Genomic DNA, 144,179 nt, shown 5'->3' with positions numbered 1-144,179 from the left:
ATGTTCCACACCACAGGCTATATGGGCTGCCTCGAGACTTGTATTTGTAGTGTCTTCCTCATAGATTACTGAATAATGACAAAACCAGCAACAGTTCTGACTCCTCCTAGGCCAGCTGACGTGGGGTGGGATGGTTCTGGCAGCTTGAAGGGGGTGAAATTAATGGGCTGTGTTTCTCAGGTAACAAACTCAATTCCTTAGCAAGCATTTGGAATACAGGACCTACCACCAAGGATATCAGTCTGGTTATGCTCTTTAGATGAATGTTAAATAACAACAGCAATACAATAAAGTGAGAATGAGCCTCACTGGGTTGGAGCAGGTGGGATCAGGGTGCATGACTGGCACTACAGCTGTGAGATCAGGTAAAATGCGTAATGCCGTGTCCTTCCTTTCTAGGCCATGGAGAGAACAGGAAACTCTGCACTGCTGTCAACATGCTCCTAACGCTTGCAGCTCTGCAAGCAGCCAATTACTGTAACCACATCTCGTTCTTTTAGGGCTACAGTGGCTCATTCACAGGATCAGCAAGGATTTTTTTCCCTCTGATGCACAATTGGCAAGATGCATTCTGGGGTCTTTCACCTTCCTCTGAAGCATCAGCCACTGTCCAGAGTTGCAGGCAGGACAAAGGGACAAGATGGGTCAATGCTATGAGAAGATACAGCGCATCCTGTGTGCCTAGAAGTTCTGCTGGATAAATCTTTCTCACATGCTCAGGGTCTGTGGATTGCCAGATTTAGGTTGGGCAGGAATTTTCCTTGAGGACAGCTTGGCAGGGACTGTGGTGGTTTTTCATCTTTCTCTGCAGCATGGAGCAGGGATCACCTTCCAGGATCATCTGGACATATTTCACCTAATCAGTTCACTGCCAATGCAGGGGCCTCAGGCACTCGTGGCATGTTGGTCTCTCCTGTTCACACACTATGGCACATAACAGTTTAGTCTTCTGAGAACTGGAAAGTGGGCAAGATATTTGCCTCTGATTTGGTCAAATAAAATGAAGCTGGAAAGATTCAGAAGCGAGTTGTCTTTTATCCCTATTTATTTCTAATGTGAGACACAGAAAGGGCCAGGGATTTACCTTAAGTGAGTGGCAGAGCTGGCAAGTGAGTGGCAGAGCTGGAAACAGAACCCCGCACTCCTGACTCTGAGATGCACTAACCTTAGACCTGGAGAATTTTTGACAAGAGGAAAGAATATTCAGCATCAAGAAAGAAGGAGAAAGACAGAGGCACTGGGAGCAGGAGAGAGAAAAGCTGCCCCATTGCATCAGGAACAGTCAGTATACTGACAGTTCCAGAACCAGAGAGATGAGAGGGGACAAAAGCAGCATGAAAAAGAACAGGCACAAAATTCAAGGGGAAAATGTGGGGTGAACAAATACAGATACAGTCCTGCTATTAAAATGGCCCCCTTGAAACCCTGACAAGGGAGGGATGGACACCAGTTAGTGGGAATTTGGAAAACTGTGTAGCCAGTTCCAATGCAGGAAGGAATTGTGGGGCTTTCATTTCTCCCCATTCCTCTCAGGGGAAAGCTTTCTCTCCACTGAACCAGGAGGATGGGCATACAGTAAGTTAAAAATGGGGTGTTACAAAGATACCAAATGCCCATGGAAGCTCATGGCAGACATAACTCAGGCCCAGAAAGCCCAGGGAAAGAGTTCTGAGATAGGGACACAGATGGGGACCATATGGATGAATGGATGGAGATGGTGGATGCCCACGCTGTGGAGGTAAGAGAGGATGTAGGAGCAGGAGGAGTTAGTGCGGTGGTGATTACACAGCCGGAGAGATGAGAGGGTAGTCCAGCATGGTAGAACAGCACAGGCCCAAAACTCAATAGGGAAAATGTGGAGGCCCATGAAGGGACAATACCCTGCCATATCCCATTTTCTGTGCAACCTTAATTGGCCCCCTGGTATAAATGCATTATAATACAGTGTTTAATTACATGATCAAATACTTTTCCCACAAGACCCTTGCCTTGTGCAGTGCTCAGGACAGAGAATGTGCATGATTAGCTAATAAAGGGTTTTTTTATCCTCATTATTCAGTGTGTTCCTCTTAAGAATGTAGCTTAGTTGTATACTGTGCAAATACAAATTGAAGAAAGAGTCAATTGGCAGCAGATTGACTCATACAAGTGTTACAGGTTATTATATCTAACACCCTCTTTATCCGATCCCTTCCACAGTTGTCACAGTATTACCAACCCCAAGCATTCAAATATTGTGAAAAAAATCAAGACTGTCTTAAATGTCATGATGTTTTAAAAAAAAATTATAGATTTTGGATGTGACGGGTTCCCCCGAGTTGCCACCTGGAACTGGGGTACCACTGAGCCCCCTGACCCACCAGCCTGGGCTCCCTCTAACACGGTACTGATGTGACAAGCTGCAGAGCCCTCCAGCCTGCACTTTCACCAGCATACGTACAGGTAGGGACATACCCAGCTGCAGTTACATGCAGGCTCTCTGACCAGCCCCTGCATAGGAAGGCTACAGCTAAGGCAACTCCCAGCTCCCTAAGCATGCCCCCCCTCTGGAGTATAAACCCAAAGTTATACAGTCTTGCGCTCACAGGGAGCTGTACAGCATAAGCTCATAAAATTCACCTCCTCTCTCAATGTGGAGAGGAATATGCAACAGTCCTTTGCCCCTGAGCTAAGATTCCCATACACTTCACTCCAATTCACTGGTTTAAATAAAGCAAAAAAAGTTTATGAACTACAAAAGATAGATTTTAAGTGATTATAAGTGATAGCAAACAGATTAAAGCAGATTACCTAGCAAATAAACATAAACACAAACTAATCTTAATGTACTAAATAGATCTGATACTCTCACCCTAAGAGATGATACAAGCAGGCCGCAGTTTCTTAAGGGGCAAGCTTCATTTGCTTTACAGCTTGGAATCCCCAGGTCTTTCATTCACAGGCTAAAAATCCCTTTAGCCTGGGTCCAGCACTTCCCCCAGTTCAGTCTTTGTTCATCAGGTGTTTCCAGGAGTCTTCTTGTGTGGGGAGTGAAGAACCCCAGATGATGTCACTCCCTGCCTTATATAGCTTTTGCATATGGCAGGAACCCTTTGTTCCCAAAGCTTGGTTCCCAGGGCATTCTGTGGAAAAATACTGACATCCCAAGATGGAGTCTAAAGACATGTGGTCTCATCACATGTCCTTGTAGAGTCATAGCAGCCATTACCTGTAGATTGTCTGTAGCGTTCTCAGGAAGGCTCCCCAGGTAGGAGATAAGCTTCTCCTAAGGCCTATTGTTTTTTCCTAATGGCTCATTGCCCTGGATGAACCCTTCCCCACCCACTATATAGGCTGAAAGCATCTTGTCTAGTGGGCATTATCAAACAACGTGTAACTACATTTGAAATACATATACATAGTCAATATTCATAACTTCAGATACAAAAATGATACATGCAAACAAATAGGATAATCATATTCAGCAAATCGTTACTTTTCCAATGACACCTCACATGTCTTATCTTGTATAAAATGCATTATAATTATGCCATAATCATATCATAATAATATCACTGTGGAGAATATGGGGTACAGTGTCACATTGGGATTCTTTTTATTTGCTGTCTGGTTTCTGAGAAATGGGGTGCACATCAAGCTTTTCTCTACAATTGTGAGGCTTAGAAACTTCCATTTTCATGAAAATTTAAAGCTGAGATTTTCCTGTAATCAGGATACACTAGGATCTGGGATGTTAACATTAATACTGCAAGACTCATGGTTATTGTGAGATGTGGCAACATGGCAGTCATCCCTATCAAGGCTATGCAATGGGCCAAATTCATCCTTGGAGTAACTCCTTTGGATGGGGAAGTGTCGTGTATTTTAGAGTTTGTTGGAGAAAATAAATTAGCGGAGAAATATCTGTACACCTCCTTCTTGGAAAAAGAAAAGGAGTACTTGTGGCACCTTAGAGACTAACCAATTTATTTGAGCATAAGCTTTCGTGAGCTACAGCTCACTTCATCGGATGCATACTTTGGAAAGTTTAGAAGATCTTATTATATACACACAGAGACCATGAAACAATACCTCCTCCCACCCCACTCTCCTGCTGGTAATAGCTTATCGAAAGTGATCACTCTCCTTACAATGTGTATGATAATCAAGTTGGGCCATTTCCAGCACAAATCGAGGTTTTCTCACCCCCCCCCCCACACACAAACTCACTCTCCTGCCGGTAATAGCTTATCTAAAGTGACCACTCTCCTTACAATGTGTATGATAATCAAGGTGGGCCATTTCCAACACAAATCCAGGTTTTCTCACCCCTCCCCCACACACACAAACTCACTCTCCTGCTGGTAATAGCTTATCCAAAGTGACCACTCTCCTTACATTGTGTATGATAATCAAGGTGGGCCATTTCCAGCACAAATCCAGGGTTTAACAAGAACGTCGGGGGGTGGGGGGGAGGTACTGCTTCTTGTCTCTCTTATATTGGTATAACTCCCCTGACTCGGGTTGACTCATCCCTGATTTACTTCACTGGAATGAGGCCACAGTCTGGATCCCAGTGCCCTTCCTTCCTAACTGGAAGCACTGTGCCTGTCAGCCTGGAGTTGCAGGAGTCATATGCTTGCTGTGCCCTGGCTAAGGGCAAAAAGTTAGTGAGTGGCTGTGATTCTCTAAAACAGACAGAACACATTATCTGCCATTTGCCCCCTCTTCCTCCGCTCCAAAAAATGATACAATATTGCATTTCTTCCCAACAAAACTCTGGCTAGGCTACTAAAAGGCAGAAGAACAACTCAGGAGTGAATGTTCTGCAATGTAGTGCAGTGCAATTCTATTCATTATGCACTATAATGCCTCAGTGAATGAAAGAGACTAGGCATGAATGCTTCTTGAAAGGCATCTAACAAGGAAGCAAGGGAGGAACACACCTCTTCAAATTAAACCAATTCATAATACCATCTTCAAATTGCTAGCTATAAATGACTAAGCCTTGTAGGGAAAGCTATAGTCATTATGATATTGACATCATAAAGCAAGAACCACTCTGAAACTACGGAGCAGCACGTAAGATCAGCCTCATGCAAAGAATGATTGATTACTTGCAAAGAAGTAAGAAATTACACAGGATAGCTCTTTCCAGGGACTGCATTATTACTCATGTTTTTAAACCCAAGACAAAGCCTCCGATAATGTTGTGAAATATTGATTTAGAAGAAGTAAAAATCACTTTAACCTGTTGCATCAAAACCCTGTACTACAGCCCTTTCACTCACAATACAGTGTTGGCTCGTCTCAGTGATATTTATTTTTTGGTTCTGCCTTGTTATTTAAGATGCAACCACTGTTATCTAAAAATGAATACTTTGGACATTCTTCACTCTTTTTAGGTTTAAGTTTCAGTGATGTTATTAAAGGGACAAAAGTCCTGAGGAATTTACTTAAACAGGAGTTTGGCCAGAGTAAGGATTTCAGGACTAGGCTCAAAGCATCAGACTCTGATATCTTTACTCATGATGAATACTATTTTACTCCACATTTGTGGGAGCATGTAGGGGTACCAGAATCTGACCAATAGAGATAAGTTTCAGTCAAGCTGTCCTGCAGAGACTCAAGAAAATGGGTACCAACCTCAAAGCAGACTGTTAAGAAGGAGGGTACAAACCCCAAATTGTTTATGAGTTCTATACTTAGATTTCACCAACCAATTATCAAATGTGAACTCTTCAAGCCACTATAACTACCTTAATGTGGAGTCACAGATAGTCCCTTGGGGTACTCCAAATTATCCTGCCCTGCAGATAAGCTTACTTTTGTGACAGATGGTCCCTTACACCAAAGATTATAGCAATATTCAGGTTACTCCCAATCACAAAGGATCAATCACTGACCCAGGTCAATTGCACCTGAGATCTCTAAGTGAGATTGTAGCCAATCCTATAATAAATTGTCTAAAGATGTATTAACTAGGAATATGAAATAAAAGAGCTATTTACAAGGTTAGAACATGTAAAACGTATACACACAAATGGGTTCCGGTCTTAAGTTTCAAAAAGTAATAGAAGCTTCTATAATAAGCAAGCTCTAGATGTCCTTTACCGCTAACCCAGGCCAAACACTGGGGATCTGTTGTTTATGCTTAATAATCCTTGCATCCCAGAGTCCAAGCAGCAAAAAGATACAGTTCGTTCTTGTTAGGGATTTTTATTCCCTTCTCCCCAGAGTTCAGGATGATGGGATGAATTCATGCACACCTCTCCTCTTCATCGGGGGAGGGGAGGGAGGAATGCAAATAACAAAATCTTTGTTCTTTGATGGTTCACAGTGGCTCATTTGGTTTCAGTGGGCCTTCATGGTGGGCAGGACCTTATACCTTCTGTAGGTAGCCAGCATTTTACATTAATTAATGTTTCTTTCCTGTTTGATGACTTACACAATTAAAGAAGATTACATGCAAACACTTAATATCACCTTATATCATGCCATACAATTGTTATGAGATTAATATGTTCAGCATCCTACATGCATTTCATAAAGTCTAAACAATAAACAAATTTTTATAATTCTAATATCTATTTTATCAACACTAACACACAGGTAATCCAGACTGGCTCCAGCTATGTATTTGTTAGTGTTCAATTGAGGACTAGGGGACTTTCACAAGTTGGCACCTGGTCTGCCAGCATCATAGTTTCTACCACTGAGCTTGGTGAAAACTGGAAATTCCTTATACACTTAGAATTAAATTCAGGTTCAGGCAAAATGAGTGCAGACAAATGCATGAGTCTGATCTCAAAGGTGACATAAACAATGGGGCACATTATATGTCAGTATATTGGTATGAGTGTAAACAATTGCAACTTTCACCCTGAATGGGTCGATGGGTGAGATTGTGGCAGTAAAAGCAACCAACCAGAGAGTGTGACATGATAACAGAAGATATAAGAGAAAGTAGGGGGTGGGAACCTGCCTTGCTTTGGGTTCTTTTCTATACAAAACATGCTTCAATTTGGACAATTAAGGGAAAAATTAAATGAAAATATGTCAAGTCTTCCTGACAGAGCAAATACCCTCTGGAACAGCCATCTTGAAGTGATTCACAGCACCATCCTCCACAAGCAAGAAATGGGAGAATTTAATGGTGATGGACACTGAAAAAAGAATCATAACATCTTCTTTATGTTAAGTTGAGGACACATACTTCACTCAGTTCTTATTTAGACCCTTCTGTTGAAAGATATTTCATACCTTCCTCTTCCCGACCCTTGTTCATCCTTGGCCTCTCTATTGGTCCAACCAACTAGAGCTGGTTGAAAAAGGAGGCAGAGTAATGAACTTTTCTTTCAAATATTTTTTCCTGGGTCTTTTTGTCAAAATTTTGAAATATGTATAATTCCTGCTGTGCTACTAACAAGGGGGCTTCGTAGTGCAAGTTATCTGGGTGGTTTTGTGAATGTGAGGTAACATTCTCAAAAATGCCTCAGTGAAAGTTAATGGGATTTAGGCTCCTAAATAAATAAGTCACTTTTGAGAATGGGACTTGGGTTTTTTCAAAACTTGTACACAGTAAAGGCTGAACTCACTTCTCTTAAAGCATCAGAAGGCTGTATGTGACTTACTGTACAGCAGGCCTGAAAGGTTGTTCTATCACTCATAGGCTGTAGATCCCACCTAAATCAGCCGATCTCCCTGATCTTCCAACTTACTCCAGTAATTTAGAGCAAGAATGTGGCTTGCTTTTTGCCCTGATGCAAGAGAATAAGGAGGTGTAACACACTCACTTAGTTACCTGTGTGGGAAATGTGCACAATGGATCATACCACAGTGGGGAGAGCAGCCTCTGCCAAGCTGCTATTCTCCGTCCTGTGCAGGTGGGCAGGGACTGGGTGGGCAAGGACAGGGATGAGAGGACATTTGGCTCCACCCCCAAAGTACTAGCTGTGCAGGAGCTGAGAGAGAAGTCAACTGTGGCAGGAATGGGTCTGGCAAAAATTATTTCCCTCAAGGACCAAAGAGATCAAATTGTGAATTTCTGAGTAATAATTCAGTTCCTAGTCTGCTCCTGAGTCAGCCAGCTACATGTTACCCTTACTGTGAGCAGATTTCAGTCTTACAATCTAGCTCTTGCTATTATTATTTCATGCAAAACTTCCATACTTTTATTATTTGATAACAATGTCTGTATTAACTGTTTATTTGTGATATTTACCTAGATCTCATTTCATTAGAGTTGTGACAGTTTTCAGAGATACTAATATTTCACTGATCATTATTTTTTAAAAAATACACATATAATAACACTTGAAAGCTGAAAACAAACTTACCACAGATAGAAAAACATATGACTGGTGGAAAACTTTATAGAAAGACATCCATTTGTAGGCCTTGATCCTGCCGTCAGGAGGAAAGACTCACATGCAAAAGGGTTTTCAAAATTAAGTCCATCATTAATACACATCAAGGACCTGATTTTTAGAGATTTAAGTCAATGGAAGCTTTGGATGTTCACAACTGCTTAAAAACAGGCTCCAATCCTACTGAAAGGTGCAAAGTTTATCCAGCGTAAAACAATTATTATGGCTACTCCTTCCCCCTCATGAGGAATCTTAGAAACAGCATAGTAGTGCGCAAAGCATTAGACAACCAATTCATATTATTATTGTTGTTGTTAGTATTAGAAGTTGGGAGTTTTGTTACAGCTTAGTGGACTCAAGCAAACGTTGGGTCGATAATATAGAGCAGGTTGTAATGTTACACAAAGTCTTCCATATTCATTTTCTTAGTATGTGAGCAAAGGTTCAGTCTAGGGACCATATCATGTGTTAGTTTTACTATGCAAGTTTCTGTGTAGAGACAGTGGTCCTTGGAGAATGAGCTGTGTGAAAACAACTGGAGAGTTTGCTCTCTGCTTTGGCCTCTGGTTGGAGTCAATACTTAAAGCTTTCTGGAAACTGTCATTGGGGTTGGGCTGAGTTTCCTGAAAGAAGGACTTGCTCTTTGACTACCTTTGTTCTGAGATTGATGTAAATAAAACAAATGTAAGCAGGGTCTGAATGAGCTCTCCCCTGACACACCTAGTGAGGAGCCGGGGAAAAAGACTTCAGGAACAGACCCTGTTTGCATAGACTTGCCTACTCTGTCTAGCTATACAACATGATTCATAGATTCATAGATATTTAGGTCAGAAGGGACCATTATGGTCATCTAGTCTGACCTCCTGCACAATGCAGGCCAAAGAATTTCACCCACCACTCCTGCAAAAAACCTCTCACCTATGTCTGTGCTATTGAAGTCCTCAAATCGTGGTTTAAAGACTTCAAGGAGCAGAGAATCCTCCAGCAAGTGACCCATTCCCCATGCTACAGAGGAAGGTGAAAAACCTCCAGGGCCTCTTCCAATCAGCTCTGGAGGAAAATTCCTTACCGACCCCAAATATGGCGATCAGCTAAACCCTGAGCATACGGGCAAGATTCATCAGCCAGATACTACAGAAAATTCTTTCCTGGGTAACTCAGATCCCACCCCATCTAATAGCCCATCACAGGCCATTGGGCCTATTTACCTTGAATATTTAATTACCAAAACCATGTTATCCCATCATACCATCTCCTCCATAAACTTATCGAGTTTAATTTTAAAGCCAGATAGATCTTTTGCCCCTACTGCTTCCCTTGGAAGATTGTTCCAAAACTTCACTCCTCTGATGGTTAGAAACCTTCATCTAATTTTTAGTCTAAATTTCCTGGTGGCCAGTTTATATCCATTTGTTCTTGTGTCCACATTGGTACTGAGCTTAAATAATTCCTCTCCCTCTCTGGTATTTATCCCTCTGATATATTTATAGAGAGCAATCATATCTCCCCTCAATCTTCTTTTAGTTAGGCTAAACAAACCAAGCTCCTTGATGAAGTGGCTTTGCCAAAATGATCACTTTTGTCTGGTGTTGAGTACTTGAGTGCAGGGGTCATGAAATCATGAAATATTGTTATCAGTGCCGGGTTTACAATGGCACCAGTGGCTCCCTGGAGCCGGGCCCATGCTCAGAAGGGGCCCCCGACTGCTACGCTTGCACTGTGCCCCGAGACTTGCTGGCTCCCCCAGCGCACCACTTGCCCCTCTCGGCCTGTCCGCCGGCTGGCCGAGAGCTCCTCTCTGCCACCTGGTCCCACCCCCCTGCTCCTCTCTGCCCCCTGGCTGGACCCCAGTGCACCTGTGGCTCCAGGCTGTCTCTGCTTCCCACCGCCTGTAGGGCCCTGCCTGTCTCCCCGGAGCTGAGCCTCCTGGGACTGGTGCAGAAGGCTGGCCAGCCTCAGCCACGTGTGAGGAGGGACAGTGGGGTGGGGGCTTGGCTGGGCCCCTCCAGGCAAGTGTGTTTTGAGGGAGCCCACCAGGGGCAGGCCCTGGCCTGGTTGATTGCGCCACTCCCAAGGGGCTGGAGTGATTCCCGGCCCCGGGACTAGCCCTGGCTGCACTGCCAGCTCATTCCAGCAGACAGTCACCTCCCAGCAGGGTTGGTGAGTGTGGCTGGGAGGCAGGGCATGGGAGAGTGGGTCTCTTGGAGGTCTGGGGGGAGGGTGCTAAGCTGTGAGGGGGCACAGAAAATGGGTGTGTTGGGGCACTCGGGAGTGCGGGTTCTGTGGGGGGAGCTGGGCAGTTGTGGTGGGGTTGTGGGCAGGGGGGCACTGGGCAGGGGTGGTGTTGTGCAGGACGTTGTGCATTTGCGTGTGGGGATTGGGGTGGGGGGCGCTGGGGATAGTGGGTCCGGCGGGACTCTGGCCATCGGGAGTCGGGAGGGGTGTTGGTGGGGGGGCTGTGTGGCACGGCATAGGCCCAGCCCTGAGGGAAAGGGGCATGCTGGCAGCACAGGGCCGGGTGGGCCACTGTGTGTCTGATAACTGCTGGTTTGTAAATAGTGCCCTAACACTGGGCAAGCGGGGCTCCCCCTGCCATGCCATGCCCTATTGCCTATGGCTGGCCCCTCGCTCTGGGGACTGACCTCCCTGCACCATGCTCCATTGCCTCCATGGGGGCCCACAAATATATTTGGTGGTGGGCCCACAAAAGGTTAATATGGCCCTGATTTGTTATACTTAGCCAAAGAGTTCTAGCCACCATTTGCCCTTCCCCTCTCCAGTGTTTAAAGACAGAGCTAATTAGATTCGATTGAGAATCTTTGTTTCTGTTCAGCAAGGACCAGAGCTGAATCACTGATAAGAAGGTCTGGGGCTCTGCCTTAGACCTGGCGTCAGGACAGTGGTGAAAGGAAAGACAATGGAGAGGCTGTACTGGAAGTGAGATTCCCTGCTACCTGGTAAAATCACTAAGAGCTGAAATCTCTTAGCAATGGAAGCTTAAAACATGGCATCGCAGAAATGGCAGTGAGTGTCCAACAGCATCAGCATGCAACCAGCAGCAGCAGAGAAAAGCAGTGGTGGCGGTGGTAGCAAACACACACTTGCAGAGGCACACAGTGACCATGGAGACATTGATCAATGCCCTTCCCCGCCTTTTCTGGAGTGGGAGATGAACACCTGAGAACACATTTCTGGACCCTAGGTCTTCTGTTGCGGTTCAAATACAAGACAGAACAAGGCTTTAAACAAGCAAGCAGGATGGTCTGCCAATGGGTTGGTCCGCCTGTCAGCTTTCCACCTTCTCTTTTATTTCTCTCCCTCCTGCGCATTACATACTCCAACAGATAAAAGGAATACACTGGCTTTGTTTAATATTCTTATTTACCAATTTCTATCTACCGCATTCCTTGCTCTCGGGCCTTGAGCCCAGTCCTGGGAGCCCAGTCCACGGTTCATGTCATCTGGGCGAGATTCCAAGGTTCATGCCCTTGAGAGGAGCCGTGTGTGCACTGCTCCTACACAACACTCCGGGTGTGCCCTGAATGTTGCCAAGTGCATGAACCCCGTATGAATCCTACATCCCCTCCTTTTTTGTTTATTTGTGCTCGGCCATCTCATGGTAGCCATCAGTTTGCTTTTGCAAGCCAATTAACTCCCGGACAGACAAGGTCATAACTCGTGGAGCCTGCCAGGGCGGGTCTCGACAAAGCCTTAACAAAAAGGAAATACATTGCACACAGCAACAGCAAAAAATAAGCCCAAGTAGGTAAAGTGTAGTTGGCCGGGCCCCAATTAGCCATGCTAGAGTACTGGGAAGAGAGGTTCGTGTAAGCAGTGAGCATCGTCTCATTCCCTATTTCCTCAGGGTAATGACATACTGGAATAAGGCATGTACCTAACAATTCTTCAGCTGCTACAAAATCAGATAAACAAAAGTGGATAACATTTGCTATTGAAGCCAATCTTTCCCATAGGTTATATGTCATTCGGGCCCGTAACGGAGGAGGCGCTCCCGAGTCAACCCTACAGGAAATAGCAGGCACATAAGGCACACAATCAATACAGAATTAGCAGTGATTTGGGCGAGAATGGCCACAAACAGAGTCTCAGGAGTCTCTGGCTGTTGGTTTGCTGCCAGTCTTCGTTGAGCCACGGCAACCAATGCTTTCACTGCTCCCCATGTCACGGGCTGGCTTGGGACGCTACGTCTCCTCCGTCTCCGTCCCACCATTGTCGACCTGGGAGGCACCGCATTCTCCTCCAAGGTCAGCTGAAACTCCGGTATGGGGTTCGACAGCCCCTGGTGCCACGCCATGCTGTTTCAGTGCCGGTCACACACACCGAGCCGGAACCCACAACGGTCCTGCAGGGAGAGACACAGCAGCATATCCCCGACCCCAAGTAATTAAAGGTACTGGGCCCAACCATTGCGGATCGGGCAGCTGACGGTAATAGACAAACGGTCTTTCCAGTACTTCGGACTTATGAAAATGCCAATCTGCAGGGGTCTGCTGATCTGTATTCAGTATCTGTATCTGTTAAGTTATTTAAAGTAAACAAAAGGACATGCAATTGTTGCTGAATGTCTCCTAAGGTTCGGAGACGCAGCTCCCCTTGTTTTAATTGTTTCTCGAGCAAGGTTTTTAGTGTGCGATTTGCACATTCAACAATAGCTTGGCCTGTGGAATTATAAGGGATCCCGTGTTTGAGACGGATGTTCCATTGGGCACAAAAGGTGGATAGGGCTGTGGAGCAATAGGCTGGGGCATTATCCATTTTTATCTGGCTCGGGCGACCCATAACAGCAAAACAGGCTAGCAAATGGTGAATAACTTTGGGAGTGGCTTCCCCATGCTGTGGGGTCGCCCAGAGGAATCCCGAATAGGAAACATGTAAAAACGAATAGGGGCGGAATTGTGGCACGTGAGTGACATCCATTTGCCACAGCTGATTCGCTGCGGTACCTCTGGGATTAACGGCATAAGAAAAGGTAGGGGCAGCAGCAGCACAGTGGGGGCAGGAACGAACAATAGAACGTGCATGATCAGCAGGAATGTGAAATTGTTGGGCCAAAACAGAGGCAGACTGATGAAAAAAGGAATGGCTTTCGATGGGGTCAGAAAAAAGGGAATTTACCTGACCACATAACGCGCGATCAGCGAGCGCATTGCCTTCAGTGAGTAGCCCAGGCAGAGGGGTATGACTGCGAATATGAGCAACAAAATAAGGGAAATTATGAGTGGTGATGAGATACTGTAAGGACAAAAACAGGCGAAGAAGGTCCGCATCGACCTGAGGGGTAATGAGGGCAAGGGGTAAATGATCAATTACCTGATAAACATAATGGGTGTCCACAATTAAATTAAAGGGACAATCAGCAAAAAGTTGAAAGGCCAGAATAACAGCAGCCAGTTCTGAGCGCTGTGCGGAACGCTGAGGCAGTGTAAAACGAGAATGCCAAAGAGGGGGGTCACCTAATTGACAGGTGACAACACCACGATGTGGAGAGCCATCAGTAAAAAGAGTGATAGCTGAAAAAATAGGTCGAGAGCGGCTAAGACGATGTACGATTAGTGGCACCTTTTGTGTGATCACCAACCGAGGATCTTTTGTGGGATTATAAGAAATCTCTCCCACATAATCACAAAGAGCAACCTGCCAGGCCAAGGAGGTGTGGTACAAGGAATCAAATTCACTACGTGATAAGGGGAAAACAATGGCAACTAAATCAGTGCCCGTGAGTTGCACTGCACGGTGGCGGGCTTTACGAACAAGGTCGCAGAGGGCGTCTAAATAAGGATAAATGTTCCGAGGAGGAGTGGAAGACAAATATTCAAGCTGTTGTGCCGTGACCTGGGGACCACTAAGCAAAATATCATCCATATAATGGTAGACCTTTAGTGTGGGGTATCGGGCACGAAAAGAGGCGAGGGCCCGATCCACAAAAAATTGACACAAGGTTGGACTATTTTGCATTCCCTGGGGCAAGACCTTCCACTGATACCTTTGAGAGGGTCGCTGATTATTATATTCTGGCACTATAAACGCGAATTTTTCGCAATCTTGTGGGCAAAGGGGGATTGTGAAAAAACAATCTTTTAAATCTAACACGCAAAGCTGATTGGTTTGAGGAATTAAATTTGGGTTTGGCAACCCAAACTGCAAGGAGCCCATGGGTTGGATGCGTTTACTTATTTCCCTTAAATTGTGTAACAGCCTCCATGCAACAGATTTTTTCTTAATAATGAACACCAGGGTGTTCCAGGGACTAGTGGAGCTCTCCAAGCGCTGTGCATGCAAATGTTGTTGCACAAGCGAATGAAGCGCTTTCAGCTTTTCTAGGGGGAGGGGCCACTGGTCAATCCATACGGGCTCTAAGGATTGCCATACCAATGGTAATGTGGAGGGCAAGGTGGGTGGGGGAGGGTTTTGGGCCATTATATATTAATATCGAGGGTGGTATCCAGCTTTACAAGTAAATCACGGCCCCAAATATTGAGGTGGACAGGGAGCACAAAAGGGCGGATTGTAGCAAGGGCATGGCCTCCTGGTTTAGACACCGTGACCCAAGACAAACTTTGGCGCCCGGGTTTGCTACCCCCGATCCCCCACAACTCTTTAGAAGGAACTGTTGGCCAACTGACCGGCCAGTCCTGATCACGAATCACCGTAACATCAGCTCCAGTGTCCACCAGCCCTGTAAAAGGAAAATTATTTAAAAGAAGTGTTAACTGAGGTTTCGGGGGGCGGAGTGACATTGTTAGAGCAACAAGTTGAGAGGACGTGTTGTGAGACGGCAACTGAGACAGCGTCGATCCAAAGCCGCCTCCGCCCTGGGCTCGATCCTCTGTGGCTGGCACCTGATAGGGGACTAAAATCAATTGTGCAATTGACCGTCCACATGGGAGCGACTGCGGAAGATGGGTCCACACCTGAACCTTAATAACGCCGGTGTAATCGGCGTCAATGACCCCTGGGATGACAAAAAAACCCTGTTTCCCAGCGTGTGAGCGAGGGAGAACCAGACCCACAAATCCGGCAGGGAGAGGTCCTGTCACCTATGTAGGTATGGCGCAAACCTCCCCCGGCAACTGAAAATCAGCGTCCTCCTGCATAATCAAATCAAGCCCTGCACTTCCGGCAGTTGCCGCCCTCATGGAGTCTATGGATTTTAAGGCAGAGGAACAGTTGTCTGAGTGGGGAACACCCCCGTTTGGCCCTGGGTTCGGGGGGGACCCGTGGTGCGGTTTCCCGACCTGCTACGACACTGATTAGCCCAGTGATAGCCCTTCCGACACTTGGGGCACTTCTTTGAGGGGCGGGTGGGCGCCGTCGATGAGCGGCACTCCTGCTGAAAGTGACCCTCCTTACCACAGCGATAACAACGCTTCCCCTCCTTCCTGCTTTTCCGCAGGGCGGCGGCCAGAACCCCAGCTTTATGTGCTTGTGTGCCGATGTTCTGGCACGCCCGCAGCATGTCCAACAGCTCTAGAACGCCAGTGGCTTGTGCCGCCTGGAGAGCACGGCGGCAATCCTTGTTCGCATTTTCAACCGCCATTTTTAACAGAATCTCCTGAGCTGCTACAGGGTTATCCACCTGTCGGAGGATAGCCTCCTGCAATCTGTTGGTAAAATCCATAAAGGACTCTGATGCACCCTGACGGATACTGGCAAAGCTTTTGGTAGGCTTGCCTGAATCCGGGACCTTCCGGAAAGCATGCTGGGCGCAGACAGAAATAATGGGGAAGACAGCCTGCTGGAGTTGAGACTGCATCTGCACAGTAGCAAACTGGCCCTCCCCTGCTAACTGCTCATAAGTGACACCTTGCGCTATATATATCTGGGCTTGGCATTCCACCATCTGCCGATACTCACTAAGCCAAATAACATACTGACTGGGCGTCAGCATCATGCGCAACAGCGCCTTCCAATCTTCAGGGACCAGGGTATACCCAGTACCTAGCCCTTCAAGGAGACCACGTACATACGTCCTAGTGAGGCCAAACTTGCGAATTGCTTTCTTTACCTCTCTGATCACCGAGTAAGGCAAACTGACCCAGTTTGCAAGCTGGTTGCCCTGGCCATCATCCTGCCAGGTCACCGGGCAAACTGAGACCAGATCAGCTAATTCCTCTGCTGTAAGATCTGGGTGAGTCTTCGCTGCGTGAACCATTTGTTGCACCAGCGAAAGCCCCTGAGCAGACGCGGATGACCCCCCGGGGAGCCCCGGAGCATGGGGCCCCACGGGGGGACGGTGACCACTCACCAGCTCCAGAGGGGAAGACAAAGGAGGCGGCAGTAATTGAGGCACTGGGGGCGAAGCAGGGGGAGGGATGGCTGCAGGAGCGGACGGGGGTGGCGAGATCGGCAGCCCCTCTATTGGTACGGGAGAGGGCCTTTCCGAGGCGACATGCTGTGTCGCATCACCAGGAGGGGGGGTGGCTGCAGGAGCGGACGGGAGTGGCGAGATCACCAGCCTCTCTATTGGCGCGAGGGAGGGCCTTTCCGAGGCGACACGCTGTATCGCGTCGAGGCAGAGGTGCCAGGCATGTAAAGCCTGCACAGGCACCCGAGGCTCTTTGTGCAATGTCTGGCCCAACCGCTCCCAGTCCGCTAGCTTAAGGGTCCGGCTTCAGGGTACCACGGGCATTGGGCACTCACCTCCTGTAGCAGGAGAGTGAGTTATCGAGTGGGGCAGTCGTGCTGAGCCTTACGCAGCAAATACTGTAGCTCATTGCGGTGTTGCACTTGCAAAGCAGAGAGGGAGCTTCCCATACTTACCACAACGAAAAATACTCACCGGGATCTGCGAAGCGGATGAGTGATGCGTCTGAAACCCTTGCTGGGCGAGGTGAGTGCTGAGGGCCCCACATTTGGGCGCCAGTTGTTGCGGTTCAAAAACAAGACAGAACAAGGCTTTAAGCAAGCAAGCAGGCTGGTCTGCCAACGGTCTGGTCCGCCTGTCAGCTTTCCACCCTCTCTTTTATTTCTCTCCCTCCTGCGCATTACATACTCCAACAGATAAAAGGAATACACTGGCTTTGTTTAATATTCTTATTTACCAATTTCTATCTACCGCATTCCTTGCTCTCGGGCCTTGAGCCCAGTCCTGGGAGCCCAGTCCACGGTTCATGTCATCTGGGCGAGATTCCAAGGTTCATGCCCTTGAGAGGAGCCGTGTGTGCACTGCTCCTACACAACACTCCAGGTGTGCCCTGAATGTTGCCAAGTGCATGAACCCTGTATGAATCCTACAGTCTTCGCTTTCCAAGGACGGCCAACTGTAAATGGGGTGCAGTGGAGGGATTTGTTAAAAAGACATATGTTCGTCAGACTTTCCCACCTCAAGGTGGGAAACGGAGGGAAAGGACACTGCCCAGTGCACTGTGGGGTCGAGTTTTTGTTGCATCGTTTGAATGTGTTTGAATGTGGTTGTGGTGTTTTCCCAAACTAATGCTTGGTTCCCTTTCCCTCATATTAAAAGTTATCTTTTGTTATACACAGAAACAGTGCTTGTAAGAGGGGAAGTATTGCCACTTAGAGGCACCCAGGGGTGGTGTTAAGTTTTCTTAGATTATTGGGTGGGGGCTCGAGCTGGTTCTGTTTTGTATTCAGAGGAATCCCTAGACATTGAACCCGGTCCTCATTACTGCCAACTCCACCTGGCAAAAAGGTTACACAAGTCACACTTAGAATATACCCAGCCTCCCCTTCCCTGATTTCTCCTCCTCTGGGAAGCAGACCTGCAGGTCTCTGCATATCTGCTACATCTTGGCAGAAGGGTGACATTGGTATCAGATTGGGACACAGGTATCAGAAGAAGGGGCAACAATATCTTTGTTTAGTTGGATGTGCCACCAACTTTCATTAAATAAATAGGAAGTGAGTGATATACTGTATGCTTTGTTTTGTCCAAATGCAATAAAATACCTAATGAGATTGTATAGCTTAAAAATTGTGATAATAGGTTTGTGATTATGCATTGTGAGGGTGTCGTGTATATGAGCTTAAGCACCAATCCTGTAAACGGATCCATGGAATCTGTGGAGTCCTACTGGAGTACAAGTGTGTTTGAAGATCTAATTTGATCAGTATATACATTGAGAGGGTTATTATTTTCTGGCTGAGCCACTAAGCTCTTCACTTCATTTTAATACTCTGGCTTTTATACACAGAAGCCCCGTTCACTCTGTTCATAATCCTCTGTTTATGAAATGAATACGTTACTTTAGTTGGTAGCCAGTAATATTCATATCCAGAACCAATATTTAACTAGCTATGTGTTCTTCATATCTATATGTGCACAGTTTATCCATCTATTGCCCTATGTAAATTAACAGAGATAGGTATAAATAAACTCATATAAAACAAGACACACAGGTCAACAGATCCAGCCTCAACAGGAAAGTACATTTTCATTCCGCCAGAGGGCGCTAAATACTGAAAAAACAGAACTATCCAATTTGAGACCAAACAGAGACAGATTAATCTTTTCACTAGAGGATGGAAAGTGAGTTCAGTAAAAAGGTGCAGCCTCTAAACTTTATGTGGTTAAATAGGCTTTGCTCATCAGTGCTTTGTAGATAGAATTTGGTGACTTGCGAGGGCCTTATCTTGCACTCAGTGAAGTCAATTGTTGCTTTTCCATTAGCTTCAATGGGAGCCCAGGCAGATTGCTAGTGTACTATGAATACAGACATCTAAATAACCCACCAGAACCTGATTCTGATCATGCTTGGACTAGTATTAATTAAAAGAATAGTTCACCTGATGTTAATGGACTTACATCACTGTAAAAGTGGTGTGAGAACAGAATCAGGCCCCATATGTTGTTAATAAATTATGAATATAAAAGAAACTAAATCCTAGATTTTTCCCCATAAATGGACCTTTCCCTACCAGCGTGGGGGAGATGGAACCCACCCCCTTTCACTCCATGGGAAATCTATAGGAAAGTGAATTACCTGGTGTGCCTTAGGGTTTCTTTTGTTTCTGTGGAACTTCCCCTTTTCAGGAGGTTCTGGAGGCAGCTGTGCACTGAGGATAGTCTTACACACTCCTTTACAGCTCGACTCCAGTGAAACTGCAATATCAGAGAGCACAACAGGGGCCTTGATCCAGAAGCACAAGGCATGTGTGTAGATTCCCTTGGTATCTGGTGGATCTCCCATGATGTGTGTGGGTTTCAGGAGAATCATGAAATTGGGGTCTGAACCCCCTGGTTTTTTCATTGGGGCCAATCCCTCACAAAGATATAATTCAAAACAAGTTCTAGAAAGTCAGCATCATATAATTTTCTTCTGCTGTGGGACAGTACAACTGGGGACTCTGCTTTCACTTAGATTTGTCACGGTGTAAATCTGGAGTAATTTAAGCAGAGAAGAATTTGGCCCATAAACTGAAAAAACATCACTTTACAAAAATCTCATTTTTTTCTTTTTGCACAATTTGTTTTTCAACCAAGAGCCAAGATCACAAACTGCTAATAACTGATCAACTGAAAAGCACTGACTTTGAAAAAAATACAGTGGATACTTATGTGCCTATAACTACCCGGAGGAACCCTTTATTTCCCTTGAGAGCTGTTTACATCTAACTTCTCTTTATACAGGAAATCTTCAGTGTGCAGTGTCATTATTACTATTTCCTGTAGCTTACAGAAGGACTATATACTGTGGTACCTAATTTAAGCAGCTTTCTTCAGAAATGTAGGATATTATATACAAATACATCTCATCAACACACATTAATATAGTAATGTGTGTTGGAATTATATATAATTCCAGTCAGAATTAGTGTTTAAGTGTCTCTCCAGGTACTGTATATATTCAAAGGAACCAACAGGCTCATTAGGATCTCAAATTAGGGATCTTTAATTTTTTTTTTTGGTGGGAGCACATTCATGATATTGGAGTAGGAAACTATTAGTTTTAGGAGTGCAGTTTATGAGCAGTAGAACCTCAGAGCAACAGGACTGTGGATGATTTAGCTATCTGGGGAGCTGTTAAACATTACAAGGGGAAAAATAGCAAGCTGGAGATGAGACTAAAAGGGAAATCAGCTACTCTCCTGTTGCTGTTAGTTCTATTTCAATTCTTGTGATTACATTTTCTAAAGTATGTACAGATGGAGCCTTGCAACTCAGATTTGCACACAGTGCCTGCTTTGAAAATTCAGTCACTCTGAAGTTGACTGAGAAGGTATGATTAGGGAAAACATTGTTTCCAGGTCCCTTGGAGGAATGCAACTGGTAGAATGATTAATTCTCTGTCAAAGCTATGTTGTTTAAACAATACAATGTCATTTAAGATTCTGAGTGCACACAATACCTGGGATCCTGGTTGCATATAGTACTTGAGAAGTACAGAATGCATGAGATCTTGAGTTAGACACCCACACTCTCCTATAAAAGGCATGGGGGTTGCCTAGTATAGGAATTGCATCCAGAAAAGCCAGCAGGCTCAGCAGGGAGCTGCCCAAGCTAGCCAATAGGAAAGGCCAAGGAGAAGGTGTGGCCTAAGCCCCCTGCCGCTTAGGATCTTAGGTGCCTAATTCTAGGCCTGGAGGGAAGCTCCTCCCTTTGCTTAAGATTCACAGCCACACTTTATTGGAGTTAGGTAGCTAAGCCCTTTCTTGCAAAATTCTAAGCGGGAGAAAATGTTGGTGGTGGTTACCCCGTATAATTTTTCAACAGCACCTAAGCATCTTAGATCCTAACTCCTATGCTTTGAAAATCCCCCTAGCACCTATCTGCATCTCTAGTCACCTAAATAAGCACTTAGGCACTTTTTAAATTTTTCCCCATAGAGAGTAAGAGTCTAGAAGTTCTAACACTTAACAGAAATACTCCTTTAGCTTACATAGTTGAGGCCTCATCTGTGACAGTGAAGGTCCCAGGTTCAGTCCTTGATGATATGTGATACTAGTGGTCATTATATGTAATATACCCGGAGATTTTCTACTTATTTCCATTCTAAAACATAAATACTTACATAAAGCAAATATATCAGCTAAAAATGTTTCAATTAAATCCCACCAATTTCAAAGAATAAAGGACTACAGCCTCTTTTAAGAGACTGGGGAGCACAGGGATTCCTTCCTCTTCATAATAATGGGGGAGTGAATCACGCCTATTGTGGGGCTGAAGGATGCTCCATCCTCCCCACATACTGGTCTGTGGAACTGCCTGGCTATGGAGAGATGGGCAGGGAATGTAATTTTAAGGGCTGGTACAGCATGCACACTTTCCAGTGCTCTGGGAGATACTCTTGGATGGTACGGCTCTCTGCCTCCAGCATGGGACACTGTGTAATTTACATGATCTGGCCCCATACCTCAAGAAATCACAAACAAGTTCAATTACAGAGGTTTATTCTTGGAATTCCAGATACAGTGTTTAGAGCTGTATAATAACATGTGGATATAATACAGAACAACTTGCAGCACATGTTGGGCGGAGGAGGGAGGAGACAGCAGATAATTAGAAGACCAGCAACCTAGTTGTAACCACTGGTATTCTTGCCATCCCTTGCTCTTGCTGAATCTTAGCATTATAATTGTACCCCCTGTGTACCTAAAACATGTCCCCTGTATTTGAAATTGTGATTAAATTAAAGGCTTAAAGAAAATGTGTCTTTTTAAAGAAAATATTTTGAGTCAGTGAATTGTAGGCAGTAACTTGCAGTTTAATTGCCTTCCTCAACTCACCAGGAGCGAGCAAAGTACTTAGGCAACTTTAAGCACATGAATAGGCCCGTCAGGGGAACTACATGTGCTTAAAGTTGGACACATACTTATATGCTTTGCTGAATTAGGTACATAGTGCTTACTACATGAAGAGGTGTCCCCCTGAATTTTCACCACATTAATTAATTATTAATTATTATTATTATTTGTATTGTGCTAGTCCTGTGAGGCCCCAGTCAGGGCCCAATTGTGTCAGGCAGCATATAAGCTTAAAATAAAAGACAGCCCCTGTTGCAATGAGCTTACAGTCTAAGTAGTGTGCTCAGTAGCATTTCTAGTTTTGAGCCCTTATTTTGCATGGCATCCTTCACTGGAAGCTGTAAACAGATGTCTACATGGTGCAATAAAGCACATTAGAGGGGTGTGATTTATAGAGCACGCTAATATGCTGTGCTCTAATTGACTCTGCTGGCATGAGCTAAACTGGCATAAACTCGGTACCTTTTAGTTCACACCAGCAAGCTCTGCGCAGGACAGTTAGAGCGCAGCACATTAGAGCGCTCTACAAATCACACTCCCTAATGCGCTTTATCACGCTGTACAAACAAGACCGAAGTTCAGTAATACTGAGCCATACTATGACGTCCATTTTTAATTAGAACATTTATGACCCACAATAGAGATTAAATAAGGGAAGAAGGGAGAAAAATTAAGAGGTCTGAGCAAGAGAAGAAAGAGCATAAATTTTTCAGATCAGATTTGAAAAGGGATGGATTCACTGAGGACAAAAATATAGGAAGCCTGTTCTAGAAAACAGAAGTGCAGAGAAAGTATACAGAGACACAAAAGAGATGGGTAATGTTATATGGGTGGGAGAGAGACATGAATAACAAGAGACTGGAGTCAATTTTCAAAAGCACTTCAATGACTTAGGAGCCTAACTCCCATTTTCATAAACGACTTAGGCTATGTCTACACTACCACTTATGTTGGTATAACTTATGTCAATCAGGGGTGTGAATAAGCCACCCCCAAGTGACATAAGTTACACCAACCTAAGTGCTGGTATGGACAATGCTATGTAGGCAGGATAGCTTCTCCTGCCAACATAGCTACCACCACTCTTTGGGGGTGGATTAATTAAGATGACAGGAGAGCATCGATGCAACTGCGCCACTATAAGCTTTCTAGTGTAGCCATGGCCTTAAGCATTTAAGGCCAATTTTCAAAGGTATTTAGATGCCTAAAGATGCAGATAGGCAACCACCAGGATTTCCAAAGCATCTAAGCTGGTTAGGCACCTAGCTCCCATTGAAATCAATATAGGTCAAATTTTTGAAGGACTTCAAGAACAAGCAAGCAATTTTGAGCTGAATCCTGAAATGAATTGGGCAGTAGTGGAGTCTGAGGATGGGGGAAGGGAAATGTGATTTTGCTTCTTACTATACAATGCCTTTATCTAATGCAGCACCTACAGTAAAGATTATATAGGAACTATCAAAACTGACTAAAAAGATTTGTAGTGCAATCAAACAGAATGCATTCCACATGATAATACATCCCACAGTTCCCCCACTAAAAATAATTATTCTTTTTGATGTTATCCACATTGACTTTAGAGTGTTCCAGTGAATGGTCCAGTGAATGTGTAGAACTGAATGGCTAGGGTAAAAAAATAACTTTGTGGTTACTTCAAATGCAGTAATGGTTTAAAGTAATTTACTGAAACATTAAAAATGGATTAATGGAAGAATTTTTTAGCCAAAATGTAAAGAAATATTTCACTTCCTTTCCCTTCTTGAAGCAAAATAGAGCTAATGAAGTCTGATGTTCATGAAGTCTTTCTTCTGGATACATCTTTATCTGCTCTAGGCTTTGTTTGAAGTTGGTAGTATTATATTTTGACATTTCATTATGTACCCAATTGTAGTCTATGAGACATATAATAAATACATATAGATAAAACTTTGTGTGTATCTTATAAATACCTCCCAATTGCACCTGACTTTCAGAGTTACTGAGTTATAGATTAGCTTCTTGGCATTGCCCTCTTAAAACAATTTTACTGGACCACTCCATTCCAAACAGGCATCTCAATTTATTTAATTAGTCATCTTGTAACAGTCACAAATAATCTCAGACTTTTTCTTCCATGCAGTCCCATCCTTCCATTCATATTTTCATAGCATTTGAGGCCAGAAGGGGCCATTAGGACATCTAGTCTGACTTTCTGTATATCATAGACCATTACATTTCATCTGTTACCCTTATATACTGAGTCCAATAATTTGGGTCAGACCAAAGTATTTCAGTCCTCGAGAGTCTAAACTGTTGTGTGACACAGGATGAGAACAAGAGAGATCACGGGGACACCAATGCTGAAGGCCCCTGCAATGGTAGGGAACTGATTAGGAGAGATATGCCGTGATGATCCTAGAACCTAGCAAGTGATCCACATTTCATGCAGAGGAAGGTGAAATCCCACTAAGGTCCCTGACAATCTGACCTGAGAGAATATTTCTTCCCACCTCCAAATCTGATGACCAGAACTGCAAGTGCTATGTACATGTTGAGGGCAATGCAGGCAATTGTATTCTCCCCATGGCCCATGAGAGGAGGAAATCATAGATTCACAGGTGCACAGACTCCCAGGCCAGAAGACTCCAAGGCCACAACCATCCAGCCTGACCTCTTGCTGTAGAATTTCTCCCAGAAACTGGAGTTAAGCACATCTTTTTTAGAAGGATATTGACTTTAATCATAAACACTCCAGCAATGGTGGGTCCACACCCTCCCCTGGTAAGCAGCTCCAAGGTTTAGTCACCCTCACTGCTATTTCAGTTTATTTCAAGGTTGAATTTATCTAACTTCAACTTCCAGCCATTAGATCCTGTTATGCCTTTATAAGCAAAACCAAAAAGCTTCTCCCACTGTCAGACCACTATTTCTTTCAGGGGCAATTACTTCTCAGTCATTCCTACTAGCTCTGCTTGGTCTAGATCAGTGGTTCTCAACCAGGAATGTGTACCCCTGGGGATAATTAGTGGTCTTCCAGAGGGTACATCAACTCATCTAGATAGTTGCTTAGTTTTACAACAGGCTACACAAAAAACACTAGCAAAGCCAGTACAAACTAAAATTTCATACAATGACTTGTTTATACTGCTCTATACACTGTACACTGAAATGTAAGTACAATATTTATATTCCAATTGATTTATTTTATAATTGCATGATAAAAATGAGAAAGTAAGCAATTTTTCTGTAAGTGTGCTGTGACACTTTTGTATTTGTATGTCTGATTTTGTAAGCAAGTAGTTTTTAAGTGAGGTGAAAGTTGGGGGTACGCAAGACAAATCAGACTCCTGAAAGGGTACAGTAGTCTGAAAAGGTTTGAGAGCCACTGGTCTAGATCCTTTGGATAAGGATGAGGGCAGACACTGCACGATACAGGGTTTAGTCCTTTATTAGCTTCCAGTCAAACTCCATGTTAGTCCATTTGCAAGATCACCTGGTACAGGAAGTATCTGGCATAAAACAAATAACCCAAATACCATATATACATTACTCAGAGGCATGACAGTCATGCAGGTTACAGGGTTTCCCTGTCTGGTTGTCTGCTCCTCTTTAATAGGTGCAGCCAAGAATAATAAATGTTTAATCCTAAACATATTCCACATGCTTAATCCTACAATAGTGTTCATTCTCCCTAAGGGGAAATTCACTCTAAGGGACTAAACCAAACTGTAACAGCTGGTGTATGATGCCAACTTTCGGGCAGCACTATGGTATGATAGAGAAAAACAGAGAAAGATCTGTATTTATCTACTCTATTCTTTGATTTAATGGCCCCCATATTCTCCTGCTCAGCCAAGAATGCCAACCTTGAATACTTATTGGTCTACTTCTCCTATCAATATTTCTGAACGTTCTTCCACACAGGGCTTTACACAGCACAAACTCAAGCTGAAAGGGCTTTCCTTCTCCACTTCCCTCTTCGGCGTCTTTCAAAGGAGAATCACCTGAAATGGTCTCGCTACATGTCTTTCCTGTTCACTGGCTAGTTTGCTTTCTCTTTGAGCCGTTATAGTGCACAAGGGCCGCTTTCGATAACTCTGCAGCACTCCATGCACCTTTTACTTTTCTAGGTACTAACATTTCAGGACACGTTGTCTCTGCTAAAATGAAGCTCGACCCAGAGATTTTGGCCCAAGAAAAAAGCCAGCCGTATTCTGCCGCTACACCGCCTTCTGGGGCGGAAACAGCAGATGCATGTGATTAAGAGCCCGCGTGTAGGCAAGGAGGGGCATCCCGGCTGCATCACCAGCAGCATGCATCATTGCTGGCACAAGCGCCGCTGCCGCCCCCTCCCGCTCCAGCTGGAGCTGGGAGAAATGCGCAGGCCGCCTACGGCCCGGTAACCCAAGCCCAGCCCCGGGTCAGACCCTGACTCAGCCCGCGCCCCCCTCCCAGCTGACAGCGTAACTCGAAACCCGGGCGGGCGCGGAATCCCGGCGTGCTCCCGGAGCAGGAGCAGGAGCAGGAGCAGGAGCAGCCGGCGAGGGGAGGGGACAGGGAGGAGTGGAAGTGGGAAGGAAGGGGGGGTGCTGCCGCCGCCGCCGCCTTGCTCCAGCACCGAGGCGGCTGGGTCTCAGTCTAGCGCAGGGCCCGGTGAGCGGAGCAGCCATGAACAGGCTGGGGAGGAAGGACAACGAGACCCTCATAGAGATGGCGCTGGCCACGGATGGTAGGTGCCTGCAGCCGCGGGGATGGGCGCTGCTGTTTGTCCTCCATGTGTCCCCGCCCGGGCTCAGGCTGGCTGCGGCCCCACCCCAGAGCCAGGCGCTCACAGGGGCTTCCCCGCGGGCAGCGCTGCTCCAAAGCCAGCCCTGATCTCTGCCTCCCCCGGCTGGCGGAGTACAGTGCCTGGCCTGGGACCTAACGGTGCCGCCGGCGGCTGGGCGTGGGAGGAGGCTGGGGCGCTGGGCGGTCAGAGCGAGCCGGGGGAGCCGTGGCTGCCCTGCCGGGGGCTTGTGGCGACGCTGGGGCCCTGAAGCACCGGCAGCAGCGGGGGATTCCCCCAGGCCTGGGCAGAGAGAGTCCCACGGACGGGGAATAAGGCGTTGGCGGCGGTGCTTTAGGCAGTTTAGGGGCCGCTGGAAGGCCCACGCGCCCCAGTAGGGAGCCACCTCCTTCTCCCCTATGTTGGAGCCTTCCGCACATCCTTCCCTTCTTCCGAGGCGGGAGACCGCACCTTCCCCGTCCTGGTTGGAGCACGCTCAATGCTTTAGGCACATCAAATCCCGCATCTTGGCAGGGGCTGAGACTAGATGACCCTTGCGGTGCCTTCTAACTCTGTGGTTCAGTAGACCCAGGGTATACAGCTTCCAGCTCTGGTGCAGAACTTTACCTGGGGCCGCTGCTTGCTGCTCCCCTCTCTCTGTGCTTTGCTCCGCTTTCTGTAGAGCTTGTCATGCCAACGAATGGACTCCCAGAGAGGCCCCCTGGCTTGGGCAATGATGGGCAGTGGGGCTGCAGCCTGATGCAATTTGGGGACAGGATTAGTCTGTCACAGTGGTTTTCACACTCTTTTCCTTTGCAGACCCCTAAAATATTTCAAATGGAGATGCAGACCCTTTGGGAAATCTTAGACATAGTCTGTACCCCCCCTGGGGTCCATGGACCACAGGTTGAAAACTACTGTTTTATGATAACCACCACCTTTTGCGGACCCCTTAAGACATAATCTGCAGACCCTAGTTTGAAAACCACTGGTCTGTAATGATTTGCGATCCTGAAGCTGATATTTTTAGGTGCCCGAAGTACTTGTATACACTCCCCCCTTTTTATTAAAACAAATAAATCTCCGGAGGAATATTTATATTTTAAATAAAACTTCTTTGATTTTGATTTTGATTTTTTGTAATATCCTCTGTAAAGCTTGAAAAGGGAGGCTTTTGCGATATCACAGTGGTCACAAATATTTTTTTCTCTTTTGGAATGCAGTTGAAATTAACATGGATGCCATTGTCTAACAGCATAACTTTCTTATTGCTTAGAACAGCAGTCTGCTTCTACTCTCACTAAAGATAATAGAAAATTTCCACTGACTTTAGTAGGTGCAGGATGAGATCCATTGTTTGTGCACCAGTATTACAGATTAATAGGAGAGGAATTCTGAAACTGGAGTTTGTTAGTTTAATGTTGCTTCAGAGTGCATGAGTATTCCCAAAACAGCAACTATCAGGACTAAAAACAAAACACCACCAAAACACCTATTGAGAATCTAGTGGACTTTCCTCATCAGATTCAAAGTATTGAAACTAATCACATTTTGGCCTTGAAGGCAAGCATTTGACAGTATTGCTTTTAAGGAGTTTGATAGTGAGCAATATCAAATGAAAAATTAACTACTAGGAGCTATTTGCGGTGACAGCTTTTTTGGGTACACAGTTCAGATATCACTAGGTTCACGGTGAGTTTGTGTGTTCTGAAGTTAATGCCCACTGAATATTTGCCCATATTCACATTTGATGGTACTGGAAGGAGTGGGGTATTTGAGCCTGCTGATCAGCAGTATGTTATCGGAGCCATGTGGGGAATTCTGCCTGGCTTGTCTTTCCCCCAGTTCACCTAAGCACTGAAATTCATAAGATGTGCCTAAAACTGACCTACTAAAGTACTTCATAACATATTCCAACTAGTTGTTTTTCCTGTAGTAGTCTGAGATTAAGTTTTCTGAGATTAAGTTTTCCTCATGAGTAAAAGGAAAGATTAATATTTACAAAGTACACAGTAACTTTTAGGAATAATCCTATTGCATTCATTTTTACCTGTATGTCTCCTTTTATTTATATATATTAGTCAAACAGAAAATGTAAGGAGAAGCACACACTTTTCCTGCTAGTTTTAAGTTTCCATGGTCATATAAAGAATGACAACCCTACCACATAGCAAATATTACAAATGAGAAACCGTTAATACATATTTTAAAAACTTTTTTGGCAAAATTGATTTGGAGTATGGTGAATCCTTTCATTGCTTTAGTTTTTCCACGCATTTGCAAAGCAACTTGTAACCATCAGATTCCTGGACAATTTTCTAGGATTGGGTTTTAGTGTTTGTTAAAGTGTTAACATACAGCTAGTAAACTGCTTCTTAATTTTTTATGGTAAACATATGCATAATTATCTAGCACCAGAGTATCAGATCTGGTAATGTTTGAGGTCATGATGTCTCCAAAAGTATTTTCTTAAACCAGTGAAAAGTACAGTTCTTGCCTCAAGTATTGGCCTTGTTACATCTTCTGTTGGGTTGAGGACATTCTGGATGTACTTGTACGGTACGAAATATCAAGTTATTAATCAAAAGCCACAGCTGTTCATCAGTGAGGTAATTACATAGAGGGTCTGTACTTTCATCATGGTTATCTGAGTAAATGCCATGACATTAGAAACACTGCAATATATAAAGATGAGTTTCAAAAATAAAATCAGTTTTCCAGTAAGTTTAACCACACTCTTAGTACTTCTGAAGGAAAAGCTAAGCAAAACCACTTGCCCACTCTTTAAAACAAAACAAACAACAAAGAGCAAAACACAGACCTAGTCAAGCCTTCTTCATAAAGAAGCAAACAGGGAATAAGACCAATTTTGTTTTTTTTTTCAGATCATGTAAATTGTCCTTCCACTTCAGAACATTGAATTATTAATGTTTTCCCTAGATGTGCTGCGATACAGATCTTGACCTATATGCACCAATTAAATAATAAAAGTGTAAGGAAACAGAAGCCATCCAAGCTGTATTAGAAGCCACAGAAAGTGGGTATGGGTTGATTGACGCAACAGCTCTGCAGAATAGGCCCTATAGTAGAGACATTATATATTTTTACAATGCCTAGCATAAAGAGACCTTGACCTTGATTGGATTCTGTAGGGGCTATTCTAATGCAATTACTCATGATAATAGCTTCCCACTGAGCATGTAGAAGCTTTTCCATGCTATAGGTATTCAGATACTACAGTGATGGGTGACAGTATAAAACCCCTCAACTATATACCCTATAGGCCCTGTATGCAAAGGTCTGTGGCCCTGTGGGTCAGGAGAGGCAAAGCAAAGTGAGCAGCCTGAGCATATTTTCCTCTAAGCCTGGTTCATATTTGCATAGGAGTTAATGTGCCTTTGCACCTGTTGTACAACTGCAATCCCTTCAGGCACTTGAGTAGTGGGAGAACAATGATAGTATAAGAGGAGGAAAGTTACAGGTCTACCTGGGACTGCAGCTTCCTGTCTTTGGATTTGGAAGTCCCCCTCAAAGGAGAAGGTTTGGAGTGTAACACTTCAAGGAAAGGTTTCAGAGTAACAGCCGTGTTAGTCTGTATTTGCAAAAAGAAAAGGAGTATTTGTGGCACCTTAGAGACTAACCAATTTATTTGAGCATAAGCTTTCGTGCGCTACAGCTCACTTCATCGGATGCATACTGTGGAAAGTGTAGAAGATCTCTTTATACACATAAAGCATGAAAAAATACCTCCTCCCACCCCACTCTCCTGCTGGTAATAGCTTATCTAAAGTGATCACTCTCCTTACAGTGTGTATGATAATCAAGTTGGGCCATTTCCAGCACAAATCCAGGTTTTCTCACCCCCCCCCCCCACACACACAAACCCACTCTCCTGCTGGTAATAGCTTATCTAAAGTGACGATTCTCCTTACAATGTGTATGATAAGGTATACAGATTGATAGAACCAGAAGAGTTCCCAGAAGTCACCTACTACAGGACAGGCCTAACAAAGAAAATAACAGAACGCCACTAGCCGTCACCTTCAGCCCCCAGCTAAAACCCCTCCAATGCATTATTAAGGATCTACAACCTATCCTGAAGGATGACCCAACACTCTCACAAATCTTGGGAGATAGGCCAGTCCTTGCCTACAGACAGCCCCCCAACCTGAACCAAATACTCACCAGCAACCACGTATCACACAACAGAACCACTAACCCAGGAACCTATCCTTGCAACAAAGCCCGTTGCCAGCTGTGCCCACATATCTATTCAGGGGACACCATCACAGGGCCTAATAACATCAGCCACCCTATCAGAGACTCGTTCACCTGCACATCCACCAATGTGATATATGCCATCATGTGCCAGCAATGCCCCTCTGCCATGTACATTGGTCAAACTGGACAGTCTCTATGTAAAAGAATAAATGGACACAAATCAATGTCAAGAATTATAACATTCATAAACCAGTCAGAGAACACTTCAATCTCTCTGGTCACGCGATTACAGACATGAAAGTTGCTATATAACAACAAAAAAACTTCAAATCCAGATTCCAGCGAGAAACTGTTGAATTGGAATTCATTTGCAAATTGGATACAATTAACTTAGTCTTGAAAAGAGACTGGGAGTGGCTAAGTCATTATGCAAGGTAACCTATTTCCCCTTGATTTTTCCTACCCGCCTCCCCCCCCCCCCCCCCCACGTTCTTGTTAAACCCTGGATTTGTGCTGGAAATAGCTCACCTTGATTATCATACACATTGTAAGGAGAGTGGTCACTTTAGATAAGCTATTACCAGCAGGAGAGTGGGTTTGTGTGTGTGTGGGGGGGAGGGGGGGTGAGAAAACCTGGATTTGTGCTGGAAATGGCCCAACTTGATTATCATACACATTGTAAGGTGCCACAAGTACTCCTTTTCTTATTGTAAGGAGAGTGATCACTTTAGATAAGCTATTACCAGCAGGAGAGTGGGGTGGGAGGAGGTATTTTTTCATGCTTTATGTGTATAAAGAGATCTTCTACACTTTCCACAGTATGCATCCGATGAAGTGAGCTGTAGCTCACGAAAGCTTATGCTCAAATAAATTGGTTAGTCTCTAAGGTGCCACAAGTACTACTTCAAGGAAACTGAGTTTCCTAGACTTTCTTGCCTCACTCCTGTGGTTTTACCACAAGAGGGCAGGGTAATGGTCCCCTATCTTCATGGGTGTGACATGAAATTTTTTACTGAAGAATTTTATTTTTTACTATTCTCGTAAATTTAAAGGCATGTCAGACATCACTTGGGAAATCTGAAACTAATAATAAAAGGCAGGAGACTGTGGGCATTGGCTGGGAATATTTTTTGAGTAGCAGCTGGCTCTCTTCTTTGTTTTTTACATGAAAAATTAATGATAAAGGTAGCATTGTTGTGGAGTATAGCCCAAGGCTCTGGACCATCAGAAAGCTGATATACACTTCAGTGCCATGTTGCAGAATGTATTGCTTTCCTGCAGTAGTTCTTCATATTTTGAAGAAGAATTGCATAAACCACATATACAGTTTGAACTCAGAATAATTAATACAACACAAAGAATTTGACAGTAATAACCTACATTCCAGGACACTTATTTATATTGCTTGTTATCTTATTTGTCTTTTCATGTCTGAGAAAGTAACGTAACAAAATGACAGCAGAAGCTAATATTTTCCCTGAGCGTACTTGTAATAAGTTACTGTAGTCTAATAACTCATCATTCTGGGCCATATTCTGATCTCATTTAATCCAGGGCAAACTCCACTTCTTTCAGTTTAATTACTTGGATTTACACTGGAAAATTAAATTAGAATATTCTGTGTTCAGTCCTACAATAAACTTCAGTAATTGAAGTGATGTATAGAAGAACTGAACAGGATATCCTATTCTAGGAGGATTTGAACTAGAATGGGAAGATTTATTAACCTGAACAGTGTTTGAAAAATTACCCTTATGTGCTGAAAAACAAGCCTGTAAGTTTAGAAACAGTTCAGAAAATATGTTTGTAAGAGACAATATAAAAAAAACTCCTTAAAAATCAGAAAACATGTAAATTGTGAGTGGAATTTAGTTAATAGAAAAGCTGAGATGTAACTGCGTGTATCAAAAGTAGATGAACAACTTAAACAGATTTTGGCTAACCAAAAGGACAACAGAAAAATTCAGCGTAGTTCGTAGTAGGAAAGTTTACAATTTGGAACTGGACCCAGCTAACTTCAATATTACTAGTTTATATAAATGCAAATACATATGGTAAGTGTTTTAGTACATTTAATGAGAAAATGAATGTTGCCCTATTTCAACACAGCATTTAAGTATTGTGGAAATCTGCTCCCACTTGGCACAGCACCTAAGCACATGCTTAACTTTAAGCGTGGGGTTAAATCAATCTATTAAGCACATCACTAAAGCATGACTTCAGTGGGATTTAAATACATGCTTACAGTTAAGCAAATGCTTTCATGCTGTGCTGAATCATGGTCTAAATGCAGTTTGGATAATGTCAGGTAAAGTTATTAATTTTTTAGCATGTATGAATTATAGACTTGCTTATGGTAAGTTACAAATGGAGCACTTTCCATATAAAAACATTGTTTCAGGACGAGGAAAGTTGCATGAGGTGAAACTTCATTCAATTTTTTGGCCACAACTGGATTGTGTATTAACTTTAAAGTTATCAGAAAAATTAAAACAATTTAAAAATAAGTTTGTATGGTATTCAGTCCTGGATTTGGAGGTTTCTGTTCACATGAAGTCTATTTTCCTGTTAATATTTTATTTTAATTGGGAAAGTGTCACTCCCTTGCCTTTTATTAAGTCTGAATGTACTAGCTCTTTAGCACTCTTAGGACTTGTCTACACTTAAAATGCTTTGGTATCATAGAGATGAGGGAGCAGGCCAGAAGTTAGTCTAGATATCCAGCCTGACAGTGCATAACAGAGTAATTGGACCAAATTCTTTTCTGTTGGACATTGGTATAGTTCCACTAAGTCAATAGAGTTGTGCTAATTTAATCCAATTTGGCCCCATTATTTTAATACATTTTAGCACCCAATCCAATGCTCATTGAAGTAATGGAAAGACTCCCACTCACTTCAGTAGCTATTGGATCACACTCTCGATTAATTCTGGTTAATTCTTTGATTTCCATGGAGACATATTTTAATTTCTCATCAATATCCAACAGTCTGGAGTCAGTATCAGAAACTTATCCTGTCTGCTCTCCCCCCCCCCACCCCATACTGTTCACAGATTTGGGAAGCTCAAGCAGTCAAAACCAAGAGTCAGGTCTGACAATCATAAGATTGGTTTAAAACTCATGAGATTTTAACAAAAAATAATGCCTTTTGGGTTCTTTTAATTTGTCTGTGGCTTAGAGCCTTTAGGGCACATACAAGCCATATTTTCTAGCTTTTCTATTCAACCATGAGGTTAGAAATTTACATATTTTTTAAAAAATGAAAGTTGAGATTCTCACATAATCCCAGGATTCCAGCAGTTGGGGAGTGAAGAGAAACTCTACATCCCACAGGACTTCTGATAATGAGAACGGTCAACACTGAGTTCCACTCAAATTAGATGTGTTCATTTGGAAGGCAGCTATTTCATTAGATTTTATTTTAGGGTTGCATCCACTTTGCTTGAGTTCAGATTGGATTCTTTAGAGCCCATCCGATCTAAATGAAAACCTATTAATTTAATTGCCAGCATTTTCCAACAGTGAAATGGTTCCCTTACAAAAACAAAGGGAATTAGTAAACTGAAAATTGCCCTTTTACCAGTCTGTGGAGTATAGTTATTGCTGCACATCTTACACATTTAGATTAGTCAATTCAGTGATTAAAGCCCAATCCTGCAATGGGCTATACATGTGTCAGTTCAGGGACCATCCTTGTGGAACATACTGCAGGAGTGGGGCCTAAACCATATGCTCTCTTCTTTTATGTGGTGTAGTGAGGAACAGCTTGTGCTAACTCAGGGGTAAAATTGATTGCACACTAAGCTTAGACACCCATATTTGAAAAGTTTGGCCTTAATTACCAAGACCCCAGTTCAGCAAAGCAGTTAAGCACCTGCTTAAAATTTAGGCCTAGGTTTTAGTCCATCCCTCTTCATCAGAGCTCTTAAAAGTACGCTTAATGTTAACTTTAAGCAGGTGTGCTTTGTTAGCCTTATGTTATGTACATGTGATGTGTTAGGTGACATGTTTGTACATACATTTTCACTTGACTTCCATGAACATCCATTTGAGCAAAATTTTGTTTGGGTGAATGTTGTCTGAAAGCAAATTATGGACCCCTCGACAACATTTGTTTAATCAAGAAAAAAATTGTAATGAAAAGGAATTTGTCTTGAAGGGATGCAGAAGTATACTTTGCAAACATTAAGTCATCCAATGAGGGAACAGAAACAACACTATGTGAGTTAGGTTGAATAGTGATTTCTGAATATTGAATAATTGTATATTTGCTATGAAGAATCAGCAAAACAACATTAATTACACAATTTCTAATAATGAAGAAATCTGTACAAAATATGATCTGCTTGTGGACAGTTCATTCATTGAAAGCAGGGAGTTCAGAAGTGCAGCAGTTAAAATTAATGAGACCAAGCAGCAGCAGAAACACATTGGAGCTGTCTGTTTTGGTGTGCAAGTGATTCAAATCTGGATGGTTATCTTTGCAACCATAAAGGCTAGAAACTTTTTAAAAAAAAATAAATGAAAGCTCAGATGCTGCAGAGGTCAATAGCATTAGTCCCCTTGCTAGTCCAGGAAAGCTTCTTACTTGCCCTGAGATGTGGATTTTTCAAACCCTCTAGTAATTAGTTATGGACCAGTGAGCAGAGGAGAAAAAAATAAAAAAATAAAATTCACATTTGACTTTTCCATCAGCCACCAGACTTTCCTGTGAGATTTCTACCATTTAAATAACACTTTAAGGTTATGAGTGACTGATACAGATATCTAAGTAAAGCTGAAGGGTGGAATGTTGTCAGCTGGTACAAAATAAAGTCGTATTGATGGTGTTGTATTGTTGACACTCCTGTTGGGGGGAATCACAATACACATTAAGCTGGAGAAAATATATTAGAGAGCATTTTCAGAAGGACAGTGTTTTCGCATGTGTGTGGTGGGACATGAGGGTATGGGCGTGTGTGATGAGAATTTTCAGAGGTTTGAAAGGTTTGCTGTTACGTACTTTGAAGGCTCCCCAGGCAATCTGGGTCTAAACTTTCACATTAAACCCTTAGAGGTCTGTAATACAACACTGAAGTAAAGCAGTTAGTTCAGTAGCTAATGAACACTCAAGTGGCAGCTTCCTCCAGAGAAAAGGGTGGGGAATCTTTTCTGCAGCTTACTCTTACCAAATATAGACTGAGCTATGCAGCTGACTCATATATATACAGTACATCCGATGTGCCCGTTGCTCCACAGTGCTGAAAAGCGACTCGTGTGTTGTTTAAAAAACCGAAGCCATTGTAAACATTTAGGGCTGGAGTTTTACCTGCCATAAATTGGTATAGTTGCTTGGAAGTAAGTCTGTGTAGCTCCATTGACTTCCATAGAACTAGACCAAATTACACCATTTGAAAATCTGTTTTGAGATTTGTAGTGCAAGATGATATCATATACAGTTGTCTTTTGCAGTCTAGCTAAAGACGTAGAGAACTATAATAGAAATAAAGTAGTTAAATCAAAATGCACTTTGAGTTTAGAAGCCAAAATTGTTAAGCAATTTGTTTACCAATACATGTAAATCATAGTATGCCACATCCATATTGTATCACTTATTATTCTATTCTATAAATCCTGTTAATCTAAAGAAAAATGCATCGTGTCCCCAGCACTTTTCAATTTTTATCTGGCTTAGCAAACAACAGCATGCTCTGGGGCAGAATACCAGTACAGTACACATCTGCATTAGCAACATAATCTTCATAGTAAAGTACTTCATTATGTAATGTGAGCCATCAGTTTTGGCATTTGTGGCTATCACATCCACACAGTTTCCACACACAGTTCACTGGTTAATTCACAGTCTTCCCCAAATGCAGTGCTGTTGATTGGCCCAGCACAAAGCCATTCCACCACTTATGGCCCCTTGACTCCTCAGTTTAGAAGTGACACATTGGCCAGGGCTTTTTGAATAGCAGTGAATTTCACCCACAAAGAGTTGCAGAGGAGTGTTGAATTCCCTTCTGTGGCTTCTGCTATTTAGCTCCCCTCACACAGCAGAATCATGGCATTTTCATTTCAATTTGAGCCATCCACAGCTGCAGAGGTGCCAAGAAAATATCATGTAGCTAAAGGGGGAAAAAATCCTTTCTGACTTACTAGGGTGCAGTTGTCTCTACATTCCTCTGAGCAAATCTTTTCATACTACTAAAAAATTTAAATACTTTAGAAGTAAAGTCTGAAAAGCACTGTAAATGCAGACTAGTTGGCTTTAGTCAACACTCCTTAACTACAGGATGTTGGACTGGAGCATGAGAGGTTTGTTGCTGTTGCCCCGGAGAAAAGATTAAGCACTGAGATAAGCTTTTCTAAATGAGCGTATTTCATCCATCAGACATTCTTGGCTGTTCTTACTGTATAAAGTTTGCACTTCTTGCTGCAATATTGAACAGCTGCTACACAAAATGGAAAGCCAGTGTCACGTGTCTAGATGAGGCAGCTTGCAATGTACTCTTATTCAGTTGATTGGATATTATCCTAAGGAATGATAACTACCAAAAATGCTTTTAAAAATTATACTAAAATGTCAAATATTTAGTTAACAACCCAAGATACTTTAATAAAAAATATTCACAAAAGTAATGAGCCTTCTAAGGAGTTGCAAGTGGTTCTGATCATTGTTAAATAAAGGTATGTAACAGTAACATTATCTCTGACACACAACAGCTTTCTCTACAGATTTATGTTGTTTGAGATAAATAGCAATTCAATGAACATTGGTACTAACTGTTTTATTATCAGGAGACTGAATTAAAGGAGTGATGTGATTGCCGCGTAGGCTTCATTGCATCGCACACTAATGCCCTAGATAAAGCTAATTAGATATTCTCAGTTGTACCTGTGTATACATGTAGGGAAGGAAGAAAAAAATAATCTTGTATTGTTTGGATATTTGTTGCAATTATAACAAGATCTCACCTTTGGAATGTCAATTTTTTTGTTTCACTGTAAAGCAGTAATATGCAAAAAGGTCAACAATGTGAGTGAGGGATAATATCTAAGATGGATGGAAACTTAGTTTTTAAAATACTGGTTAAGGACTAGGTGTACTATACTCCCAGTGATATGCAACCATGTGTGATAGATTTGTAAAAGTCTACAGCTAGTTAAACATTGGTCATAGAAAAGAACTATTTTGTTTGCCAGTTCTACACCAGGAAAATTACCCATTGCTGATAGTGAATGTTAGCATGGATGCAGACAAACTGCTGCCGAACACAATTTAACAGTAGCTGTAGACCAGAACAAACCACGTTTAGTAGTATTTCAGAAAGTTATGGGGACAGATTTTAACCCTAGTTTTCTGAACCAGAGGTGAACAAGGTAAGTCTTGATCTACAGTTGCAGTTAAACTGTGTTCAGCACCAGTTCAGCCACACACATTGTTGCCTTTATATCAGCAATGGGTAATGTTTTAGTGTCAATCAGGACTTGAATGCTATTAGATGAATTCAACATACTACAGTAGCGCTCTTAATTTTTGGCACTTTACAGTATCAGCAGTCATTAATATCCTAAAATCTTTAAAATAGATGTTTAAAATACTAGTTTTAGTGTATTTAATTGAAAGGTGTCTTATTGACATACACATGCATTTGAACAAAGTTAAATATTAAACTTAATGTTATTATATAGTTTATATTAAGGCAATGGTGTACTGACAGTTTTGACCATAATACACTGTAGTTGTCAATACTTGTTTCCAAACAGCTTTGAGGCTTGTCCAAATTAACTCTCTCATATCACCAAGGTTTAATAAATGATAGACTGACCTTAATCAAGTCTGCTTGCCACTAGGCAGCCCTCTCATGGCTAGGCATAGCAGCTCCTCACTGGGCGAGCACTTCCTAGCTGAAGTCACTCCAGTGCTGTGGCACTTCCTATATCTGACAGGTTTCAGAGGAACAGCCCTGTTAGTCTGTATTCGCAAAAAGAAAAGGAGTACTTGTGGCACCTTAGAGACTAACCAATTTATTTGAGCATGAGCTTTCGTGAGCTACAGCTCACTTCATCAGATGTTTACCGTGGAAACTGCAGCAGACTTTATATACACACAGAGAATATGAAACAATACCTCCTCCCACCCCACTGTCCTGCTGGTAATAGCTTATCTAAAGTGATCAACAGGTGGGCCATTTCCAGCACAAATCCAGGTTTTCTCACCCTCCACCCCCCACACAAATTCACTCTCCTGCTGGTGCTAGCCCATCCAAAGTGACAACTCTTTACATAATCAAGTCGGGCTATTTCCTGCATAGATCAAGGTTTTCTCACATCCCCCCCACCCCCATACACACACAAACTCACTCTCCTGCTGGTAATAGCTCATCTAAACTGACCACTCTCCAAGTTTAAATCCAAGTTAAACCAGAACATCTGGGGGGGGGGGAGGGGTAGGAAAAAACAAGAAGAAACAGGCTACCTTGCATAATGACTTAGCCACTCCCAGTCTCTATTTAAGCCTAAATTAATAGTATCCAATTTGCAAATGAATTCCAATTCAGCAGTTTCTCGCTGGAGTCTGGATTTGAAGTTTTTTTGTTTTAAGATAGCGACCTTCATGTCTGTGATTGCGTGACCAGAGAGATTGAAGTGTTCTCCGACTGGTTTATGAATGTTATAATTCTTGACATCTGATTTGTGTCCATTTATTCTTTTACGTAGAGACTGTCCAGTTTGACCAATGTACATGGCAGAGGGGCATTGCTGGCACATGATGGCATATATCACATTGGTGGATGTGCAGGTGAACGAGCCTCTGATAGTGTGGCTGATGTTATTAGGCCCTGTGATGGTGTCCCCTGAATAGATATGTGGGCACAATTGGCAACGGGCTTTGTTGCAAGGATAAGTTCCTGGGTTAGTGGTTCTGTTGTGTGGTATGTGGTTGTTGGTGAGTATTTGCTTCAGGTTGCGGGGCTGTCTGTAGGCAAGGACTGGCCTGTCTCCCAAGACTTGTGAGAGTGCTGGGTCATCCTTTAGGATAGGTTGTAGATCCTTAATAATGCGTTGGAGGGGTTTTAGTTGGGGGCTGAAGGTGACCGCTAGTGGCGTTCTGTTATTTTCTTTGTTAGGCCTGTCCTGTAGTAGGTAACTTCTGGGAACTCTTCTGGCTCTATCAATCTGTTTCTTTACTTCTGCAGGTGGGTATTGTAGTTGTAAGAAAGCTTGACAGAGATCTTGTAGGTGTTTGTCTCTGTCTGAGGGGTTGGAGCAAATGCGGTTGTATCGCAGAGCTTGGCTGTAGACGATGGATCGTGTGGTGTGGTCAGGGTGAAAGCTGGAGGCATGCAGGTAGGAATAGCGGTCAGTAGGTTTCCGGTATAGGGTGGTGTTTATGTGGCCATTGTTTATTAGCACTGTAGTGTCCAGGAAGTGGATCTCTTGTGTGGACTGGACCAGGCTGAGGTTGGTGGTGGGATGGAAATTGTTGAAATCGTGGTGGAATTCCTCAAGGGCTTCTTTTCCATGGGTCCAGATGATGAAGATGTCATCAATATAGCGCGAGTAGGGGCTTTAGGGGACGAGAGCTGAGGAAGCGTTGTTCTAAATCAGCCATAAAAATGTTGGCATACTGTGGGGCCATGCGGGTACCCATAGCAGTGCCGCTGATCTGAAGGTATACATTGTCCCCAAATGTGAAATAGTTATGGGTAAGGACAAAGTCACAAAGTTCAGCCACCAGGTTAGCCGTGACATTATCGGGGATAGTGTTCTTGACGGCTTGTAGTCCATCTTTGTGTGGAATGTTGGTGTAGAGGGCTTCTACATCCATAGTAGCCAGGATGGTGTTATCAGGAAGATCACCGATGGATTGAAGTTTCCTCAGGAAGTCAGTGGTGTCTCGAAGGTAGCTGGGAGTGCTGGTAGCGTAGGGCCTGAGGAGGGAGTCTACATAGCCAGACAATCCTGCTGTCAGGGTGCCAATGCCTGAGATGATGGGGCGCCCAGGATTTCCAGGTTTATGGATCTTGGGTAGTAGATAGAATATCCCAGGTCGGGGTTCCAGGGGTGTGTCTGTGCGGATTTGATCTTGTGCTTTTTCAGGAAGTTTCTTGAGCAAATGCTGTAGTTGCTTTTGGTAACTCTCAGTGGGATCATAGGGTAATGGCTTGTAGAAACTCGTGTTGGAGAGCTGCCGAGCAGCCTCTTGTTCATATTCCGACCTATTCATGATGACAACAGCACCTCCTTTGTCAGCCTTTTTGATTATGATGTCAGAGTTGTTTCTGAGGCTGTGGATGGCATTGCGTTCCGCATGGCTGAGGTTATGGGGCAAGTGATGCTGCTTTTCCACAATTTCAGCCCATGCACGTCGGCGGAAGCACTCTATGTAGAAGTCCAGTCTGCTGTTTCGACCTTCAGGAGGAGTCCATCTAGAATCCCTCTTTCTGTAGTGTTGGCAGGGAGACCTCTGTGGATTAGTATGTTGTTCAGAGGTATTTTGGAAATATTCCTTGAGACGGAGACGTCGAAAATAGGATTCTAGGTCACCACAGAACTGTATCATGTTCGTGGGGGTGGAGGGGCAGAAGGAGAGGCCCCGAGATAGAACAGCTGCTTCTGCTGGGCTGAGAGCATAGTTGGATAGTTGAACGCACACTTTGCTTCTCTACAAAAGAAAAAAGACACTAAACTTTCTAAACTACTACATGCTACAAGGGGCCACAGCAATGGTTCCCTCACCCCACCTAGCAATATTGTTAACCTATCCAACTATGCTCTCAGCCCAGCAGAAGCAGCTGTTCTATCTCGGGGCCTCTCCTTCTGCCCCTCCACCCCCACGAACATGATACAGTTCTGTGGTGACCTAGAATCCTATTTTCGACGTCTCCGTCTCAAGGAATATTTCCAAAATACCTCTGAACAACATACTAATCCACAGAGGTCTCCCTGCCAACACTACAGAAAGAGGGATTCTAGATGGACTCCTCCTGAAGGTCGAAACAGCAGACTGGACTTCTACATAGAGTGCTTCCGCCGACGTGCACGGGCTGAAATTGTGGAAAAGCAGCATCACTTGCCCCATAACCTCAGCCATGCGGAACGCAATGCCATCCACAGCCTCAGAAACAACTCTGACATCATAATCAAAAAGGCTGACAAAGGAGGTGCTGTTGTCATCATGAATAGGTCGGAATATGAACAAGAGGCTGCTCGGCAGCTCTCCAACACGAGTTTCTACAAGCCATTACCCTATGATCCCACTGAGAGTTACCAAAAGCAACTACAGCATTTGCTCAAGAAACTTCCTGAAAAAGCACAAGATCAAATCCGCACAGACACACCCCTGGAACCCCGACCTGGGATATTCTATCTACTACCCAAGATCCATAAACCTGGAAATCCTGGGCGCCCCATCATCTCAGGCATTGGCACCCTGACAGCAGGATTGTCTGGCTATGTAGACTCCCTCCTCAGGCCCTACGCTACCAGCACTCCCAGCTACCTTCGAGACACCACTGACTTCCTGAGGAAACTTCAATCCATCGGTGATCTTCCTGATAACACCATCCTGGCTACTATGGATGTAGAAGCCCTCTACACCAACATTCCACACAAAGATGGACTACAAGCCGTCAAGAACACTATCCCCGATAATGTCACGGCTAACCTGGTGGCTGAACTTTGTGACTTTGTCCTTACCCATAACTATTTCACATTTGGGGACAATGTATACCTTCAGATCAGCGGCACTGCTATGGGTACCCGCATGGCCCCACAGTATGCCAACATTTTTATGGCTGATTTAGAACAACGCTTCCTCAGCTCTCGTCCCCTAAAGCCCCTACTCGCGCTATATTGATGACATCTTCATCATCTGGACCCATGGAAAAGAAGCCCTTGAGGAATTCCACCACGATTTCAACAATTTCCATCCCACCACCAACCTCAGCCTGGTCCAGTCCACACAAGAGATCCACTTCCTGGACACTACAGTGCTAATAAACAATGGCCACATAAACACCACCCTATACCGGAAACCTACTGACCGCTATTCCTACCTGCATGCCTCCAGCTTTCACCCTGACCACACCACACGATCCATCGTCTACAGCCAAGCTCTGCGATACAACCGCATTTGCTCCAACCCCTCAGACAGAGACAAACACCTACAAGATCTCTGTCAAGCTTTCTTACAACTACAATACCCACCTGCAGAAGTAAAGAAACAGATTGATAGAGCCAGAAGAGTTCCCAGAAGTTACCTACTACAGGACAGGCCTAACAAAGAAAATAACAGAACGCCACTAGCGGTCACCTTCAGCCCCCAACTAAAACCCCTCCAACGCATTATTAAGGATCTACAACCTATCCTAAAGGATGACCCAGCACTCTCACAAGTCTTGGGAGACAGGCCAGTCCTTGCCTACAGACAGCCCCGCAACCTGAAGCAAATACTCACCAACAACCACATACCACACAACAGAACCACTAACCCAGGAACTTATCCTTGCAACAAAGCCCGTTGCCAATTGTGCCCACATATCTATTCAGGGGACACCATCACAGGGCCTAATAACATCAGCCACACTATCAGAGGCTCGTTCACCTGCACATCCACCAATGTGATATATGCCATCATGTGCCAGCAATGCCCCTCTGCCATGTACATTGGTCAAACTGGACAGTCTCTACGTAAAAGAATAAATGGACACAAATCAGATGTCAAGAATTATAACATTCATAAACCAGTCGGAGAACACTTCAATCTCTCTGGTCACGCAATCACAGACATGAAGGTCGCTATCTTAAAACAAAAAAACTTCAAATCCAGACTCCAGCGAGAAACTGCTGAATTGGAATTCATTTGCAAATTGGATACTATTAATTTAGGCTTAAATAGAGACTGGGAGTGGCTAAGTCATTATGCAAGGTAGCCTGTTTCTTCTTGTTTTTTCCTACCCCTCCCCCCCCCCCAGATGTTCTGGTTTAACTTGGATTTAAACTTGGAGAGTGGTCAGTTTAGATGAGCTATTACCAGCAGGAGAGTGAGTTTGTGTGTGTATGGGGGTGGGGGGGATGTGAGAAAACCTTGATCTATGCAGGAAATAGCCCGACTTGATTATGTAAAGAGTTGTCACTTTGGATGGGCTAGCACCAGCAGGAGAGTGAATTTGTGTGGGGGGTGGAGGGTGAGAAAACCTGGATTTGTGCTGGAAATGGCCCACCTGTTGATCACTTTAGATAAGCTATTACCAGCAGGACAGTGGGGTGGGAGGAGGTATTGTTTCATATTCTCTGTGTGTATATAAAGTCTGCTGCAGTTTCCACGGTAAACATCTGATGAAGTGAGCTGTAGCTCACGAAAGCTCATGCTCAAATAAATTGGTTAGTCTCTAAGGTGCCACAAGTACTCCTTTTCTTTTTCTATATCTGGAAACTCATTCAGCAGCTCAATAGGTCTGGCTAGGTCATAGTCTTTAGTCTACCGTTCCTAGGTCAGCTGTCCAAACTGAAAATCCAAAACTGTTTTTAACAGAAACAAAAATCCTTCTGCCTCTCAGTGCTTCTATATCATGATGCCAACGTTTCCCAACCTAGTGCTAAAAATTTCCCAAATCTGGCAAAATATTCCCAGACTCTGGGAATTTTTTACCAGTTTGGGAAATTTTTGGCACTAGCTAGTGCTTCTATATCCTGGGAAATTTCCCCAAATCTGGGAATTTGGGGGTAAGATGTTTCACCTTGGGAAATTGCAGGGCAAATTGGGAAACCGTAGGGCACATGCTGTTAAAAAAATCCCAGATTTGGAGAAATTTCCAAGGATATAGAAGCACTGCTGCCTCTCTGGGACTCTTCGTCAGAGAGCCCTCCATTCAACCTACAGCCTCTTTGCTGGGCTCAGCAACCATTGTGACAGGTTTGTACATCCCATTCTCAGGGTTGGTAGGGCAATTTTAACCCTTCCATTCACTCTTGATTTTTTTAAATTTTACTTTGAAGTAAATTTAAATCTAGTTTCAGAGTAGCAGCCGTGTTAGTCTGTATCCGCAAAAAGAAAAGGAGGACTTGTGGCACCTTAGAGACTAACCAATTTATTTGAGCATAAGCTTTTGTGAGCTACAGCTCACTTCAACGGATGCTCAAATAAATTTTTTAAATCCAGTGATTGTCAGAATCCACAGAACAGGCTTAATGTGAGCAGTCACAGCTTGAGCTTCCTTGCATAGCTCTGGCACTGAATGACCTGGAGGGGTGAGAACCTACTCCAGTTACTGTATCCCTGTCTCAGTTGTGGTTCTCTGCCGAAACTGCTAGCAAAGGATTTAGGTTAGTGCCAGTTGTGGTGCTGCTGCTTGTAATGTGGGTATTTAGATATCATGGTCAGAGATGCTGCAAAATACCTAAGATGGAGGGGCTGGCTTCTGTATAAGTTTTGGGAGGTAACCCTGAAGGTGTGTGTGTTTCTCAAGAGCGGGTAGCAGAAACACCTCCTCTCACTCCCAAGATGAAGTGCCCTGGGTGGTGCCTGAGCCTGCCCATTTAGGAACAAATTCTGCTCTCTTGTACATTGGTGTAATCCAGTCTAACTTCAGTGACTTCAATGGAGTTATTCTAGATTTACATTGGGATGACTGTGATGTTTTGGGGATCGCCCAAACTGGTCAGGAGCTCTGTCACCACCTACTCTGTAGCTTCAGGGTGTCTTTGTACCATGTGGCTATGGTTCAGATCCCTGCCACAAGTAGCCAGCCCATAAGCATAAGGTTTCACCCTGGCTTTCATCAGCCTAGTTACTCTTTGCAGGGTGACACCAACAGCCCTTCCAGTCCTGTGTGTTTCCAGATCCATCCTCACCAAGTTCTTAATTACCAAACACTTGGACCGTTCCCGTGTGGTTTGTCACGCCGAAGGTAAGAAACCAATCCACCAGTTATCTGTTCACTTGGGCATACACAGTACACACAGTTTTCACACCAGAGACCTGCTTGTGGTCTAAATAAACAAACATTTATTTAATAGAAAAAAACACACTCAAAGATGAAATAATAAGAAAACAAGCATACACAAGTTACACAGAGAATAAACATAATGACTTTACACTTCCATATTAGATAAAATCCTTTTTCTAATATAAGTTACCTATTGCTTTTAAAAAGTTTCCCAGCAAAACCCCCTAGCTATAGGGGGATTCAGTATTCAACAGACAGTTTCACTCCCAGAGGCTTTTCTTTGGTTTCTAGATAATTTTCAGTTCAAACTCCTTCCATTTTAAAATAGTTTGCAGTTTTTTTCCTCTTCAGTCACTGTAAATATTCAAAGGGGAAAACTCCCTCCTTGCTTAGTTTTCAAAGACTGGGGTTTTCTTTTCAGTTTCAAGCTCTTCCCATGTGCTTTGATGCTTTCTTGTTGCTTTTTCTTGAGCTGTACAATAGCTAGGTGCTTTGAGTCAGTTTCATCTGGTAAAGAACACAAGAGCTACCATACTGGGGTCAGACAATGGTCCATCTTGTCTGGTATCTGTCTCTGACAATGGCTTGTACCAGAACTTCAGGGAGAGTGCAGAAAACAGGGTAATTATGGAGTGATCCAACTCTGCCTTCTGCTCCTGGCAGTCACCCTGAGCACAGGGTTGCATTGCTGGCCATCTTGGCTAACAGCCATTGATGGACCTATCCTCCATGAACTTATCTAGTTCTTTTTTGAGCCCAGTTATATTTTGGTCATTACAACATCCCTGGGCAATGAGTTCAACAGGTTTGTGTTGTGTTGTGTGAAAAAGCACTTCCTTTTGTTTGTATTAATTTCATCAGGTGACTCCTGGTTTTTTATTGGAGGAACGGTCTGCTGGTGCCCTTTTACCCAGTTGTAATCTGGTCCTTATTGTGCAACCCTTGGAATGTTTGTTTTTACATTTGTAATGCAACAGTAACAGTACGTCCCTCGGCCCGCGCCACTTCCTGCAGCCCCCGTTGGCTGGGCACAGTGAAGCGCGGCCAGTGGGAGCCGCGATCGGCCAAACCTGCAGATGCGGCAGGTAATCAAACTGGCCTGGCCCGGCCTGCCAGGGGCTTTCCCTGAACAGGAGGTGTCCCAAGTTTGGGAAACACTGCCCTATTGTGAGGTGATGATGAAGCTGCACCACAGTTACAATTATAATCTATGTATGATACATACTAATGGTTCTTAACCTCTTTATCATTGTGGGCCACATATGCAGCTCTCTCTGTGTTATGTGGACCACATCCACACACTATATATGCAACCTGTATGGCCCTGAGGACGTCACATGGGCTGCAGCTGTGTGCTGATTGGGCTGCGGCTTGAGAACCACTGATGCATACATACATTCATAAACATAACATATATACATATCTCATAATGACTATTAAGTTCAGAACATTACAAACGTTCATAAAAAATCTTACTTGATATACTTTTATAGTAGAATAACACAGTTTGCAATCAGTTGGTTTAACTGCTTGTTTTTGGAGTTTAAACCTTCTGTTCTCGCCTTGGAGTGTCTGGATCCTGATTGTCACTGAGAGCAAAATTTGGGCCATTGAGTTCATTTTCATACTGAGTTATATTAGGGCTTGATTCTGGTTGTAGATTCTGTGTCTGGTTTCATCCTATCCCTCCTCCTGTGGGGATCCATATACCCCTGTCAGTGCTATACTAGTGGAGTGCTTGTACTTCCCACTGATTGTTGCTGGCCCTAGTAAGTAAGCAAGGAGGAACGGTCTGCTGGTGCCCTTTTACCCAGTTGTAATCTGGACCTTATTGTGCAACCCTTGGAATGTTTGTTTTTACATTTGTAATGCAACAGTAACATACAGATCTATAGATGAAGAATAAATGTAGGGTAAGGAACTAATTATAGTATTTTCCTCAGCCAGAACAGGGTCACGTATTATCGTGTTAGTGTAAATGGTGATCATTTCAGGCTTCAGTTTGAAAACAGACATTTTAAAGGAACGTATGGGTTACTCATGAACATAACCGTGTAATATCAAAACTTCATTAATTTACCAGAACTGGTATTTTAAGAACTGATTATTCTGCATGGAGTTCTTGATTATGGTCAGAACCTTTTTGTATACCCTCTTGGGTATCCGTGACTGATTAAAAGCTTCCAAGCACGTTCTGTTAAGAAGCAAGAATCTCTTTAGGTGTGGTGCAGTTTTATAACGGAATCTCAGGAGATGACGTGGCCTTCTCAGCAAGGTTATAGGGATAACTGTGAAACTTCAGTATTATCAAATACTTGGCAAGAGAGCAGAACACCATCAAGCCATGAAAACTGTAGGTGGGGCACATATATGCAGGCAGCACATCTAAATATATCATATTCAGGCCTTTAATTTTTCTACAGTCTGTCCTCAAACTATAGAGTGCCCTGTGGTTTGCTATTCAAAGAGGTTTTCTTAACTATGAGTTAGGATATTGGAGACCCTGGAGTTGGCAAATTTGTAGTGTTCTGTAAATGTATCATGCTGACAAGTAAAAACTGTAATAGACATGTGTATAGTAAATATCCATTTTCAAGGCCATTGTCAAGTTGGATGTCTGTGCTCACTTCACTTTGTTTTAAAGACTAATGCTTATATCAGATACTGTAAGCACTGAGGACCATGGTCCATTGCCCAAATCATCTTATTGATTGATGGGAAACATTTCTTTCTGTGATGATCTGGGATCTAGTGCCAGTTCCCAAAAAGTTATCCCATCTTTGTTATAGTATCTTGGGCACAAAACGTGAGCTTTCCAAATTGGGAGTTCACAAAACCAAATAGAAATCGGAAGGTTTTAAAGACACTGCTTTTAAAAAAATCCCAAACAAACAAAACAAAACAACAAAAACAATTTTCTGGTGTTCTGTTTTTGTTATGGCTGCTTTGATTATAAGTATAGAAGGTGAAATCCTAGCCCACTGAAGTCAGTGACAAAACTCTCAATGACTTCCATAGGTCTTGTATTTTACTCATATTTCTGTAGAGGTCAGGTAAAAGAAATGGAATAGATAACCAAACTTGAGCCTGAGAACCAAAAAGTGAGGAAAATCACAAATATAATGTGAAACTGGCCAGTTGAATTCTAATGTTGAAATGGAATGAAATTCAAAAAACTTGTCTAGTTAACAGTAAATCTAGGGCCTGGTTTTGCCTTTACTGCTTCTGATCATCTTATTACACCTACAAATTGTACACACACCTAGTCTGTGTAAACCATTTTATTATTGTTGTTATCCCATTCACTCTGCTTATTCATTACACTCAGCTGTTACAGTCTTCAAGACTGTCAGCTCTTTGGGGCAGTGACTGTTACTTACTCTGTCTGTACAGTAGCTAGTGCATAGGGTCCCCCACCAGGTTGAGACCACTTTATACCAATTTAATACAAATAATAAATAATAATAAAATTAACCACTGTGTTACTTCAATTTTACACCAATATAACTCCAGTGATTTCAGTGGACTTTGGAGTATGCAGTATATCATGGCTGCATGCTCATGCAGAACCTCTTCTCTTAAATATAAAGACTGGGGTGGTACTTGGCACGTCTCTAGGTGTGCAAGTTAAGCAGGTATCCAGAGCATTTTCATCTTCTTGTGCAGCCACATAGTAATGGAAACATCTGGCCCTGAGGGTATAGAAGATGTAAACAGTACACTACAGTGAAAACAAGTGCATAGTTCTTGTTACAGCTGAAATGCACAATTAGATCGGTTTTCAGGAATTCCAAAGTTTGGTATTTTGCCACTCCACCCTTGGGAGGCTTCTTCAGCATCTTGTTTCCCTTTTATTTAAAATATCCCCTAAATGTCTAGCAGTTTAAAAATACCATAGTTCTCCCTATATCCAATACCACAATTAAGAATATTCCTTTTTGGAACTGTCATTGATCAATGTAGATGTGTATCATTTTGCAATATGATCAGCTGATGATACCTGTGACATATAATATGTACGGAATGATATTTTATTATAGCTCACATGGGAAAGAACTCCCAGCACTGCTAGCTATTCAAATACGGGTTGATGTTGAAAAGAGTTGCCAGCACCACCACATTAAAATACCATTTAAGTAATGTGCCACTAGACCCTTGTTTGTGGGTTTTGGCAAAAAACAGACCTTTTCCAAAGCTGATGGCTTTTATACCAAAGGGAAGCTTTATAATCCTTTGAAAGAGAGACACAAAGGGTCAAATCCAAGGTCTGTGCTAAAATTCCCATTTATTGCAATGGGAATTTTTCCTGAATAAAGATCGACTAAAAACTGAGTAAGGATTTTAAGATTTGACCTGTGCTGTGTAGGAGATCAAAGACATTGCACAATGATAGACTTTTTCTTTCTGACATATTGTTCTGGATTGCATCAATTTAACATGTTGGAGCTGCCCTTGGCATTCTTTCTAAGATGACAAATGAGATTTTGTTAGCACTGGGAATAATGCCTTTGTCTCTCTCCGGTATGTTGATGCCTTGTTACACTATCATTCTTGTAAGTTTTGTTTCTTCTATGTGAGTAACACTTTGTTCTTGGGAACAATTCAGGAGGCTTGTTTGTCGCAAAGTTTAAAAATAAAGCACTTTTTGTAAATGAAAGTGTCAGTGCAGCGGATAACACTGGCTACGCCCTTTAAAAGGGAGGCACAGCTCCTACTCCAGCATGTTTGCCCTCAAGGCCTCTTCCCGAGTCATCTGGGATGCCTCCTGCTGCGGCTGCTAATGGAGTTACTTTGGATTTACATTGATGTGAGAGCAGAATTTACCCCTGCATTCACTGTAGAGAGCGAGTATATTTAAGGTTAATTTGGGCTTGGTTTTTAGAGGTGGGACACGCAGTACAGTACTAATATTGCATTACAAAATAGCGGTACCAATGTAAATGTCTGTAGCAGCATCTTATTCCTAGCTGCTCAGGAAAACAGGTATCTCTAGCTAAGAGAGGTTTTGCAGCAACTATGTTATCATGACAGGTTTCAGAGTAACAGCCGTGTTAGTCTGTATTCGCAAAAAGAAAAGGAGTACTTGTGGTACCTTAGAGACTAACCAATTTATTTGAGCATGAGCTTTCGTGAGCTACAGCTCACTTCATCGGTATGCATCCGATGAAGTGAGCTGTAGCTCACGAAAGCTCATGCTCAAATAAATTGGTTAGTCTCTAAGGTGCCACAAGTACTCCTTTTCTTTTTATGTTATCATGAATTCACATGAGGAACATAAGAGGTGATTTCTGTTCCTTCCTTACACTTTGTTTATATTTCTGCTGATTTAGAAACATAACATTTTCTTGTAGCTTATTTACGTACAATATTAGTGTATTATATGGTAGCAATTTAGTTCTTTTGGTACAAGGGCCCTTTATATGAGGCTATATTATTTTTAATTGCTGTGTTAACTGGACATCTCTGCAATCCCTAGAAAGAGGGAGAAAACCTGATTAGCAATAAATTATTATTTATTAATTATAGATTTTTTATAAGTTTCAGAGGAACAGCCGTGTTAGTCTGTATTCGCAAAAAGAAAAGGAGTACTTGTGGCACCTTAGAGACTAACCAATTTATTTGAGCATGAGCTTTCGTGAGCTACAGCTCACTTCATCCGAAGTGAGCTGTAGCTCACGAAAGCTCATGCTCAAATAAATTGGTTAGTCTCTAAGGTGCCACAAGTACTCCTTTTCTTTAGCTGTAGCTCACGAAAGCTCATGCTCAAATAAATTGGTTAGTCTCTAAGGTGCCACAAGTACTCCTTTTCTTTTTGAGATTTTTTATAAGTGTCAGTTCAGATGTGCTAGCTTCTTAATCATATCTTGAAGGGAGGCTGTGCTACTGGCTCTGTCTGTGTTTTGTGTATGTATTCGTTTGAAAATTGGGCCAGCTTTTCAAGAATATAATGATTGCTGATACGGGGGATGTGCAGTAGCTTTTAGGGCTGAACAGTATGATTTATAAAAAATTTACTTAAGGAGAGTAGATCCAGTACCTCAGTTTCTGTGTGTGCATGTGAAATTGAGTTTGGGGACACGTGTTTAAATTAAAGGGCTAAATTCATCCATAACTCTTGATTTCAGTGAAGCTGTACCAAGGTAAGCTTGGCTCTATGTGCAGCAAGACAAACATAATAAATCATGTTGACATCACTAAGAACTCAAACAATGTTTTTTAAATCTACTAAGAAATAGATTGTGTATTTAGGCACAGCTCTGAATGTGTGTAAATCACCAGTTAGGAGTAATCCAAGGAGGCATTGTGTCTCAGAGACATGCTTCAGAGGCACAATTCACTCTTTGCTTCTCCCTTGCAGAGATTCAGATAGTAATTTATTGCTTATGCAAGCAGCAAGTTGCAACACTCCCCACCTTAACTTAAGTGTGCTGGTCAGCATGCTGAATGGAGTCAGAGATCCACCTCTCCCAGCCCACCTGCTCTAGAGGTCCGGGGTGACCTACCTGCTATGCACCTGGCCCCAAAGTCCAGGTAGCCTATGAAAGGGGGCCCAGGGTGTTCTTTTGCAGGCAAATACTCAAAGTCACAGTCTATCCCTATAGTATTTTTAAAGATATTTATAATAAAAGGATGCTACATTTGATTGACCCTCTTGAAAGGAAGGTCCATATTGGGGCTCTGACTGTTTGTCAGTGTTCTTTTGATTTGTGGCCATTTCATTATATCTTTGTATTAGCCAGTAATGTTTTTTTGTTCTCTCTCAATACTCAGAATTGTGGAGTTAACATTTGTTGAATGATCTCTGTGCACCTGGGTTTCCTATAAACATTTATGTTAATGTTTTTCTGGGACCTTAAACCTGAGCAATGTTTGTTGGGCATGCCTCTCTTTTTGAGTGACAATACTGAATCAGACGCCTGAGTCAAAGATAGAAATGAGTCAAACCATGACTCACTCGTAAGTTTGACACAGATTCCACTGTGCTCCTTCGTGCACAGAAGACAAACTATTGATAAATAATTCATTGACTCAGTAAGTTATCATGATGTGAATTTTAATTTACTTTCTGTGTCAGAACAGGCCATGATACTAGAACAATGAGTAGGATTTGGTAAGGCTGTTACCTTAGAGACCTTCTAGGATAACATTCTGTCTCACTAGTTGAGCACGATGATGGCTAGGGAGTGTTGTACAAAGCAATTATTTCATCTTAGGTACATTATGTTTCCCTTTCCTCTGAAACATCAAGTACTGATTGTGACGTTGCATTCCATGTGTTTTATGGAAATATGCTTAAGAGTGTGAATATATTGTAACTGGAATATGCTTTATACAAAAGGTCTCTTGTAAGGTATCATTACAAAGCTTATAATCTACTGAGTGTGTTCATCCTATTTGTATGTATGTATGATTTTTGTATCTGAAGCTAGAAATATGAAGTATAACGCTGAAGTCCTATTGTAATTATGCAAAGTGTGGGCCATTAATGGTGGTTTGGAAGCTTGATGGCTCCCATTGACTAGGACAATTGGTTGTAAATGGCTCTGTTTACTTGTAAGCCTTCCTTCCAGCCAGTGAGTAATGAAGTCTCACAGGACATGTGAACATGTCACATGATCCTGGAATCCATCTTAAACCTGGTGCTTTTCCATTTAGAAGGAAGGGTGGGAACCCAGAGAGAGACAAAGGATTCCCGTCTTCTGCCAAAGATATAAAAGGTGGTGGAACAGAACAAAGGAGGCTGCTGGTCATGAGAAATCCCCAAGTTACCACCTGAGCTGGAACTAACAAGGACTGTACCAGGGGAAAGGATTAGGCCCAGACTAGGAAGGAGTCTAGTTTGTGAAAGAAGCTTATTGGAACATCTCTGAGGGTGAGATTTTATCTGTAATCAGTTTCTTAATGTATTAGGCTGAGACTTGCGTGTGTTGTTTTATTTTGCTTGGTAACTTACTTTGTTCTGTCTGTTATTACTTGAAACCACTTAAATCCTACTTTTTATACTTAATAAAATCACTTTTGCTTATTAGTAAACCCAGAGTAAGTGATTAATACCTGGGGGACCAAACAGCTGTGCATATCTCTCTATCAGTGTTATAGAGGGCAGACAATTTATGAGTTTACCCTGAATAAGCTTTATCCAGAGTAAAATGGATTTATTTGGGGCTTGGATCCCATTGGGAACTGGGTGTCTGGGTGCTGGAGATAGGTGACATGCTGAGCAGTTTTTGGTTAAAGTCTTTGGGGGCATGGACCAGACCTGGGTCTGTGTTGCATGAGGCTTGTATGTTTGGCTCAACAAGACAGGGTTCCGGAGTCCCAAGCTGGCAGTGAAAACGGGCTCAGAGTTAATCTCAGCACGTCAGGTGTCAGTCTCAAGGGGGTCTCTGTGACCGAACCTGTCACACTGATTATGACCAGAGACAAGATATTGCAGTAGATCGTCCAGTGGATAGCATCTGGGGTGACAGATATTGTGTGCACGTACTTCTGTGTTTTTCCCCAAACCTAAAACTGTCACAAAGCAATATGGCAGCTAGACTAACGTTTTATCCAGCAGTTTTTTGCTAATTCGAAGGGACAGTTAACTAACTGTTAAAGTTAACAGGTATAAAAGGCAGCCTACCTTGACGGTAGTCCCAAGGCTTACCTATATTATTATTTCCATATGTTATTTCTGCTAGAGGTTGATGAGGTCTGAGCACAGGACTGGGAATCAGGAGCTCTTGCATCTTAATCCTGGTTTTGAGTATCTCTTTCTTAGTAGGCGTAGGGCAGTCATTTACCTCTCTACACAGTTTACTCATCTGTAAATTGAAATGGAAAGTACCTGTAATTCTATGGGTGTGCATACATACAGATAATGAAATACGCCCTGGGATTTGGTTGGCAATACATTTCTACTATTACCTTCTGCAAGCAATGACTGCTTGTATAACCAAAGTGACAGCTTTGGCCATGGGAGGGCGGGAGGAGGTATAGTGATTAAGGGGTAAAATTTTCAAGTGTCTACGTCCCGTTTTCATAAGTCTCGTTGACTTACAATGGGATGTAGGTTCCTAAATCGCTCAGGTGCTTTTGAAAAATTGCAGTGGGAAGTCATTTCTTTCAGAAACCCCATGTTGCTGACTATGGAACGGCAATAACATTTACTAATATTTAAATGTAGAGAAGTGTCCTTATCTTTCTAGAGTGTACTTCGATAGATGTAGTTTATCCTGTGATTATTTCCTAACTGCTTGAGCCATTGCAGAGGCTGACAGCAATTTATTTGCTTGAATTCTTCATTCTAAGGTGAATCAGTCTATTTATTTTCCAATAGATGTGTTCATTGCATACTCCTTTGAATCTGCAGTCATTTTAGATCTCTGTTTACCTTTATTAGACAATCGAATGTTGAACAGCAAAACAGGGCCTCTGCTGTTGTTGTACTCTGTATGTGTGGGAAAATGCATTCTTTTTAGTCATCTTTGGCAAGGGGAAGTAATGTTTACTGTAGATGTGACTGTCCTTTTCTTGCCGTTGTGGCTGTCATGCTGTTTTAGGCTGCTGAATAAGATACTTGTCTAAGAGGGTGAAGGACAAAAATGTGCACTAGAGATTTTTCTTTTAGGAGGTAGTCTTATAAAAACCATGCTGTTTGCTCAGCTGTTAACCCTTTATCTCTAATGGCTTGTTCTGGTTATGGCAGCTTTGTCTGCTGCAACAGGAGAGGTCTGTACTAACTGTATCATGATGTGACTTTCAGGCTTTTGGTTCTTATTGTAATGTTTTTTCCCTTAAAGATAATATCGCAGTTCTCACCAAGTTCAAGCCATCAAGGTCAGCAGGTATTGTACTAACCAGCAATATGCCTTGTTCTCTTTTGTGTGTGTCTTCTTTCAGTTTCTCTCTTTGTTCACATTTGGAATTTAGATCAGTTGTGTCATAGATATTTCATAAAACCAGATCATAGCTCAGTGAGATTGATGGAACCATTTTAAATTTATAACATGTACCTCATACATTCTAGTGTAAATTCTTGATTGGAAATAGAGATTGTCCTTATTAATACTATTAAAGAAAGACACTTTTGTTTAAATACAAATGCTGCCAAAAACAGATAGAGCTCTTTTCACTCCCAGCATATGTAATCAGCTACATTAAACTCTGAGTTATAGTTTCCCTTGAATTTAGCGTTAAACTCTCCAACTCTACATTCATGATAATACAACATGATTAAAAATTGTAAGGCTTTCATCCCAGACTGTCACTGTCTAAAGTTCCAACTTTCTCTTTAGGTATTTTGTGACGTGAACAGCTTTGTTTCCCAAATAAATGGGACAGGTATAAGAATACTAATTACTTGTTATCAACAACTATCAAGCAGTCAAATTTCTTTTTTTGACATGCCTCTCGTGTTAAATGCTGGTCTGTTTTCTGTTGTGTTGAGTATTTGTGCTGGGCTGAAGATATACTGAATTAAAAGGTCAGCGCTGAAGCCTTTTTCCTTGTCTGTACTTCTGAAAATCTAGTGTTATTGTTTTGAAACAAATATTCACCATGGGGATTATGAATCTCTATTTTGAGAAGAGCACAGTTTTGTCTGGTCCTCAAAGTGGTACCTAAGGGATAGTGGGATATGAAAGGAAGAAAATAATCCTATTACTCCTGAGCCGAATTTTCAAGGATGCTTTAACACTGGTCTGTAAATTTGCATCAAAAAACGTACATGTGCAGCTCTCCAAATATGGGTACACAAACAAAATTTGTATGTGCAAATTGTGCAAATATCTAACTACAAATTTAACTATGCTGGCATAACTGCATCGTATAGACAGAGCTTGCACCAACACTGTGGGAACACCACCTCCCTGAATGACAGTGACTCGGTCAGTGGAAGCATTCTTCCATTGATATAGCTGCATCTACACTGGGCATAGGTTGGCATATGGATTTTTCACACCCTTGCCTGACATAGCTATATTGAGCTAAATCTTACGTGTAGAGCAAGTCTCAGATAATGTTTTATGGGGAAGCTTCTGGATGTGACAGTAAATTAATGTGTCCGTTGTTTAGTATCTCCTCACCTTAGATGGTGAAAATATAAAGAATGTGTTTTAGAAACAAGCTTAAATGGACACATATTACTTTAAGAACATTAAGTTTGCTCTTAAAGATAAAGTAAAGAATTTATTTTTACCCTGAATTGCTTATCATAACTTTTGGAGAAAACCGATGAGTGCCAGATGAGATTTTGGCATCAGATATGGATACATTTGCAGGCACTAGAAGTGTAATAGATTTGTTACTTAGTTTATACTAGTGAGGAAAAAAATATACAAATAAACCAACACTGAGATTTGGAACAATTTGTGGAAAGGAAAAAGGCTGATAATGCAGCACTTGATGTGAATTGTCATTCTGTCTTGTCAAGCAACTCAGTGAAATATATGTTTGTGGTGTTTCTTCAAGCGCTTCTGGTAAACTGCATAGGCTTGATTTTAGATGTGCTAAGCCCCCACAGCTAAATTCAAATGAATGGGAGCTACAAGTGCTCAGCACCTCTGAAAATCAGACCCTGTGCACATCTATGTTCTTGGCAATGGAGGGAAATGATGATGATCTTCCCTCTCTATAAATGCCCCAATGTGTGGATCAAATAATTCTCTTATTTCTTTTAAAGGCATATTTTTCCATGGACAGCCAAAAACAAACTGTCTTGTTAAACTTGTGCATAAATGCCTCTTTGTAAAAGTGAAATGCTGAATTGACACTTCAACCCTATAGTGAATACTTGTTTCGCTATATGACTATACCGTTTCATAGTAGCAGAATGTGGAACACACACAATTTTCCTATATTTAATTTTTTTTCTTAATACAAGGAAATTCTATAAAATGTATTTTATTATTTTTTTTAGAATGAAACCTGAATATAATAAAAAAGTTGACGTTTAAACTTTTAAACATTAATAAAAGAAAAAAACTCAAATAGGGACAGAATCCACGGCCTCCTCATTAGAGTTAGGGCCAATATAAACCCTAGATCCATGGTGAATTTATTAACTCTGCCCTTGCAGAGCATCTAGCAAGGAGAGGCAGTCAGTCATTCTGGTATTACAGTTCAAGCACAGGTGGGTGCAATAGATGACAGTGATATCAACACCAAGCAATAGTATTGTGGCCTGAGTATACATGTGGTAGGTAATGCTAGCGATCAGTGCTGCTGTCAAAGTAACACCATGAAGTCCCTTTTACTTTTTCTTTAAATGACAAAGAGTTTGGTAATCTGAGCTGTAGTTACCTGTCCTGAGTCTCAGAGTAACAGCCGTGTTAGTCTGTATTCGCAAAAAGAAAAGGAGTACTTGTGGCACCTTAGAGACTAACCAATTTATTTGAGCATGAGCTTTCGTGAGCTACAGCTCATCGGTGCATCCGATGAAGTGAGCTGTAGCTCACGAAAGCTCATGCTCAAATAAATTGGTTAGTCTCTAAGGTGCCACAAGTGCTCCTTTTCTTTTTGTCCTGAGTCTGCCGCCATATCTCCATTACACAGGCATGTGTGATTCACAAAGACCTCTTGTGAAGTTTCAGAGCTGTACTCCACTGATTCCCCAACAATGACAGGCCAATTTCAATTTCTAGCCAACATCCTCAGGGAAAATTGAATTTTCAGAACTCAGGCAGCAGGGTTCCCAATATGTGACCTTTATAGTTATGATCCTATCAGACGTTCCATGCAAGAATGGATTTTATCTTCTGAGATTTCTGATGTTCATTTATCAGAGTTAAATTTATTTCTGTGACTGCAAGGGTACAATGGGGTAGTGGAACTTGAGCACAACACTTGGAGTATTTTGTCTCGGAGGCTACAGGAATCATTTGTGAGGGAAGTTTCTGGTTGTTGTTGAGAAGCACAACTATTTCCCAGCTTTGGCTTTTGATTTTTTTTAATGTAAAATTAGTATTTCTAGCTTGATGCATTGAATTTTTGCTTCATTTACGCTTTCAAATATAAAAAGGTTTTAAATGGGAAATATATATTTTGATGTGATTTTTTTTTTCCCTGCGCTCTTTAGGGGAAGATAGCAATGGACCTCTGTGTGAAACTATTTCAAACACAGAATCAGAACTTCCAAGCAATTCTGAGGTAAGATACAGGATATGTGCCATTCACTTTTCAAGTTTGTGTACATCAGTTGTAGACAGTAAGGGGAGCACCGCTTTGGGAGATGGAATTAATCTTGATTAATAGTCTGCCTTTAAATGTATTGACATTAGTTTGTCAATCCTGATATAAATACTAATAATATTATCTATGCAACACTTTCTTCCTTCACTGGTTTTGTGATGAGCAAATCCTACCTTAATATTGTCCCTGTACGTAGCATGGTTATGTATTGAATCTTGCAAAAGAGTGTTACAATATATCAACATTAAAAATATGGCAAGCAATTTGGACTGAAAGTATTTCTAATACCAATCTGAAATGAGAACCACAGTGCAGTGCCTTGGCAATTGGGAAAACACAAATGCTTCTGTATAAGCACAACACAGGATAACACAGCACATTGCTTTATGTTACAAAACCTTATGACATTGGCCTGTTAAAGAGACAAAGGCGTATTTGCATTCCTCTGCCCTAGGAATTATTTGAGAGGCAGATGTTGAACTTGGTTATGAAAAGGATAAAGGAAATTGTCTAATTTGGACATGTGAGCCCATCTGTTTAGTATAATGGTGTACAGTTCCATATAATGAAATAACAAAAGGTATAATTGGTTTAACAAAGTTAACAGTATCTCATTTCTAAGTATATACAGTACATTGTTTACTTAAAGAGGAGGAAGGGCATGTTCGCTATTTTTTAATTCAGGTTTAAAAAAAAATCTAAAAAGACAATATTGAAGATGACATTCATTTTTTGTAATGGTTTAATGATTTTTAGGGGATGCTTGGGACATCTAATCCCCCAAGAGTTTCAGGTGTCACAGCAACAGAAATATGTGCCCTAGGAATGTATTCACACGCTTGCTATGAGCCACTAAGCTGAAACCATATCCTTCAAACTTCGGTAGGCCTTTTGCTACTGCTACTGAACCACTTAGGTGGTGAAACTTCTCTGTTCCTATCACTAAAAGGCTTACACAGAATTGCTTCCATTTTCTTTGCACTGGTCCCTCAAAAATTGTTACAGTAGGAAAATATTAATGATCCCACTTAAAGGCACAATGCAAAGAGGTTTAGAGAAAGGAATTAAATCATAACATTAAAGGAGAAATGAGAAGACAGCATATTCCTTACATTAGACCTATCAGCTTTGATTTGGTTTAGTTTACAAGCATATCAAAACATCACTCCCCTTGGGCTGTCTGTTTTGTTTGGAAGGGAACAGAGGTGCACATTTCAGGGGCAGCATGACCAACCGTGATAGCTGTGGAAGAGTAACCTATGGGCTTGTTTTTGGTCAGTCATCAAGATGAGCGGTTAGGATTTTAGGTTTTCTTATGGAAAGATAATGTCGTTTGTTTGTTTGTTTGTTTTTTGGGGGGGTTACATTCATATGGAGTGATTTTCCCCCTGTAATTTATACCAGTACTTTTATTAAATGATGATTTAATTAAAAACACAAAACAAAAATATAAACAGCTCAAAAAAACCACAAACCCACTCAGAAGCTTGTCTGGCAACAAAAATCTACAATATTTATTTTTTCTTTCTTACCCACTCTGTTCTTATTTTTCCAGTTTCCCTGCATTTGTGACCTATTTTGGCATTACTTCCCTATTTCTTCCCCTCTCATTTCACTGGGTGGTGGGGTGGGGGGAGTCTTGTCTAATTTGCTTCTTTTCTCAGTCTCTCCCAAGCAGGATGCAAGCCCAGTAACATTTGAGTGGAACTTTCTAATTCACAGTGTTTATGTGGGTTTGATATTGTGCAGAACGTGCCCCTTCTTAAATTCAGACCAGTAGCTTTCAAATGACAGGCACTAAATTCCATGAATCTCTCAGGATGCCTTCAGTGCAATGGGAGAAGAAGATCTTAGCAGTTGCCAGAAAACAGCTGATTGGGGAGGAAAGGAAAGGGATTCTTGTAAATAGCTGCAGAAGGGAGGACAGTGTTTCAAATTGCTTTCTATGGTTCTGTCATCTGAGACTGGATGCAATCATAGCATGGATTAGACTATAACCCTGCCTACCAGTCATGTCCAGCGTTAGTCTTTGTAAACAGACTGCTTGGCAGATGCTCAGGGGATCTTACCTCGATTATCCTTAACTCTCCAAGATACACATAAATAACTCTGAAGCACTCAAGTGACAAACAGGGCTGATTTAAGTTATAATGAGCCTGATTTTCTTATGCATTTTATCCTATCTCATCACTTAGGTGAGTGCAAAGATAGTGGAAAGTGAAAGTAAAATGCTACCATTCCAATTTGTTAACATTTTACATCACTTTTCACACCTGCAATTGATGACGCAAATTGTGAGGCAGTAGAGAATCACTGACTTCATTGCTTTCCAATTCTTTCACTTCAGAAATAGAGGAGAAAAGGGCACAAAAGAAAAACAGTCAGAATTTTTTGGGTTAGAAGGGAAGTTTAAATGGCATTTTTAAATTAATGCCCAATTCAGGTATTGTAGCACAGGGGAAATCAAATCAACCACAGTTCTTTGACCTTTGTGATAGCTGAACAATACATATACTTGGGTAGTTTACAGATGGAGCTTTAGTCTAATCTTTGTCTATCTGCTACTGTAGATTCAATTAAGGGATTAATGTTACTTGAACATAGCATTTTTTGGTTTGTTGGTTTTTTTAAAGTTCCTCACCACCGAAGAAGGCAATAGCATTACTCACATAAATCAGGTGGTGAACCTGTTAGAGCTGTGTGAAAACGATGAGAAATTTTTTTGCAAATTTGTGCTCCAAAATGTTCATCGTTTTGCTTGATTTTGTGTCTAAGAAATTTTGTCTTTTGTTACGTTTTTGTGAAATTAAAATTTCCATCATGAAAGGCTCTCAGCACCATCATCTCTTACTAAACCAGATCATCAGCTGGTTTAAACTGCTATAGTTCCATTGTAGATAATGATGCTACACAATTTACACCAGTTGAGTGTCTGGCCCACTGACTTCAATGTGAGCTGCAGGCGCTCAGCACCTTTCGGTGTGTGTCCCAAAATGAGTTGAATTTTATCTGAAAGAAATAGCAAACGCCCATTACTTTCACGTCTTCCCATTTTAGACAGACCTATTTTCAAGTAGAAAAAACGCAAAATGCCACCTTTTGTAAGTGTGAAATCAGATCAGTTTCAAAAACTGGAAATTTTTTTTTAAAAATTGTAATTTGTAATTTTCCCCCCCCACAATTCTACCAAATGCATCAGAGAAACATTGCTAGAGGAATACTGTGTATATATTGAATACAGAAAACATATAAGGTCAGATTTCTAAAGCACTCAGCATTGGGCTAATTCTGCTGCCACTGAAGTCAATGGAAATTTTATCTTTAATTTCAGTGTGAGCCAGTTCTGATTGGTTTTGAAAACCCCATTCATATTTCTTCCTGTTGTTATTGTTTGTATAGTGACAGAGCCAAGGTAACGTGCACAGACATGTGACAAGATCTGTGCAAAAGATCTTGCACATTAAGTATATGAGGAGAAGGTATTTCAGCTCTCTGACCAGTTTGACACTTCTGAACTCCAGTAATGTCAGTGAAATTATTCATGGTTTACACCAGCGTACCATGAGAGCAGACTCAGGTCCCCAGCTTGATGAGAAAGTCTTTTAAATTATACGTGTGTGTTTCTAAGGACCTGGGAGTTTCTCAGAATCAGGCCCTATCTCCCAGAGGCTACTCAAGCCAAACCGGGAGAGTTTAGGCACTGGAAGTCCAGCGATGCAGTGGGGCTAAGGCAGGCTCCCTGCCTGTCCTGGCCCCATACCACTCCTGGAAGCAGCAGTCACATTCCTGTGGCCCCTAAAGGAGAGGCAGGAGGTGCCACAAGCTGCCCCTGCCCCCAGTGCCCATTGGCCGCAATTCCAGATGCTGGCAGTGCGCACCATGCAGAACCACCTGGCCATGCCTCTGCCTAGGGGCCCGACATGCCAGCCACTTCTGGGAGCAGCGTGGAGCCAGGACAGGCAGGGAGCCTGCCTTAGCCCTACTGCATCACCGACTGGGAGCAACCCGAGGTAAGTGCTGCCTGGTCGGAGCCCTCACCCCGAACTCCCTGCCCCAGGCCAGAACCCCCTCCTGGACCCTAACTCCCTCCCAGACCTCGCACCCGTGCCCCAGCCCTGAGCCTCCTCCCACACTCCAAACCCCTTGGCTCCAGCCCAGAGCCCCCTCCTGCACCCCAATCCCCTGCCCCAGCCGTGAGCCCTCTCCAGTACCCAAACTCCCTCTCAGAGCTTGCACCCCAACTCCCTGCCCCAGGCTCAGCCCGTAGCCCCCTTCCACACTCCGAACCCTTTGGCGCACCCCCCCAGCCCAGAGTCCACACCCATTCCCGCACCCCAAACCTCTGCCCCAGCCTGGTGAAAGTGATTGAGGGTGGGGGAGAGTGAGCGAGGGAGGGAGGGGGATGGAGTGAGCAGGCCGAGGCCTTGGAGAAGGGGCGGGGCCGGGCAGGGGGCGGGGCAAGAGTGTTTGGGTTTGTGTGATTAGACAGTTGACAACCGTACTGACTACACTGAATTGTTGGCTTCATCCTACTCTGTTTCATCTTTGTTCTCTACTGTTATTTTATCTCTGAGGTTTTTTTTTTTAAAGTCAAGATTTTATTAAAACAAAGCACCAGCAGAAGCCAAATAAAGGGTGTATGGGGCCTAAAACCCATGTTGACAGCTGATCATGGATGAGATGAAAAATGTGTGAATGCAAATACAGAAAAACTCAAAGGGGAGAGCAAGTGGAATTGTGCAAACAATTGAAAAGGGAGGGCATTTTTCAGATGAAGAGGCTGAAATCCTTAGGGGAACAAAGAAAAGCAAGAATAAGCACTTCCATTGTTCACAAGCTTGCACAGTACTTTCAGTTTTTAAACATATTAACTATGTAGTCAGGGGAAACTTTTCCACTGAAGACTGAACTACAAAGATTTAATGTACTCCTCTAGCCTTCTTCCACGGCTGCCAATAATGGGGATTGGCATTAACAGCAGCAGGATCAGTCCTCAATGCAGAATTGAGTCAAGGTTAGCATATCAAGGCACGGCATTTGTTTGTATTTGCTCATTTGCTCTTTTCCCTTGTGGAATCATTTTAATCATCAAACAGATTGATCTACATAATGTTGTCTAGGTGGGACTTTGTTATGGGGATTTCTTTTTTCTTGTTTGAAGAAAATATCAAGAATTGGGTTCATTAGCAAAGTAAAGAAAGACAAATATTTGTTTCTTGACTTAAAATTTAAATGCAGACAAAACTTTTATGTTTGCTTTAAATAAATTATATTGATATTTCTATAGTTTTCCCCAGGTAGAATTCTAGTAAATGAAAAAGTAATAATAAGTAATAATAAAAAGTAATAATAATGATAAGTAATAATAAAAACATTGTTTCATTTCATTGTAATTTCATTTCAGTTTTCAAAATTCCGTGTTTATTCCAATTGACTGACAACAAGGTGTTTTTGTTTGTTTGTTTTTTTACTTTATTTTAATGCACATTAATCAAGGTGAGTTATGGGAAATCCATTACCGAAATGCTGTAACTGCACAGTACTAATAAGCAAGGATTTTATGTGAAGTAAATAGGCTACTCTGCCCAGCATCAATTCCAGCTGGCAGATAACTGCCATATTTTCACATCATGTGTCATCCTCTTGCCGTTGCTGGACCACTTTATATCCTACCACATCCCATTGCTTATCTCCATCTTTATGCTGTGATTTAACTTTGGAAACAGATTTGTAAAATGACAGTACAAAAGATTATCACATATTAGACAAGCATTTTCTATAGTTGTTTTGCAAACAATTGTCTTTTCCATTTGTACAGGCTTGATCCCACAAACTGTCACTTGCACAAGCAATGCTTATTCACACTGGTGGGATCAGGGCATGTGGTTAACTTTGCTCTCATTATTTATCTTGCCTTACTCATATCAGAAACCAAATCATTTCTCTCATCATACTTGTTTTCATTGTGAGGTGCATGTTGTACTTCTAGTTTACATGGGAAAAATAACTCTGGATGAAGGACCTAAATAACCCTTTCCAAAATTAAGTAGGAAATAGCCTATTTCTATAAGATTTTCCTTTATCATGTGGTAGACTGTTATGAGTTCCAAAATATTTACTGATTGATTATCATTTTTACAATGGAAAAGCTTAGATATTGGATTGGCACCTTTTTCTAACTGTGCATTTCTCTGTTCTACTAAACCATGTAAAACATCAGTGGCTATAATCCAAACAACCTGTTTCGTCTGAAGAAGTAGAGATGATGAAATGATTTAGTTAATCTACAGTTTCCTGGGGCTGAAATCCAGCAATCACTCTGCACAACTTTTGACAAAAACAACTCAAAGCTTCATTGTTTCTGCTGAAATAACTTTTAAAACGTCCTGCTGCCTTTGCATCATCACTAACATTATGTCTTTCCCATGATGCCACTGGCAGGGCCTAAGCAGCACTGAGACTACTTTACTCATCCCTGATCATCAAGTGGTAAGCAGCAAGCAGTATTCATGCTTCCTTGCATGAATTTTTGGTGTCTTCTATTATTGTGTGCCAAAATATAGCCCCCTGAAAATTTTCCAGTTTTTCAAACATGTCCTCATCCTTCAAAAGCTAATCATGTTTTCTCTAGTATGTGAAAGCAAATGTGGATTTGAAGTATTCAGATAGTAGATTGGCCTATGGGCACTTGTTGTGTTTGGTTGCAATCCATAAACCAAGCAAGTTGAAAATGATTATATAACTTAATATGGACAAAATGCAGATGTTAAATGAGAGAACTGGAAAGTTTTTCTTTTATGTTTGTACTCATTGTTTTGTTTGACGAAATAATCTATATAGGGTGTGTTCTAATTCTGGTGTTATTAGTCTATGTAAGTTTGTTTCCTCCTACCGTAATGATCTGTAGTTGTGTCAGAGTCAGCATGATACTTTAAAATGTGTTAAAGATGAAGAAATAATCACTAACATAATTTGAGGTATTTTATGTGCTTGTTTCTTATTACAATAAGTTGTAAATAATAAGTATAGGCTGCAAATGCAACTAATTAATATTGAAAAATTCTCCAACCTATTCCTTGTTTGCTTCACCAAATATACTACAACACCCGATATACATACTCTCTTCATAAAGCAAAAATAAAGTTTAAATAGAAATGGAGAATGACATGCTGAGATGCACTGGAATTGTATGCTTACTTACACTGGGCTCTGGTGTCTTACATTAACACATATTTTCTCTTTTAGCATAGTTTTTTTCTTTGTTTTTTGTTTAAATATTTCCCTGTATCTTCCTAGTTTTTCTGTGTATTTTAACGTCAGACCAAAAAGTGCAGGAAATACTTACAAGCATATATTTTTTAAATTGAAAACTTTATTGCAACTTTGTGCTGCTTGCGTGAAGCAAACCTTGAAATTGGGACATTTCTGGTCTTAACAAGGTTTATATTACACTTTCCTGGCAAACTGATAACAACCAATTAAATTATATTGATTCCTTACAGCAAGAAAATGCTACAGAACCTTATGCTAAATGAATCCCTCATGTAATAATTCCATTGGAGTTACTGGAGAACTATAGCAGGGATGAATGAATTGGCTCATTGATTTTTGGTGGAGCACATATACATTTGCATGTGCCATGTAAGTGCAGTTACAGAATGTTTTTGTTCATTAGGAATGACTTTCATTTTAGAGGGGTTTTTTTTTAGCATGGAAGAACTTTAATCAGTATCTCTCTCTTTTAGTTTTAAGAAAATGTTTAGCTAATTCTGTTAAAGAGGTGTTTTTTCATGAACATCAGATTCAAAAAATAAACCTAATAAACTCCTGGTGCAAACTGTGTTTGCTTTATGAGCCACTGGAGTTTTTACCCTTTTGATTAAGGCTACGTTTTAGTCATGGGTATTTTTAGTAAAAGTCGTGGACAGGTCACAGGCAATAAACAAAAATTCACGGCCCACGACCTGTCCATGACTTTCTGGAACTGAGGGGTGGGGGAGGCCAAAACTGCCCCAGTAGTGGCCGGTGCGGCTGGCCAAGGGGCCGCCCAAGCTGCGCTGGCGGCCCTGGGGTCAGTCGCGCCGGGAGCTGCAGAAGTCACAGAGGTCCCGAAAAGTCGCGGAATCTGTAACACCTGTGATAGAGTCGAATGCTTACTTATGATTAGAACGCTGATTCCTGTAATGCAGCTTTCACGTCTTTCTAATTTTCATACATTTCAGTATCCACAGGGAATATTTCTGCAGTGGATTGTTAATTTGTACAAATTAATAACTAAATTATTTATAGTGTATTAATTTCAAATTGCTATATTATCTCAGAGATAAAAACTTACAAACCAAGCTAGAAGTAAGACAGGCATAACTATTCCATAAAAAAACAAACTAAATCATCAGTTTGTAAACATTATTGTTACAAATCTGCAAAATATTCTAAAATTGAATTTATTTTAGGACAATAAAGATTTCAATTCTGAGGGATGTGGGACATTGGCTATTGCCTTCTCCAGCAATGGAGGCCAATAATCGTACAACTCCTAGAGCCAAATTTGAGAGTATTGTTATTGGCATAATTAGCTAGTTAACTTATAAATTATTTTCATATCCTATAGCTCTTCAATACAGTACAACTCTGATTAAGCTAGTTGATAAGGCGTCCTTCCTAAAGATTTGAAAATTACTGAAGTACTTCTTAGATTACAGTTGATTTAGTGCCCAAAAGTAGCCATACACTGTGAAAACAAAATGGAACATTATAAAACTATAGATTGGAGGAGCAGAGTTTGAGTCTTTTGTCCCAAGTCTGCAATGTTGGGGCTCTGTGGGATGTTAGGGAATGTGCTAAGGTTGGAAGGGAATCCAGGCTGGGAAGTACTACATTCCAAAACATGCACCCCCCAGGACCACACAGATTTCTGCCTGGAAATAAATGTGGAAATGAATGCTCAAAGTAGAGTTCCCTCTTTGGCTTCCACTGTGTAGACACATAGGTGGGGAGATGTTTAATGGCAGGATGAATTCTGAGGAATTACTATATTGCCATTGGAAAGGGAGTGATGCATACAGCAGCATAGACAGGTAGCCTTCCATGTTAATGTGTTGGAATGCAGGATGATAGGATTTTCCTGAAATCATACAGGATTCAATCATCAGTGGCTGTGACATTATCACCTGCTAAATGGTATTGAATGTGTGTGTTTTTTACCTCAGTAATGAGGGATATTTGACAGAATAAGTTAAGGTCAGAACTCTGCATGTTAGTGGGTACTTAATGTTAAGCAAACATTTACAACAGTCACTATCACTTAGTGTGAATCCCAGGTGGGAGCAAAGTCATTTTTATAAAGCACCTTCTGTTATGATTTTTCAGTGGTTGATGCCACATTCAGCAGTTTGCTTTCCCCTCTTGTATTAGTGGTGGCTGGTTTGTTTGCTTTGGATCTGAGGAGTGGCGAGAGGTGGTCAGGACTTGTACATAAGCTATTTAGTTGTGTGACAGGATTTAAATGGGTGAGATTTTGGACTGCAGTTAGTTGGGTGGGCCCACTTTTAAAGCGTTTAGTCATTTTACACTAATGCATCAAGGCAAAACAGAATGTGAAATTTGTTCTTAGCTCAAGGGCAGGTTTTGTTTAATTCCAGACCCATATTTTAGTCCAGTTTATAACCTTTATTTTGGATCTGAAGTCCCTGGTATAGGGCTTTAGCTCGTACCTATATGAACACTGCAACATGCTGCGAGCAGGGCCATTCTTTGAAGTAGCTGTTAAGACATAGTCCCTTCTGCCAACTTCTGGTGGATGGTTAGATGGAAGATAAAGATTTAGGGTTAAATTATGAACTTAGTTAAAGCGGTGTAACTTTAATAGGCTTGCACTTGCATAATTACATGAAAGGGAAATTTTGCCCTTAATAATAGATAAGTGATAATGCTCAATTACCTGACTGGTCCAAATTTCATAAAATCACATTGCTCTCATATAGGTTATTGGACTGTATCATTGGAGAGTTACTATAGGTGAAGATTGGAAACCAAAAAATCAAATAATTTTTTTTTAAGAATAGTTTCTATTCATCTATCTTACAACTGTTGGATTTATCAGGTTCTTGTAGGCAGTTGTAAACTATGAACATTCTGGGTGACATTTCATAAGCCTCCACCAGTCATCTGTAACACTAGTGAGGTACCTTGTAATTCAGTTATAGATTCCTCCAAGAGTCATATAAATCACATGATATAATAGCTGCTAAATTGAGTCAGGATATTAATGAATGTAATAGATAGTTTGTCTCACATCAAATAGATATGCCATAATTAATAACAGAACTGTTAAGAAAGAGAAAATATGAATCTGTCCAACTGCTGCTTTAAAATATACAGCTAATACAAATTACTTTACAGTGGTTTTATATATGAGCCCCTAAATTTGCACATGCACATAGTGGGCACGAGTGGTCTTGCTTTTGCTGCAAAATCTAAAAGCAGAAGGTTGGAAGGGCATAATTAATGTGCTAAATAAGAAGGCGTTCCACTAACTGTTACAGGTAATTATATTTGTGCTGACTGAGAGAGAGAGAGAGAGAGAGAGATTCATATGAGTATTTTCCCCATCCTAGATTAGATCCAAACAGAAATTATAAGATTCTTAGATATCTAAACTGATACTCAGTACTTTATGGACAAGAACAAATTTAATGTTGTTCAGTACCGTGTAACTGTGGTCAGAATTTGGTTCACCTGTGAAACCTTGTGGATTTCAATATAATTGAAGGCCAAATATAGTTGTAGGTGTATTGTAATACCTGAACACTGCTGACCTCAGTGGAAGTTTTGCCTGATTAAGGATTGCAGAATTCAATTGATTTTCTTTGTTTGTGTAGATTTTAATCAGGTTATTTGAGTTAAATGCTGTTCAATGTAGTCAGCTCCCACACAGGTAATTAAAGGCAGAATTTAGCTCCTAGGGCCTGATTTTTAGAAGAGACTTCCCATTCTGAGAGCATAAAATACTGCTGGTGCAATTTTTTCAGGCCAAATACGTATGTGTGCAATTGGAAAATGTGGACAAATTAGGGAGAGTCCAGAGAAGAGCAACAAAAATGCTTAAAGGTCTAGAAAACATAACCTATAAGGGAAGATTGAAAAAAAAATGGGTTTCTTTAGTCTGGAAAAGAGAAGACAGAGAGGGGACATGATAACAGTTTTCAAGTACATAAAAGGCTGTTACAAGGAGGAAGGAGAAAAATTGTTTTTCTTAATCTCTTAGGATAGGGCAAGAACCAATGGGTTTAACTTGCAGCAAGGGAGGTTTAGGTTGGACATTGGGAAAAGCTTCCTAACTGTCAGGGTGGTTAAGCACTGAAATAAGTTGTCTAGGGAGGTTGTGGAGTCTCCATCATTGTAGATTTTTAAGAGCAGGTTAGACAAACACCTGTCAGGAATGGTCTAGATAATACTTAGTCCTGCCTTGAGTGCAGGGGACTGGACTAGATGACTGCTCAAGGTCCCGTCCAGTCCTATGATTCTGTGATACCATTTTGATGGCTATCTGATTCAAATCAAGGATTATATGTCTAAATAACAATAATTGCATCTGTAAGTATTCACCCTCTTATTTATTTGTACCTACAAAATTATAAATGCAAAAGCATATGCTACTCATAAAATTCAGATGCAAAGTGTCTTTTCTTCCCTTTCTTGGATTGCATGTTTTCTGGGATCTTCTCAGTCTTCAGGGGTCGTGGATGCAAAATCATTCTCCAAGACTCCCCATGTTCCTTCTCTAATGAATTAGTCTAGCTTAGTTGGTCTGGTGTAATTATTATACACAAAAGTATTACTAGTTAATGAACAAGAGGACCAGGGGAAATTAAAGAATAGTTCTGAAAAAGATTATATTGTCACTGTATGTTTCTCTAATTTGAAATATATGGTCAATAATTCTCTGAAAGGTTGGAATATTCTAAAGAAACATAGAAATTGCTACATCGGAACAAACGAAGGGTAGCTGATCCAGTATCCTGTCTCTAACAGTTACCGATACCACAAGTAAAAAATGAAGACATAGCCCCTCGATTCACTTTTTCTATGTTGTGGAACATAAGGGAATCTCTTTCTTGATCCCATTTAAGATGAATTTATGCCCTGAAGCATAATTTTATCGGATATGGCATTATATAGCTACCCATTTGCTTTTTGTGTGCTGCATGACTCCAAAATTAAGCAAGCCTATGAAAAAGATGCTTGATCTTTTTATGAGCTACTGCTTGGTTTTGTTATTACATTTGTGTGCTGATGACCTTTTCTTGGCCTGTTTTGATCTGCTTGACTTTTTAAGTGACCTCATCGTTTGCAACAGGTAGTATTATAGAAACAAAATAAAGAAATTGGGGGATCCTCATTTTTACTTGATGAATGCCAGTTGCTGCATTAGATTTGCTATAATTAAGGATGATATATTGTAGCCATGTAGGGCTTGTTTTAATCCCCTCCCCATATGCTTGGAGCCTTATCTTGCCTTTGATTTGGACACAGAATTCTCACTAACTTCACTGTGAGTTCTGTGTTTGGAACAATGTCAAGATTTGGGTCCTTGAAGTGGATGACATGCTTGCTAACTCCTTGTTGGTTGTTCCAACAGACCGGAAAGAGATACAATCTGTTCCTGAAGCGACGTCTCAGGGTAAAACAGTAATGAATGATACTGCTAGTGGCTTGGATGGCTGTGGTCATAACATGCTTCACTGTGTCATGTCTTTTGTTAATTGGGAGCAAAATTCATACTCAGATAACTACTTTGCAAGTTTTTAGAGAACTTTTTATGTACTTTGGGGTGTAAACTAGAGCAGAATTTGATCTATAGTTAACAGTGACATACCTCCTTTGTACATGATTCCTTTTCCAGCTCTAATAAAATGTAGAATTGAGCCCTAAAAACCAAACTCAGCCCTTGTGTAAACACACGCAACTCTTACTAAAGTCTATGACACCTAAACCCTTTTAGGCCAGCGTTGAATTTAGCCCAAAGTGTCGGCCTGTGTAGATTGCTTTATTTTGGTAAGGCAGATTTTCTGGAGTGGGATAATCAGAAAGATCCTGTTTTAGAAAAGTTGTTGTTTCTAGACAAAACATTGTGTTGGATTATCCAAGCCTAACAGTATTGACAAGAGCAGACATGCTGAGGTAGTGATCTTTATTAATTTGAAAGTATAATTTCAGTAGCTCAGTTACAATGATAGAGATTTATGCCATTCTAGCATCCTGCAAATGAAAATGTGAAATTAACTATTAGATTTTTTTTTTTAAGTACAATTTCCCTGCTCTCCTGGTCCGGTCCATTGGTCTAGGAGATTTTTTTTAAAGGACGGCGAGTAATAAATTATGTAACCTGTTAAATGTAACCCATATGTTCTTTGTGTTCTAATTATATATGTGATCATCTAAGTATTGTTGCTTAGCAATGTTCCTGGACAACTGCTGCTTTAATGAGCCTTGTTTTGAAATGGAAAGTGCATGGACTTTCTTTACTGTCAGAGTTGCTGTAGTGCCACTTGCTTTCGGGTTTTTAAACTGTGCTCGTTTGTCTTTGTTTAAAGGGGCATGCTAATGTTTTACAGGGGGCATCGTACTCTCAGACACTAAATCACTTACCATGATCATTTTTGCAGGAAAGTGTTAAACTGAAAAGAGGCATTTCAGAAGATTGTGAGTGACCTTTAACTATAGCAGTATTGCCAAACATTGTTACACTAATGTATATCATTGTATATTGTAGTGTATATAACATTTGTGACACATAAGGTATGTGGATGGGCCATGCATATGTGCAGCCAGTTTTGAGATCACTTCATAACTTCATATGTGGAGCTGTTGTTCAAATTTCACCTGAGTACAGATCTCTTCAGGTCTGAAAAGACTGAAGAACTGAACCAAACTGAGGAAACAACCCTCTCGTCTGCCTGGTTTCGGAGCAATAACAAGATTTGATTTTTAATTATGTTTCTTATGTTCTCCACAGATTAACAAGAGACACCAAAGCAAAGATTCTATTTTCTTCAGGGATGGTGTCCGACAAATTGACTTTGTACTTTCTTATGGGGATGATCCAAATAAAGAAGAGGAAAAGAAGGTGGTAAGTTTCTTTTACAATATTTTCTGAATGATGACCTAGCGTAGACCTGAACCTCCTTACTAAGCCCTTGGAATCATTTGCATGAATTGGACTATGTAAAATCTCATAGCTTGGAAAGAAAGTTCATGCAATGTACTGAAGTTTTTGGTGTGGAATTTTGTTGTGAATTAGGACTGATCCTGCAAACTTGTGATCACTCTCAGATCCTGAATATGCTCAGCACCTTGCATGATTGGGTCCTAAAGCCTAACTAATGATTTAATGATATTTATTTATCATTTAATGATATTGTCCTATAATTAGTATACCGATGGTGAAAAGTTTCTAAGTAGTCATAATGAAGCCTTTCTTTTTTCAAGAAGCATGAACTGTGAACAGACTGATGTATGGGAGCAACTGAAATACTTTTATACAGAAGAACTGTAGCCTGATTCTTCTCTCATTGATGACAGTAGAATTTTGACTTCCGTTAGAGTAGGACTAGACCTGCAGATGCTGCACTGAACTAGCTTGATTGTCCTTTTAATACCGATAATGGAACAGCAGTCAGTGTCAAAACATCAGAAGCTGAGTTAAAACTAAGAAATTACATCGCAAACTCAATTTACAGCAACTCTAGGTTCCTGGAGATTGAATTATAAATCTCAGATTTCTTTGAAATTGCTATCTTCAGCTACCTTCAGAGCTCCAGATAATCTTCCTCATTATAAGGCGCCTCTTTAAACACTTTGTCTGAAATAATAATATCTAGCTTCTTCCACTTGGTGCTAAATCTCATCTGTCTGCCCAGAGCTTATTACAGGGGATGCGTCTCTTCTCATGTTTTACCCTGGCAGTTGTGATCTACTGATGCTCGACCTTCCTGTGGAAGGCCCTTGAATTTGGAACTAACTCTTGCTCATTGGTTTATTGACCTTCGGAGCATGCTGCAAAACCAATCTATTTCACAGGCTTATGTAGTTTGGATGGGGTGATTGGGGCTCTGGCGAAGAGGTATAGTTTTGTTGATTGAGAAGGATAGTGAATGTGGCCATTAGTTCAACCGAAAGTCTCGTATATGCTTTTAAATGGTATTGTACGTGAGCCCAGAGACATGGATTAGTACATTCAGTAAATCTTAAAACAATTTAATAAATAATTACAAATAAATGTAGGCATCTTTTCCCTTGGGAAACCAGATTGAACTGCTGCATTTTAATAAATGTTTGCTGCTAGTCATAGTAACTTTTTGTCTGGATTTCCTCATTTGGAAGCATAGTGTAAAAATAATCTTATCTTATAAGAGTTTATTGAAATGAAGATGGCTTTGTCCTTGGAATTTGGAACTTGAAGGAGCAAGAGGTTTCTTTAAAACTTTTAGTTTAGGAGTGGAAATAATCCACCCTGAACCTATGAGGTAATTTTTTTCCCCTCTGCTTGTAACAAAACTGAAAATGCTTGGCTCCTGAGGGTGATAGTGCACAGAGACTAAAGCTGACTTAGTCTTTTGGTAGTCCCTAGAAGGGGAAGGAATCTTGATTCAGATTTTCCACTATTTAAAGTACAGAGTCAATTACTAATGCTTTAAAGGGAAAAAATCCAATTTTGGAAAAATTAGTGGCTTAGCCAAGTACTTTTATGTAAGCAGGTGTGAGATATTGGGGACACCATTTATTCCTGGCACTAGCATTTTTATAAATACCTTAGTAAATGCATTGATAGTGTGCTAGCTTCTTAAAAACGTTGATGTTTACCCTTTACAAATAGAATAATGTTTTAGTGTACTGGTTAATAGGAACCATCATTTTATGATGAATGACATGCCTGGGGAGAGACAAAATAAGGCAGGCACCATGAGAAACAGTAACACTTGATGATACAGAATCCAGGTTTGATACTGTTGTCCCTACTACTGTGAGTAAGAGCTACATGACTGGGTCCTGCCTTTCCACAGCTGTTGGACACATATTTGTTTAACAGTTAAAGTGTCTAAAATGTAATTTTAGGGTTACACCAACAAGCATTCCTATATTAAATTAATTTGGTCCATTTACCGGTGTGGTTCATTGATGACTCATATCCCCCCACATCCTCCTGCGGTTTGTGTGATGGATGAGATGTGTGTGGGGCTGTTAGTGGAAGAGCTTTTATTCCTAATTACTTACTTTATACTCCAAGCACAACAGTCTCAGCACCTGCCCCTTCTAGGCTCTCTGCCTGGCATTTTGCCTCATTGCCAAAGTACTTGTAATTTATTTCCTTTTATTTTTATTATTAAAGCATTCTCATTCCTTTAAAAGCAAGTTTAAAGTGTCCATGAAGATGGAATCTTCCATACAAGAGGTCATTAAGTGCGAGCATGCTGGGTGTTGCTGCAAAGTCCCAGTTGGAACTCAACACTCAAGTTCCCAGCAAGGCAAAACAGCAAAGGTGGCGACTGTGGGCCACATTTCAGGAAATAATCAATAAGTGACTTTTTTATTTCTTTTGGTCTACTTTGATATTTTGGGCTTGACTCAGGCTGTTTACATTGTAAGCTCCGGTATTGCCAGCCTCAGGCATTTAAAAAAGAAGTCACATGATTGGCCTAAAAATGCTAATATTTTTAAATATAGTAAGCTTGGGGTTATTTTGGCTTTTTTAATATGCCTTCACTTTCATTAGAGATTGCATTTGGAATAAGAAATAGGTCTTAACCATATTTTTAAGCATGCTGTACATTTATGGTGCCAAAAATGTTATGTGAGTAACAATAGTATTTTTTCTAAGAAAGGAACAGTAAGTCTGGGCTCTTTAATACATTATTAGCTAAATTTATACTTTCCTATTAAGGAAATAATGCTTTGTTTAAGAGTTTGTGCTCCCTGCACTCTTATGCAAATGTTTAAACAAAAGAGTCCTGTGTTCTAGTTGTAGGAGGCAGAACAGCTGGAAAGATCAGTCCCTGACTTCCAAAAACCTGGAATTTTATTCTTGTAATCTCAATAAACTAAAAAAAAAAAAAAATCAAGAAAATAATCAAAAGAGAATGCCCTTTCTTCTGACATCAGCACATCTGTTCTGCACTTCCCTGATTTTACAATCTCGCCTCCTTAGCAGTCCCAACCCAGCCAAAGTGTCTGGAGAGAGTAGAGTTATTATTACAACAACAATCCTGTAAGACCATGCTTGTTTAAAAGCACTCTATTCTATTCTCATATTGATCCTTTGGCTTCTGCATATATAGCAGTATGATTCCCCAGCCAGGATTATCAAGAGGCTCCCTCTTCTACCATATAACAAAAGGAATAAAAAGATGGAAGAGGAGGCCAGTCAATAGAGAAAAGAATGTGTTCTCTATAAGAATATGTCTACACTGCAGCTGGGACCCTGCTTCTCAATGTAGGTAGACAGATTTGCTAGCTCAGCTCAAACAAACATGCTAAAAATAGCAGTGTAGCTGGGGGTAATATGGGCAGCAGCTAGACCATGAATGAGCAAACTACAGCCCAGGGGCCACATCCAGCCCTTCAGACGTTTTAATCCAGCCCTCGAGCTCCTGTTGGGGAGCTGGACCAGGGCTTGCCCCGCTCCATGCATGCCGTGTCTCTGCAATGGATCCTGGAAGCAGCGACATGTCTCCGTCCGACTCCTATGTGTAGGGGTAGCCAGGGGGCTTCACACGCTGCCCCCACCCCAAGTGTGGCCCCCACAGATCCCATTGGCCAGGAACTGCAGGGGCTGTGTCTGCAGAAGGGCAGCACGCAGAGCCACCTGGCTGCGCCTCTGCATAGGAGCCAGAGCAGGGACATGCCGCTGCTTCTGGGAGCTGCTTGAGGTAAGTGCCGCCCGGAGCCTACACCCCTGACCTTGTCCTGTGCCCCAACCCCCTGCCCTAGCCCTGAGCCCCTCGGTCCCAGCCCCACGCCAGAGCCCTCACCCACAGCTGGAGCCCTCACCACCCACCCACTCTACACCCCAACCTCCTGCCCCAGTTCGGAGCCCCCTCCTACACCCTCAACTCCTCATTTCTTCCCCCCCAGAGCACTCACCCCCCCCTGCACGCCAACCCCCAATTTTGTGAGCATTCATGGCCCACCATACAATTTCTATACCAGATGTGGCCCTTGGGCCAAAAAGTTTGCCCACCTCTGTTCTAGCTTTACACTGGGAAGGCTACCCTAGCATGCTGCTTCATAAATGTACAACTCAATCAGTAGAGGAATGGAAGAATCTTAAGTAGTTTGTCCAAGAAAATACAGTGAAACATAAATGCATTCCGTAGTGAAAGTCACTGATCAGCGGCATCTCTTATCTGTGTCCTGACTGAGGATATAACTTTGAAGAGTAATAACAAATACTAACTAATGTTCAAATGTCTGTGTGAGGTAGGCATTATAGCTACTACCCCCTTTGATTAGATGGGGAAACTCAGGCACAAAGTGTTTAGGGGTATGTCTGCATTGCAGCAGTGAATCTCAGAGCGTGGATAAGCTGATTTGGGCTTGCAGGGCTCATGCTCCAAGATTAAGAATAGCAGTATGTCATAAATATAAAGGGAAGGGTAAACCCCTTTGAAATCCCTCCTGGCCAGGGGAAAGCTCCTCTCACCTGTAAAGGGTTAAGAAGCTAAAGGTAACCTCGCTGGCACCTGACCAAAATGACCAATGAGGAGACAAGATACTTTCAAAAGCTGGGAGGAGGGAGAGAAACAAAGGGTCTGTGTCTGTCTGTATGCTGCTTCTTGCCAGGGACAGAACAGGAATGGAGTCTTAGAACTTTTAGTAAGTAATCTAGCTAGGTATGTGTTAGATTATGATTTCTTTAAATGGCTGAGAAAAGCATTGTGCTGAATAGAATAACTATTTCTGTCTGTGTATCTTTTTTGTAACTTAAGGTTTTGCCTAGAGGGGTTCTCTATGTTTTGGAATCTAATTACCCTGTAAGATATCTACCATCCTGATTTTACGGGGGGATTTCTTTATTTCTATTTACTTCTATTTTTTATTAAAAGTCTTCTTGTAAAAAACTGAATGCTTTTTCATTGTTCTCAGATCCAAGGGTTTGGGTCTGTGGTCACCTATGCAAATTGGTGAGGCTTTTTATCCAACATTTCCCAGGAGAGGGGGGGTGCAAGTGTTGGGAGGATTGTTCATTGTTCTTAAGATCCAAGGGTCTGGGTCTGTAGGCACCTAGACAAATTGGTGAGGCTTTTTACCAAACCTTGTCCAGGAAGTGGGGTGCAAGGTTTTGGGAAGTATTTTGGGGGGAAAGACGCGTCCAAACAGCTCTTCCCCAGTAACCAGTATTAGTTTGGTGGTGGTAGCGGCCATTCCAAGGATAACGGGTGTAATATTTTGTACCTTGGGGAAGTTTTGACCTAAGCTGGTAAAGATAAGCTTAGGAGGTTTTTCATGCAGGTCCCCACATCTGTACCCTAGAGTTCAGAGTGGGGAGGAACCTTGACACAGTATAAATGTTCCCACTAGGGGTGGAGCCTGGGCTCTGAGACCTCCCCCCTTTTGATAGGTCTTAGCTATTCTTTTCGGTAATTAGAATTTTTACTTCACACTATTTTAGGTCTCCTCCCACAACCCCCTCCCCCCCATTATGAATTAAAGCACAGATATGCACTATAGGTGCATAAACTCACTCAGAGCCAAAATTTTCACTGTAAAAGTTGCTTCAGTACCTAAGTTTTGTCTCTGGGCACGTGCACTGCTGCCTCACACCAATGTCCTGCCTTATCCCCAGAGCAATCCACAAACCAGGGAAAACTAGGAAGAGAAGCATCTTTCTCACTTGTGGAGCCTGATCCAGTGGGCATACTCAGAGGCCATCTGTTGGATTGAATCTCATTCAGAATCTGGCCGGAGGAGGAGGTGGGAGTGCTATTACCGACCTTATAATTTTTAGCCCAATGGTTAGAGAACTCACCTGGGATGTATGAGACCAAGGCTATGGGATATTCTGGTATGGGGCTTCTTCAGTCTCTCCTATGGAAGCTGTTCCACTGTGGATAAATAATTAAAGAGTCAATGGAGCAGGGCGACTGGCCCCAGAGTCCCCCATCTCCCGGATAAATGCTCTAACCATCAGGCTATAGAGTCATTCTTTTTTTTGCTCTCTCTAGCCCAGTGACTACTGATGTATTTAAATGCTTTAAGCACTGAGCTAAAAGCTATTAGGCGGGCATCTCTTCCTCCTCCTCCAACCATTGTGTGTGGAGTGAGGCAGGGCCCTAACTCATTCTCACAAGAAACAACTTAGGCACCTGTGCCACCTGGTTCCTGGCTGTGAATCACAAGCAGAGATAGGCACCTCCCTGCAGCTTGGATTTAGGCGTCTGTCTCCCTGAAAGGAATGGGGCTTAGATATGCCCCTCTCCTTCACATCTTCCATTGGCTAGTTTAGGTGGCTCCCTGCCTAACTTGCTGGCTTTTGTGGATCACATTCTTAGACACCCATCTCTCCTGATACATTCTCTAGGGAAGGCACCTAACTCAGGCTTTGTGGATTGCATTGTTGTTCCTGTGATTTTCGAGGTGCCTAAATCCTTTTGTGGATCCAGGCCCATGCACAGAGCAGGAGTTAATACTTTGTTTAAGCCCAGCCCCTGCTGCAATAAAAGGCTACCACCGTAGGCCTGCTACTGCCAGCAAACAGTCTTCTGAACCACAAACTCCATTGAATTGCAGCTGACAGCATTGAGAGTTAGAAATATGTGTACTGAAGCTATGACTTTTCCATTCCATGTCCCCATCCTATTTACTCCCACTTCCCCTCCATCAGCATAACTGAATGGGACCATCAGATCTTAAATTTGGAGCAGATCAAACCTGTTTCCCTTCACCAATTCTCCCAGCAAGGAGAATAGGACTAAAGCCAAAGAAAGAGAGTGGTGCTTTCACAGTTAAATGGCCTGATTTTCATCCTGGTCTTAATGGAACCTCCCTGCTTTGCACTCACAAAATTAGGATTGCGGGCACAGTTTTGTAACAGCAGTGTTTTGTTGTTTTTTGAGTGATTGCTCATGTCTGTTCCACAATAGATGTGTGTGCTCGCCACGTGCACCGGTGCCAGAAGTTTTTCCCCTAGCAATACCCATAGGGGGGAGCATCCCCCGCAACTCCTAGAGTGGTGCCTACCTGGCGCAGTACAAGGGGAGCTGTGCGCTCCCCCCACCCTCAGTTCTTTCTTGCCGCTAGTGAAGGTGCATCGGAAATGCTCTGCTCCAGCTTTGCTGTAGCTCGTCCCCAGAACTGTTTGTTCGTTCAGTGATAGCACCTCTAGTTAGTTACCTGTTTAGTTAGTCAGTGAGCCTGGGATGGGGCATGCCCCGCGCCCCAGGGTTTAAGTCATGCGGCTCTTGTCAGTGTTCTGTGCCAAGAAGTGACCCGCACGCAGACTGTTAGCGCTGTTTGGGAGAAACCCATATCAGCGAAAGGTGCAAGATTTGCAAGTCGTTTAAGTCTCGGACCAAAAGAGAAAGGGACATTAGGCTTCGGGCCATCCTGATGGAGTCGGCGCTGATCCCAACCCCAGCAGGCTGCTCCAAACCAGTACCCGGCACCATGGCATCAGTACGCAGCGACCCTCCAGTGCCATCGACCAATCAGCACCACTCCCCATCCACGGGGCACGCCAAGAGGGCCAGAAAGACTCCCGCTTCACAGCGGCACCGAGGGAAGTCTGGGACAGAGGCTAGACCCATGTCGGGCAGTCCTCAATCCTCACTGGGCCCCAGGTCTCCGACTCACATTGAGCGGAATAGCCTGGCTCCTTTGGAGCAGGCCTCTCCGGATGCCGTCCACGCCTGAAGCCCTCCAGGTGACCTGGGACATTATGTCCATGCCGGTGCCCAGAGCGGTGCTAATGTTGGCCCCGTGCTCCAGAGGCAAGCCACCACTGGGAACTCTGCAGTCACCTCTGGCCCGGTACCAGTCTCGGTTGAGGGAATGTTCCCGACGCCGGACCTCTCCGGGCAGAGTCCATGTGGATTGCCCTCGACGCCGACCAGACTGTCTGTTTGGGTTCCGGCCGGCTGGGACTTGTGGCACCGCTCGTCCTGAAGGAGTGAATATCGACAGGACCGCAGCGGGCATCACCATTGGTCCTCGTCTCATAGAGGGTACTGCAGTCGTCACGCCATGGTTGTTGACACCATTCCCGCTTGGACTCGTGCTCCAAGTCGCAGCTCTGGGTGTTGATCGCTAGCGTCTCACCATCGTGGGTCCGCCCGTCAAGGCTGTTCATGGAGCAGCTGTTACTGTCGGTACCGGTCCTCCACGTTGAGATCGCTGTCCCATGGCCGTCGTAGATCCCGGCACCGCTGCTTCTCCCAGTCCAGAGACAGCAGCAGATCTTACGCCATCCCGGTCTCCATTCGTAGCCGTCCTTCAATGGGCCGGGCCAGCCAACCCGAACAGCTAGCCCCACCAGTGCCTCAGCAGGTGCAGTGGCACCGAGCATCGTGGCTGACCCAATGGTACCAGTGGGCACCGTGGCCTCCTGCACAGCCACTGGTGGGAGCTTGCTCGGTGGCTGGAGCTTTGGAAGCACTGTCGGCCTGCCTCTCCAGACCTCTGAGAAAGGAGTTGGTGGGACGTATGTCCTCGGCACCATGCCCGGAGTCTGACCAGGTGGCGGACCCTCCGTGCCAGCCGACACCCAGAGCATCGCATTGGCCTCTTCGCCGTGCCCGGGAAGGTGATTGTGGCCCTGCCCCCCTCTACCCCAAAGGGGACTTCAGGGCCAACCAAGAACTCTTAAAGAGGGAGGCAGAGGAGATGGAGAAGCCCTCAAACTCCCTGTTTAACATGTTGTCCCCATCGGCACTGGGTAGGGTTGCCTTGCCTCTCCACGAAGGGGTGGCTAAGATTTCAAATGCCCTGTGGCAAACACCGGCCCCTTTGACCCCATCTCTAAAAAAGGTGGAACGCAAGTACTTTGTACCCACTAAGGGGTATGAGTACTTGTATACCCACCCTGTGCCCAACTCCCTGGTGGTCGAGTCGGTCAACCACAGGGAATGGCAGGGTCAGCCAGCCCCGACCCCAAAGAACAAAGACTCTCAGAGACTGGACTCTTTCGGAAGGAAAATTTATCCATCTTCGAGCTTCCGGTTACGAATGGCAAACCATCAGGATCTGGTGGGGAAATCCCCAGATGGATCTATTTGTGACTTGGCAGAACCAGTGATGCCCCCGGTTCTGCTCCAGGGGGGCTTGGACACTGTCTCTGATGCCTTTCTCCTGTCAGGCTGGCTTCTCTATGCCTTTCCCCCATTCCCTCTGATCAGCAGGGTCCTGGAGAAGAAAAAGAAAAAGGCAGACAAGGCCTGGGTCCTCCTGATTGCCCTGGCGTGGCCCAGGCAGCTTTGGTATGGGACCCTCACGGGCCTGGCGGTTGCTCCACCGTGGCGGTAGCCGCTCCACCTGCTCTCTTAGGACCAGGGCCGCTCCTCCACCCCAGCCTGACAGCTCTTCACCTCACGGCGTGGCTGCTCAGTGGTTAGGTGGAGAGTAAAGGACGTGGTCAGAGCAGGTTCAGCATGTCCTCCTCAAAAGTAGACGGCCCACGGTTTTCTAGGTGGGCGGCGGACCAGGGTGTCTCTCCGGTGACCACCCCAATTCAGCTTATCCTTGATTACCTCCTCCACCTGAGGGCCCAGGGCCTGGGGCTGTCATCAGTCAAGGTGCACCTTGGAAGCCATATCGGCCTTCTGTCCGCCAGTGTAGGGGCACACGGTATTTTCCCATGCTATGACTGGCCGGTTCCTTAAGGGTTTGGACCGACTTTTTCCATATTCTAGATCTCTGGTACTGCAGTGGGACCTAAACCTGGTGTTGCTCGTCTCACGGGGCCCCCGTTTGAACTACTAGCCACATGCTCCTGGTCTCACCTCTCGTGGAAGGTGGCCTTTCTGGTTGCAATCTCATCGACCAGGTGAGTCTCGGAGCTCAGGGTCCTAACTTCCAAGCCGCCGTACACGGTCTTTCACAAGGACACAGTCCAGCTCCTCCCACACCCCGCGTTCCTCCCGAAGGTGGTCTCCGCCTACCACATGGGTCAGGACATTTTTCTACTGGTCCTCTGCCCCAAGCCTTACGCATCCAGTGAGGAGCGCCATCTTCACGTGCTCGATGTGCGGCGGGCTCTGGCTTTCTACCTCGAGCGGACCAAGCCATTCAGAAAGTCCTCGCAACTGTTTGTCGCCTCGGTTGAGAGTGCAAGGAGCCAGACGATTTCCACTCAGCGGCTTTCCAGTTGGATCGCTTTGTGCATCCGTTCCTGTTATGAGCTGGCGGGTGTCCCCCTCAACCCATTGTGAGGGCACACTCGACTTGGGTGCAGGCCTCGTTGGCTGCCTTCATGGCCCACGTTCCCATCCAGGACATTTGGAGAGCTGCCACGTGGTCTTCGTTTCACACATTCACCTCGCACTATGCGATCGTCCCCCAAACCAGGGATGACGCAGCTTCAGCAGGGCTGTCCTCAGTCCTGGGAACTTTTGAACTCCTACCCACCTCCAACAGATATAGCTTGGAATCACCTATTGTGGAATACACAAGCAATCACTCGAAGAAGAAAAGACAGTTACCTTTTCCGTAACTGGTATTCTTCGAGATGTGTTGCTCATGTCTATTCCACATCCCACCCTCCTTCCCCTCTGTCGGAGTTGTCTGGTAAGGTGGAACTGAGGGTGGGGAGAGCACGCAGGTGCCACTCCAGGGGTCATGGGAGGCGCTTCCCCCACCCCCACGGGTACTGCTAGGGGAAGAACTTGCGGCACTGGTGCACGTGGTGAGCACGTACAGCTATTGTGGAACAGACATGAGCAACACATCTCGAAGAACACCAGTGACGGAAAAGGTAACTGTCTTTTCCCAAAGGTAACGCTTTTTCCAAAGTAGACATCATTCAGATGTTTCCTTTTTTGTGCCAAAAATCAGTTCAGGTTTTGAAAATTTGGCCCTAGAAGCACAAAGGCGATTGCACAAACATCATTCAGCCTGGAGATAGGGTGAAATTCACCCCTGTATTTAGGGCTAGCACAAGGCCTATGTGTACAACTAATGTCCCACTTAAGCCCTATGGTGGATAGGTGCTATGCTGCTCTCTGCTCAGAATTTTATCCAGAGAGAACAAATCACCATCTGTGGTTTCATATGAATGAAGTACACACTCAGGCACTGGATTTTGTTTGAAAGGTTACAGAAATCCAGTTCAGTTTGTTGTTGTACAATAATCTCTGGGCAGAGATGTGCAGTCGTCTTACTGCAATACAGTGACTTGGCAGAATTGTACAGGCTAAGAATAGAAACATTCTTAGGAAAGGAATAAAATCTGTGACAGCAGGTTTCTAATGCTCATTCTTGCTTCAGGGAAACAGTTTGTTTTGCATAAATAAGAGTGGGATTAACTTCTTCATGGCATTTCAACATTGCTATTCAGACAGAGGCACTTTAGATGATAAAGGATATGTGCATCTTTTGTCTTAGCTTCATGCAAAACAAATCCAGATACTACAGACTTAGTGTTTTGCTGATCTCTAGCTCACAGTAGGGAATCTGCCAAGTGAAGTCTTGAGAAAACTATGCTGTTAAGAAAATAGTTATACTTTTGAGGCCAAGCCCTTAAAATGGAATCAGTTTGTTCACAAAAACAACAAGGAGTCTGGTGGCACCTTAAAGACTAACAGATTTATTTGAGCATAAGCTTTCATGCTACCCCCTGATACTTGTCACCATGCAAGGCACTAAATTTAGCTGTATGGAGTGGAAATCCATCAACCTCAACCAAAAACTGGCACAGATACAGACAGACATCATCTTCCAGCTACCCCCTGATACTTGTCAGTTTGTTCAGTTCAGAGTTAACAGGGTGTTGTCTTGAGATAAATCCTCAAAGTTACCCTTTGAAACAGATTTGTAAATATTACCTCCATAAAAGGCTTTCTTATTAATAGAGCTTTCCTTATCACTCATGGACCTGAATAGCAAAGTTTGGATATGTATCCGATTCAAACCCTCCCAGAGTCTGGACGTGTTTGTACCTGGGGTTTTGACTCAGGCCTAGTTTTTTCCCCATTTGATCTCCCCTGCCTGTTGATTCCCATTATCTCTACTATTGATTCTCTAATGGCTGTTGTGGAATGCTGCGGTCTATGTAAACAGTGCTCTTTAGTCTCTGGATTCAGTCCAACTCTGAGAAGAGTTCGCGTCAGCTGTCTTGGAAGTTAGACATTTATTTCTAATACTGCTTTGTCTAGGTGACTTTTTAGCAGGCAGCCATCTGGTTAGTTGTTTTAATTTTTTCAAATCAAGCTGTCTGATGATGCAGGGAGATGCTGAGTATCCCTAGCATTCACTGAAGGCAAAACTAGATAAAGCCCTAAGATATTGAAATTTGGAGGGCAGTTTTAGTAAATTTTAATCAAATATTCAGTCAGGCTGGATATATTTAAGAAATCTATTAGTGATTTATATTCATCACAGCCTTACTGTATTCATTACAGGTTCCCAATGATCTAGCACATGTGAAAAGAGAGATTTAAAAAATAATTGGTATTTTAGGGGAAATCCATAAAGTTACTGATTGATTGCATTACCTTTTTCACTTTAATGCAAATGAGCTTATTAATGGGATTTCAGTGTATTTATTTGAAGTGCAAAACAGAAACCCACTATCTCGTACATATAGCTGTATATAACTTTTATTCACAGGGGAATGGAAAAATTTAAATGCAAAAGATTCAAATCAAAATAATCTGTGCAGTAAACTGTTTTTCTGTGTATTGTACTTGACTGTTAAATAAGCCACATGACTGAATCCTAGCCATAAAGCTTTTGGTTAACAGAAGTCTAAATTATGTTGTATGTTCAGCAATTTACTTTATATTTCTAGTCATTATCTCTGACAGATAGTGTTTATTTTTCTGACTGATCTCACTGCTGTTTTATTTTTATACACACATATTTACTGATTTTATTGATTAAAAAGTGCTACATTTGTTTTTTTTAAAATTCTGACTAGACCTATTTATTTGGGCCTAGAGCAGTGGTTTTCAAACTTTTTTCATTTGTGGACCCCTAAAAAATGTCAAATGCAGAGGAGGACCCCTTTGGAAATGTTACACATGGTCTGTGGACCCCCAGGGGTCTGCATGCCACAGGCTGAAAACCACTGGACTAGAGCGTGCTCTTTACCACCCCATGGGGAGCACCGCAAACTTTGTGCCTCTGGGAGCTCTCATATGGGGAATAATTTATCACACCATTTTATGGGGTGCAGAATCTCCCTGTCTCCAAGGGCTAGCCTGAAGGGACAGAACTATAGTTTCACCCACTGCCTGCCCAGTTTTTGCCCATTTGCTCTAGGGAAGAGCCATTGATGTGAAACTCCTGCGAACCCCTAAACACTGTGAGCTACGTTCTGGGTAGCGTTAATATCGGCTGTGCAAGGGCAGATCCTTACTCTGTCCTATTCCACAGTGCATGACTATAAACAGATAAACACAATCTGGCCTTCTCTGCATTATCACTTGGAGATTACTATTAAACGTAACATTTTATTACCTTTTTAAAGTAGAAAAAGTAAATACATTTCCAAAATGTAGGTCTTGGACCTGCATTCCTTTCACACTCAAAATTCAAGTCGCCTCAGTGGGAGTTTCAGGAGCATAATATATAGAGGACTGACCTTTTTGTATTTATGGATCTGATCCTGCCAAGTGCTGAGCACATTCAGCAAAGTACTGAACACCCTATTGGGAACTGAAGATGCTCAGCACTTCATAACATCAAGCCCCTAAATTCCTAACTGAGGGCCAAATTCTACATTGACTTATGCCCTGTGCAACTTCAATTAAGTTAATGGGGTTGCATGAGGCTTAGATTAACACAGAATTTGGTCACATATTTCATTATTTTTTTGATATAAGAATGTTTGTAATTTTTCTTAGGGCCCAAAATTGCACAGATGGACTTCAGTCGAGACAGAAGTGGATGTTCTACCACACACCAAACTTTTTCAGCATAACAATCTGTTGCTCAAGAGTAGCTTTTTAAAATTTATCATAAGGGATAATGTGCTGTAAAGTTTAAAAATTAATTTTACTCTATTACCCTTTTTTATTTACTGATTATTGTTACTAACAAACAGCATTGTTATCAAGAGATGGATTTATCTTTATAATATGTGTTTATCTTTCTTAGATAACTGAGAATATATGAGAATGTAATATCATACGTTATTTATGTCTGATATTAAACCTGCATTAGTTCCCCTGTTCCCATTGGACTTTGGGTCTAATTTAGGTAATCTTCTCAAATATGTTTTCAGATCTAAGTCCACTTTAGGCAGTATATTCATACTGAATCACTTCAGTGTGTATAGGGAATACACGATGGTGTGGTTTGAAATGAAAGTCGTATTAGCATAGATGCGGGATGGCTACATCTTGACCATGAGAAGCAAAGCTGGCAGTGAGTTTTGTAGGTCATTCCCTGAGTGCTGATTTTAGTTTATCCCACCCTCACACTGTCACGTATCCTGTATATGCTGCATGTGCTCCAGAAAATATCTGTTAGAAACACTTAAGAGAATTTTTAAGTTATTTTTTCACCTCTGCCTGTCAGTCCTGGGGATGCCATAGTGTTATACCAATAAAATAAAAACCAGCAGGATCTTATTAAAGGCGAAACGGCAAAATACCACATTTATTGTGAATACAGAAAGAATCATAGTAAGCAGTTAGTTATAGCTATAACATTCCATTCAATTTCATATTTATTCACACATTCATTCATACACACACACACAGGTTCTGCAAGGTTGTTATCATAGTTACCAGCCTTAGAGTTGCTCATGCCAAGCCACTGGCCAGGTGGCCTGGACATGAGGAGGGAGCAGGGCCTTGTCAGATGCACATCTGATGGTCCTGGAAGTTGGTTTGCAGAATCAGACCCCCCAAAGTTCTCACTTTCTAGAGTCCATTTTTATAGGGGTTTCTTCCTATGCCAGTCTATGGGAATTGCCTCATCATGCTGTTGCTGAATCAATCAGCAGATGTCACATTCCTGACGGCTCCGGGCTGCTAGATGTTATCTTGTTCTTTGGTTCTCCCATTCTTGAGGCTGTTGGGTGGATTCCAGTCTGCCCTCCGGGGGTCCTCTGGTTATTTCCACTTGACGCCTTCTTCAGCCGATGGACACTGGATTCTTAGGCAGGCACCCCCCTGATCATTCAGTTATTATCCACACCAAGCATCCATACATCCTCTATCTCTATTTTAATCACAATTGTTAATACAACAAAATGGTGGGGAGTCTCTGGGTGCTGTTTCTGTTGTTACAGAGTATTGCTTTGAGTCTCTCTCTGTGTGAATTGCTTTGAGAACAGACTCTGTCTTAGAATGTACTAACACAATTAGCAGCTTGCAAGTTTCACACATAGAGGGAGAGAAACAGTACCAAAAACCAAGAGTCCTCTTAATTAGTAATACCCTGGAATTTAAACTATGGGGAATCAAACTCATTTGTGATTTTAATACAGAACTTCTTTAATATGATCCAACAATAGTGGTGGTGTAAAGCTAGTGTAATTGTATAAATTAGTTTTACTATTCCTCTGTGGTTCTGGGATGACACAAAGAGTCTATAGTAGAGGCAATAATATGGGTCCCCATTTATAGTCCTGCAGGATTATGAGATAATGAATTTTTAAATTGTGACATTTTTATGTCTAGAAAAAATATTGCCCATCCTAAGCCTGGGACAGGGGACTTTTTGGGGAAATTCCATACTTGCAAGAGAAGGAAAATTTTCCCCGGCAAGTTGACATTTTTTTAAAAATAAAAAAAATTAAGATGGTTTATTTGAAACTTTGGAGGAGTACAAAATACCAGAATAAGTTTCAGAGAAGATGAATTAGTGGACAGAGGGCTGGTGAGGTGATCAATGGAGCATAATAATTTCATTTATCCTATGGTACTACAGTTTATTTCATGGGGTATTTTATATAAAATATATGCATGTGTCACTTAGGGCTGGACTCTCTGGTCCTCTGTATACCTGAACCTCCTGAGCAGCACAAAGGATGAAGAGACTGTCCGTAACTTTCCTGCTGATGATTTTGCCAATATGTTTGAGTCCCCAGTGGGCATAGAACCAGCAGAGTTGGCTCCTAATTCTCCTCTTCCCACAGGTTCTAATGCAGGGGCTAGGGAGAGTGAGGAGTTGTTGCTGGCTGTTGCAAAATTAAAGCAGACCCCAGCCTGCTCTAAACTGTATGTAGGGCTGAGACTCAGGGACTGACAGTCTCCCCTGTGCTCTATTTAGCTGAGTACCTGCCCCATAACATGGCATCATTTTTAGATAAGCCACCTGAATGTAATGGCTGTTGTGCTATCTCACCTTTTCAGTTGCATTGTTTTGTGTTGATCGGACCATCAACTCAGTGAACTACAATTCTGTGTCTGTGCTATGCTCGCATGGGAGACAGAGAAAATGTAAAAGTCAAAATGATTCCAGCTCAATACATAAAAAGAGTAGGTTTCAGAGTAGCAGCCGTGTTAGTCTGTATTCGCAAAAAGAAAAGGAGTACTTGTGGCATCTTAGAGACTAACCAATTTATTTGAGCATAAGCTTTCGTGAGCTATAGTTCACTTCATCGGATGCATGCCGGATGCATCCGATGAAGTGAGCTGTAGCTCACGAAAGCTTATGCTCAAATAAATTGGTTAGTCTCTAAGATGCCACAAGTACTCCTTTTCTTTTTATAAAAAGAGTAATTAACCAAATCATAAAAGTCATAGAAGGAAGATATATTTTGTCTCAATAGGAAATCAGTTTCTAGGAACATAGGACTTGCCATACTGGATCGGGCTGGTAGTCCATCTGGCACAACACTTGGTGTTTCAGAGGAGAGTACAAGGCTACTGTGATCAGTAAACATACTGATCTATTTAGCATATAGTACCATAAGACATGGGATCCCCATTGACACACAGTCAAATGCAAAAGGAGTATCCTGCATTTCTTTGTGTTCTATGGAATTCTTGCTTTACAAATTGCCTTCATACAGAAATAGTTATGTCTAAAGGAAATTTGGTTGAAAATTAATGTTTTGATGAATGGCCCAAAAGTATTGTGTAGAAATATCTATTCAGTTAAAAAAAATACATCTAATTGTAGGCCTGATCTTGAAAGCAGTAAGAGTGTTGCCAGCAATTTCTAAAGGAAGCAAGATTGGTATTGCTTATTTAGTTTAAATGATAAATCCAGGATGTAGTGCAATTAGCGACTGTCACCAGGGCCATGCTTCTCCTTTGCTCCAAAGCATGTAGTGCCATGCTCAGTCTTTTGCAAGGAGGTTTATTTGCTCAACAGGTTAACAAACAAACCAAAAAACAGTCTTAATTCATTCCTTAGCCTCACGGTCACCCCTTCCAGGAGTCTCTAGTTCTCCTGCTTCTGGCAGTTTACCAGTCTGTCAGTGCTCCCTTCTTAGAGCAACAGCCCCCAGGGCTGCTTTCCTGAGCCCCTTGCTCCAAGGACCCACCACTCCAGTTTGGCTGTCACAATCCATCTCTCCCAGTTGCCCACTAACAGTGCATTTATAGGCCCAGGTGTAGCCCAGCTCTCTTTAATTGGCTGGATTGGGCTTACCTACTCTGGTCTGGGGAGCTAGTCTGAGTCAATACACAGGGACCAGCTACTCTGTGACAGCAACTTTGAAAGAGATTGGTGATTAAAAGGCAACAAAGTAGAATTTTGAAAAAATTACTCTTTGGCATCCAACCTTGCTCCTATTTAGGCAATGACAAAACTCATATTGACTTTGATGGGTACAAGATCAGACCCTATACACAGGGATACAGGGAGGGTTAAAGTTTTTGACAGATGAAGTAAAAACTGCCTCCGCTTCATTTTTTTTGGTAAAGTCTCTTTATTTATCCTCAGGAAAGAAGGCGAGAATTTGAGAAGAATCTACAAAAGGCTGGTCTGGAATTAGAAACAGAAGACAAAAAGGTAAAAAAAAAACTCAGTGTTCTCGTCATACAGAGCAAATTAGGTCGAAATACCTGAATTTTCAGATTGCTAGAGAATACATTGGTTGGTCTGTTCTGACAAGATTTTATCCACCATTGTATCAGTGGTTCTAAGCCCTGGTCTACACTAGGACTTTAGATCGAATTTAGCAGCGTTAAATCGATTTAAACCTGCACCCGTCCACACAATGAAGCCCTTTATTTCGACTTAAAGGGCTCTTAAAATCGATTTCCTTACTCCACCCCTGACAAGTGGATTAGCGCTTAAATCGACGTTGCCGGCTCGAATTTGGGGTACTGTGGACACAATTCGATGGTATTGGCCTCCGGGAGCTATCCCAGAGTGCTCCATTCTGACCGCTCTGGACAGCGCTCTCAACTCAGATGCACTGGCCAGGTAGACAGGAAAAGAACCGCGAACTTTTGAATCTCATTTCCTGTTTGGCCAGCGTGGCAAGCTGCAGGTGACCATGCAGAGCTCATCAGCAGAGGTGACCATGATGGAGTCCCAGAATCGCAAAAGAGCTCCAGCATGGACCGAACGGGAGGTACGGGATCTGATCGCTGTTTGGGGAGAGGAATCCGTGCTATCAGAACTCCGTTCCAGTTTTCGAAATGCCAAAACCTTTCTGAAAATCTCCCAGGGCATGAAGGACAGAGGCCATAACAGGGACCCGAAGCAGTGCCGCGTGAAACTGAAGGAGCTGAGGCAAGCCTACCAGAAAACCAGAGAGGCGAACGGCCGCTCTGGGTCAGAGCCCCAAACATGCCGCTTCTATGATGAGCTGCATGCCATTTTAGGGGGTTCAGCCACCACTACCCCAGCCGTGTTGTTTGACTCCTTCAATGGAGATGGAGGCAATACAGAAGTAGGTTTTGGGGACGAAGAAGATGATGATGAGGAGGTTGTAGATAGCTCACAGCAAGCAAGCGGAGAAACCGGTTTTCCCGACAGCCAGGAACTGTTTCTCACCCTAGACCTGGAGCCAGTACCCCCCGAACCCACCCAAGGCTGCCTCCTGGACTCAGCAGGCGGAGAAGGGACCTCTGGTGAGTGTACCTTTTAAAATGCTATACATGGTTTAAAAGCAAGCATGTGAAAGGATTACTTTGCCCTGGCATTTGCGGTTCTGCCTTTGCAAAAGGTTTCTGGGGAGGGCAGCCTTATTTCGTCCTTCATGGTAGGACACTTTACCACTCCAGGCCAGCAACACGTACTGGGGAATCACTGTAGAACAAAGCATTGCAGTGTATGTTTGCTGGCATTCAACCAAAATCCGTTCACGCGGTGGGAGGAGGCAAAATGCGACCTTGTAACGAAAGCACATGTGCTATGTATGTAATGTTAACTTTCAAGGTTTACCCTGAAAGAGTGTAGCCACTGTTTTATAAAATGTGTCTTTTTAAATACCGCTGTCCCTTTTTTTTTCTCCACCAGCTGCATGTGTTTCAATGATCACAGGATCTTCTCCTTCCCAGAGGCTAGTGAAGCTTAGAAAGAAAAAAAAACGCACTCGCGATGAAATGTTCTCCGAGCTCATGCTGTCCTCCCACACTGACAGAGCACAGACGAATGCGTGGAGGCAAATAATGTCAGAGTGCAGGAAAGCACAAAATGACCGGGAGGAGAGGTGGAGGGCTGAAGAGAGTAAGTGGCGGGCTGAAGAGAGTAAGTGGCGGGCTGAAGACAGGGCTGAAGCTCAAATGTGGCGGCAGCGTGATGAGAGGAGGCAGGATTCAATGCTGAGGCTGCTGCAGGACCAAACCAGTATGCTCCAGTGTATGGTTGAGCTGCAGCAAAGGCAGCTGGAGCACAGACTGCCACTGCAGCCCCTCTGTAACCAACCGCCCTCCTCCCCAAGTTCCATAGCCTCCACACCCAGACGCCCAAGAACACGGTGGGGAGGCCTCCGGCCAACCAGCCATTCCCCCACAGAGGATTGCCCAAAAAAAAGAAGGCTGTCATTCAATAAATTTTAAAGTTGTAAACTTTTAAAGTGCTGTGCTTAAAGTGCTGTGTGGCATTTTCCTTCCCTCCTCCACCACCCCTCCTGGGCTACCTTGGTAGTCATCCCCCTATTTGTGTGATGAATGAATAACGAATGCATGACTGTGAAGCAGCAATGACTTTATTGGCTCTGCAAGCAATGATTAAAGGGAGGAGGGGAGGGTGGTTAGCTTACAGGGAAGTAGAGTGAACCAAGGGGCGGGGGGGTTCATCAAGGAGAAACAAACAGAACTTTCACACTGTAGCCTGGCCAGTCATGAAACTGTTTTTCAAAGCTTCTCTGATGCGTACCGCGCCCTCCTGTGCTCTTCTAACCGCCCTGGTGTCTGGCTGCGCGTAACCAGCAGCCAGGCGATTTGCCTCAACCTCCCACCCCGCCATAAACGTCTCCCCCTTACTCTCACAGATATTGTGGAGCACACAGCAAGCAGTAATAACAGTGGGAATATTGGTTTCGCTGAGGTCTAAGCGAGTCAATAAACTGCGCCAGCGCGCCTTTAAACGTCCAAATGCACATTCTACCACCATTCTGCACTTGCTCAGCCTGTAGTTGAACAGCTCCTGACTACTGTCCAGGCTGCCTGTGTACGGCTTCATGAGCCATGGCATTAAGGGGTAGGCTGGGTCCCCAAGGATACATATAGGCATTTCAACATCCCCAACAGTTATTTTCTGGTCTGGGAATAAAGTCCCTTCCTGCAGCTTTTGAAACAGACCAGAGTTCCTGAAGATGCGAGCATCATGCACCTTTCCCGGCCATCCCACGTTGATGTTGGTGAAACGTCCCTTGTGATCCACCAGAGCTTGCAGCACTATCGAAAAGTACCCCTTGCGGTTTATGTACTCGGCGGCTTGGTGCTCCGGTGCCAAGATAGGGATATGGGTTCCGTCTATAGCCCCACCACAGTTAGGGAATCCCATTGCAGCAAAGCCATCCACTATGACCTGCACATTTCCCAGGGTCACTACCCTTGATATCAGCAGATCTTTGATTGCGTGGGCTACTTGCATCACAGCAGCCCCCACAGTAGATTTGCCCACTCCAAATTGATTCCCAACTGACCGGTAGCTGTCTGGCGTTGCAAGCTTCCACAGGGCTATCGCCACTCGCTTCTCAACTGTGAGGGCTGCTCTCATCTTGGTATTCATGCGCTTCAGGACAGGGGAAAGCAAGTCACAAAGTTCCATGAAAGTGCCCTTACGCATGCGAAAGTTTCGTAGCCACTGGGAATCGTCCCAGACCTGCAACACTATGCGGTCCCACCAGTCTGTGCTTGTTTCCCGAGCCCAGAATCGGCGTTCCACAGCATGAACCTGCCCCATTAGCACCATGATGCATGCATTGTCAGGGCCCATGCTTTCAGAGAAATCTGTGTCCATGTCCTGATCACTCACGGGACCGCGCTGACGTCGCCTCCTCGCCCGGTATCGCGTTGCCATGTTCTGGTGCTGCATATACTGCTGAATAATGCGTGTGGTGGTTAATGTGCTCCTAATTGCCAAAGTGAGCTGAGCGGGCTCCATGCTTGCCGTGGTATGGCGTCCGCACAGAAAAAAGGCGCGGAACGATTGTCTGCCGTTGCTCTGACGGAGGGAGGGGCGACTGACGACACGGCTTACAGGGTTGGCTTCAGGGAGCTAAAATCAACAAAGGGGGTGCCTGTACATCAAGGAGTATTTCAGGCAGGACTGCACGGAGGGTTCCAATAAGAAATGGTGCACCTAAGTTATCGTTGTTATTGGAACAAGGAGGTTAGCCTGGCCTCTGATTGATACATGGCTAGATTTACCTCGCTGCACCTTCTCTGTGAGTGACTGCAGTGTGACCTAGAGGAATGAGTCCCCTAGACAGGGGAGGAGGCAAATGAGTACAAAACAAATCTGGTCTATTTCTTGTTTTGACCCACTCCATCTATCTTTTACATCTTTGGCTGGCAGCAGACGGTGCAGAAGGACTGCATGCCATCCACATCTCATGGCTGCTCGGCAGAAGATGGTACAGTACGCCTGCTAGCCATCCCCATCTCTTGCCTGCCTGGCAGAAGATGGTGCAATACGACTGCTAGCAATCCTCATCTCTTGCCTGCCTGGCAGAAGATGGTACAGTACGACTGCTAGCAGTCCGTATCGCCTGCCTGCTCACCATAAGACGGTTCAATAGGACTGACTGCAGGACTAAAGAGAATGACCTGGTCAAGTCACTCCAAATGTAGTCCCTGCGCCCATGTCTGCCCAGGCGCTCCCAGCCGACGCGGCCAGGAGCACCTCGGACACGATGAGGACGACTACCAGTCGTATTGCACCGTCTGCTGCCAGAAGGCAAGGGGTTACTGCTACTGTGCAGCAAAGCCGTACCGCGTCTGCCAGCACCCAGGAGACATAGGGTGACGGTTACCTGAGCGGGCTCCATGCTTGCTGTGGTATGGCGTCTGCACAGGTAACTCAGGAAAAAAGGCGCGAAATGATTGTCTGCCCTTGCTTTCACGGGGGGAGGGAGGGAACGGGAGGCTGACGATATGTACCCAGAACCACCCGCGACAATGTTTTAGCCCCATCAGGCATTGGGATCTCAACCCAGAATTCCAATGGGCAGCGGAGACTGCGGGAACTGTGGGATAGCTACCCACAGTGCAACGCTCCGGAAGTCGACGCTTGCCTCGGTACTGTGGAAGCGCTCCGCCGAGTTAATGCACTTAATGCACTTAGAGCATTTTCTGTGGGGACACACACACTCGAATTTATAAAACCGATTTCTAAAAAACCGACTTCTATAAATTCGACCTTATTCCGTAGTGTAGACATACCCTAAGGGATTTCAGTACTTCAAACTATGAAACTGAAGTTAAATAGGCTAATATAGGAGCAATTTTTCTTGATAAATATTTTAAGCACTGAGAGAAGGGAACTGTTATGCTTCAGGAGGAAGTGATTGTGTTTTACTCAGTAATGAAAAGGAAATGGTCCCAAAATAACTGAACTGTGAGTTCATTTACACAGGGAGACCAGTGTAAAAAGGAACTTCTGATTGGGCCAGATTCTCCCTCCAGCCCCTCCGCACAGCATACCAGTAACACCTATTGAAGTCAATGGGAATTACTCATATCCTGTGGGGGATTAGGATCAGGATGGGGAAAGGCTTGGCGTGGCAGTTGTGTCCATTTGTTTAGTGTTACTTTTCTGCCTCATATGATTTGGACAGCGGAGGGAGTGTTTCTCTGATCAACATTATCCTTGCTGTACTTGAGAATAGGTGGAGCAAAATAACTTCTGACAAAACCAACAGACTCCATGAGACCCAGAGATGGGGCTCCAGTAAGCCAGTGGTTAAATATTACTGTTTTAGAGTCGGACCCTCACATATACTATGTGCAGAGAAATTCTTAGGGATGTGTGTTGCGGGAATCATTCCTTAGCCTCTGCTGCAAGTAACAGGGTTGCATGCTTCCATGACTGCTGATTTACAGGGTGTTTTGCAGGGAAATCTGCACACTTGTGGATTCCATGGTCTACACACCAGCAGTTTCAGTAGACCAATCCTAAAACTGCCATCTCTGCTTGGGAGATGGCACAACACCGTTGCATGCAGGGAGTTTTGACTACTGTGTGGGTTTTCTATACCCTGAATAGCCTGCTCTGTAGAACCACACCATTTCCAATGCATTCAGTGTCTTCTGTGGCCTTTAAGTAGGCTGGAAAATTTGACCTTTAATGTGCAAGTTTGATGCAGTTTGAAATTTCCTCATAAGCTTCTAATCAGTGCAAAGAGGACAGATACCCACTACCATCAATCATACAAGCTTTCTGGCGGAGGGAAATTTTTCCTCCTATTTTTTTAGAATCAATGTAAGCCTTTAAGATAATAAAAGAACAAAGAGAGAAAAGTTTTGGATACCCTCTCACTTGATTTTAATCTAAAAAAAACCACCCCACCTCAGTTTGACCTCAGGCTTAACTCTTCTTGTACAGGAATCTGAAGATGGCAAAACTTATTTTGTGAAGATCCATGCCCCATGGGAGGTTCTGATCACATATGCTGAAGTGCTGAACATTAAAGTGCCCATCAAGGAAAATGATATTCCCTCTACTGCAGAGAACCCATTGGATTGTATGCTTGGACCGTTTAGGCTACCGGAGAAGGTGATGCACCCTGAACCAGACTACTTCACGGCACCCTTCAGCAAAAGTAGGCAGGAGCTCTACCTCATTGAGAATGAGAGCACCTTCTTCTCACCATCCATGAGAAACAGAATAGTACGTATCTCAACCCATCTGTTTACATGTGCATGCAGAATGTAACATAGGCCTGTGGGTGGGTGGGTGACTGGGGATGTGTGTGGTCACATATCAAACAGTAAGCTGAGACAGCCATTTGAGTTCTGAATCTACAGATGGTCGATTACTTTGCTGCTGTATGGTACAGTAACTCTGGATGTTATATTCTTTTTGCAAATACAGACTAACACGGCTGTTACTCTGAAATCTGGATGTTATGTGATAAAATCTGATGTCTATGTATCTTTCTAAGTACAGATTGCATTTGAGAAACCAGTTCTCAGTGGGGCAGCTGGGGCATCCTTGTTCCAGCTGGAGCCTTGAGGATCCTTGAATTTCCCCTATATTGCAGTTACTGCAATACATTACCTTTGAGGGGGATTGGACAGTCCCATCAGCAGTGCTCCATCATCCATCAGTAGAGTGTGGTATTAAACCATATTATTGAAGAAGAGGAGTAAACTCTCTGTGTTTGCATATTAGGTGTACTATATTCTAACACGGTGCCCCTATGGAACAGAAGAAGGGAAGAAAAAGTTTGGGATTAAAAGATTGTTAAGTAATGGCACCTACACAGCTGCTTACCCTCTCCATGATGTAAGTATTTTAGCTTTGCATTCCCAAAGATATATCACAGTCCAGCTTTCCTCCCTCATTTGCTTTGCCTGCTGCAATATTACTGTTTTCAGTTGAAATGTATTTGGTCCCCAACCCCTTCAGCTTTTATTTATTATCTGATCTCCTGCGCTGTGATGTACAAGGAATATCTGCCAGCCCTGTTATGCTGTTTCTGTATGCACTACAGTGCTTTTCCATATGCTCAAGTGTATTGGGTTTACCTAAGTGTTTCAGTCACAGAATTCAGTATTGTGACTTACACTGCAATGCATTTTATAGATGTTTTTATTTTACATTTTGAGATAAATTATTATAGTAACATATTACAAAGACAGATGAAAACAAGGAAATGAATAACATTTTTAGCTGAGCCCTGTGGGTCATATCTATATGTGGTATAAAATGCCACTGGAGTAGTTACACCAGGGATAAATTTGGCCTACAGTTTTGTGCGGGCATTTCTCCACATCAGGATGCCCTCTGGTGGCATACTGTCAGTATTGTAAAGTCTGTAAGGATGGTAGCTTTCTCTGTTTTGCTTTAGGGCAGTGTTTCTCAACCTATTTACATATGCAGCTTTCTGTGTGTTATGTGGGCTGCATCCACACAATATATATGCTACCTGTATGACCCTGAGGATGTGACATGGGCTGCAGCTGTGTGCGCGGCCGGCCATGGGTTGAGAACGACTTCTTCAAGGTATGCTTTAAACATGGAATACCTGCATATAGCCCTGCAGCCCCTATTAGTGTAAACAGGAGGGACCTATGCTACTAAATACCAGTGTATTACAGTGGAAGTTTACCTCCGAGTAGCATTTTTAATTTACTGTTTTTGTGAGGCTCTAATCTAATTCCTTATTTGTTTTTTAATAATTATTTGAGGGCTGTAGCCCATGAAAGCTTATGCTCTAATAAATTTGTTAGTCTCTAAGGTGCCACAAGTACTCCTGTTCTTTTTGGGGATACAGACTAACATGGCTGCTACTCTGAAACCTCTGATGCCTAGTGGCATTTTAAATCACTTGTTTATTTTTTGACAATCCTTTGATAAGTTTCTGTCACACCATAAATCTGACAAAGAAATACTCTGAAAACCAGAAACTTCTGTTGAAAGGAATGATGCCAGCTACTTGGGTGAATGGGAAGTTTTCTGGTGGTTTTCAGATTTTAAGCTTGGCAGGGTAGGACCTGTGCCATTAATATGCTTGGCAAGCAGCAATTACATTGTGGGCAACATCAGAAACAAATAATAATCAATAACAGCGGTGGTGCCAAAATACAATTTTGATGCCTTTCCACACAATACCAGTATTAGCAACCTCAAGAGTTTGAAAATTGAGTGAGGCTCCCAGAATAATGATATTGACTTAAAAATCATGAGCTATTTAAAATATAATATTTGGGGTTCTTTTTAACTTACTTTCTGATCTTTGAACCTGCGGGGTGCCCTTCGGTCATATTTACATGCTTTTTCTGAACAAACAATGAGGACTTTAAAAAAAAAAAACAGAAGCAGAAATTCTCAATAAGGGAATGTCTAGAGCTGGAGGTGTGATTCCCAGCTCAAGGGGGAGACATTGCCACTGCAAATAGAGTATAGCTGTGGAGGTGTGAGCCCCAAGAGGGGCTAGCTGCCCCAAGTGTGTACCTAGAGTCTTGGATGGGATTGTACTCAGGGCAGCTAGCTGCTCCCACCACTTAAACCATGTAGCTACACTCTATTTTTAGTGAACTAGCTCAATTATATCTAGTGCAGGTATTTCTCCTCGAGCTGGGAATTACACATCCAACTCAGAATGTAGACATACCTATAGTCATGTGACTCCAGGAGCTGGGAAAGAAATGCATTTTAAGAAATGCAATAAAAACAGGAGAATTGACAACATTCCAGTACTTCCATCCTATTCATTTCATAGGAAGCTGAAATGATCAGAAAACTCTTCTTCCTAGCATTCTGTCATACAATAGGAAAGTCTGTGAAAGTACAGCCTACCATTGAAGTGAATTAGTGTGGCAGTCTTATTTTAGTGGATGTTTGCATTATAGCCACAGAAACTGCAGTGATAAACACAGTATAACAATCTCTGAAGAAACAGAAAATAGCTTTACTTTGTGTTATGTGTATATCTTTGCATCTCTCAGTGGAAGGCCCTTGATTATGGAATTTATCAAAAGAACCTGATTCTGACCTACAAGGGATTTGGACTTGAGTTTGTTTCATGAGGTGGGAATTGTTTGGGGCTTCATCTACATCAGGAAAATTTGCACTGATGTAGCTTCACCACTGCAACCTCCTAATGTAGACAGGCTATACCAATGGAAAACATGGCTTGTACTAGTACAACTTACTACAGTAACTTACTAGAAGAAATCAGAAGTGAAAGGCCCATTTTCCGAGAGTGCGGCATCCCTACATTAAGAGTTTACACTAAATAGCTATATCAGTGCAATTTTCGTCTGACATATGCAGGCCTTTCATGTTGACAAGTGGTCTGTGGGTACATATGTTTTAAAATATTGTGTGTTGAAAGGGCTATTCTAGGGATGAGTTATGATGTTGAGCACCAAGTAATTTTAGGTGGCCCTAAAACTCACCCAGGATGTGTTGCTGTTCAGATTTGCATATTTTAGTGTAATGTGTTAGTCTTCTGATGAGTTTCTTTGTCTCTCCTCTAATCTGTGTACATCCACACAGTGCCAATACTGGAAGAAGGCAAATGATCCACACTGTGACAATGAGAGATACACATTGTATATGGAATGGGCTAGGTTTTTACGGTTTTACAAGGAGCAGCCTTTGGATCTCATTAGGTAAGGTATGGGCTGTGAAGTGTTCATTGCATGTGGCCACAATTCATTGGTTTTCACTGCATTCATTTGTGATTTGTTCCTCCTGGGGATTTTTTTATTCCTTTCTAATGTTTGAAGAAAAACAGGTGCCTAAACAGGCACGTCTCTGAGAGTACACAATGTATGTTTTATTAGAGACAGGCAAAACTCTTTACTTCAGATCCAAAGCCATTCAAACCAGCTGAATGTAGAAAGGCCAATTTTCCAGATCTGCATCAGATGCAGAAAAAAAATTTGAGGAGTATCAGGTATTTTGTAAAATCAGTTGATCTCTTTCACCACTTAAGATAGAAATGTTTCAAGAACGGTCAATGAGATTTTGGCACATTGAATCTGAACCTGAAACTTAACTCTAATTAAGCCTAAAACCTAGCATAAACCTGTCTGAGATTCAGTCAGTGTCTCCTTAATCCATTTGTTCCTTTAGTAACACACCTTGTTGCTTTTGTTATGATAAATATTGAGTTCTTTTAAAATGATCCATTTGGAGCCATTGTGAACCGTTAGATTTTATACTCTACTATCCCCTTTTGGTGCATAACACAGGTAAATCTGCATTTTCATTATATTGAGAGTGGAGGAAAGAGTTCCTTAAGCAAGGTATTCCTGGAAGGGAAAACAAGGGGTAGCTTCATCTTTTCCCTAAATAAGGTCCATCTTGTGCTTGTTCAACATGTGTAACTCTCATTTATGGTCTAGATTCAGATCTCATTTATACAGCATAAATCATTGGATTTACTATTAGGTGAGGTCAGAAGTTGTCCCATTGTCTTTAGTTTTGCTTGGGTCTTGCCAGTTTTGCGATTTGCAGTCTTCCTGTGTTTCCCTACCCAATTGTATTCTTTGTGTGCAGGAAGTACTATGGAGAGAAGATTGGAATCTATTTTGCCTGGCTGGGTTTCTACACAGAAATGCTGTTCTTCGCAGCAGTGGTTGGCTTAATCTGTTTTCTGTATGGTTGGTTTACAATGGATGAAAATATGAGCAGGTGAGTGCAACTGCCAAAATTACATTGAAAGAGATATCTTTACCTAGTTTGTTAAAAATCAGGATTATAGTTTTAAAACGTCTAGTTGCATACTGTGTTTTTGGAGTATCACATTTTCATAACTGCTTATGCTCAGTATTTTTTGTATATGTAGAAGTCATAATTTGCATTAACATTTACCAAAAAAAAATCACAAGTTAGAATTATTCTGAAAATACAAAGCCAACTAAAGAATGCAGTTTTGCTCATTATAGAAAAGCAGCAAACATAAAATGTTTTTAAGCAGGGGGGAAAATTCTACTCTGTTACGCCCCGACAACCACCAGTGGCTTAAATGGGGTTGCACAAATAGAGCACAACTGTCCACTGTACAGTAAAATCTAACATATAGTTGGAAGTTGAAATTTTTGTTTTAATTTGGCAAAGGGTTTTCTCTCTGCTAGTATTTGGGCAACGCTGTGGCTGGTAGGGTCCTCAGGATACTGCCATTTCTGCCTGCTTAAGCTTCTCTCCCATAAAGATTGTTTATGTATCACCTGTTCATTGTTTCCTTAGACCCTCCAGTTTTGATCCATCTTGTAGTGAAAGCTATTTTTGCCTGCTTCAGAGGGCCAACAATGGTGAATAATTTCCCAAAATGTCCAGGAGCAATGCAGAGAACATGCCCCATCAGAGATGAATCAGACTTCACATGTAGTGGACATTCCAAGTTTGGTTTGGTCTCTGACGTGTGTAGCTAAAAAGTACATTCAGGAATGGGTACCTGTGTGCCCTGTTCTGCTGAATTATGCCAGTTTGAGACTTGTGTTATAGTCATAATATCCTACATTCTTCCTGAAAGATCCCTATGCACATTCAGACTTAAATGGTCATTAAAAAGTATACACACAGGTCACTTCACCTAGCCCTGCAATACAGCTGCTTATGATTAAAAAATGGAAGCTGCTTAACATCATACAGCAACACTGCACAACAATATAGAACAGGAAGTAAAAATAAGAAGCAAGTTGAAGTTACAAAAAGTGCAATGAGATCTTTAGTGACCAGATTAGAAAGAACCTTTGTTTATATCTCATCTGAAAGACTGCACATCCAGCACAGTGCCTCCCAAACAGAATGCTGAAGTACTGATTCAGTACTGACACAGAGGGAATCATGGCACCAAGTGAATCACCAACTCCATTTCCAGGAGCAACTGGGTTTTTCCTGGAGGTTTCTCTGACCCTGTTACAGTTGTATCAGTGGATGTAACCTTCACACATCATCAGCAAAGCTAAAAACACTTAAGTTTGAACAAGTGAAGCTTTGATCTTTTTCCAAAAGAAATGTAATATTGAGCTTCTGAAGAAAATGTAAAACCATCTTCTTCTCCTCAGCAAAGAAATCTGTGCCACTGCGATTGGAGGAGAGATCATCATGTGTCCTCTTTGTGATGGGAATTGTGAGTACTGGAAGCTAAACACCACATGTGAATCCTCAAAGGTCTGTATCCAACTCTGCAATTATTTATTTGTCATGTTCTGCTTTATTTAAAACTGTTCTGTCACTGAATTGTCCTGTCCCTGTGTGTTTCTGTTACAGTACTCCCATTTGTTTGATAACGTGGCAACACTTTTTTTTGCAATTTTCATGGGCATATGGGGTGAGTATATTTGATAACAAAGTTAATTAAAGCAATGGGGAGATCTTGACTAAACCTTTCAGGGACATTGGGAAAGCCATTTTGTTTTTCCTTAAATCTAGAAATATTTACCCCATCAAAGAATAAAAATAATTTAAACTTGTGGAGGAATTGCTCTTTACAGAAAACATAACCTAGTGCCTTAAACAACCTACACACCTGCTGCAATGCAATTAAAAGACTGTGTTTTTGCAGAATTGTTTATCTGCAAGTCACTCTTAATGTTACAATTATTAATTTTCTTTTAATAACCTAATTTGTAGTGAACACATCGCTAGTTTCTTCCCTACATGACAGCAGGTTTTATACAGTTCAGACTGTGTTTTCTCTTTTCTCCTAATCCTTGCAATAAAGTTTCTCTTTCTGACCCTATGAAGCAAATTTCTTCTACTTCTGATTGATGGCTGCCACAAGCAGAAAGTAGTACATAGGCTCAAAGAATGCATTATTATAGGTAGCCTTAGGACCAGGACCCGTACATTGTCCCACTTTTGCACTAGAGAAATCAGACAATGAGTGTATTTTGAAGATGCAGAAGGCAGATGTATTTAACTGAGTTGTCTTCTCTATGATGAGACTTCCTGTGAGCATGTATTTGTCTTTGTTACCATTTAACATATCCATTTTAGATACAAAATTCTATTGACTTTGATGGTTGTTCTTTTGTTAAATTTCATATGCATCTTTGTAAATGTCTGTGAGAGCATGCTTATTATTTCCTATTCTTTACCTTAATTAATGAAGAACCTTCTTTCCTGTTTGGGTGACTAAAGCATGAAAGAATGTATCCAATGTCTTAGCCCACCAGAAATAACCATATTACAGAGTTTCCATTATCCCACAAAGGTCTGTCTATCATATGTCTATTTATCATCTTAGCATCTAGGCACCATCTTTTACACTGGGATCTTTCAGGAAATTTCAGAATGAATAGATTTTTAAGCCTGTGTTCTTCAAGATCTTTCTTACTTTTAAACATTATCCCTTGAATGGCATAAATAAGTTTGTATTTCCAGAATGCTCTACCAAGGTTTACAGAGCACTACAACATAAACTCTCTTTCTTGTGTGTGTTTAACCCACAAACTCTTACCAACTCAGATACAGACATTTCAGATTACCAGAAGTTTACAGCATTTTAGATCAGTTTGTAGAAGGCCTCATCATTTTTTTATATAAATATGCACACAAGCCTCTACACACTGCTATTTCAAAAAAGAAAGTTCTTAAGCCAGGCTCTCCCTTGACTTTCTGAGAAACATCAAAAGCTCAGTATCTTCAAAACGCCATCTTATCAAAAGAACCCTCAAAAGAGCATCTGATGCTTCATGTAAAGCTTTGGAAAGCATTCTACTGAAAAACCGTTCTGCTTATCTATAGTAAAGATGTTTCCATAATAGATTCTCGTACCCAACAGCCTGATCTGAAATATCCCAGCTTATCTGTTAGTTCTGTGTAGCTGCTTGGGTTTTAACAAATCGTTGTAATAAAATGTGTGTGTCTTATCTAGTGTGGTCATGAGGGCTTGCTAGTTCATCATCCTGCGCTGTACTCACATTTACACTTCAATTTACCAATAAATATATCTAATTCATGTTCTTGGCAGGGAGCTTTCTTGTGTGGCTGATACACTGAATGAACATCAGGCAAATCACATTGAGAGAAGAAGTAATAGAATAGCAATCGTGAGACACAGGAGAGAAGGGTTGTTTAATGTGGATGGTATCTAGAACCTACCTGTCAGTTCACTTTTCATAACAGGGCTTATTTGACACTTTTCACTTATAGTAACACTTTTCTTGGAGTTTTGGAAGCGGCGACAAGCTAGACTCAAATATGAATGGGATTTGGTTGATTTTGAAGAGGAACAGCAACAGCTCCAGCTGAGGCCAGAATATGAAGCCAAATGTACCCACAAAAAAAAAAATCCAGTGACTCAGGTAATTTAAAAAAAATGCTCAGTGTGTGAAGATGTCTGTTGAGAGGACACCTAAAAGAATAAAACTTTATGCTAAAATTCCATACTAACACTTTTTTGTAATGTGATACTTCTGTCTTAGGAACTAGGTAGTATCTAATTGCTGAGTAAAGATCTGTGACACTATGGTGGCAGTGAACCATTTGTATGAGGGCAAAGCAGACTTTCAGGTACTGTGCTACACAAAGCAATGAGGCACATTCTGCTGTCTGTTATACCAGGAGCAATCTGGAGTAAATCCACTCAAGTCAGTGAAATTCTCTCATTTACGGTCATGTCTGACAGCTGGTTGAAAAATGGATAAGCACTCCGACATTATGGTGATGATGGTTATAGAAGAACCAAGATATATAGAGAGCATCAAAAAGATGTTGCAAACACTTGGTAAAATTATTTTCCTTGTATGTCATCAGAATGATTTTGTAGATGAAATTTTTTTCAACAAGCCCTATGTCTGGGAGTAGAGAGTTTGGCATATAGAACTTTATAGGACTAAATTCAGTCAGCCCAGACCCCGTGCAATCTCATTGAACACAATAGAAACACATCAGGTTTAAACTAGGGCAGAATCTGGCCCCATAATTTGTCATTTATTATTTTCTTGCAGCAGGTAGCTGCATGGTAAGTACTGAAATTTTCACTCTTCACATGAATGTAATATGACTATATATATGCACAGAGAGAGAGAGACATTGTGACAAAGTTCCTCCTGTGCCTTGGTGGGTCCTGCGCTTATTGGCAGATTTGCTCGCCTCAGAGGTTCATGGCAGCCCTCAGTTTGGCCACTTTTGCTAGTGGCTCAAACCTGCCATTCACTCAGCTAACCTCATCACTGGCCAGCATGGGAAAAGGGAAGGAGAACAATCCCCATAGTCTCTGCTGATCCACCATGTGGGTCAGGGAACAGGTCAGAGACCCTTCCCTCTGGTGGAACCCACAGTCCAGGTGAACTCCTCTTGTGTCTGATCAGGAGTTGGGAACCCAGGCCCGCCCTCTACTCCGGTTTCCAGCCCAGGGCCCTGTGGAATGCAGTTGTCTAGAGTGCCTCCTGGAACAGCTGTGCAACAGCTACAACTCCCTGGGCTACTTCCCCATGGCCTCCTCCCAACACCTTCTTTATCCTCACCATAGGACCTTCCTCCTGGTGTCTGATAATGCTTGTACTCCTCAGTCCTCCAGCAGGACCCCTTCTCAGTCTCAGCTCCTCTCACACACACACACACACACACACCACAAACTGAAGTGAGGTCCTTTTTAAACTCAGGTGCCCTGATTAGCCAGCCTGCCCTAATAGATTCTAGCAGGTTCTTAATTGGCTCCAGGTGTCCTAATTAGCCTGCCTGCCTGAATTTGTTCCAGCAAGTTCCTTCTTGTTCTGGAACTGCCCCTGGTACCTTACCCAGGGAAAATGGACCTGCTTAATCTGGGACTAATATATCTGCCTTCTAATACCTCACTCTCCTGTAGCCATCTGGCCTGAGCCGGTCACAATACACACACACAATGTAGCTAAGGAGAAATGACCATTCAACAGATGTTTGCTGTCTGCATGATAAGGAATGCTGCAAAGCAATGGAAAGTACTAGGTAGAGAAGAGGAAAAGTCTGCTGCGCAGAGATAGCAAAAGTCATACTGGCTTTCGGGTTTCCGTGCAGTAGACATTTTTGTTTACTTAAAGGAATGCTGAATACAGAAATAATGATACAGCACAAACTGAAGTATCCCTCCTTTCTATTTCCAGTTGAAACAAACCTATACTTTTTCCAAATGAAAGAAAACACATTTGTTGTCTTCATTGCAGAATGCAGTGCAAGACAAATAACTCCTCACACAAACAAGATGCAAAAAAAGTTGGTGGTGTGTTTGTCCTCTGATAGCTAAACTTGCTTGTGTTAAGTGCTGGGGAAGTAAGCCTTGTGGAGGCCCTTGATATGAGTCTGAAGTTTAATTAGGGATGCAGTTAGATAGTATGTGCTTTTTAGTTTTTCCATTATAAAATTTTTTAAGCAGGTGTTAATTTGCAAGTTTCTAGAATATATGATTGAGATTTCTTGCATTCTGGAATAGCCTCTGTCATCTTAAAGTGGACAGTTTCCGTCACACTCTTTGTCCCTGGAACTATGTTTTAAATAGTTCCTTTTTACCAGTCGTGCAAATAGATACATGAAAGTAACACATTATTCAGCAGAAAAATTTCAATTTAGCCATGGCTGTTAAAACAGCATACTGTTACATGAACAACATGGCCCTTCCCTTCAAGCCTCCCTACTTTTTAGGAGAAATATACATTGATCTTTTTTTCTCACTGAGAGTTTTTCTGCTTATGCCAGGGCACCATGGTCATTTTTATGCCTCAGTGTGATATGCACTCCAACAGTGAGATAAATATCTCTGAAGATCACACAGCATGACTGCTAGAGCACAAGACCATGGGTGTAGCTCTGTGGAGGTTTTGTTTTTAGATTGATCAAAAGAACATTTCAGGCAAGTACCTGTTTTTGACTACTGGATCAAACTAATTGGAAAGGAACATCTGCCTGTTTAATAATAATGTTGACCTGTGTCCCTGCCTGTGCTTAGAGCTAAATACTTTCCCTTCTTGTATAGCTCCACAGTACCCACAAGGCAGCAGAACCACTGTGGTTCTACTATGTAGGGAGGAAAGGCTATGGGAAAGTCATATAACTCTTGTGTCTTGCAGAGCTGCAGCCTCACTGTCCATGGCAAAGCATAGTGGGTTTTGGACAGGGAACTAAGGGCATGACTAGTGGGCAGTGATTGTGTACATCTACTGGCCTAAAATCCCAGTGTTGGGTCATGGAAGGTGAAGCAAACATAGATGCTTATACAGTTACATATAAGCTATAGTTGCAGAATATCTGGAGCAGTTTTGCTGGTGCCACTGGACTCAGAAAGTATTCCATCGCCCCCAAAAGCATGGTGGACCCCTGTGCAAAATGGTTTATTTTGTCTTTGTACAGGAGATCAGGAGTTGGCCATCAATGTATTTTCTTGTCTCAAACATGAAACATAAGACAGAACAAGAAATCAATCCACAGCTGTTTTTTTTTCTTTGAGCATGTGTTGACAGTTGCCATTAAAACCTCAGTTACCTTGTGATCCTTTTCTTTATGACAGAGAGCATTTGTTATCTTTGCAGATTTTCAGAGGCTTTTGTAGCAATCCCTGTCATTGCTCAGCCATAGAAAACTATACGGGTTAGCCACACTGTAGCTTAATTTCCTTTCATTATCTAGTGTGTGATACTGAAAGTGTGAAGGGACATTGGTTTCAAACAGATTAATTTTGCAAACTGAAAAGGTAATATAGATACAGTTCACTGCATTTACAGAGTACTGAGGCTAGCTTTGCATCAATTGTAAAACCAATTTCTCATCACTACTTGCAATGATTCAAGGTCTTTGCCCCTCACTGGATACACTGATGCAGAAATTACCCATTGTGAGAAAGTAATCTTCACCTTGTTTGCTATTTCTGCTGAGTTAGCATCACAATAGTTGATGGTGAAAATACTCAACTAGTTCATAGCAGGTCAAATTCTTCTTTCACTGGCTTCAGTATATGTGCAAATGAAGGAGAATTTGGCCCAGAAATTTTAAGGCTTGGTCACTATACAGCATCAGTTCTTAAGTAGGAAACGAACTATGTGTCAAATAGCCTAAAATAGTTCGGAGACAGTCATTCCTAAAACAAAATAGTGTATACCTTGTCAGAAATACTTGAACCGCATATTATGGGCCTAAATAAATCCTCGAATATTTGTATACATCTCACATTAACTTCAGTTGTTTTTATAATTCCGTTAAGGAGGAAGCCTTTTATTGTATATTATCACTGAATATAACTTATGGCAATCAAGCTGCAAGAGTGCTCAGAATTATTCATTGATAAAAGTTTAAGTACATTTTAGACAGTCATGTCTCTCCCCCCTCCGGCTCCTATGCACAGGGGAAGCCGGGGGCTCCGCACATTGCCGCTGCCCCCGCAGCTCCTATTGGCCTGGAACCGTGGCCAATAGGAGCTGCAGGGGCGGCACCTGTGGATGGGGCAGCACGCAGAGCTGCCTGCCTGCACTCCGAGTATGTGCCGGAGGGGGGATGTGCTGCTGCTTCCGGGAGCTGCTTGAGATAAGAGCCCTCCGGAGCCTGCACCCCCTGACTCCCTCCCACACTCCAATCCCCAGCCCTGATCCCCCTCCTACCCGCCAAACCCCTCGGTCTCAGCCTAGAGCACCCTCCTGCACCCCCAACCCCTCATCCCCAGCCCCACCCCAGAGCCTGCACCCCTAGCTGGAGCCCCCACACTCCAACCCCCTGCCCTAGCCCGGAGCCCCTCCTGAACCCTGAACTCTTTGTTTCTGGCTCCACCCCAGAGCCCGCACCCCCAGCTGGAGCCCTCATCCCCTCCGGCACCCAAACCCCCAATTTTGTGAGCATTCATGGCCTGCCATACAATTTCCAAACCCAGATGTGGCCCTAGGGCCAAAGAGTTTGCCCACCCCTGTCCTAGAGAGTTCCACGCTATGGAGACTATATGATTAGATGACCCTTGTGATCTCTTCTAACCGTATGATTCTATACCAGCGGGATAGCTTTGTACTGTAGATGCAGCCTATACCATGGAATGTTTCTTTCTGTAAGTGTAGAAACACCACCTCCCTGATTGAAATTATCTATGTCAGTGGGAGCTGTCTTCCATCAATAGACCTGTGTCTACATTGGAGATTTGTTGGCCTAGCGATGTCAGTCAGGGCTGTGGTTTTTTCAGACCCTTAATCAATGTAGCTGTGATTTTTTCACACCTTTGACCTGTATAACTTTTTCAGTGACCATGCGTAAGTAACATAATTAACAGATCATATGTGCTGTACTAATTTCTCTGCCCTTGGTATTAGCCCTTGTTAATCCATCTGATCTGATATTTTAGGAGTTAGAAATGGTTGCTAAAAAGAGGACTTTACATGAAAATGGGAAACTGTTCTTGTGCTATATGGGAATAATCTTTTGGGTAAGATATAGCTGCATGATAGTGCAGTTAGATTGGCAACTAATAAACTTAACCATTTCTTCAACTGAAAAAAAGGATTTGAAGAAGTGGGGTAAAATGCTTTGTGGCTGTGTGGAACAACTTAGTACATCTAAGTAAACATTTATTGTAAGAAACCTTGACTTGAAAAACTGAAAATAGTCATGAAATTTTGAAGCCAGAGCTGTATTACAACTGACTTGGAACTAAAGCAGTAATTCTCTCTTGTTCTCAAAATCAAATACTGTTAATTGGAGGAAGCAAACACAATCGTCCTTCAGGCACTGTGACTGATTTTGTTTAACCTATTGGTTATTATCCTGGTTATTGGCTTTATTATTGATACTGTTTATTGGCCTCTTCACTTCTGATTTCTTTGCTACCACACGCAAACCATGCAACATACATTCTTCAGAATAAAAGGGGTTAAAATGATTTTCATAGGATGTTTGCTTTCACACAGCTGTTCCAGGCATTGTGTGCTGCTTGGGGTCCAAATATGTATGTGGATTGTGAACTGTGCTGTGCTTGCTTGACTGTTGCAGGAGATGGAGCCTTATTTGCCTCTAACTAGCCAGGCTGTACGGTTCTGCATCTCAGGAACTACAGTGTTGTTCTGGGTGAGCATCTTTTTGAATCACCACTTTAACATGTATTACAATCGCTGATCTTCACTATCATGTTAACTTGTATTACAGTGGTTGTTTTAGATCTCCCAATTAATACTATCCTGCATGTTTCCTGCTGTCATGCAAAGTACGCTTTAATTTATATGGAGAAGATAAAGATCTTGAAGATCTATCAGTAACTAATGATTTGGTGAGTTTTGCTAGGTTAGAGCCAACTTTCACCTGGGCTCACTCCTTAGTGTAACCCAATTATCTTTGAAAAAATCTATTCTAATACAGAAAACTGCATGATTATCATGCTTAAAAATAAAAGGGGAATTTTTTTTTGGCTAAGATCAAATGTAGTGTCAGTTTGATAGCTATATAAACAGATAGTGAGTTTGCAGGGAGATGGACTACCTATTACTATTATAATTATTATACATTATTTGTATTACCGTGCACATAGGAGTCCTAGTCATGGAGCAGAACCTTATTGTGCTAGATGCTGTACAGACCCAGAACAAATAATTTAACAGGTGTTCTCCATCTCTAAGTCTACAGTCCAATGTCTTCCCACATGTGTATTTTGAATAGAATTATTAAATTTCAAACTTCTATTCTGATGAAATACCCTGTTATATTAGTTACATAATCCACCAAAAGTATTTTATCTGTGTACTTTGCATTTCAGTGCTCCTGAACTCATAGCCAAAAGAACTAAAGAAAAAAAAATCTAAAGCATGACCCTATGAATTTCCATTCTTAAAGTGCATGTGTGCAACTGTGTTGAAGTGTAAATATACTCTACATCTCTCTCCTTTCCTTAGATCTCCCTGATCATAGCTAGTATGATAGCTGTGATAGTGTACCGTCTTGCAGTCTATGCTGCCTTTGCCAGCATCATGGAGAATACACAAACTCTACAACCCATCAGTGGACTACTGACCCCACAGCTGGCAACTTCAGTTACCGCATCATGCCTGAACTTTGTCATGATCATGATACTGAATTTCTTATATGAGAAAATAGCTGTCTGGATCACTGATATGGGTAAGCAACTTGCAAGAGAACAAAATTGCCAGGGAGACATTCCGCTCTATAATGGAGTCACTAAAAGTAGAATCTATCTGTTGGGGCCTGATACTGCTTTCCTTGCTCATGCACAGTTTCCATTGTGCCCAAGCCCTATAGGTTTGTGGTGAGTCTTTGTCTTGTAACTATGGCTATGCTGGACAAAGTTGAACAATTTCACTCAGTCTACTTGTATCTGAGTAGCTATTGTCCTAAGTGGCTCTGTCTTGTTATGGGTGTATCTGTTTTTATAATGTCTGCATGTGCTGGAATTATCCTGACACCAAGGCAATCGTGTTCTGAAGTCTAATTAAAAATTATAATTCTGTATAATATTAAACTCTTCAAAGCAAGATCAAACCATCTTGATTTAGCAGAATTTCCTTTAGAAGTCCTGAATATGAACTACCTGTGATTCTAAAAATGGAGGACTGTTTTCTATGTCAAGTAGGACAATTATACCAGTTAAATAAGCGTGCTCCTTAATTTTATTGGGTACAAGTGTCTCACCCAGATTTGTACACCTGGATCTCCCTTATGGAAAAGGACTAGGGTGAGGAAAGCTTCCACAGTCCTGGAGCCTGTAGATCCAGCATTCATACAGGGAAGAGAGTGGAAACTAGACAGACTGATGGCAGGAACAGGTGGATTTAGGACTGTATCATCCTTTTCCTCATGACTGTGACCAGGTGGGGGTCCCTGATAGTGCATCTCCAATAGAGCCACGCTGCCTAGGAACTGGAGGATGTTGCTGGAGGCCCATTGCCGACATGGGAGTGTGTATGGTTATTTGCATGATGAGGTGCTTGTAGAAATTTCCTCTCCCAGGGCCCTCTCTGTGTGTTTTTCTTGGGAGGGAATGATTTGGTTTCTTATTATTTTTCAGTTCCTCGAAGTTGCTTTGCATTACACAGAGAATGAGTATGTTGCCAAATGTTCAGTTTTAACAAACAAACTAACTAAAAAAGTACTGTCCACTAACATGTTAGTTTGTGAAACTAATACTAAAGTATTCAGATAGTCTTAATCCTGGCATCATACTTCTAGATGTAAGGATAGGGAGGGGTCTGTCTTGGAGTATGTCAGTAACACTCTGTGGATTGGACTGTGCACTGTGAGAGTTCACTCTCTTTGCTCCTGCCTGTCTTTATGTAGTCGGAGCTTACCTACTCCCTATTTGTAACAAAATCACAGTGGGAGTTTTGCCATTGGCTTCAGTGTGAGCGGAAGAGGCCCAAGAAAACCTCATCTAGAACTGTAGTTCTGTATTGCTTACTTCTCTGGGATAAATTTGGTTGTCTGGCTCTTAACTTTTATTCCCCTTTCTGTCCAATAATGGGATAATAGGCACAAATAAACTACTAAGATAATCATTTGCATAGAAGAGAAAATGATTCCTATTTAATTTGTTTTTTCATCTTCAGATTGAATCCTGCTAAATCCCACTAATACATGCATGAAAGCTCAAACAATCATTTTTTTTATGTCTGCACATTAATGTGAAGGACTAATTCCTTGTCTGTGAAATACCATTGACCTCTGTAAATTAGCTGTTTTGTGGTGATCAGCTAAAATCAGAAAAGATCATCCACTTCTTCGCTTTTGTGTGACTACTGCCCTCTAATGTTGAGAAGAGAATCTGCACTCTGCTGAGACTTGAAGCTTTAGTGGAAGAAAGGAGTATGAAACATTGACTATATCTCTCAAGAATGTGTTTTGCCACCTTCATTCCTGAATTATATGTAACAATTAGGCCAGATTTTGCTCTGAGATGCACAGGTTTAATTACCAGTGGAGTCAAAGTTTGAGAGTAAAATTTGAACCCAAATGCAAAATGTGTCACTTCAGTAATTCTAAGAGAAGAGTTCCCAAATATTTCCCTATTGTGACTCCCCTGTTTCTGACTGTCCAATTACTTGAAAGCCCTTTATGGACTCCAGAAATTATTTGTCAGGCCAAACTCAGTAACATTCGTGAAGGGAAGAATAAAGTAGCCCTTTCCCGACTCCAGCTTCGTCCAGTGTGTCTACCGCGAGATTCGGCCCACTGCTGGCCAGCCTGAGTTCTTGTGGTTTATTTTTCTGTCTCCTCCTGCTCAGAATGGCTATTTATCGAATGATATTTTACAGTTTATTTTACCAGCGGTGGGATTAGTGCTTTCCACTATTGAGAGAAGCAAACATGATGGAAAACGTGATTATGAGTGGAGCAGAGTCCTCAGTAGCACCCTTGTGGTGTTCACACCAGCATGTTACCTCTTTGCTTCAACTATCTTCCTGAAAAATAGGAATCCTTCTTTTGCTCTCACCCACTTTTGGCCTTTCTTTGAAAGGTGCTGAGTACCTACAGCTCCCACTTAAAGTTATGAGAGCAAAGTACTTTTGAAGATCCGGCCCTATAAAACTGCAGCAAGTGATTCTCTTTCAGGACACAAGAGATCTTCTCCATCTATGCTAGGTTTCTATTTTACTGCCAAAATGGAAACTTTCTCACCCCACGAGGGCACAACCAACAGTTTGGGAAATGCTGCTCTGAGGAATTAAGTGATGAAAGATTCCAAGGTGGAGCTGGTGACATAGCTGGTATGTGAAAAGGGGAAAATCTGATCTGATTAGCATTTCTAGAATGAATCCCATGTCCCTCCCTGCTCAGAGCTGTGCTGTGCATAGAGGACATACTGTCTGACAATAGGAATGCTGGCTCCTGCCCGTAATGTTGGGGTGTTAGAGTACTGAGGGTGACAAACATTTATGAATCTGCATGTTTGAAATGGGCTAACGGGAATCTAAAACTGTTTTATTTTGGTTTCACAGAGATCCCAAGAACTCACCTGGAGTATGAGAACAGACTCACTATGAAGATGTTCCTGTTCCAGTTTGTCAACTACTACTCATCCTGCTTCTATGTGGCTTTCTTCAAAGGGAAATTTGTGGGATACCCTGGCAAATATACATATATGTTTAGTCGCTGGAGAAACGAAGAGGTATGCATTCCTCTGGACTTTAGGAGGAGTATATGTAATAAATACAGTTGACCAGAGCCTCACCATTGCCTCCAGCCCCTTGATACCAGAAGTTTTCTAAATGTAGGAAGGTGCTTGGAATGAATGCTCTGTTGCTGCTCTAAACTGGCACAGGGACCGAACCAGCCCTTGACTGTTCCCAGGATCAGAAAGAGAAAAAGATAATAGAAAGCTACCTAGGGCCCCCACCCCTCCTCCTTGGGGACACCAAGTGGAGGTCCGGTATATCTGAGAATCTAGAGCTAGATCCTTAAAGGGAACTTAGGGTCAACATTGCAACACTTAACATTTAGGCACCCTGCCACCCAGTAGAATCCACAGCCCTACATTAGCTGCCGAGGCTCCCTATAAGGTGGAAGGGTCGAGTTAAGTAGTTAAGAATGAGATTCAGAGAAGCCAGCAAGCTGAGAGGGGAGATGCCTAAACTACACTATAGGAAATGCAGAGGAGAGGGATGTGGCCTAAGCTCTGCTCCTCAAAGGGAGGTAGGTGCTGGAGGAAGATGCTTGTCTCTACTCGGGATTCACAGCTGTGAACCCTGTCCTGGAGTTAGGCTCCTAAGCCAGCTCAGCTCTTTCTTGCCAAAAAATTATGGTGATTGTGGCAGCTCCCTTATGCCCAGCCATCTTATACCCAGTGATTAGAGCACCTGACCCACTGGACCAGAGAGTGAGAATAACTCTATAGAGTAGCAATTAGTGTATTCTCCTAGAGGACCTGGGCTCCGTTCCCTACCCCAATGACTATTTAAGTGTTTTACACAATGTGAAATAGTTTCAGCAGGAGAGATTGAGAGAACCCTCGCCCAGAATAACCCATAGATCATTGGGCGAGTCACTCACCTGGAAGATGGGAGACCTGGGTTCAAATCCCTGCTGTGAATCAGGCAGAGTGTGGATTTGAACCCAGGTCTCTCATAACCAAGGTGAGTTCTCTAGTCACTGGACTGTTAGTATAGTGGTGACTCTGGCATCATGACCACCTCCAAGGCTGTTGTCACAGTTTGGGGCAACTGCACCTGTACTTCACTTCAGTGGTTCAGCCAGGGAACCCATTCTTGGTCTTTCAGCTTCGCAGCCATTGCCTTTCTTGGAGAGAGATGTGCATCTCTCTCCCTCCTCACCAGTTATTTCCAGGGTGAACAGTTTCCTGCTTTCACTGTGTTATTCCCAGCGAAAGACAGGCTGCCTAAGCAGATTTCTTTTTCGTTCTCTTCTCAGAGACGGTACGCAGTGTAATTGCCACAGTTGTAAGTTACCAAAAAGTTCTTTCTAAGCAAGCACATATTCTTCAGGTAAAAGCACTAGAGAGAAAACATATTAAAGACAATAAAACCTACACACATGCTAATAGCTTACCAGAGATCACCCCAAGTACAACCTGGGCTCTGGCAGGAGCAGTCCTTCAACCTGGGGTTTTCCTGTGGTTTCAAGTTCACCATACCCTTTGCTATGAACAAGAACCCTCAAGAGTAAGAGTCTCTCATTTACCCATCATGGCTCTTTGAAGAGATCATGACTATGTAATTAACCAATGAGTCTCTGCGCAAAATGCAGTTTCCAAAGGATGGATTTGAGGTGGGTCATTTGCATTCCCCTCACCCCTAAGTATTTCTTAGGAAATCCACTTCACACTTACAGTCCCCAAAAGACCTTTGAAGTTCCTGATACCTTCCAGAGGTTTAATTAATCCTGCCTTCCTCCTAAAGACGTTCTGTACAATAATACACAGTTTGCATTTTCAATATAAGGGACCCAAAAGGTATTAAATCTGTAAGGTTTGCTCAAGTTATGGCAGGATATTGTCATATTGTCACAGCTGTATTTTGTGCAGGGCTGGATCTGGTAGGCATGGCCTAAGGCGACCTCTAAGCCTGCCTACCAGATCAGACCCTGCAGGTAAGATAGTTGGGGGAAAATGTGTAGTTTCAGGGTTCTGCCAGAGTTTTAGACATGAGCTTGGCTCTGAACAGCTTGGCAAAGTCATGATTTGAACAGTATTGCACATGCCCAAAGAAGTTTGTTCACCTCTGGGACTTTACAGGTGAAAATTTAGGTACCTAGGGGGTTTAGATATCTACAGGATTAGGTGGCTGCTGAGTGAGGATTTGGAGGATCTAGATTTTGGATTTATGTGCCTAAAGCAGCAGTTAGGTGCCTAAATCCCTTTCTGGGTCTGGATGTATTTAGCACGTCTCAGGATTTGGCCCTTGCTATTTGCCAAGAAGATTAGTCTTTAAAGTGTCTGCTCTTTATGAGTGCCACCATGAGAATTTACTGTCCCTAAACAGCATGAGGACCTTGGGCTTCCTTTCCCCATGAACAAGATTATTGTTTATAAATCATTGATGGGCACCTTACTTATCTCAGTGATGTACTGGTTCTGTTTAGTGGGGGCTCTGGCTCTGTGAGCACTGTATGCGGGTGAAGACGGTGCTCTGGGCAGATTAAAGCCATTGTAAATGAAAGGGCTCACTGACATTAAGGTATCTCCACCAGCGTTTTGAGGTTAGCATCAAAGAAGACTGGCCTTCTGCTGAATGCAAAACACTTCTAAAAGTTCTGGCTTTGGATATTCATGCGTGACTCCCAGTGAAGCCATGTGTAAACCTCTGAAGGCAATATTGGGTGTTAAATGTTGCCTGGAGGGCAAGAAGGAGGAAAATAGCTTAAGCTAAACAAAGGGCAGCTATCTTAGCAAAGTTAGGGACTGAAGTCTTCTAGATGTTTTCAGGGCTAGTAAATTCTCTTGGTGGACCTGATAAGGAGCAGAAATTTTAAAAAACTGCAAACAGCGAGGGCCAAATCCTGAGAAGTGCTAAATACATCCAGCTCTCTATGAAGAGAATAGGAGATGCAGTAGTTCAATAGTTGGGATTTGGCCTCTGGTATTTCGAGGTAAATGGTGCCATGTTGGCATCTCACTGGACTCAATGGGAAAGGCAGGAACTGTTACTGGAGGAAGTTGGAAGACTGCTTATGCCCCATTCACATGCACCCATATAGGGTATGTCTGCACTCAGCTGGGAGCGTAGACTAGGTCTGTTCCAGCTAGCACACTCAAAATAATAGAGTGGACATTGCTGTATGGGCAGTGCCTCAGGCTAGCTACCCAATCTAAGGCCCCACTGGGTTCAATCTCAGGGGGCCAGCCCAAGCCAGTGTCCATGCCTCTACATTCACACTGCTATTTTTAGTGTGCTAGCTTGAGGAGAGCTAGCGCGAGTCCGTCTCCCTGAGCTGTGAGGCACACTCCCAACTGCAGTGTAGATGTACCCATAGAGGCCAGTCTAAGCCCTGTTGAGTAACTCTGTCTTTCAAATGGTCTGTATATTTCAATTTTGAAATATTTAACCTAGCACATTTCCTTTTTGGATAAAAATACAAGCACAGTTTAGCCTTTTGTAACAGTCTCCCCGAAGGTGAATTTTCAGCTGGGAGCTGAAGTGCAAATTACTTCTTTCCCTGAGCACTTTAAGAACTCTTTCTTACATTACATTGTATTTTATTAAGGTGATGGCCAATTTAGTAACTTTCATTATTGCTTTCTCCACAACTTTTTTTTTTTTTGGTCAGTGTGATCCTGCAGGCTGCCTGATTGAATTGACGACACAGCTCACCATAGTTATGGCCGGCAAGCAAATTTGGGGAAATATACAAGAGGCCATTGTACCGTAAGTGATGCCTTACATTGAGCCACTGAGTTTGTAGATGGCTGAAATTAAGGGTGTTGAGTAGCATCATTTCACTGGCCAAACTGAGAGAAATGCTGTAGGTAAATGAACTGCAAAAGTGCTGAAAAGTAAATCAAATTTTTAGAGTTCTTTTTGGCTTCTTTTCTGTAGAAGATGTTTGTAAAGACTGTACAATATGGGAGTGAGGAGTTGGTTTCCTTTGGGGGAAAGACGTGCTTATGAATCAATTTATAGTGCATAATATATTCTCTAATCATGACTCTATCTTCCCCCCTCCCTTATTGTTCCCATTTCCCCTCCCCACACAGCTGGATTTGGAATTGGTGGGGACGCAGGAAAGCCAGATGTAATCCAGAGAATTTATATAGTCGCTGGGAGCAGGATCATGATCTGCAGAGCTTTGGAGCCTTGGGGCTATTCTATGAATATCTAGAAATGGGTGAGCTGAAAACACAACTTTGAAATGAAGATAAGAAGCTTTGTTATTAGGTTATAAGAACAGAGCTTTCCATTTAAAAGTTGGCATGTTCTCTGATAAGTATTGTAAACAGCATAAAATTCACTGATAGACGGAGTTAAATAGGTCAGCCCAATAAATGAAGCTACCTTTATATTATTATAATGCATTGAGCAAAGTTCTTGTTCATAGTATTATATATCCAAGAACTATTTCTCTCTCATGTTGGATGGTGGATCTGTTATCCACACTGCAGCTCTCTAGTGCATATTCTGCCATTCTTCCTAGGCATAACTTCCACTGATGTCAGTGGAAACTCTGACCATGGGATGAATGCCAAGTATGCTGTAAGGATCTGCACTGCAGATATGTGGATCAGAGAATCCACTGTGTTTTGGGTCTGCACTGATTTGTCCTCTGATACTACCCAACTGACCAGCAGAGGGAGCATGAGCTAACCGACTGGCACTATTTCTAAAATGATGCTGACATGACAGATGAAACAGTTTGCAAACAGCTAACTAAAAAACCAGAAATTAAGCCCATGAACAATCCAGAAACACTGAAATTAAAAACAGTGTTTGTCAAATAGAAAGGGCAAAATTTGTTGAAGTTTGCCTGGTGGTGTCCCTCTTAATGCTACTCCTAAGCTGTGCGTATAAATCTGTAAATCTTGTTTGGAACTATCTAGCCGCATTCGTGTCATGTAGCCATTTCACCTTGGCCTGTGATCTTGTCAAATCTCACATGCCAACCATGGTCCGGCCTGATCACTACTTGGATGGGAGACCCGCAAGGTTAAAAAATAGCTGCTGTCGGTAGTGAAGATGCAGTAGATGTCTTTCCTTCTGCTGAATCATAATTAAACCATTCCCTCAGCATGATTCAGTGACCACTTGGTTGTTGGGGATTATGTTTTTTGGCTGTGATGGAAAATTGAAGTCCTGACCACAGGTGGTCATGAGATCTCTAATAGCAGTTTTGGAACAGTATTTAACGCCAATGTCTTGGTGAAATGTTATGTTATTTTACATTCTCCTGGAGCTTTAAGTAGATATAATATTCCTTTTCACTTTCTGTGCCTAAACTATTGTGGGGTAGTGTTGGCACAACTGAAAAGGCTGCTACATACCACACCAGAGGAGGTTTGATTTTGGTGATAGCTAAAGTGATTATTGACAGTTCATTACGTATGTGTTTAGTGCCACTGGTAAATCTTAATATGAACTAAAAAAATACAAACTATATACATAAATAAACCCATGAACAATAGGGTCACAAGGGGAGAAGCTCAGAATATTTGTTTCTTGTTTGGGAATGAATTAAAAATAATTAAAAACTAAAAGAGGTTGGTCTATAAAATAATTGTATAAATTGGAGGGCTTGAGAGCCAGCATGTAAAGTCTTGCATCAGTCAAAGGCTGGTCAGTCAGACTTTACTGCTTTGTGTATTCAATCTCTTCTCCAAACTGCCGAGTCTTTCAGTTATAACACACACACACGCTTTTCTTTCTTGAAAGTACTTGGATACTATACTTTTATTAGCACATTGTTGCAATTTAGAAAATTGGTGATATGAATACATTCCACTAGAGTTGTTTTTCACTTGGTAAGGTTATCTTGAATGCTCTGGAATTTCAATAGCATGAATTGTGAACTTAAAGATAATTTCCCTAGAGTTCAAAACAACTGTTGTTCATTTCCCTTCCTCCCATGCAGTCATTCAGTTTGGATTTATTACTCTGTTTGTGGCCTCTTTTCCACTGGCTCCCCTTCTTGCGCTGATGAATAATATCTTGGAGATTCGAGTAGATTCCTGGAAGCTTACCACTCAGTTCAGGAGGCCTGTTGCTGCCAAAGCCCACAGTATAGGAGTTTGGCAAGAAATTCTAAATGGAATGGCCATCTTGTCTGTTGTCACTAACGTAAGTAAACTAACTGTGCTAAGTCCATTTTCTTATAATTCTTTATATTTCCAGGATTTGTAGGTTTTATAATCAGCTTCTACTGTTTTTCATTCTGTATAGAACCAATTCATTATGTGTATAACACCGCCATTTGAGTTGCAGTGCTACTGCAACTGTGCAGTGCAGTGATCATAGAATCTCAGGGTTGGAAGGGACCTCAGGAGGTCATCTCGTCCAACCCCCTGCTCAAAGCAGGACCAACCCCAAATAAATCACCCCAGCCAGGGCTTTGTCAGGCCAGGCCTTAAAAACCTCTAAAGATGGAGATTTCACCATCTCCCTAGGTAACCCATTCCAGTGCTTCACCACCCTCCTAGTGAAATAGTGTTTCTCAATATCCAACCTAAACCTCCCCCCCTGCAACTTGAGACCATTGCTGCTTGTTCTGTCATCTGCCACCATCTGAGAACAGCCTAGCTCCATCCTCTTTGGAACCTCCCTTCAGGTAGTTGAAGGCTGCTATCAAATCCCCTCCTCACTCTTCTGCAGACTAAACAATCCCAGTTCCCTCAGCCTCTCCTCATAAGTCATGTGCACCAGTCCCCTAATCATTTTCATTTCCCTTCACTGGACTCTCTCCAATTTGTCCACATCCTTTCTTTAGTGGGGGTGGGGGGGAAAAACTGGATGTAATACTCCAGATGTGGCCTCACCAGTGCCGAATAGAGGGGAATAATCACTTCCCTCACTCTGCTGGCAACGCTCCTACTAATGCAGCCCAATATGCCGTTTGCCTTCTTGGCAACAAGGGCACACTGTTGACTCATATCCAGCTTCTCCTCCACTGTAATCCCCAGATCCTTTTCTGCAGAACTGCTGCTTAGCCAGTCAGTCCCCAGCCTGCAGCCAAGCATGGGGTTCTTCCGTCCTAAGTGCAGGATTCTGCACTTTTCCTTGTTGAACCTCATCAGGTTTCTTTTGGCCCAATCCTCCAATTTGTCTAAGTCACTCTAGACACTATCCCTAGCCTCCATCATATCTACCTCTCCCCCCAAATTAGTGTCATCTGCAAACTTGCTGAGGGTGCAATTCATTCCATCATCCAGATCATTAATGAAGATGTTGAACAAAACCGGCCCAAGGACCAACCCTTGGGGCACTCCACTTGATACCGGCTGCCAGCTAGACATTGAGCCATTGATCATTACCCATTGAGCCTGACTATCTAGCCAGTTTTCTATCCACCTTATAGTCCATTCATCCAATCTGTAAGTCTTTAATTGCTGGCAAGAATACTGTGGGAGACTGTATCAAAAGCTTTGCTAAAGTCAAGGAATAACACGTCCACTGCTTTCCGCTCATCCACAGAGCCAGTTATCTCATCATTGAACGCAATCAGGTTGGTCAGGCATTACTGCCCTGGTGAATCCATGTTGTTTGTTTCTGATCACCTTCCTCTCCTCCAAGTGTTTCAAAACGGATTCCTTGAGGATCTGCTCCATGATTTTTCCAGGGACTGAGGTGAGGCTGACCAGTCTGTAGGTCCCCGGATTCTCCTTCTTCCCTTTTTTAAAGATGGGCACTACATTAGCCTTTTTCCAGTCGTCCGGAACTTCCCCCGATCGCCATGAGATTTCAAAGATAATGGCCAATGGCTCTGCAATCACATCAGTCAGCACTCTCAGTTACCTTCCATATGGCCCCATTGAGTTGTGCTTGTCCAGCTTTTCTAAATAGTCTTTAACATGTTCTTTCACCACTGAAGGCTGGTCACCTCCTCCCCATACCGCGCTGCTCAGTGCTGCAGTCTGGGAGCTGACCATGTCTGTGAAGACCGAGGCAAAAAAAGCATTGAGTACTTCAGTTTTTTCCACATCATCTGTCACTAGGTTGCTCCCCCTTCAGTATGGGTCCCGCGCTTTCCATGACGACCTCCTTGTTGCTGACATACCTGCAGAAACCCTTCTTGTTACCCTTCACATCCCTTGCTAACTGCAACTCCAGTTGTGCTTTGGCCTTCCTGATTACACACATGCATGCTCGAGCAATATTCTTATACTTCTCCCTAGTCATCTGTCCAAGTTTCCACTTCTTGTAAGCTTCCTTTTTGTGTTTAAGCTCACCGAAGATTTCTCTGTTAAGCCAAGCAGGTTGCCTGCCATATTTGCTATTCCTTCTTCACATCAAAGGATGGTTTGTTCCTGCACCCTCAATAAGGCTTCTTTAAAATACAGTCAGCTCTCCTGGACTTCTTTCCCCCTTATATTAGCCCCCCAGGGGATCCTGCCCATCAGTTCCCTGAGGGAGTCAAAGTCTGCTTTTCTGAAGTCCAGGGTCCGTATTCTGCTGCTGTCCTTTCTTCCTTTTGATGACATGCAGCTCTCCATTTCCATTTAACTGGAACCAGGTGGTTTGTTCACTTGACTTTCCTAGTGTCTGGCCAGATTGAGGCATGCATGGGAGTTAGTTTACTGAAGCTCAGTTCAGATATGTCATTGGCAGTACCAATTGGCGAAGGGAAACCACAGGAGATGCCCAAGATAATTTCATTCCTTCCATTGAATGATTAATAAGATTCACAATCTATGGGTTCAGTTAGATCCTCAGCTGCTTCTGGATGTCCAGAGAGCAGCAGTGGCGAAAGATACTTTTTATAAACTGAAGACCAATAAAGTGCTGCATCTAGTGTTCCAGCTTCACACGGGACTGTCAAACAGAATCAGATATTTCATTTCAAAGGAAAATATTAAGCGAGACACTAAGTTACTTATGCAGCATGATCTCAAGTTCTGTTTCTTTTTTCAGGCCTTTATTGTAGCCTTCACATCTGATATGATCCCTCGTTTAGTTTACTACTATGCCTATTTTACAAATGAAGATTCGCCCATGTCTGGATATATTAACAACAGTCTATCCGTGTTCCAAGTCTCAGATTTTCTAGAGGGAAAGGAGCCTAAAAATAATTCAGAGAACTTTCTCACATGCAGGTTTGTGGTGATTTTAAAAAAAAATTGTCTCTATGTTTTACATGCAGTTTTCCAAGTAGATAGTTGAGACTTAAATTAATTAGAAAATAGATAGGCCTAATTCTTCCATGTCAGATCTAGTGCAGAATCTAGCTTCCTTTAGAAAATGATTTAGATAATCCCACTAACCACCAAAAATCACTTTTTTTTTTCCATTTGAGTCAAAGGGAGTCCAAGTTGGTGTAACTAACAAATGCAAAGGCATGAAAAAGGGCGTAACACAGAAAGCAACCAACAGGAGAGACTAAGAATGTATGATTTAGAGCCAGCCCACTTTGGTAATTGCTGGAAATAAGTCTGAAGGTATCGAACTGAATCTAGGGAACCCAGATACTCACCACTCATTATCACTTCTGAATTTGGCTCAGTTTCTAAAACTGATTTTGGTCTATATAAGGGGTGATCAAACTGTGGCTTGCAAACCACATGCGGCTCTTTTACTGTTAAAGTGAGGCTCACGGAGCTCCTCTCACTCTCCCCCATTCTCTACGTACCAGACTGGTCGTGGGGGGAGCTCAGGACCTCTGCCTTGCTGCGGGGTGTGGGGTAGGGACTTCTGCCCAGCAGAGAGGTGGGCCTCTGGGCTTCAGCCCTGAGGGGCGCACTTGCCGGGGCTTGGGGCTTCAGCAGGAGTGGGGCTGAAGCCCCAGCCCCCCGGCAGGCAGGTCCCAGCTCTCAAACTAATGAAGATTATCGTATGCGGTTTGGAGGGCCAGTAAGTTTGGCCACCTCTGGTCTATGTATTGGTCACAAGCAGTTTGATGCAAGTATTCAAAATCCAAGCTCAGCAAGTGAATTTTGATTGAACACACAGTGCATATGGTGTGGTTCTGTTGCCTGATTGGATACAAGTAAACCTCCTAGAATCAGGTTTAGAATGGAAGCCAGGTTTTTTTTGCTGGATTTCACCAGTTGTGAAGGGAAGCGTTCAGTTTCACGGGTAAAGAAACCAGACATTCTTCAGAGCTTTTCTCTGGGTGTTGAGACCACATTCTGTCACGTGTGATGGTGTTCCGGTGTCGTTACTTTTGTCTCAGGATGGCCCAGTCTAATTGTGTTGATTTTGTCTTTGAAGTAAGATGAGATTTCTTTGCAATGGACAGGGCTTGTGTCTGGTTGTGTATAGACAGTTAGCCAGTTCACTGCACCGAAAGGTTCTTCTGCATATGACTTGGCTATTACAATTCTGTGTGAGAAGCTTCTTGAAGCTTCTTTTGTATCTGTACATATGTTTGTAGGTGGCCTGGAGCTGTTCTCTGACTTTTGCTGTGCAGCTTTGCATACCCAGACCTCCAGCCTTTTTGACTTCTTGCTTAATTTTGTGCAATTCATGAAAGAACCTGGGTGACCTGTGTACGTGGTGTGGAGGTTGGGGTCACTTTGTGGCTAGCTCTTTGATGGTTTAGGTCAGCAGTTGATTATAGAGTTCTTCTCTAACCATAGAGTTTGAGACTGAAGGATCCTGCCTCAGTTTGCATGGGCTTTGGACCAATTATTCATTATTACAATATGCAAGAAGTTCCGTGCACAGTTCCTGCTATAGAAAATGGGTGTTGGGTTTACGCAGCCATAGTGAAAAAATACCCAAAAAATAAGGCCCTGGCATACCACAAGTTTCTCAAGAGCAATGTTGTGCTTCACACTATCATGATGGAGCCCTGCATTTTCAAAATGACTCTAATGTTGTCTTCTTCTGCCTGGCTTTGCCAAGGTATTTGACATTTTATACAGAAGGGTCAATATCTGCATAAACATATTGGAACATATTCTTAGCTGGTGTACATTAGCATAGACGTATTTTACCAATGGCAGAGGAATTTATGTCCATAAGGTTTCAGTGTATTGGTGAAAAAGCGTGAATTTGTCCATAGTGAAGGAATTGTGGATTGGAGAAGGAACTTCAGAGACATCCATAACAAAAGGGAAACATACGATTGGATACAAAACAAATCCACTTCAGATAGATCATGACTCAGAGTAAAGCTCCAGTAGTCTGTCTTTATCCTACCATAGATATTAATGCTGAACACACACATGCCTGCTCACCCATTGAGCCCTTGATTTGTCCAATAAATCTGTCCATTCTGATACCATTCAATCAGCTTCCATTGTGCTATTCAGCAATGTCCATTATTTGGTCACCACCCGAATACAGTTGTAATCCACATATAAATTTCACTTCTCACACATCCTCAGCCATCCTATGTTGTTGTGAATAAGGGTGCCTTAGCAAACTGGCAATAGAAACAAGTTATAAGGGCTAACCTGTTCCTGCCAAAGAGAATAGAACATTTAGAACAAGATCAAAAGGTTCCTTAAATGACAGCTGTATTGCATGTAAATGTCACTGAGCTTGTAGTCTGTCTCATATTAAATATGACATTTCACCTTTACATTTATTTATATCTAACAGGTACAGAGACTACCGATATCCACCAGACCATGAGAAGAAATATTTACACACTATGCAGTTTTGGCACATTCTTGCTGCAAAATTGGCCTTTATCATTATAATGGAGGTATGTGCCAATCAGTCTTCTGAAATCAATACATCATACATTCTGTAAATAGTTACTATTTTTTTATGAAAGTCAAACAACTGCTGCTAATATCCTGTATTCACTTGCATAAGCAACACAAAGAAAATATCAGCTGAACAAAATAAAGACCAAACCCTTAATTTTCACTCGGTCAAGACTCCCTTTGAAATCAAGAGATTTGGTCCAAAGAAAAGAGCAGAGTTAAATCCTTTTATGCAAATAAGAAAATAACTAAACTACTAGGCCTCCCATATGTATAACTCCCATTGGTTTAGTTGGGAGTGCTGCTTGTGAGAGGACTGCAGTACTGCCTTCTAAAAGGATTTTAAGATGATGAGCAGCAGCTAAAATTGCTCAAGTCAATCATTTTGAGTAGAAAGCCAGCCTTTTGCAGGCTGCCAAAGGAGTAGGGGATTGTTGATGAGCTGTATCCATGGCATGTCCCACTGCGATCCTGTCGGTTCTCACAAGTTGAGCTGGGTCAATATGTGGATGGGATATTTACAAGGAATCACCTAGATGCAGCAGAATGGTGCTGGTGATTCAGAAGGTATCACTCTTCCTCCTGAACCTGTTATGAAGCACTTTGGGATCAAAGTTGGTGTTTAAGTGTAAGGGTGTTTTATAATCTTTTTATTTGTACATAAAATCCAAAAATAGCAGCATGTTTTTGGAACATGATGTGTATCGTTCCAGGACAGTCATATTACAGTATGCTCAGTTTTAAGAGAAAAGAGAAAAAAAGTTAATAATAATACCTAGCTCTTATGTAGTGCTTTTTTAGCTGGAGATCTAATTATTCCTTTATTCTATAATACATCATCATCACTTTCCCTTGCCTCTTTTTTTTTTTTTTTTGGCAGCATATTGTGTTCATTGTCAAATTCTTTGTGGCCTGGATGATTCCAGACGTTCCAGCAGAGGTAAAAGCCAGAATAAAACGTGAAAAGTTCTTAACACAAAAAATCCTGCATGAATATGAACTCAATAAGCTGAAGCAGAAACTGTGTGAATGCAAGACATATGAAAATATGGAAAAGGAAGTAATTGCCACAGAAGGAAAAGTAGAGTTATCCCAGGCAATGTAGCTGGAGGAGCTATCTGATAGATTGGAGTCTCTGAAACTCTGATCCTTATTTATCTGTGATCCGCTCAGTATGCAGTTTGTTGAAAGCCATATGATAGTTTTAACCCTTTGCTTTCAGTCCAAAGATTTTAAACATTTGTTTTTCTAAAAGACACCTGTCATTGAGTATTGTAGGCTTGGTAAATGCTATTTCTCAATTTCCCTGTTTTGTAGCTGTTTTGTAGCTACCCTTTGGACTGGACAATGGATAAATCTCATGGGTCTAAAAATCAAAATATTATTTGGAAATCCTATGACACTGGTTCCCAGCGTAGGGGTTGTGATTCTCCTCAAAAGGTTGTGATCAGGTGTATGAGGGTCATGACTACTCTGAGCTTCCTATACTTCTGAATGGGAGAAGGAGGGAAGGTGCCAACTCGCTCCCAGCTAGATGGCAAGGTATATACTGGACAGCTCCTGCTATGGAAAAGACTGAGAGTGAGTGTCTATAACATCACAACTTAATTAGCTAACGTTGGAGGCAGAATGATCTTTTTTTTGTATCCACTCCATATCATATATAATATTTGTTCACAGGCTTGCAACTTTTATGCATTTTTTGAGGAACGTTTGTGTTAAAGATATATTGACTTAAATCTACTTCGGATTTTTAAGGCACAGAATTGAGAGGCTAGTGAAGAAAAAGAATAGTTTAATTTATTTTCAATTTTTTACTCCTAACAATCCTCATCTGCTAAAGAGTTTCCTCACAATAAAGTTTAAACATTGAAAGTTTGTGGAATAATCTGCTAGTTACAGTACTTTTGCCAGGGTTTGATAGTTTAGTTTAGACTACATCATTTAAGGAAACTTAGCTGTTTTATTTCTTAACTCTAAAAGATATCATTTGAAAAACTATACTAAGTTAGTAGGGGCCTGTCCTGTCATATGATTTCTGATTGTGCACATGTTATCTCTGAGAATGACAACTAAGAGATAAAATGGTTTGAACTGTCTAGTCAGAAATTCTTCAGGAATTAACCACAGGGCTGTGAATTTTGAACAGACCCCAGTGTGGGGAAGCTGGACTGTAATACAGATTGATCTATATATGTCATTGTGTTTGTACGTGAATGTGATTTTAAAGCGATAAAGTTAAGTAGTCTTAGTATTTTTAAAATGCCAAGCAATGTACGTTTATGTAGCCATTGTCCTTATAGTAGGAACCCTTGAACTTTTTTGTTTTTAATCTTGCCAAAAAGAAACCTTTTTTATTTTGCCATGGGGCTGTTCTGCAAAGGTCATTGTCAGCTATTTTGCAAGTTAGCTACAAGCTGTTTATGAGCAGTGCCCTTGCTATATAATTTTAATTACAAATATTTTACTGATTTTACTGTATTTTAAAGACATATCAACCTTACAATGCTTAGTGCCTTGTTTATATGCATTTGACACAAGATATGAAAATGCTAGCTGTATAATTAAATGATATAGCATATCTTAAAAGTGAGCCTGCATCATGAAACTTTGAACCTCCATATGGCAGTGCATAGTGTTGGCTTAGCAATGGCTGCATATGCAAACTTCAGTTTGTCAGTGCTATGCAAAAGAGTGGAAAGCACTGTGAAGTGGACTGTGAGCTGAAGAAGCAATGGACTTGCTGTATTCTCCCAAAATGAAGTATGCTAGATAGTCATATTTGGAATTTTAGTATATCTGCACTTTGAAAGTTATAGTTAAATGTACCAGACCAAAACCCCCATCATCTATTTTGCCTTTCAGCTAAAGAACTCGTTGTTTACTAAATCCACAAGTTTTCGGTTCCACTTTTGGTTTTAGCAAAGCAAACTTGTAAATCAGAAAAAGAATATAATAAATATTTGGCTAATTAGCTGATATTTAAAGTTTTAGAGTTTTAAATTTGTGTCTTGGGCAGAACTAACATTACTGGTAGAATTTCTAATGGTAAAATGTTTACCTCTAATGAACATCACATGATTCTCCTACCAGCCAGGAAGGTTAAGCAGATGTACATCTCTTTCCATTGTAAATTCTGCAAGGTGTGCTTTAAGAGCAGAGTGGCAACTGACCGAATTTGATGACTGAATACTCACTGGGCTTTCTCAGCCAGGCTTCCCAGAATCTTTCTTGACTTGAGAGTCCCCAGAGCTACTTCATTAAATCTGTAACATTGGTGATTAGTAAATGTGATGAGCTGAGATTGCTCTGTAACATTCATGTAACTTTAAAAATTCTGATTCATTGTAGAAGTGCATGTACAGTTAGGATAAGTCTGCTGCTTAAGAACGTATGTTATATTATGAAGTGCAATAAGCCAAAGATTCATTACAATCACTGTAATTCTGTATACTCTACCAAACCATAGTAAACGATACAAGCACTTTGCTGCTTTTTACAGATATTTTACAAATACTGTAAATTAAATGGAGAACTTGCATTATTTGTATTATTTTCATGTTTAAATTATTTTTATAATTTTGTTACTGTTAGCAACTGGCAAAGCATGTGTAAAGTAGTAAAGTGAAAAGATACAACATGACAATGTAACCTCTGAACAAGATGCGCAAAAGGTCTGCTTTCAAGTTAAAAACCAGTAAACTCAGTATCAGATGTTGTATTCATGCAGATTTTAGAGAATGTCAATTACTCCAAGTCTTTGTAGTTTAAAAAGAAAGTCTTAGTTTTCCACACTTGAAAAGTTTCTAGCAGTGTAATTGTGTTGGCAATGGGCAATGCATCTTAAAAAGCAAGAAGGAGAGAAACAAATAACTTAAAGATAAGGATGCAGCAGTGATGTGCAGAAGCACCAGGTAGTAAAACAACAAAGTTGATTTAACACGTGGCCCCATTTCTTACTTCTAGTTCATTTTCTGAGAGAACTTACTGTGTAATCTTATACTCTAGGAACATTGGGTTGTTTTCTTCACATACTGTAGTATATATTAAAAAGTGAAAAACTCTGGGATCAGCTTTAAACATACACATATTTTACACTTTAAAGCATCACTTTTTGGCGTGCACAAAAAACTATTTAAAAGACAGTAAATTGTCATGAAATTAACAGCGAAATTTACATAAGAAGAGATCGGTCTAAGCTGTCTCAGAATTTAACTATTTACCTTTTCTTTGTTAGTGGCTAAGCACTGTTTCAACAAACTTTTATTGGCATAACTAGGGTTATAACCTTTCACAGATTATATTTTTTTTCCTGAAAGGTGTTGCAAAGTGGTAGAAATAAAAGCCATACTGGGAATCTGAAAGTATTAAATATTCTGTGCTGGGTTTTTGTATATTTGAATACACTTGATGTTGAAAATTAATACTGAACGTACAAAATATATACTATGACTGTATACATGTCTCTAAAAGTGTCCTTTAACCGCAATGAAACGAGTTTGGTGATGTAGCTACTGTAACTTTTAGGCAACCGTGGATTACTTCAAAAGAATTAGTAAATGAGGAAGATTATTGGCTTTTAAGTATAAAGAGTAACCCGATCAGGGAATTTTTTTCCCCAATATATTGGTTATATTTGTGCTATAGAAAGATTTAACATGCTACGATATAAGCAAATGACCATGAAATAAGCATGCAACCACAAAACACTATACTGTTTTTCTAGCAAATTTTATTACTGTGGTTTATCTTTTTTATGTAAATTGTTTAATAATGTTGCCAGTTTCAGACTGCAGGAGAAAGTGGCAGGGAAGGATAGATTTTCTTACTGAGCTGTTTGCCTCTTTTGCTTCCAAGTGATATTGTCATGTAAATGGACTGGTATTTTTGACTGTTAAGTATCGTACTGATGTATATGATTCACTAATCCTGGGATAATTTTTTAAACATTGCATTAAACTAACCTATGTGTACAATACTGAGATTTAAAATGTGTTGGTGAATAAAGCAATGTTTATTTTTTAACTCTACTGTCAATTTTTTTTTAAAATATTGCTTGTTTTGTTAAATTCGGCATGTGTCTGGAGTTAAAGGGCTGAGTGTGTTCACAGTGCCTCAAAAAAGGTGATATTTGTATTATAGATGATTAATCTTTGATCATCGATTTCACATGACAGTGTATTTAGATTCAACAAAAATACATACCACTGATTAATTCCTTTTAAATACTAAATGCTATAATAGAGAAAGAGTATAGTGGACCTATATCTTGTTTGAAAGAACTAATACAAAATCACAAGATAGAATGATTTATGTAGCTTCATCGTGATTCACAAGAAACCAATTGTAAGGGCCAATTTTTTCTTGTATTGTATGCACTTCCCCTTGACCTATAGGCACGTGTACATCATATCTGAGAGGAGTATATCCCTGAATAATTTATTTGCTAATTCCGAGACCCATGACGACATGAAAAAGCTCACCACGTCCTCCACATTCCAATAATTTTGCTCCTGGTGCAAACAGGACTGTACACAAACAGGCTGTCATCTCAGACAGGCTACCTTTTCCTGCACTATTTGAAGCAGTCTCTTTTCTCTTCCTGAACCCAATAACTCAGATGGCGATTTCCTCACATGCTTTCAGCTCCCAGAGTCTGTCCTGCACTAGATACCACTAGTAGAACCAGTGGACCACACATTTGGAATTCACGTTTTTAGAAGTATTTTTGTTAAGATATTGGATCAACTTGTGGTCTCAGTTACAGTTGTACATCTCCCATTGCTTCTGCAAGAGGCACCAGGATTGACCAATAGCAACTGTAATTACCCCTTAAGTGCGTGAGAAAGTATATACCGTTAACTAACTTACGGCATGAGCATAGGCAAGAAGTGCTAAAAAGGGTAAAAAGTTCCTTATGAAGAATTTTTACAGTATGCTTTACTCAATGGATTTGTAAACATGAACATATTTTATTCTCTTCTTTCAAACTCATTTGTGACAACAAGCATGCATCGTAGACACTATGTTTGGCACTCCCACTGGTGAATCTGAAGTCTGGTCCACCATTTGCCAGAGAATTCACTTTATTTTCAACATTCAGCAGATGCTGCCACTATTATTAAACAAAAGGCAACAGGACATCAGACGTTATCAGATCCTCTCTGGGGAAAACTGAAGATGAGTCACAAAAAGCACTTGGGTTGAATTCCATCCAGACTTCAAAGGGGTTTAACTCTAAGAAATGAATAAGTACAGGTGCAGTGACAATATTTTAATGCAAACATAAAATGACACTAGCTTGGGAAAGAATGCTGTGCAAGAGATAAAATAGACAATGTGATTAGCTACCATGCTATTGACTCTGTAACCTTATGTTTGGTTCCTTAACTGGGTATCGAAAGGTAAAGTAAGAACAGTAGTAGGAAAGTGACAGGGAGGAAAGCAGCAGCAGAGAAAGAGAAAAATAAACAGAAAAACTAAGAAAAGGTGAGCAAGGTAGAAGCAGATAAAGTGTAGGGGGATGATGTAGCTATGCCTTGATACATGATCATTATGTTTTATGATAGGGTATCTTTCAGAAGCTCCCAGAAAAAGAATTATTAAAGCTCATTTGACACTCTCAAGAAACAATAGTCTGGCCTTGAAGGCCAGCAGTATAGACACAAAGGGTCAAATCCTGGCTACATTTAATTCAATGAAAAAAACACTCATTGACTTGAGTGGGTCTAGGATTGGACCCAAAGAGGGGTACATTGTAATGGGAAAAATTCATAAAGACTTGTGAGACACATTGTTCAGTCATTCAAACAAATCATGGGACCTCGCAGAGGACCCTAGTCTACTGTTGTAACAGGTATGGCAATGTCCTGCAATATCCCTGAAAAACATTATTGAATTAAGATTAAGTATCTTTGGAGTCCATTGTATTAAATGCAAAGGTTATGTATTTTTGTGAGCTGGGATGATCAAAGGACTATACTGAACAATGTGCCAGACAAGAATGGTCTTTTGGGACAATATGTGTGAAGTGGATTTCCTGGGAAATATCTAGGAGGAGGTGAATAGAAATTCCTCCCTCTATCCCCAAGTTATGCAAAACCCCAGCCTTTTGAAGCTACGTCCTGTGAAGGGAACCGTTGTCTGCTGATCACCTGTTACCTGAAGCCAAGATCAAAGGCCCAAGGTGTATAAAGTGTGGAAGCAGGGAAAGAAAGAGAGGGTTTAAGTGCAGCCATTTAAGTGTCAGAGACAGAGCAGCACAGAGCCAGTGTGACCTAGCCTTGAGATAACGATGTTTTGAGAAGTGAAAGTGAGAAAATGCTGGTTTAAATAGGACATAAAAAACAAATTGCAGATGTTTTTCATTAATGCACGCTACTAAAATGTATAAATGCTTGTGTGATATTGCTTGTACTTTGAAGAAACTGAGGCAGAGATGCTCTCTGTCAGGTGTATTCTTCCCTTGCAATTGCTTGAATAAAGCTGTCTCTGATTTTGTTGCTTCCAACCTGAGAGTGGAGTTCGTTTTCTTCCACAAAAGGAAGACTGAACTATTCATGGGTGTGTGTGTTTTGACCTAAGGCTGTTATGAACTTTTAACCAGAGAAAAACCCCTTGAGGGCATTTGAAGGACTGACTCTTACCAGAGCCCTTGTTGAAATTGGGTGTGGGATGATCTCTAGTATGTATATTAATATTCACGTAGGTTCTTTTGTTGTTTTAATATCTTTTCTCTGTAATGCTCTCACCTTAAGAATAAATGTGCTTGATTATATGGGGCTGTGTGGTAACTTATAACTGGTAGCAATTACAGTGGTTCATAGTCTCTGGAGAGAAAGCAAAGCACAGGCACTGACCTGTTTAGGCAGTCTGGCTTGCTGGGGATTGTCACAGTCCAGAGCAACTGCACTTGTATTTCTCCTAAGTAGTCCAGCTGCACAGTTCCCTGCACAGACAGGTTTAGCTTCATAGATATTTAGGTCAGAAGGGACTATTATGATCATCTAGTCTGACCTCCTGCACAACACAGGCCACAGAATTTCACCCACCACTCCTACAAAAAAAAACCTCACACCTATATCTGTGCTATTGAAGTCCTCAAATCGTAGTTTAAAGACTTCAAGGAGCAGAGAATCCTCCAGCAAGTGACCCATGCCCCATGCTACAGAGGAAGGTGAAAAACCTCCAGGGCCTCTTCCAATCTGCTCTGGAGGAAAATTCCTTCCCGACCCCAAATACGGTGATCAGCTAAACCCTGAGCATATGGGCAAGATTCATCAGCCAGATACTACAGAAAATTCTTTCCTGGGTAACTCGGATCTCACCGCATCTAATAGCCCATCACAGGCCATTGGGCCTATTTACATGAATATTTAATTACCAAAACCATGTTATCCCATCATACCATCTCCTCCATAAACTTATCGAGTTTAATCTTAAAGCCAGATAGATCTTTTGCCCCCACTGCTTCCCTTGGAAGGCTATTCCAAAACTTCACTCCTCTGATGGTTAAAAACCTTCGTCTAATTTCTAGTCTAAATTTCTTAGTGGCCAGTTTATATCCATTTGTTCTTGTGTCCACATTGGTACTGAGCTTAAATAATTCCTCTCCCTCTCCAGTATTTATCCCTCTGATATATTTATAGAGAGCAATCATATCTCCCCTCAACCTTCTTTTAGTTAGGCTAAACAAGCCAAGCTCCCTGAGTCTCCTTTCATAAGACAAGTTTTCCATTCCTCGGATCATCCTAGTAGCCCTTCTCTGTACCTGTTCCAGTTTGAATTCATCCTTCTTAAACATGGGAGACCAGAACTGCACACAGTATTCCAGGTGAGGTCTCACCAGTGCCTTGTATAACGGTACTAAAACCTCCTAATCCCTACTGGAAATACCTCTCCTGATGCATCCCAAGACCGCATTAGCTTTTTTCACAGCCATATCACATTGGTGGCTCATAGTCATCCTATGATCAATCAATACTCCAAGGTCCTTTTCCTCCTCCGTTACTTCTAATTGATGCGTCCCTAGCTTATAACTAAAATTCTTGTTATTAATCCCTAAATGCATGACCTTACACTTCTCACTATTAAATTTCATCCTATTACTATTACTCCAGTTTACAAGGTCATCCAGATCCTCCTGTAGGGTATCCCTATCCTTCTCTAAATTGACAATACCTCCCAGCTTTGTATCATCCGCAAACTTTATTAGCACACTCCCACTTTTTGTGCCAAGGTCAGTAATAAAAAGATGAAATAAGATTCGTCCCAAAACTGATCCTTGAGGAACTCCACTGGTAACCTCCCTCCAGCCTGACAGTTCACCTTTCAGTAGGACCTGTTGTAGTCTCCCCTTTAACCAATTCCTTATCCACCTTTCAATTTTCCTATTGATCCCCATCTTATCCAATTTAACTAATAATTCCCCATGTGGCACGGTATAAAATGCCTTACTAAAATCTAGGTAAACTAGATCCACTGCGTTTCCTTTGTCTAAAAAATCTGTTACTTTCTCAAAAAAGGAGATCAGGTTGGTTTGGCACAATCTACTTTTTGTAAAACCATGTTGTATTTTGTCCCATTTACCATTGACTTCAATGTCCTTAACTACCTTCTCCTTCAAAATTTTTTCCAAGACCTTGCATACTACAGATGTCAAACTAACAGGCCTATAATTACCCGGATCACTTTTTTCCCCTTTCTTAAAAATAGGAACTATGTTAGCAATTCTCCAATCATACGGTACAACCCCTGAGTTTACAGATTCATTAAAAATTCTTGCTAAAGGGCTTGCAATTTCCTGTGCCAATTCCTTTAATATTCTTGGATGAAGATTATCTGGGCCCCCCGATTTAGTCCCATTAAGCTGTTTGAGTTTCGCTTCTACCTCAAATATGGTAATGTCTACCTCCATATCCTCATTCCCATTTGTCATGCTACCATTATCCCTAAGATCCTCTTTAGTCTTATTAAAGACTGAGGCAAAGTATTTGTTTAGATATTGGGCCATGCCTAGATTATCCTTGACCTCCACTCCATCTCCAGTGTTTAGCGGTCCCACTTCTTCTTTCTTTGTTTTCTTCTTATTTATATGACTATAGAACCTTTTACTATTGGTTTTAATTCCCTTTGCAAGGTCCAACTCTACTTGACTTTTAGCCTGTCTCACTTTATCCCTACATGTTCTGACCTCAATAAGGTAGCTTTCCTTGCTGATCCCTCCCTTCTTCCACTCCTGTATGCTTTCTGCTTTTTCTTAACCACCTCTCTGAGATGCTTGCTCATCCAGCTTGGTCTACAACTCCTGCCTATGAATTTTTTCCCCTTACTTGGGATGCAGGCTTCCCATAGATTCTGCAGCTTTGATTTAAAATAATCCCAGGCCTCCTCTACCTTTAGATCCATAAATTCTTCAGTCCAATCCACTTCCCTAACTAATGTCCTTAATTTTTGAAAGTCAGCCCTTTTGAAGTCAAAAACCCTAGCTGCAGATTTATTTTTATTAATCCTTCCGTTCAGTTTGAACTGAATTAGCTCATGATCACTTGAGCCAAGATTATCCCCTACGACCATGTCTTCTATGAGATCCTCACTACTCACCAAAACCAAATCTAAAATGGCATCCCCTCTAGTCGGTTCATCAACTACTTGATGAAGGAATCCATCAGCTATCGCATCTAGGAAAATCTGAGCCCTATTATTATTACTAGCACTCGTCCTCCAGTCTATATCTGGGAAGTTAAAGTCTCCCATGATCACACAGTTTCCATTAGTATTTACTTTATTAAAAACATTAAAAAGGGCTCTATCCATATCCAAATTAGATCCCGGCGGTCTATAGCACACCCCAAGCACTATCCCAGGGGAGGCTCTAATAGTTTTCTTCCCCAATGTAATTTTTGCCCAGACGGACTCAGTCATATCCATTTCATTGCTTCTTATTTCTTTACATTCTACCTCATCATTGATATACGGTGTTACTCCACCACCTTTACCTTTATTTTGGTCTTTCCTAAACAGCACATACCCTTCAATACCTGTAGCCCAGTCATGACTACTATTCCACCATGTTTCTGTTATCCCTATAATATCTGGTTTCACTTCCTGCACCAGTAGCTCTAATTCCTCCATTTTGTTACCTAGGCTCCTCGCGTTAGTGTACAAACATCTTAATTTTTGCTGTTTGGCCTCACTCATATTCTGTACCCTATTAGGCATGGTCATTCTACAGCCAGTATAACCTATTAGACTGATATCTACACTGCCCTTCCTCCTACCCACGGCTGTATCCTTTCTTACTTTGTTTTCTTTCCTCTCAATGCTAAAATCCGGCATGGAGATTACCTGGACATCTCCCAACCATCTCCCCCAAATTTCTAGTTTAAAGCTCTCTTAATCAGTTGTGCCAGCCTCCATCCTAGAAGTCTATTTCCTTCCCTACTCAGATGAAGTCCATCCCGAGAGAACTGTCCTTTATCCATGAATGCCTCTCAGTGGCCATACATCCCAAAGCCCTCCTTATAGCACCACTTCCTAAGCCATCTGTTGATAGTCATAATCTTGTCACACCTTTGTTGCCCTTCTCTAGGAACAGGCAGAATCCCACTAAAGATCACCTGAGCCTCAATTTCCTTAAGCATCTTCCCCAGCCTAGCATAGTCTCCCTTAATACTTTACAGCGAGAATCTAGCCGTATCATTTGTTCCCACATGAAGGATAATTAGGGGATTCTTTCCCGCTCCCTTTAGAATCCTTTTCATCCTCAGGTCCACATCTCGTATCTTAGCACCTGGAAGACAGCACACCCTCCTATTCTCTGGATCAGCTCTGGTTACAGGCCTATCTATTCTTCTCAGTAAAGAGTCCCCAATCACATAGACCTGTCTTTTCCTAGTGATGGTGCTATTCTCCAGTCTATCCCCGTTCCCTCTGGCTGCAAGTTCTTTCCATTCCTATTCTCCCTTGTAATCCTCTTTAACCCATCCTGTATCCTCCTGGGGCTCATATTTGGTGCCGAAGGACACCTGCTTACTTTCTCTTCAGAGATGGTTAACAGGTCTAATTGCTACAGTTATAAGGTACCACACAAAAAGCACTTCCTATGGAAGCCTACTTTATTCTTAAGATAAAAAGCACTCCAGAAAAAATATATTATAAACAATAAAAGCACCAACACCCATGTCAATAAACACACTGGACTTAATTGCAGCTGTAACACAGATTCTGGCAGGAGCAGTTCTTCAAACCCCCACTCAAGGGGGATTCCCTGGGGTTACAAGTTCATTGCACTATTGCACAAGTTCAGCTCAGTAGAAGCACTCACTCTTATGAGACCTTGGTAGGTCCCAGTGTTTCCAACCCTACCTCAAGGAGGGGGGTCCTCCTTGGATGGGGAGTCCTGGCCGTTTGCTGGAACAGAAAGAAGGCCACGAGCCTGTTTAAAACCAGGCTCTTTCTCCAAAAATTCTTTCTTTGTCTGCTGGTCCCTAGAGAATCCAGTCTGAACTAATATATGCGCATGGGCGTGGCTTTCAAGGATTGATAATGGAGGAAGTACATAAGCATCCCCCAATCTCCACTAGAGATGGTACAATGACACACACACACACACAATTGCATTTTTAATGCCGTGTACCCTAAAGGTATTAACCCTAATTCAGTAAGGTTTAACTTTATACACTAAAATTTATCTAAATTCTAAAAGCTTTGTTCAGGCTATTACAGGATATCATCAGTCTGCCATAGGGATATCACAGTGTAGGCCGGGAACTGTGTAGCCTGGTAAAACTCTGGTCAGGAGGGAGAGAGGTGGGTGCATGCCCAAGATGGCGGCTGAGGAGTCAGGAGCCTACTGTGGGTGCCCTTGGCAGACCACAAGGGGGAAATACAGGTGGAGGTGCCCTGAATTGTGACAACAGTCCCATACTGCCCCCATTAATGTAAATGGCAAATTTTCAATGGGGGAAAATATCAACACTTTTATTTACCAAATACCCAATACCAAGGGCTGCACTCAGAATATACTTCTTCTGTTTTTACACAGGGTACAAGAGGAGAAACAGTGCTCGAGCTAGTTTTGGCCAATGCACCTGTGTGTGGCTAGTCAACATGCTTCCTTTACGTTCCTCATTTTTCCTATGCAAAAATGGGAAGGGTGTTCTCCATGTATTAGGGTATATTCGGATGTCTGACAGGACGATGGACAAAATGTAATGAACTTATATTAAATATCAGCCACGTTCATATTATACGTAAATTAATTGTAATTCAATTCTAGAAATGTAAGGGTCCCATCAGTAGGTATGTGGGAAAGCAGCTGCTACAGCTACAGTCTGGAAGGTAGCATGCTACCTCATCAGAATCTGCACAGGAAGTACTCAGGAACAGTCAGCGTGGATTCACCAAGGGCAAGTCATGCCTGACTAATCTAATTGCCTTCTATGACGAGATAACTGGCTCTGTGGATGAGGGGAAAGCAGTGGACCTGTTATTCCTTGACTTTAGCAAAGCTTTTGATACGGTCTCTCATAGTATTCTTGCCAGCAAGTTAAAGTATAGGCTGGATGAATGGACTATAAGGTGGATAGAAAGCTGGCTAGATCGTCAGGCTCAATGGATAGTTCAATGGCTCCATGTCTAGTTGGCAGCTGGTATCATGCGGAGTGCCCCAGGGGTCAATCCTGGGGCCGGTTTTGTTCAATATCTTCATTAATGATCTGATTCTGGAGGATGGTGTGGACTGCCCCCTCAGCAAGTCTGCAGATGACACTAAAGGGAGGAGTGGTAGATACGCTGGAGGGTAGGGATAGGATACAGAGGGACCTAGACAAATTAGAGGATTGGGCCAAAAGAATCTGATGAGGTTCAACAAAGACAAGTGCAGAGTCCTGCACTTAGGACGGAAGAATCCCATGCACCGCGACAGACGAGGGACCGAATGGCTAGGCAGCAGTTCTGCAGAAAAGGACCAAGGGGTTACCGTGGACAAGAAGCTGGATATGAGTCAACAGTGTGCCCTTGTTGCCAAGAAGGCTAATGGCATTTTGGGCTGTATAAGTAGGGGCATTGCCAGCAGATCGTGGGAAGTGATCGTTCCCCTCTATTCGACATTGGTGAGGCCTCATCTGGAGTACTATGTCCAGTTTTGGGCCCCACACTACAAGAAGGATATGGAAAAACTAGAAAGTGTCCAGCGGAGGGCAACAAAAATGATTAGGGGACTGGAACACATGACTTATAAGGAGAGGCTGAGGGAACTGGGATTGTTTAATCTGCAGAAGAGAAGAGTGAGGGGGGGATTTGATAGCTGCTGTCAACTACCTGAAAGGGGGTTCCAAAGAGGATGGCTCTAGACTGTTCTCAGTGGTAGCAGTTGACAGAACAAGGAGCAATGGTCAGTGGGGAAGGTTTAGGTTGGATATTAGGAAAAAAAATTTCACTAGGAGGGTGGTGAAGCCCTGGAATGGGTTACCTAGGAAGGTGGTAGAATCTTCTTCCTTTGGAGGTTTTTAAAGTGAGGCTTCATAAAGCCCTGGCTGGGATGATTTAGTTGGGGTTGGTCCGGCTTTGAGCAGGGGGTTGGACTAGATGACCTCCTGAGGTCCCTTCCAACCCTGATATTCTATTATTCTATGATTTCAAATCTGTCTCAAAATGGAGCTCAGCAACACACTGAGAAGATGCACTTGGAAATTGCCTTTTCAAAATTAAAGAGAAGCTGCATCCATAAAGAGAGGAGCTTTTTTGGACCTGACACCCTGGAAGGGTTAGAAGTCAAAGGAGCAACACAAATTTTCAACAATTGAACATCTAGCCCTCTGTTTTTAAGCACAGTCTTGGTGTCTTTAAATGGTGACACTGAAACTTAGGTTTTTGTTCTGGTTTAAAACGGTTAATTACCTACTCTCAATTATGCCCATACATGAAATGCTTTATGAATTGCATTGCAATGGTTCAAGGCTGTATTTTGAGAAACCAGCTAGGAGATCAGTGGGGTATGAAATTTGGCAAGGAGAGCTCTACTTTGAAAGATGCCTAAGAACAGTCCTCTGCCCCAATAACTGAGTCTTCTTTCTTAATGAGAAATGATAGTCTAAAATGTGAATTAAGCTTTCTTTAGCGGTTGGACAAAGCAGTGCTGCAACAGTTAACCAGGAAATAACGCCTTTTTCTCCGAGATTACTAATTGACGTTGATTTGTCATTTTGTAGTCACACAGTCACAGCTGTTGCTTAAGAGTACTGTGCACTAACTGAGCAGCCTAGGTTAGGAAAGGAATAGAAATCTGTATAGCTCTGTTCTTAAATGTGGAAAATCTATGGAGTATATATATGAACATAAACAGCTTATTATTAAACTCAGATGGATTTTTGATATACTTTTTGATTTAAATTGGACCATTGCTGGCTGCAAAATACCAAACTAGAAAGGCCAATAGTCTGATCTGGAATGGATGAAGTGAGCTGTAACTCACAGAAGCTTATGCTCAAATAAATTGGTTAGTCTCTAAGGTGCCACAAGTCCTCCTTTTCTTTTTGCGAATACAGACTAACACGGCTGCTATTCTGAAACCTGATCTGGTATGGTAATTCCTATGTTCCTAGGCACAAGAGCTCCTTGTGGAATGTTCTTTCCACTCACAGGGGCCAGATGCTGATCTGGTACATGGTCAAATCCAGGGGAATCTCATTGATATCCCTGGAGCTACTTCAGATTTACACTGGTGTAACTGAAATCTAACCCAGCCCAGGATCCTTAGGTCTACATTGTAAAAGCTATGAAATCAATAACAGGGTATTTAAAGTAATGGCTGGTTACTTCTAGATGGAAAATAGCTGTGTCGCTAATGAGAACTACTAACGTAACATACTGCAAACCATGCTGAAAATGTACACTTTGCAGGGTCTGATTCTATTATTTACACTGGTGTTAGTGAGGCGTAACTCCAGGGCAGTCACTGGAGTTGCACTGGTGCAAAACTGTTGTGAGAGCAAAACAAACTCCATCCATATTGATCGACGTACAGTCGAGTGCTAATGTTGTACTGGTAACCACACTCCAATCTTTGCCTATGCGCACTCATTCCTGGCCTCCTAAAATACTAGCACTAGATCAAATTCTGAGCTTACTGGTGGAAATCTGAAATAACCTAAGTGAAGTTTAACAGTTACTCTGGTTTTACATCATCCTAACTAAGAGCAGAATCTGTCCCGTTGAATCCCAGCTCCTTGTAGAACGTATTTCCACAGGCCTATGTGACCTTCTCACATAAAAAAGAAAAACCTCTCATATTGCTGAATCCCTCCTATGCGAATATTTCAGCTCCATCAGTTTCAGTCCTGCCAGTCACCTATTTTTAGCCTAGTGAACTCCAATATGCTAACCCTTTCCCAGCCAAGACAGGATTGGCATTTCTCACCTTTACACACAACCTACTTAACATAATAACCTTGGAAGTCTTCACTGGCATCCCATTTCCAACGAGCACAAATGGAGTTCGGCATAGGAAGATGGCATTGAAATATATTGGGGCTGGGACATCATAAATTTCTGCTGACATTATGTGCATTAAGTAGCTGGATCTTTTATAAAAGATTCATGTTTTCCTCCCCCATCTCGGCATACCTGACATGCTTGCCATCAGTGCTATGTCCATCAGCTAAACTGGCCTGCACTCAGCAACAATAAACTTTGGTTCAACAGCCCTTATTCCATTTAGCTCTTATCACATTGGCCTGTGTTGATTTCCCACAACCATTACTTTGTGCAATTTCACAGAGAAAAAATGTTCCGGAAGCATGGACCATATGCTCGCTGACTCTTTGCATATATTTTCAAGAGTAGTTTATGGAAGTGGTATAAAAATACCCCATCAGGAATGTACTAAAATGAAAGAACTGCTCGGAAAGTAGAGAGAAGTCTATGTAGTGTTGCCATATAATCACAATGTAACACTTTGCTATCGAGGTCTCTTGAATAAACATTTCAGTTGACTTTATCCCATTAGCAGAGTATCAGTAAACATTGCAGTGATGTAGACAGTTATTTGTTCCCAGGTATTGCCATGTATTCTAGAAACTCTTTGAGTGAAATCCTAACCCCACATGTAAGAACCTTGGCCCAAAGGGATTCT

At 42.1% G+C, this 144,179-nt stretch overlaps 1 protein-coding gene across 4 annotated transcripts; it reads left to right on the top strand.

Annotated features, from left to right (window-relative positions):
• The first annotated feature begins 26,628 nt into the window (after positions 1 to 26,628).
• ANO5 (anoctamin 5) lies at positions 26,629 to 132,070 on the top strand. Of its 4 annotated transcripts, XM_075129470.1 has the most exons (22): positions 26,629 to 26,781; positions 55,761 to 55,805; positions 59,036 to 59,106; positions 65,590 to 65,637; positions 73,166 to 73,279; positions 91,204 to 91,272; positions 97,267 to 97,551; positions 98,056 to 98,169; positions 100,888 to 101,003; positions 101,896 to 102,030; positions 103,407 to 103,512; positions 103,612 to 103,672; positions 105,499 to 105,650; positions 111,280 to 111,354; positions 112,173 to 112,395; positions 115,230 to 115,399; positions 119,014 to 119,111; positions 119,441 to 119,571; positions 121,309 to 121,514; positions 124,302 to 124,483; positions 126,936 to 127,041; positions 127,926 to 132,070. In XM_075129470.1, the coding sequence occupies exons 1-22, from the start codon at positions 26,721 to 26,723 to the stop codon at positions 128,148 to 128,150; spliced, it is 2,793 nt and encodes a 930-aa protein (XP_074985571.1). In that variant the 5' UTR covers positions 26,629 to 26,720; the 3' UTR covers positions 128,151 to 132,070. The 4 variants fall into 4 exon arrangements, with proteins under 4 accessions (XP_074985571.1, XP_074985568.1, XP_074985569.1 ...); XM_075129467.1 differs by lacking the exon at positions 55,761 to 55,805 and having other exon boundaries at positions 26,639 to 26,781; XM_075129468.1 differs by lacking the exon at positions 65,590 to 65,637 and having other exon boundaries at positions 26,639 to 26,781.
• Positions 132,071 to 144,179: the final 12,109 nt, after the last annotated feature.

The sequence above is a fragment of the Caretta caretta genome, chromosome 6, assembly GCF_965140235.1.
Source record: "Caretta caretta isolate rCarCar2 chromosome 6, rCarCar1.hap1, whole genome shotgun sequence".
NCBI lineage: Eukaryota > Metazoa > Chordata > Testudines > Cheloniidae > Caretta > Caretta caretta.
The sequence above is the reverse complement of the archived record's forward strand: the minus strand, read 5'-3'. Positions and strand labels throughout refer to the sequence as shown.

Excerpts from the sequence above, each read along its gene's own strand:
- ANO5 (XM_075129470.1), top strand. The coding sequence starts at position 26,721 with ATGAACAGGCTGGGGAGGAAGGACAACGAGACCCTCATAGAGATGGCG. Across the intron at positions 59,107-65,589 it reads AACTTCCAAGCAATTCTGAG|GGCCTAAGCAGCACTGAGAC; the intron begins GTAAGATACAGG and ends TGCCACTGGCAG. Across the intron at positions 121,515-124,301 it reads TCTTGTCTGTTGTCACTAAC|GCCTTTATTGTAGCCTTCAC; the intron begins GTAAGTAAACTA and ends TTCTTTTTTCAG.